Source organism: Schistocerca gregaria, chromosome X (genome assembly GCF_023897955.1).
Source record: "Schistocerca gregaria isolate iqSchGreg1 chromosome X, iqSchGreg1.2, whole genome shotgun sequence".
Taxonomy (NCBI): Eukaryota; Metazoa; Arthropoda; class Insecta; order Orthoptera; family Acrididae; genus Schistocerca; species Schistocerca gregaria.
Window position 1 is genome coordinate 820,936,024 of NC_064931.1, and position 144,179 is coordinate 821,080,202.

The window sequence follows — 144,179 nt, forward strand, 5'->3', positions numbered from 1 at the left end:
CGTGCGAATAAAGAGCTAGCTGCGTTGCACAAGAGCGATGTTTTCTGAAGCCATGCTGATTACGTGTCAATAGATCGTTCCCTTCGAGGTGATTCATAATGTTTGAATACAGTATATGCTCCAAAACCCTACTGCAAACCGACGTCAATGATATAGGTCTGTAGTTAAATGAATTACTCCTACTACCCTTCTTGAACACTGGTGCGACCTGCGCAATTTTCCAATCTGTAGGTACAGATCTATCGGTGAGCGAGCGGTTGTATATGAGTGCTAAGTAGGGAGCTATAGTATCAGCGTAATCTGAAAGGAACCTAATCGGTATACAATCTGGACCTGAAGACTTGCCCGTATCAAGCGATTTGAGTTGCTTCGCAATCCCTTAGGTATCTACTTCTAAGAAACTCATGCTAGCAGATGTTCGTGTTTCAAATTCTGGAATATTCCATTCGTCTTCCCTGGTGAAGGAATTTCGGAAAACTGCGTTCAATAACTCCGCTTTAGCGGCAGAGTCGTCGATAACAGTACCATCGGCACTGCGAAGCGAAGGTATTGACTGCGTCTTGCCGCTTGTGTACTTTACATACGACCAGAATTTCTTCGGATTTTCTACCAAATTTCGAGACAATGTTTCGTTGTGGAACCTATTAAAGGCATCTCGCATCGAAGTACGTGCCAAATTTCGCGCGTCTGTAAATTTTAGCCCATCTTCGGGATTTCGCGTTCTTCTGAACTTCGCATGCTTTTTCCGTTGCCTCTGCAACAGCGTTCGGAACTTTTTTGTGTACCACGGGGGATCCGTTCCATCTCTTACCAATTTATGAGGTATGAATATCTCAATTGCTGTTGCTACTATATCTTTGAATTTGAGCCACAACTCGTCTACATTCGCATAGTCAGTTCGGAAGGAATGGAAATTGTCGTTTAGGAAGGCTTCTAGTGGCAAAATGAACATTTCTCCACTTATTCCAATCGTCTGTAAATAGCTATAAACAGTATCTTAGTTTTAAACATTAAAATAAAAAAGTGCAAATGTGTGGTATTCCCCACCCCTGAGGGTAATGACACGCAAAGTACTGGGTAATGACATGTAAAACAAACAAACCATAAAAATGTACAATAATTGCTAATTTTATTTGCTTATTAGTTACTACAAATAGTAAACAGTATATTTAAGAACGAAATAATGTAATTCTACAAACATCTCTTATAATTTTCATTTTTTTACATTTTTCTTGATGTGGAGAGTTCATTTTCTCATACAGCAAAGATCGCACTTTTAACCTTTTTCGAGTATTCTGGCCACTACATTCTTCATGACTCCATCTGCTACAAGAAATACATCGGTACCATAGTTCTCCATCTTTCCCAAACTCTCTACAAACTAAAGACATCTTCTGAAATCGCCACTGGATCAATATCATCCATTTCATCGTCATCGCAAATGTTCTACAAGTCCAGATTTATGTCATCCTCGCTGCTACTTTCACTTTCTTGGTGATGTTTCTTCTTATATAATGTCTGTTTCTTCTTTGAAACTTTTTTAAGTTGCAGGTTTCTGCACTTATCTGCTTTATCTTTACGATTTCTTTTCTTGTTCCCTTCAGCTTTCTTTTTCATGGCTTCTTTTTCTTTATTGATAACTCCGTTAGCAGTTTATTCTTCTCCGGAGTTGCTGTAAGGATCACTGACTTTCCCTTAGGCTTTCCCTTGACTTGTTTCGCCTTAGGAAGAACTTGTTTTTGTTTTGGAACAGGAGATATGTCAAATACACTAACGTGCTTGACACATGCACTTTTAGTTGATGTTGTTGTGACCTCTTCTAGGCCTGCTAGAAGTGGAACATCTTCTGCTGAAGATCCAGGAATCTGTTCTTCACTCCGTTTGGGGATATGTGGCTCGTTTGTAGATGCAACCACTTCATTTCCATTTGTTGCATTCGGAACCTCTTCATCTCAAGGACAACATCTCTGTTGTAAGTCGTCTTGATGAAATTTGTTTGGATTGAAAGGGCAAATTCCACATGCCTTAAACCCTGACTGCCCTTTGTCCATGGTAGCGACCTTATATATGCTTTATTAAAAAGTTCTGCTAACTGATATGGTGTAATTTTTTGATACACCTGTGACTTCATATACATGTCACATTCGCGATTGAAGGCTGATTTCAAAGAGGGAAGGAATGTAACATCTAGTGGTTGAAGCTTGCGAGAAGTGTGTGGAGGTATGGTTACCGTGACAATAGAATGTTTTTTTACAAAATTCAAAAATATCAAGTGAAATGTGGTTGCTGTGATTATATAAAATCAGCAGCACAGGGTCATCAATAGTTGATTTTACATTGTTCTGAAAATGTTGGATCCATTCGAAAAATGACTCATTGGACCAGGCATTGACGGAACAACCATTTATTGATCCAACTGGCTCACCTTCACTTAAGAGATTTGACATCGTCTTCGTGGGGAAGATAAACATAGGGGGGATGCAGGTACCAGCAGCACTGAAACAACACATCAGCCACGTTTTCTCCCCCTTTCCCAAACCGAGGCCCCACTTATTTAACACCTTTCGGAGCCAAAATTCGGTCAGGCTTTGGTACAGTATTTATGCCCGTTTCATTGACGTTGAACACTCGCCCCTCTTTAAATTTATATTTTTCAAAGACACGTTCTAAATTTTTAAAATATGCATTAACCTGTTCTTCATTAAATGCCTGTATTCTGTTAATTCTAGTTGCTTCAGGTTTTCACATGCTAATACTTGGGTTTCTTTTTAAAATTGAGCTAGCCAATCCTTTCTAGCTAACCTAGCTGACTTACTAAAATTGTTTGCAATGTTGTTAGCCTCTGCATACTCAAATGCAATCTTTCGCAGCTGGATGCATGTAATGCCATAGAACAGCTTGGCCATTATAATAACATGATCCCTAATCTCAATTTCCTATTCTGTCGAAAATGTTGGGTTTCTTCCAAGTTTTGGACCCTCAGTATTTTTAACCTTCATTCTCGTACGCAGGGTAGCTTCATGAATCCCGAAAGCTCCCGATACTTACTTTTCTTCCAGATTTGACGGCATCAAGAGCCTTAAAAAGTTCCTCTTGAGTCCATTTTGCTTTCTGGGTTTTTATTTTATAATATCTACCCATCTGAAATTCAAAAGAAACACGTTAGTATTGAAAATATAACCTGCAAGGGGAATACCATGCACTTAAACAGCTGCGTGGCATTACCCCACTGTAAGTTCCATGACTAACCTAAGCATAACTCGGCACCTAATTCAAATAGCGGGACAAATCTACGATTAAATAAAAGGTTTCATGTAGGGTTAGTAGTTGATACGCAAGAATCACATTAAAGCAACTTATAGTAGCACTTACCTTGCAAAATACAGCTGACCAAAATTACATGAGACACGCCGAAAATAAACAATACTTCACTGCTCCAACAATGTCACTGGAAAATGGCTGGCGTAAGCTGCATAGTAGTTGTTACTCCTGCCAGCAGGGTGTAGCACCAACTGGGAACAGCTTGCCCCATTCAAACTGCACAAATCAGCCTGCGTGGGATTACCCACATGCATGTAATTCCCCCACCTTCCCCTAAGTGATACCCTTCTCTCAGAATCGTGAATGCTACAATGCCACCTTTACTGTGAGGGAGCTAGACCATCCTCTGAGTTCATCCTGATCTTATGTCTCCGGGCCAGATGCTGTTCACATTCAGAGGTTGCAGCACCTTTCTTTAATGGGAAAGCACTTTCTGCTTCATTCGTACAATTGCATCTGGGCAGATGGCACGTTTCTCAGGTGCTGGTGTGAAGCCACGGTCATATCCATATGTAAGCCTGGTAAGGATAAACACCTTCCTTCTAGTTACTGCCCCGTTTCTCGCACCAGCTGTATTTGCAAGGTGATTGAACAAATGATTCATGCCCAGCTGGTATGGTGGCTCGAGTCTCACATTTGTGGATTTAAAGTGCACTGTTCTGTTGTTGACCTTCTCGTCACTTTGTCAACCCACGTCATGAACAGTTTTCTTCTGAAATACCGGAGACTGGTATCATCTGTACTCTCCACACAAAAAGGCCGCCTGTCCCGTTTCCTTCAGGAATTTTTAAGAGACACGAATTTCCATGATATGTGTGTGTTCTGCCTTGTTGGACATCTTTATCCAGGAAACCAGGGTGCCACAGGACTCCAATTTTAGTGTCGACCTCTTTGCAATAGCCATTAACCCTATTATGGTGTCTTTCCCATTGTGCATATCTGCCCCCCCCCCCTTTAGTCGACAATACCGCGACATATTGCAGTTCTCCATGGACTTGTCTCCTTGAATGGCATCTTCAGCGAGGTCTTGGTTGTATTTATTCTCGGAGCATCGATACTAGCTTTCGCTTTTCCACTGATGAAACCATTTCTTCCACAGTCCTTTCATCATGAGCCTGTTGCTCTTCCATAGACTGAAACTACGAAATCTCTGGGACTTATGCTTTCTTGGCCCTCCCATGTCTCTTACCTGACTGCCCACTGTACCTGGTCCCTCGGTGTTAGATGGGTCGTCAGCAGTACTTCCTAAGGAGTAGATCAGACAACCCTTCTCCATTTGTACCAATCCCTTCTCCATTTGTACCAATCCCTTCTCTGTTCGAAACTAGATTATGGATAATTTGTTTTTGCATCTGTATGTTCGTCCAACTTACGCTGTCTTTATACAATCCACCATTGTCTAATCTGTTTGGCCATGCTGCCTTTTACATTAACTCAGTTGAGTCTCTGTGCAGAAACTGCCGAACTGCTGCTGTCATACTGGCGTGATATTTTCCTCAGTGCCAATTGTCTGCCATGCCCAGCCACCCATCCTATGCTGCCTCCTTCGACGACTCCTTTGACTGTCAGTATGTGGCGCGTCCCTCTTCTGTCTCTCTCTCCGTGAGATCATTTTAATTAGGCTGGGTATTGAGCACTGTCACTTTAGCTATAGCCATTTTTAAGTGGTGGTACCCCACTATTTTGTGCTAATCATCATAAACCTTTGATGGTTCACAATTTCCTGACAGAATGCCCTTTTTTAAATCACTTGCACTCTGATGCATGCTTGCCATCACAATTATCGGCCGTTACAACAGACGAAACACAAGCTGTCGCCCGCATTTAAATTTTTATCCATCATAGTAATATGGCAAAGGACATTGAATGTTTAGTTTGGAAACTCCGTTGTCTCTACGGCGTATTTTGTGGACCTTTCTCCAAAAGGAAGTCCATGTTCTTAGTTCTTTCCTTCCATCTACTGGGCTTAACATGTAGTCGTTTTTAGGTCCTTTTTTTATATCAGTGTTCCAAGGTTCTGACATGGGCGCGTATGACGGTAGTTGTTTTTGCACTCTAAAACAAAACAAAAATAAAACCGCTCATCTCAATGCTCATTCGTGATTTTTCAGCAAAAAAATTTGTTGCCTCAGCAACCATATTCGCCAGACTCCCTGCAACTTCTTTCTATTCCCGAGGCTGAGGAGAACCGTGAAAGGGCGTCATTTTTGCCACCATTGATGCAATAAAAACAAGCTCTTAAAGAGCTGAACACCGAAACGAAATGTGAGCTACGGAAGTCCTTCCAAGATTGGAAAAAGTGCTGGCACAATTGTATTATATCTGAGGCAGATTACTTCGAAGGAACAGCGTTGATGATGATTAGATTCTTTAAGAAAAACAAAAAAAATCGATTCCTGTTTGATCACACCTTGTATGTACAGTATTTAACAATCACTTTCTGAATATAGCAGTTGAATTAAATAAAAACAATGTATATCTGAAATACGCTTCTGCAATACTGACAGGGAGAGATTGAATCAATAATTAAATCGATGAAGACTAAAGGCTCTCATGGATACGGTATGATATTTTCATGTACAAAAAGGTGTGATTAAATGAATAACTAACACTAACTTCACCTAACGAAGGTTTACTCAGCACTAGCGCACACAGAGTGCGCGGAGCGAACTGCCTCCAGCCAGAACACACACAGTATATGTACAGCTACAGAACATTCCAGTACAATGATTCTTCACATTCGTGGATACATCTGGAATGTACCCGAACCGAATATAGAAATTAAAATAGTACATACCAGGTGAGTTTTGAACTCACGACTCTCCATTCAACAGTTTAGAATCATAACCACCACATCACAGCACTACTCAGCTTCTTCTGCGACATTGCTCCCTCCTAAAGAGAACAGCGTCTCGGTGTTAAGTTCTCCTAGTCTGGAAACGAGTCATCGGTCCTGCGTATTCCAGCTCCTGATGACTGATGCTCGCCCTAAAGGTGATCTTCTTAGAACTTCTTTTGCGCTACGCTCTCCGTCACCTTTCCGCTTGATGCCTGTCGCTGGAGCTTCGAATTTGCCCTCGGTGGCAGGATCCTTGCAGAGCTTCATTCGAAGGATGTGGACCGTGTCCCTGATCTTTCGTCATCTTGCGTCAGAGTCGAAATCTTCCACTTCTTAAGTAACATCACACAACTGTCTTACAACCTTACAAGGTCCAAAGTAGCACCTGAGGTGCTTCTCAGAGAGACCAACCTTCTGAACAGGAGTGAAGATCCAGAGGAGGTCGCCAGGCTGGTAGGGAACAGGACGGTGGCTCGCGTCATACCTTCGGCGATCGTTTTCTTGAGCCTGCAGCCTGTGGAGTCAAGCTAACTGCCGAGCTTCCTCAGATCCGGTTAACACCTGGCCGATGTAGTTGTCGTCCACGTGATCAGGATGTGACGGAAACTCAGTGTCCATCGTCGTAGTCGCCTCACGCCTATGCACCAGGAAAAGCGGCGTAAATACTGTGGTGTCTTGTGTTATGTATGAGACGGAACTATGGGCCGCGTGGAAAAAGGGTGACCCGGCTGAGTCACGCAATTTGACTCTCCGTCTGATCATGAGGTGTGACCATTAATTGCACGCACTGATCACGTAGACTGAGGTGAGGATCAGTGAACTATACTTGATGGGATGTGTCTGAAACACCTTAGGTGATAAGAAAGTTAGTAGACAGGAACACAATTAAATACTTAGCTCTAATTCAGCATCAGCGGTGAACATCGATCTTGACTTTGTACAATAATATTTACAAGTGCAGTTATAGACCGAACTGCGAATACTTCTTTACAATTCTGATTGCTTCACACACACACACACACACACACACACACACACACACACACAAATTGTCAATGCATAAACTGTGTGTGGTGCCTGGCTAGGTTGTAGCTACTGACCTAGCTGAAGGCTATGCGAACTAGCGGCTCTAAAAATATCTCTGAAGCTATAACAAGTGAAAAATTTCTATTAAAGTTGGCTGTAGAACTGGCAGTGCGCTAGCTTGTTTCGTAAGACCAGCCGAGTGGCGGCGCTCGGTCTGTTAGCGTCGACAGTGGCGACTCGCGGGTCTGATGTGTACTGAAGGACTGCGGCCGATTTGAAGCCTACAACCTAGCCAGTGTGGTGCCTCACGGTGAGCGGTGACACCACATCTTGTTTGGCAGTATTGTAGGCAAATGTCATGAAAGGTAGCACCTCGTTCCAGTTGCTCTGCTCAACATTGACGAACATTGATAGCACGTCGGCCAAGGTCTTACTAAGGCGTTCAGTAAGCCCGTTAGTTTGCGAATGGTAAGCAGTCGACATGTGATGAGTAACGTTGCACCGACAGTTTCTCTGTCACAAGATTCGATTGAAAATTTTTCCCTCGATCCGTAATTAAAGACCTTGGGGCATTGTGGTTTAATACAATGTCTTCCACGATGAATTTGGCTATCTCGGATGCTTAGACTGTTTTCACGGCTTTTGTAATGGCTTAGTATGTCAGATAATCAGTGCAAACATTAATCCATCTATTGCCATTAGCAGACGTTGGAAAGCGTCCAAGGAGGTCTATCCCAACACGATGGAAAGGCGTTTCGGCTGGTGGAATTGGTATGAGACGGCCAGGTGGTTTCTGAGGAACTGCCTTTCTCCTCTGGCATTTTCGGCTGTGCGACAGTCAGTGACGGATACTCCTAAATAAACATGGCCACAAAAAATCTCTTTCGGATTCTATCGTAGGTCTTAATAAATCCTAAATATGCGGCCTCAGGTGTGTCATGGAATTTCTGTAGAACATATAAGCACATGTGTTTAGGAATCATTCGTAACCCCCTCTTTCCAAACGGATCAAAGTTTTTTTTTTTTTTTTTTTTTTTTTTTTTTTTTTTTTTTTTTGCAAAGTAACCCATTAACTACCTTAAATTTTATTTTCACATCCTCTGACCGATTTAAGGCAAACATAATTTGAGATATCTTGCCGTCCTTCTTCTGCTCGGCAGAGAGATCCTGGAGTGCAGCGAGACAGTCACTATCTTCATCAAAGTGTTGACGGCCTTGCACAGGGTTTCTTGAGAGACAGTCGGCATCTTGGTGTTTTCTTCCACTTCTTCCACTTTTGTACACTATGGTATTGTCATACTCTTGAAGACGTAGTGCCCACCTGGCGAGTCGTCCTGTTGGAGCCTTAAGACCTGTCTGCCAACAAAGTGAATGATGGTCTGTAACAACTGTGAATGGCCTTCCATACAGATACTGTCGAAATTTGCACGTGGCCCAGATCACAGCAAGACATTCTCTTTCTGTAGTTCAGTAGTCTCTCTCGACTTTTGTAAGTGTCCTAGAAGTATAGGCTATAACATCTTTTCCATCCGCAATTTGCACCAGAAGAGCACCAATGCCATACCCAACAGCATCTGTGTGCAGTTCTGTAGGTGTTCTCTCATCATACATACCAAGTACAAGGTCAGTTGTCAGAGCTTTTCGCAACACATCGAAAGAAACTTGTTGAGCACCACCCCAGATAAATTTAGCATCAGCTTTTCACAACTATTTGGGTGGCCTGGCTTTGATACAAAAGTCTTTGATAAAACGATGATAATAACATAAACCGAGGAAGCTTCTCACATCTCTAATACTCTTAGGAATAGGAAATTCCGTTATAGATCTCACATTTTCTTGGTCTGGCCCCACACCTTCGTTTGACACAAGGTTTTGATTTCTTCTGCTCCAAAGAGATACTTTCTTGGATTAAGATTCAGTCCACCTTGTTGGAGACACTTAAAAATGGCCCTCAGTCTTTTTGCGTGTTCATCAAATGTCTCCCAGAACACTATAATGTCATCTAAATAAGACACATCGTCCACTTTGGGTGACTTACAAGATTATCCATCATCCATTCAAAAGTTGCTGGTGCATTACACGAACCAAACGGAATTACCTTAAGCTCATACAGGCCTTCAGGTGCGATGAGCGCAGGTTTTTTTAGGCCCCGCCTCATGTACCCCGATTTGCCAGTATCCCGAGTACATGTCCATGGTTGAGAAAAAACTTAGCTCTCTTCTGACAATCTAGTGTATCTTCAAATCGTGGAAGAGGGTAAACGTCCTTTTTAGTTATCTTATTAAACTTCCTGTAATCAACACAAAGGCGCCAACTGCCACCATTCTTCCTGACGAGGACCACTGATGATGACCATGGGCTCTGCGAAGACTAAATGTCATTCTTTATCATTTTCTCTACCTCGTCGCGAATTATTCGACGTTCCGTTCCTGACACATGATATGCTATCTGGCTTATTGGTTGATGGTCTCCAGTGCTTCACCGTCGATTTGTCTAATTTGCTCTTCATCTGTAGAAGAATACGTTAGCCAAACATACAGTGTCATCCCATTTGTTAAATTTGGCTATACGCTCATATCCCTTCAGCCACTTGTTTGGATCTTGGCCATCCTCACCAGAGAACCCGGAAGGATATCTCATGTGGTGGCAGGCAGTTGCTGTCATCGTAACGTCCTCTTCTTCTTCCGTCTGCATTCAGAGAACTCTTGAAGAATGGCAAGTAGCTTCTTCTGTTGTTCCTAAGTGAAATTTGGTGATAGTCGAGCTAGAAGATCTTGCCTCGTAGTGGTAGCGCTAATTTCGCCCACAGACTCAGCATGGGAGGTTTCTATGATAGCTCAGCTGTTCAATTAACGGATTAACGGATCAGCGTTTGCTATGCACGTCCATCTTGGAAGGATCTGCAGTTCTCGGCGACAGGTAGCTATCCACAATTCACCGAATACGTTCTTAAATGGGACCACAGAGGCTGGAAGGTCGAAGTTATTCCCCAGTGGCATGCTTTTCTTACGTTCCACTACAAGATCCATGGGTTGACGCATACCATGACAATGACAGTTACCTTTCTAGTACTGACAGCAGGAATGATCACTTCATCCAGCACACAGTCTCCACACACTCGGGTGCACATCTTCCTGTCCACAGTACCTCATCTCGTCTAGCATAATCTTTGAGCACCCAAAATCTGTAATTGCCTGAGAAGCTTTAAAAAAGTCCCATCTGAGAATGACGTCATGACTACACTATAGTAAGACGAAGAATTCTAAGGGCTGTGTGTGGCCACTTAAACACACACGAATGGCACATCTTTGTGCAGGTTTTACATATTTCCCATTAGCCACCCTCTGCAGAGATGTTTCGTTGTTGACGAATACGATGTTCTGCAACTGGCGACGGTACTTCTCCAAAATAACTGAATATGATGCTCCAGAGTCCACAAGAGCTTGGGCTGGTCTGCCATCCATGAGGATATCGACGTAGTTTCCTATCATTTTTGTAGTGATCGACGACGGAGGATTTTTCTCGTCAGCGGCCAAACCTCCAAGGAAGGTCGCACACCGTTTAGTTTTCCAGGTTGCGGCGGCTAGGTGATTGGCTGGAGCTTCTAACCGGCGATGGAGACCTTGATTGGCGTGTTGAGGAGCGTCCTCTCCAGTAGCACACCACGTGGCCCGGTCTTCCGCAGTGGAAGCAAACTGGTTGGTTATCCTGGGTCCTCCAGGCATTAGTCTTCCTTGGTGCCCAAATAGGTTCCTCATGCGGCATTGTAGGAACGTATCTCCGCCTGGGTCTCGACTTTTTCACCGTTTTAAAGGGGAATGAAGGACGAGAGCTTAGGTTCAACGTGTGTTCCACTTCCTCCCTTATGACCTCTTGAAGCGTCTCGGTTTTTTGCTCGCCGTGCAATCAAAGTGCCTTCTGAACTTCCTCTCTCACTACCTGACGAACACTTGCGAAATCAGTTGCTTCCTCCATCACAGACATTGACACGACGTTTGCAGGCCGTTCAAACTTCTTGCGTGTAATTATTTTTTGATGCATTATCTTGATATACTGCCATCCTTTTATGAAGTCGTCTGCTGTCGGAACCTACAGATTAGAGATTAGATTAGATTAATACTTGTTCCATAGATCATGAATACGACACTTCGTAATGATGTGAAACGTGTCAGGTTAATAAAAGATGTCTGTACAAGATATTACATTACACAAAATATTGCGTGACACTAATGCTGAAGTTGGTTTTTTTCCCTCCCTTAATTTATATCTAAAAATTCAGCCAATGAGTAGAAGGAGTTGTCATCTAGAAATTCTTTTAATTTATTTTTAAATGTTGGTTGACTGTCTGTCAGGCTTTTGATGCTGTTTGGGCTTTTGATGCTGTTTGGTAGCTGACCAAAGACTTTTGTGGCAGCATAATTTACCCCCTTCTGTGCCAAAGTCAGATTTAACCCTGCATAGTGAAGATCATCCTTTCTCCTGATGTTATAGCTATGCACACTGCTATTACTTTTGAACTGGGCTGGATTATTAACAACAAATTTCATAAGTGAATATATATACTGTGAGGATCCCTAGATCCTTAAATAGATGTCTGCAAGATGACTGTGGGTGGGCTCCAGCAATTATTCTGATTACACGTTTTTGAGCAATGAATACTTTTCTACTCGACGATGAATTACCCCAGAATATGATACCATACGAAAGCAGTGAATGAAAGTAGGCATAGTAAGCTAATTTACTGACATTCTTATCACCAAAATTTGCAATAACCCTAATAGCATACGTAGCCGAACTCAGACGTTTCAGCAGACCATCAATGTGTTGCTTCCAGTTTAACCTCTCATCAATGGACACACCTAAAAATTTTGAAACTTCTACCTTAGCTACAGACTTCTGTTCAAAGTCTATATTTATTACTGGAGTTGTGCCATTTACTGTACGGAACTGTATATACTGTGTTTTATCAAAATTTAAAGAGAGTTCGTTTGCTGAGAACCACTTAATAATTTTGTGAAAAACATCATTTACAATTGCATCACTTAGTTCTTGCTTTTTGGGTGTTATTACTATACTTGTATCATCAGAAGTAGGGCTTCTTGAGACATGTCCTCAGCAACACCCTTCATGAGATGTGCAACGTTATCTTCCTCCTCCATTCTAGGATCCACTATTTTACACAGCTCCAAGACCTCTTGAATGTAGGATGCTGTAGTTTCTCCTTGACGCTGTGCCCTGCACTTTATCTTCACCCTTGCACTTCTGTCGTTGTGCGTCGCCGAAATACTTGCGCAGTTCCTCCTGGAATACTTCCCAGCTTGAGAATTGCCCTACAAGTAGAAAAATACGTTAGCCAAACACACAGTGTCATCCCATTTGTTAAATTTGGCTATACGCTCATATCCCTTCAGCCACTTGTTTGGATCTTGGCCATCCTCACCAGAGAACCCGGAAGGATATCTCATGTGGTGGCAGGCAGTTGCTGTCATCGTAACGTCCTCTTCTTCTTCCGTCTGCAGTAGATTGCGATCTGTTGAATAGGGCTCGAACTCGGGTTTCTCGCCACGTAAACGGCGGCTATGTCGTGGCCTGATGGGAGCCACTGTGTCGTCGATAATATGCGCTATCACAAGTTCAAATACCCAGCGCCTCCACCAGAATGTCACGTAGAGGAAGGTGTAAGTAGACGAATAACGAACAAAGGTTTACTCAGCACTTGCGCACACACACGAGCACGGAGCGAACTGCCTCTGGGAAGAACACATACAGTATATATATAGCTATAGAACGTTCCAGTACAATGATTTTTGCCATTTGTGGATACTTCTAGAATGTACTCGAACCGAATACAGAAATTAAAATAGTGCAGTCCAGGTGAGTATTAAACTCACGACCTTCCATTCAACAGTTTAGAATCATAACCACTACACTATGTTACTACTCATTTTCTTCTGCGACAATATGATGTTTAGAGGGATCCTAAAGCACTGTGCTGCATATTTTAGCCCAGAACTTAGCCACATTCCGTTTTCCTTTAGGGATGGTCAGTTTCTTGAATGATTAAAGTTTCTATAGTTAAACCACTTGATACGAAATGGGGTAATGTAAACGATTTTATACTTGCTTCTATGCCACTGGTGCCTCCTAACGTTATTGGAAAGGATGTACTTTCAAGGTAGTTGATCATTTCAGTTCACACAATTTCCTGTCAAATGTACTGTTTGGTTTCAGAAGAGTCTTGATAATTGAAAACGCTGTATTTTATTTCTTGGTGAGGCACTGGACGAATTAAAGTTTCAAATGCTAGGTATCTTCAATATAACTTAGGTGTTTGTCTGGAACACAAAATACTACTGCAGAAATATGATCATTATGGATTAAGAGGAGTGTTTCACAATTGGGTCCTCTCATAACTTAACGACAGACGGCAAAAGGTCATTCTCCACAAGAATGAGAACAACCATAAGGTAGTATCTGATTGTGGCATGGTTAAACTAGGAGGTGCTTTAGGGGTCAGTGCTGAGACCATTACTGTTTCCTTCTCCTAATATGACAGGTGATTCTAAAATATTTGTTTGCTGATAACAGGATCTTGGTAGCGGAGAATGTTGATTTCAGCTTAACAAATTTATCAAACATTGCTGTTAAATGCACTACTGGCCATTAAAATTGCTACACCAAGACGAAATGCAGATGATAAATGGGTATTCATTGGACAAATATATTATACTAGAACTGACATGTCATTACATTTTCACGCAATTTGGGTATCGATACTGAGAAATCAGTACCCAGAACAACCACCTCTGGGCGTAATAACGGCCTTGAAACGCCTGGGCATTGAGTCAAACAGAGCTTGGATGGTGTGTACAGGTATAGCTGCCCATGCAGCTTCAACACAATACCACACTTCATCAAGGGTAAAGACTGGCGTATTGTGACGCGCCAGTTGCTCTGCCACCATTGACCAGACGTTTTCAATTGGTGAGAGATCTGGAGAATGTGCTGGTCAGTCAGCAGTCGAACATTTTCTGTATCCAGAAAGGCCCATACAGGACCTGCAACATGTGATCGTGCATTATCCTGCTGTAATGTAGTGTTTCCCAGGGATCGATTGAAAGGTAGAGCCACGGGTCGAAACACATCTGAAATGTAACGTCCACTGTTCAAAGTGCCGTCAATGCGAACATGAGGTGACAGCCATGAAACCCATGGCACCCCATACTATCATACCATGATGCCGGGTGATATGCCAGTATGGCGATGATGAATAGGGCCTACACGCTTCCAATGTGCGTTTACCGCGATGACGCCAAACACGGATGCGACCATTATGTTGTTGTAAACAGAACCTGGATTCATCCGAAAAAATGGCTTTTTTCCCATTCGTGCACCCAGGTTCGTCGTTGAGTACACCATCGCAGGCGCCCCTGTCGGCGATGCAGCGTCAAGGGTAACCGCAGCCATGGTCTCAGTTGATAGTCCATGCTGCTGCAAACGACGTCGAACTGTTCGTGCAGATGGTTGTCTTGCAAACGTCCCCATCTGTTGACTCGGGGATGTAGACGTGGCTGCACGATCCGTTACAGCCATGCGAATAAGATGCCTGTCATCTCGACCGTTAGTGATACGAGGCCGTTGGGATCCAGCACAGCGTTCCGTATTACCCTCCTGAACCCACCAATTCTGTATTCTGCTAACAGTCGTTGTATCTCGACCAACGCGAGCCCTGAGCAGCAATGTTGCGACACGATAAACCGCAATCGCGATAGGCTACAATCCGACCTTTATCAAAGTCGGAAACGTGATGGTACGCATTTCTCGTCCTTAAGCGAGGCATCACAACGTTTCACTAGGCAATGCCAGTCAACTGCTGTTTGAGAAATCGGTTGGAAACTTTCCTCATGTCAGCACGTTGTGGGTGTCGCCATCGGCGCCAACCTTGGGTGAATAGACTGAAAAGCTAATCATTTGCATATCACAGCATCTTCTTCCTGTTAGTTAAATTTCGTGTCCGTAGCACACTATCTTCGTGGTGTAGCAATTTTAATGGCCTGTAGTGTATGTAAGTTCATGGTTTGGATGAAGCAAATTGATGCTTAATCACAGTTAAGACTCAGTTTTTTCGGTTTCTAATGTACGATTCAACTAAAATTGACCTTTTGATTATCCAGAATGGTCATACGATTAGCGACTCTGAGCAGTTCACATGTTTGTGTTCAGATAGGCAGTGAACTGTTGTGGAAAACCCATGTTAAAGATCTTGTTCAAAAACTGACTAGTGCTATATTTACGATTAAACAGTCCAACACGAAAATTAGTCTACTTAGCTCATTTTTATTTGCTTATGACATATGACATTATATTCTGGGCTAACTTTTCGCATTCATAAAGTGTATGTTTGGCTCAGAAGCGTGCAGTTCAAGGAATATGTGGTGTAAGGTCGTGGACCTCTTGTCGATCCCTGTTCAGGAGTCTGGGAATTTTTACATGGACCTCACAAAATATATTTTCTTTAATGTTATTTCTTACTAACAGTTCAGCTGATTCCCAAGAATTAGCAGCTTTCACTAAATAAATACTAGGCGGAAATCCCATCTGCATTTGGGTCACACATCTTTGACTCTTGCTGGTTGTATTTCATTGGTCCTGTTGACTACAAAATCAGCTTATTCATAAGACATTGGACAGGTGAGTTTATAAGTATGCAAGTGAAAGTGATTTCTATGTATACTTCTCGAAGATTACGGTACAATAATACACTTAATACAGTATTTATGTAGAAAACTTCATAAATTTAAATATTCTTCATTTGAGTAAAAGCAGCGATGCTGAAAATATGACTTTAAGGATTTTCCAAATTTTTACCTCGGCAATTGCTTTTATGTTTTGGGATATTTGTTACGAAGTTTAACTTCCATATGAAAAGCATGATTTTCGAATAGGCATGTGTTGATTTGGGTCATATGTCAACTTTCGTTTTGTAAAAGTAGGTACTATATGTATTCATTACTGTTTTCTCACAACAGGATTTTAGTAAACAAAGGAGGAAGTATGTCTTACTAATACTTTGCAGCCATATTCCTAAGAATTTGGTCTACTGTTACCAACTGGTTCATTTTGAAAGACAAAAGTGGGACTTAGTCTTAGACATAAATGCTGGCTACTGCACAAACCAAGCCCGTCATTCCCTTAAGGTGGCCAATAAAACTGGCCACACCTCAGAATTCGCCCCCTGCGGGTCCGGGGTAAGAATAGGCCCGAGGTATTCCTGCCTGTCGTAAGAGGGGACTAAAAGGAGTTTCAACCGTTTCAGCCTTCCATGTGATGGTCCCCCTTGGGGTTTGGCCCCCATTTTTCAAAATTCCACAGAAGCACGAGCCTTTTGGGGAAGGACGCCTTACGTGGTGTATCACTGGTCCTCAGTGCACTAAGACCTTGGCACTCAGCATTATAACGGCGTTGTAACCACACCCACTATTCCTCAAATTGGGCCTAAACGCCTGATGGGTTGCACAAGTTACGCCCATAGTGCGTCCCCATCTGCACCTACGATCATGATGGACTTTCCATGGCACCCAAAATCCAGCACGGTAGCCAGCCCATTGTGGTGGGGTCGTCATGTACCCTCTAGGTTGTAGCCCCCTGACAACACAGGGATCGTACTGCCGATACCTGAGCTGCACCCTCCCCACGTCGGCCAAGGAGTAGATGCCCGTCTCCTTGGGGCATCAGGACTCCAGGCAATGGTCATCCTCCCAGGTGGCCCTTGCTGAGGCTGGGTGGCGCCCGTGGGGAGAGTCCCTGGTCGGAGTGGGTGGTATCGGGGCGGACGTTTCGCAGATGAAACGTCAACATGTATCAGGTCGATCTGCGGCCGAGTCTTTTAACAAGAAAGGTACTGTCTCTGGTTCTGGTTCTCCTGCCCTTTCCCCCTTGGACACTCCCTGGGAGGAAGGACATGCTCGCCGGCTTGGGGCGAAGTACTTTCCCCGCTATTTAGTCTGTTCTCGGACCGATGGGGGGACGTTCGCCACCTCCAAGCCCATGTTCTTTGTCCAGCACATCGAGGACATCTTTGGGGAAATCGAGGCTCTCAGTAAAATGCCTTCAGCGTCCGTTCTTATAAAAACCACCTCCGCCACTCAGTCGGCGACGCTCCAGGCGTGCGACCGACTAGGGGACATCCCAGCGTCCATTGTCCAGCATGAGGCACTGAATATGACGCAGGGGGTTATTTTTCATCGGGACCTGCTGGTGCAATCTGATGAGCTTAGGGCCAACCTGGAGCGCCGAGGCGTGCATATCGTCTGGCGAGTCCAGCGCAGCCACAAAGACGGTCGCATCGACACCGGGGCCTTTATCCTCGCCTTCGAGGGGGTCGTTCTCCCGGAGAAGGTACAGGTGATGTGCTACCGGTGCAACGTGCTACCTTACGTCCCGCCTCCTATGCGCTGCTTTCGGTGTTTGCGCTTCGGGCACATGTCGTCACGGTGTTAGGCTGAGTCCCTTTGTGGCGATTGTGGACGTCCTCTTCGTGAGGAACATACATGCACCCCACCACCTCAGTGCGGCAATTGTCCTGGTCTCCACTTGCCTAGATCTTTAGACTGCCCCACATATCAGAAGGAGAAGATGATTCAAGAATTAAAAACTTTGGACCGTCTCTCTTATTCTGAGGCCACGAAGATGTATGATCACCTCCATCCCGTGATGTTGACAACTTCGTTTGCCTCAGTCGTGTCCACTCCTTTCACAGTATCCTCACCCCTATCCTGTCCCCTCTCCACCTCCTCACCCCCTCCGGGGTCAATGCCTCCGCCTCCCAAATCCCTCCTCTCCAAATCCTCCTCCCTCGTGGCCCCTGCCCCCTCTGCCCCAGGGGCCACCCTTCCTCCTCCTCCTCCTCCTCCTCCGCCTCCTCCTCCTCCTCCTCCTCCTCCTCCTCCTCCCCCCCCCCCCCCCCTCCGCCGCCTGAGAAGCGATCCTCTTCTCAGGCGTCCATCGGGGAAACGTTCCGGACCCCAGCTTCCGAGGTCTGGCGTTCCAAAACAAACCTTCTTCGGGCGCAGCCCACCATCCCCGTGCCTCATCGGAATTCCAAGAAGGCCTCCAAGGAGAAGTCCTTATCCCTCTCTCCACCCCGGCACGTTCCATCTGACGCTCCATCCGTGAGTCGCTGCTCCCGGCCGTCCTCAATTTCGCTGGGACGCTCTGCTGCCAGGCGCTCAGCTGGCCTGTCGTCGGCGAATGATGCTGCCCCTTCTATGCCCCAGGAATGCGGCCGCAGCTGGCGATGACTCGATGGAACCGGATCCGCCTCCCGCCGGTCGTAGCGTTGTTCGCTCGAAACCTGGCCCTCGTGGCCGTCGAGGTGACCAGCTCTTCACCCATTTCGTTCCCCCTTTTTTCTGACTAGCGATGGCTTTGTTAAATTGGAACATAAGAAGTATTCGATATAATCGGGAGGCATTACAACTGCTCCTCCGCCTGCACTGTCCGCTCGTCCTTGGTCTCCAGGAAACCAAGTTGCGCCCAACTGACCGTATTGCTTTTACCCACTATACCTCGGAGCGGTCTGACCTCACCCCTGTGAACGGTATTCTAGCTCGTGGTGGGGTCATGTTGCTCGTTCAGGACGATGTCTATTACCATCCCATCCCATTGACCACCCCACTCCAAGCAATAGCTGTCCGTATTACTCTTTCTGCCTTTACTTTTTCTGTTTGTACTGTCTACACTCCATCTTCATCCACAGTTAGTCGGGCTGACATGATGCATCTGATTGTTCAGCTTCCTCCGCCGTTTTTATTGTTTGGCGACTTCAATGCCCATCATCCCTTTTGGGGCTTTCCTGCAGCCTGTGGGAGAGGCTCCCTCTTGGCGGATGTCTTCAACCATCTCAATCTTGTCTGGCGCCCCGACTTTCCTCTCGGACTCTACTCATACCTACTCCCACTTGGACCTCTCGATCTGTTCTACCACTCTTGCCCGTCGGTTTGAGTGGTATGTCCTTTCTGACACCTATTCGAGCGACCATTTTCCCTGTGTCATTTGTCTCCTGCACCACACCCCACACGTCCTTAGAGCTGGAACATACTGAAAGCTAACTGGGGACTTTACTGCTCCCTGGCGACCTTTCCGGACCACGAGTTTCTCAGTTGTGACAGTCAGGTCGAATACCTCACGGCTGTTATCATCAATGCTGCCGAACGTTCCATTCCTCGTACTACCTCTTCTTCACGTCGCGTTTCCGTCCCCTGGTGGAATGAGGCTTGTAGAGACGCTGTCCGTGCTCGACGACGTGCTTTACGCACCTTTCGGCGCCATCCTACGTTGTCGAATTGTATTCGATACAAACGACTCCGAGCGCAATGCCGTATAGTCATCAAAGACATGCAAAAAAGCTTGTTGGGCCTCTTTCACCAGCTCCTTCAACAGTTTTACTCCCTCTTCTGTCGTCTGGGGTGGCCTGCGCCGGCTGTCGGGCATTAAGGCCCACTCCTCGGTACTTGGCCTGACTTCAGGTAATTAGGTACTTGTTGATCCTGTGGATGTCTCCAACGCCTTCGGCCACTTTTTCGCGGAGGTTTCAAGCTCCGCCCATTACCACCCTGCCTTACTTCCCAGGAAAGAGGCAGAAGAGGCTTGGCGACCTTCCTTCCACTCGCTGCATCTGGAACATTGTAATGCCCCCTTTACTATGCGGGAACTCGAACGTACACTTGCACTGTCCCGGTCCTCTGTTCCGGGCCTGATGCCATCCACGTTCAGATGCTGACACACCTTTCTCCGGCAGGCAAAACCCTTCTTCTTCGTACCTACAATCGCGTCTGACCGAAGGTCAAGTCCCCATGCGTTGGCGTGACGCCATCGTTCCTGTACCCAAATTCGGGAAGGATAGGCACCTTCCTTCTAGTTACCACCCCATTTCTCTTAAAAGCTGTGTCTGTAAGGTGATGGAGCGCATGGTTAACGCTCGATTAGTTTGGCTTCTTGAATCTCGACGGCTACTTACCAATGTTCAATGCGGCTTTCGTCGCCGCCGCTCCGCTGTTGACCACCTTGTGACCTTGTCGACATTCATCATGACCAACTTTTTGCGAAGGCGCCAAACGGTAGCCGTGTGCTCTTACTATTCTATGTGCTCTTACAATTGTGACTGGGCGCTAATGACCTCAGTAGTTGAGCGCCCTTAAGCCCCCAAACAAACAAAAAACCCTCAGAATTCAAAGTCCAGCCATCTACACAATTTGGTAATAGAGTATAATGCGGAAGCATCTGGAGAAAGTGCTGTCATCTCGAGTTGTAGTACTGTTTCAGCTCGTGGTCTTAGTGACAATTGTCGCGCAATGTAGACACTAACTCATGAGTTAGTCCACAACTTCCTCTACCTTTTTGGCTGCCTGCTGAAGTTATCAGCCTGCTAGAGACTCAAAGATAACTCACTTCACTTTCTTACATACTAGTAATAGCAAAATCTTCCAGAAAATCTCAGGACAAAACAGCTCATGACTACATCTGCTACATCTAAGGTTAGCTCGAGTGTCTCCACGCCCTATTCCAGCCACGGGCTACAAGCCACACACTGCCAGATATCCTGCGCTGTCAGACCAGGTGTTCGCTGTGCAGTGCTAAGGGTACTTATCAACTATCATTTCCTTATTTGAAGTTCTAATATTTATCTCACAGTTGCATATTGGACCTTGCATATACTTGAAACTTACGAACATTGAAAAAGTGTAACATTTACGACGTTATTGTTCACATTAGGTTTTATAAAGGGGTGAATGCAGCTCGGAACCTTTGTATTGTGTGTGGGGCGACTGCTTTTGCGCAAAAACATGTCAGAAATGTATTTTTATTGTTTGAAAAAAGATTGTTCTGGAATGTGTTTTCCTCTTGCAGGAATTATCGTTAACTGACATTTGTGATGAATTGCAAAAAATTTAACTGTCGTGTGATGTTTACATTGAATAAGCAGGGGTTAGAAGTTGGGTGTAGGAGTACTGCATGCTCTAATTCAAAGCAACAAAAAATCAAAGTGGTACCTATTACTGCATTTTTACTCAAACAGAATGAGTTCACTTACTCTTATTGACCATTCCTATGCAATATTGTTACTTTTTACAAGTTACGATGCCATTAAGTTAACTTTTTAAAAAGAAACTGACTGAGCCCTAACAAGATACTGTATATACTCAAGTAAAGGTCAGCTATCAAGCACGGGGTCCCACAGGGTTCGGTCTTAGGTCCTTTGCTGTTCTTGGTATACATTAATGACTTACCATTCCACATTGATGAAGATGCAAAGTTAGTTCTTTTTGCTGATGATACAAGTGAAGTAATAACATCCAAAAAGCAAGAACTAAGTGATGCAATTGTAAATGATGTTTTTCACAAAATTATTAAGTGGTTCTCAGCAAGCGGACTCTCTTTAAATTTTGATAAAACACAGTATATACAGTTCCGTACAGTAAGTGGCACAACTCCAGTAATAAATATAGACTTTGAACAGAAGTCTGTAGCTAAGGTAGAAGTTTCAAAATTTTTAGGTGTGTCCATTGATGAGAGGTTAAACTGGAAGCAACACATTGATGGTCTGCTGAAACGTCTGAGTTCGGCTACGTATGCTATTAGGGTTATTGCAAATTTTGGTGATAAGAATGTCAGTAAATTAGCTTACTATGCCTACTTTCATTCACTGCTTTCGTATGGTATCATATTCTGGGGTAATTCATCGTCGAGTAGAAAAGTATTCATTGCTCAAAAACGTGTAATCAGAATAATTGCTGGAGCCCACCCACAGTCATCCTGCAGACATCTATTTAAGGATCTAGGGATCCTCACAGTATATATATTCACTTATGAAATTTGTTGTTAATAATCCAGCCCAGTTCAAAAGTAATAGCAGTGTGCATAGCTATAACACCAGGAGAAAGGATGATCTTCACTATGCAGGGTTAAATCTGACTTTGGCACAGAAGGGGGTAAATTATGCTGCCACAAAAGTCTTTGGTCAGCTACCAAACAGTATCAAAAGCCTGACAAATAGTCAACCAACATTTAAAAATAAATTAAAAGAATTTCTAGATGACAACTCCTACTCATTGGCTGAATTTTTAGATATAAATTAAGGGAGGGAAAAGAAACCAACTTAAGCATTAGTGTCATGCGATATTTTGTGTAATGTAATATCTTGTACAGACATCTTTTATTAACCTGACACATTTCACATCATTACGAAGTGTCGTATTCATGATCTATGGAACAAGTATTAATCTAATCTAATCTAATCTAATCTACAGGTTTTCCACGTGTAATGTTCCCTGTACACATCTGTGGGACATTCATACACAGGGACATTCTTCATATGCTTGTGCTGGGAATTCACTCAACACTTCAATAATTTCTTCCTGTTCTTGCAAAGTTTGTTGACTTACATGCTCAGACGAAAAATGTCTACTTGGAAGAGAGCCTGTTGCATGCAAAGTGATAAACACCCTGCGATCTGGTAATCGTGGAGTCGGAAAGCGCCTGTGGTATTCTTCTCTTGCAGCCGTAGCACTACAATCGCAGAGGCCACAAACATACACCATATTTCTCATTACTGTAGATGTGTGGCATTGTTAGTAGCGCTTGAGCGAACACAGTTAACACCATACAGCTAACTGATCCGTCGCTGGTACACTACACAATGTGGCTTACATAGCACAACTGCACAAACAACAGGTGATTGTACTACATACCCTTTCATGACCATAATATGTGGTATGCTACATAGCGTAAACATGACATTTACCTATGCATCGTTTGCAAGAAAATCACGTTAAAATCCAATTGTATTGCGTATACATCCACCTTCTGCACATCACTTTTGCAGAATTAAAATTCCTTTAAATACCCATATCTCCCTAACAAAGCATTTGCAGACCTCTGTTCGTATAACATTTTTTATTCAGAACTACTTATACTATCAGTGTTTGAAATATTGATCCTCCCTCCCCAAACACCCTGTATGCCCACATTGGAGTCATGCTGCACTGCATATACACTGCAGCAATGTCCTCAAATGTAAACTTTTTGATCGCCCCTGTGCTGTGCAAGTCTTTTGTTATTGTATCTCCTATGAGAACTTTACTTTTGAGGAAACTGCTGATGAGGTTGTAAGCCAGTTTCCATAGGCAATGCCCTACTATGGAAATGCTTTACAGATCTGAGTGTACCTGATTTTCCCTGTAAACATTTCAATATACAGAGTGGATACATACTGTCACATGACATTTCTTTAGCAACTACAAAAACATTTCGACACAAGTTCTCTTACAGGTGTTTACCATTTGATCTGCTACCATATTTTTTTTTTTTTTTTTTTTCAAATTATGGTTTTAGGGAGCCAAACTGCTACAGTCATTAGTGCCATTCTGTGGCTTAGTGAAGGATAAAAAACAGAAAGTTAAATCAGCAGCAGTGGAGTGAAACTCATGGAGGAGGGAAACTAAAATGGTAGGAGGCGAGATACTGGCAAAAGTAACGCTGTGAGGACCGGGTGTGAGTAGCGTTTCGGTAGCTCAGATGGTATAGCACTTGCCCGCAAAAGGCAGAGGTCCCGAGTTCGAGTCTCGGTCGGGCACACAGTTTTAATCTGCCAGTAAGTTTCATATCAGCACACACTCCGCTGCAGTGTGAAAATCTCATTCTAAAAGGGAAGGAAATTAAAAAACCTACTCCTATTGAAGGAGGGTTGGTTTTTCCAAAATAGCTTCAAATGACCGATGTCATCTCACTGACACTGATAACCCAAGGATGCAATTGGCTGTGTGCGCCATCTGCTAAAAGGGAAGATATAACAGGCGTGTAGCGGATTAAAATAAGGGCACTGAAGTAAAAGGTGTCTCACCGTCCAGGCTTGAGAGCAGTGGTGACAAAGCAGGAGAGGGTCACCACTTAAAAGATGTTGATGGCTAAAAAGACACTGCCCAATCTGGAATCTAGTTAAAATTACTTCCTCCCAACGATGAGGCCAGGAGGAAGAGATGCAATGTCCCATCATTTATTATTGGGAAGTACGTTTGCCATAAAAGAGCAATACAATGACATAAGACGCTCTGTAGATCAGCAAAGGGAACGATGCAAACAGTGGGCCAAGGAAAAGAGACTGCAGCCTTTGCCACTATATCAGCGGCCTGCTTTCCACAGATACCAACATGCGTGGGATCAATAGGAATGCCACAGACACCCTCCAAGTGGAACATGGGCAGGCAGTCCTGAATCTGATGGACCAGAGGGTGGACGGAATAAAGAGCTTGGAGCTTGAGAAGAGAGCTAGGCGAATCCGAGATTATGGTGACGGCTGTATTGGACAGCCTGGAAAACAGCATAAAGCTCTGCAGTAAATACTGCACGCTGGTCGGGAAGCCCAAATCTAATAGGGGTGTCGTCAACAATATAGGCATCAAAGGTGGTCTTCGAGATGTCAGTGTAAATAAATGTGGCATCCTCCATTTGTGTGCATAGAGCAGCAAATGTCCGACAAGCAACTATCGGACTGTGTGTGTGTGTGTGTGTGTGTGTGTGTGTGTGTGTGTGTGTGTGTGTGTGTGTGTGTGTGTGTGTACTATCCTTGGGAAGCTGACGAAGGTCACGCAGAAGGCAGGTCCGAGGGCGAAGCCAAGGTGGCGCTGTAACCCCATTGTCAAGACAGTTTTACGAAAGTGGAAGAAAAGGGGATATAGCAGTTGACAGAAGCGGATTACCAGTAGTGGTGGTAGAGTGGAAGGGTGGCCTGCCTACCCTAAATCCAAGGAGGCGTTGAAAAAAAGGGTATGGGTTCGATGAGCAGGTATGGAAGACAGATGACTAGTATAATGACTCAGGACAGTGGAGGTTCAGAAGGCTCAGTGTAAATGCTCTCCACGGGGCTGGTATAAAATGTCCAGATGCTAAACCCAATCCACAGCGGTGGGCAGAGTCTAGACGTCGAAGAGTAGATGGTCATGCAGAGGAGTAAACTCTGCTTCCATAGTCCAATTTCGAGTGCACTAAGGCATGATACAGGCGGAGGAGGAACACTCGGTCTGCTCCCCAGGAGGTACCACTCGGAACACGGAGGGTGTTGAGGGATCGCAGACAGCAAGCCGAAAGATATGCAACATGGGAAGACCAGCACAGTTTTGTCAAACGTACGTCTCAAGAATTTGGCAACATCTGCAAACAGAAGGTCGACAGGGCCTAGATGTAGGGAAGGTGGATAAAACTCCATACGACGCCAAAAATGTACACAGACAGTCTTACTGAGAGAAAATCGGAAGCCTGTTTTGATGCTCCATAAGTGGAGATGAACGAGACATCCTTGAAGACGTCATTCAAGAAGGATGGTCCATTGAGAGCTGTAATAGATAGTAAAATCATCGACAAACAGGGAGCCCGAGACATCAGGAAGGAGACAATCCATAATTGGATTTATGGCAGTCCTGGGGAACCCTACTTTCTGGGGAGAAAGTACAGGAGAAAATAGTGTTCACCCGCACCTTAAAGGTGCGCTTAGTCATAAACTGACAGATGAAAAGGGGTGGCCGACCTCAAAAGCCCCAAGAGAACAGTGTGCAGAGGATGCCTGACCTCCAACAGGTATTGTATGCCCTCTCCAGATCAAAAAATATAGCGACCGTTCGGCCGTTTCCTGAGAAAACTGTTTATGATATAACTGAAGAAAGCAACAAGATGGTCAACTGCCGAACGACGCTTTCTGAAACTGCATTGGGCAGGTGTTCGGGACTCCAGCCACCAGCATAAATGGCAATTTACCATACGCGCCAAAACCTTTTGTACACTACTCGTTAGAGAGATGAGGCAATAGCTAGAGGAGAGATGTTTGTCCTTTTCAGGTTTCAGAACAGGAATGACGATAGCTTTCAGCCATCTTCTGGGAAAGGTACTGTCAGTCCGAATTCAATTATAAAGGCGAAGGAGGTAACACAGACTACAGTATCTGGTCCTGGGGCAGAAGAGTGAGAGGAAGAGTGTGTGTTGGAGTTCTCGTATAGAAAAAAAATGGTATTATAGATTTCGCTATTTTGAGGGGGGAAATCAAGAGGTCGCACTTCCGCTGCTTATTTGTTCATGAGAAAGGCTGGTGGATAATTTGAAGAGCTCGAAATCTCAGTGAAGTGTTGACTCAATGAATTAGAAATTGTGACTGGATCCACTAAGTTATCCTGTGCGACAGTTAGCCCAGAGATCAGGGAGAAACTAGACGTACCGGATAACCATCAAATTCAACTCCAAACTACAGATGAGGGAGTGAAGGTTTTAAAGGAGCTGGTAAAGAAGTCCCAGCTTGCCTTCTTGCTATCGCGGACTATGTGACGGCATTGCACTCATAACTGCTTATAGCGGATACAGTTGCCCAATGTAGGATGATGGCGGAAAACATGAATAGCACGTCTCCACTCATGTATTGCGTCACAGCACGCCTTGTTCCACCAAGGAACTGGGGGGTGCTGAGGCAAAGGGGAGGCATGAGGTATTGAATGTTCCGAAGCTGTAAGAATAAGTTCCGTAAGATGAATGACTTGATCATCAATGCTAGGAAATTGACAGTCATCAAATGTTGGTAGAGAGGAGAAAAGTGTCTAATCGTCTTGGGAAAACTTCCAGCATATTGGGCGCATAGATGGCAGCTGTGGCTGTAATCGAAGGACACGTGAAAAACGGTCATTCAAGTGTGTATCAGCAAGAGCAAGCCATACAAAGCACCGAGCTAGCTGAACAGTACAGACTGAAAGGTCCAAATGAGAGTAGGTTGACTTGACGTGGTGGCAGACAAAAAAAAGTTGGTCCCCCAGTGCTGAGGCAAACAAGATCCGCTTGGTGGAAGAGATCAATCAATAGGGAGCCTCTCAGACAAGGAGGCGGAAATCCCCAAAGTGAGTGGTGGGCATTTAACTCCCTAACCAGCAAATGGGGGGGGGGGGGGGGGGGGGGTAGCTGACCAAGGAGATCAGCTCTTGCCACTGGTGTGGACAATGGAATGTATATGGTATAAAGAGAGGTGTATCCAGAAAGGGAAAAGCATACAGAAACAACTTGGAAGGAAATGTTTAAGTGGATCAGGTGATAATGGATAGTATCATGGAGAAGAATCGTAAGTTCCCTGAGTGCTGGAGTGCCATCAACGGCGGGGAGATAAAAACTGGACTGATTGGAATTGAGGTAAGACAAAGCAATCATTGGGACGTAGCTTTGTTTCGTGAAGACACAAGACTGGGGAGTAGGACTGTAAGAGGACTGACAATTCATGCCGATTGGAGCAAATTCTATGGATATTCCAATGGGTAATAGATATAGGGTGGACAGAACAGGGAAAAATATCACCACGGCTGCCGTCAACTCAACAAGTGCTGAGAGGCGGCGGCCGACAGTGTGGAACGGCATAAGCTCCTGATCCATAGGTTGTTCGGGCGCAGCTCTTGCCGCCAGTGATCAGCCGCCAGCGGTGCGTCTCGGCGACACAGAAAACAGCCAAGGGCGGATACCGCTGTGTGACTCTGTAGACAAGAGACGCCATGGCAGAGGAGAGGAAATTTAGTTTCTTATGAGCCTTCTTGGAAGCAGGACATTGAGATGAGGGAGGAGTCAATGGTTATGAGGTCCAGGTATGTAAACAATCTTCAGGAGTAGGCTCCTTTTTGGAAGTCTGGGCGTCCAATTTTGGGGCCCGTGGTCTGGCAAGAGCTGATGAAGGTTGAGCCTTAGAGTGAGCAGTTGATAGTGCAGAGGTTGGACAGGCGATCTTTGGGCTGGCCAATCTGACAACTGTGGCACTAAAGGTGAGGTCACAACTCTGCATGGCTATCTCCTTAGTAGGTCGAGGAGAGGCGAGGTCAGTGCTATATTTACCTACTGGGAGCCCAGTGGGCTTTCTACTGACGAATAACTTACGAGCAGCAAAGGTAGAGACATTTTCCTTCACTTGGCTTTCCTGAATAATTTGTTCATCTTTAAAAATAGGGCAATCTCTAGAGGAAACAGTGTAGTCGCCCATACAGTTGATGCAACGAGGGGATGGAGGTGGACAATCACCCTCATGGGCATCCCTGTCACTGGTAACACATTTGGCCATATTGGAACACAGCTGGCCGGTAAGATTAAACCACTGACACCAACAGAAATGCGTAGGGTTGAGGATGTAGGGGCGAACTGAAATTATGTCATATCCTGCTTTATTGTTTGATGGAAGGTGAACTCTGTCAAACGTCAAGAAGAGAGTGCGGGTTGGTACCAATTTCTATTCAACCCTTTTCATGACTCGATGTACGGCCGTTACACCCTGATCAGACAGGTAATTTTGAACATCTTCATTGGATAGTCCGTCGAGTGATCTTGTATAAACCACCCTGCATGAATAATTTAAAGCACGGTGCACTTCCGCCCGGGCAGGGAAGGTGTGTAGCAGAGTAGTTCGAAGCAATTTGTGTGCATGGAGGTCACTGTCTGTTTCTAACAAGGTGCCATTTCATAACTGGGAACAAGACTTTACAGGCCCTGCAATTGCGTTGACACCTTTCTGAATAGTGAAAGGGTTGACTGTGGAGAAGTCTTGACCTGCATCAGACCTAGAAACAACTAGGAACTTTGGCACTGATTGAAAAATTGTCCGTGGGTGAGTCTCATCTAGCTTTCTCCTTTGGGCAGAAGTTGTAGAAGTATAAGAAACCATTGCAAAAGTATCCCCCACAATTTGGCATCTCCAATGGTGCGCTGCTTCCTTGGGGGTGGCCCTCTCTGAAGGCACTCCTACCTTATGTAATCACTCCTCCCTGGGCCTGACCTTTACCAGGGGGGGGGGGGGGGGGGTGTTGGGTACATGCGTGTCCTAATTGTCTACCAGGGGTGGGGAATTATGCATTACCCTGTCACTGGCTATGCGTGGGTCAGCCTTCAGACACACACAGGGAGGAAAGAAAGAGAAAGGGAGGAATAATGAAAAGGAAAGAAGAAGGTAAAGAGAAGAATCAAGGAAAAGAGGACAAAATAAGGACATAGGCTTTCCAGTATAGAGATTAAAGAAAAGAAACCAGGTCTTACAGTCACAAGCGTCTGTCTCCGGACAAAAGTACAAAACATACTCCCAGAGAGAGGGAGAAAGGGAATGGAAGGGAAGGGGTGAGGGAGGATCAGGGATGGAGGGGGGAGTGGGGATGTGGAATGGGAAGGTATGCAGCCTGGAATGGGAAGAGAGCTGCACTAGTTCAGGGTCCCGTGCTTGCCACTCATGTATTCACAAAAGAGTTGTGGACTCCCCGGGGGACTGCTACCATATGAGGATATAACAGGTATTTGGATGTTTACACAACTGTATTAAGAAAAACTTAAGAGGTTTGAGGCAAAATTTTTTTGTCTGAATTTTCATTGCCAAATGGGGTATCAAACTGAACAGTGTAAGAAGAAGCTTTTGAAAAAAAAAATTAATTTTGACTTCCTTAAAATAAAATACTAAATTTAGGACATCTCAAGAACACAAGATGGTGTAAAAGCAAATAGAGGTGTCAAAAAATTTCTCTCTCTTGCAAGTGTAGTTGCACTGTGTATAAAAAGTTCCAACAGTATCACATTTGTTACTAAAATGGGTTCCTTCAAATCAAGTACTAAATTTAAGACAGTTAGAGAAGAGTTTTCTAAACAAAACTTGAGAATAAATTTTAAAAAAACTAGAAAAAAGAAAAACATCAAATCTTTTGTGAAATAATTTGTCTAAATGTAAGAAATAAAATAGATTGGATAAATTGATGCACCTTTGAATGATGCTTGAAATCTATAGCAAATTAGGTGCCAGCTGAGAATGTGCAGCCTCTTTACCGATATTTCAACATTCTCTATTGAAAAACTATTGGAACCTTTTTACACCTTTAGGCGTTGATAATAGAAATATGTCAAGGCCACACAATATATATATATATAATTTTTTTTTTGCGCGCGCCTGTTACTGATGATTCTGTGATGTACGGGAAAGTGTTGTCAATGAGAGACTGTAGGAGAATATAGATAACTTAAGACCAAATTTTTAGTTGGTGAGACAAGTGTCAGCTCGCTCTAAATGTAGAAAAATGCTTGTTAATGCAGACGAGTAGGAGAACAATTCTGTAATGTTTGAACACAGCTTTAGTAGTGTGCTGCTTGACACAGTTATGTTGATTAAATATTAAGGTGCAATGCTGCAAAGTAATATGAAATGGAATGAGCACATAAAGACGGTAGTAAGGAAGGTAAATGGTCAGCTTCAGTTTACCAGGAGAATTCTAGGGAATCATAGCTCACCTATGGAGACTGTACATAGACCATTTGTGCAACTCATTCTCGAGTTCTTCTCGACTATTTGGGATCCCCACCAGGTTGAATTAGAGGAAGGCATTGACATAACAGAAAGGTGTGCTGCTAGCTTTGTTACTGACAGGTTTGATCAACATGCAAGTATTATGGAGATGCCTCATGAACTCAAACGGGATCCCTGGAGGGAAGACAATGGTCTTTTCAAAAAGTGCTATTGAGAAAATTTAGAGGACTGGCATTTGAAGCTGACTGCAGAATAATTCTGTTGCCACCTATGTATATTTTGTGCAAGGACCATGAAGATAAGAGAAATTGGAAGCGCATCGATTGTTGTTTTTCCCTCGTTCTATTTGAGAGTGGAGCAGGAAAAGAACTGACTAGTAGTATATGAGGTACTCTCTGCTGTGCACTGTATCGTGGCTTGCAGAGTATATGTGTAGATGTACAATCCTGCACGTTTTACCTTGGGATAGAAAATGACTAAATATAAATAAATGTCATGTGCCTCCCAGTAAAGAGCAAGCTTTTCAATATGTCACTTTGGCAACTTGTAAGTCAATTTTACCACTTATTTTATTAAGCAGCTTTCTACTTAACCTCATGATGCTAAGTGGATCCTATTCCAGACCTTTCCACCACAGAAAAATCTGAAGAGTGACCAAGAATCAAACCTGAGCCCAATATAGTACCGAGTAAGCCTAACCAATAGATTATGGAGGTGACTACAATATGAAGCAATTAACTATATATGTTGTGTGTTTTTTCTTTTTTTCTCCAAAATCATTTTATTTCTAGTATCATCTCCATTCTCTTAAAGTATCTCTCATATTAAACTGATCTGAAAGCACAAAGAAATCCAAAGACCACATGAGAGGTTAAATTATCATGTAAACAGAAAAAAAACTTTAATGTAAAAACTATTAGAAGTAAACATCCTGTTGTAGAGTCACATTGTTAGAACTAATAAATTTATACATTAATTAACAATTCAGGAAAGAGTTAATTCTGAGTAGAATGCATTGAAAGAACAACCGGCTACAAACAAATATTATATTACCATTAGGCAGCATGGAAAGTTCATATATAAAAGTTCTCTGTCAATTAGCATATTCAATAATAAAATACAACATAGAAAATTCAGTCAAATGACTCAAAAGAAGCAAGGGAGTTTATTGGAAAAACAAATAGCACAAAGTTAATTAACTGAGTTAATTACAGAATGTACGTATAGCCCCCCCCCCCCTCGGCTGCATAAAATTGCTGTCAAATTGACTATGGTTTCAACAGCTCAAAGGCTGTCTTCATCAGAATAAAAATTACATAGGGTTACCTGGGAAATATGACACACCCGCATTCTCATAAGATGGCCTTTTTTCATTCAGCTATTCATAGAGCCACCTCCACACCCCTTTCTTCTGAAAATCTCAATTCTGAAATCAGTTTGATTAAAACTGCAGCTGTCAATAATGGCTATGATCCTTCTATAGTAGATAGTATTTTTAGAAGGAAAACCAATAAGAGTGTCACTACCCTAGGCCTTTCTAATAACAAACCTAATTAAATGAAAAAATTTTTCACCATACCATTTCTGGTTCCAATTTCTTACAGAATACAGCATTTACTTCAAAATAAATATAACTATAGAGTAGCCTCCTCCACTAATAATTCTTTAAAAAGCAATATCACACCTAACTTGAAACCTATGCTTTCTCCACTGTATAATTCTGGTGTCTATAAAATTAGTTGCAGCAATTGTCCTGCCTATTACATAGGCCAAAAAGGCCAAGCTATTGCGACAAGATTCAAAGAACACCTTCTCGGCAAAAAGGCACCAATGTTCACAATTCAACTTTCACTGACCATTCGCTTAATCACAGTGCATAATCCTAAAGGTGTAAAAGACGCCCAGATCCTGCACTCAGAGAAGAAAAGGCTTTAGACTTAACATCTTAGAAAAGCTAGAGATTTTTGAACACCTCTCTGAAGGACAGTCTCATTCTGAACGAACAGTTGCAATTAGACAACCCTTTTTTTTTTTCTTTAAGGTATATAGCTGCCATTTAAAAATGGTCTGAATGGCAATACTTTCCTCAATGTAGACTCTTAAACATTGTTTTCCTTTCCAGTTTCACATTTTTTATGTACATTTGAACTATATTTCATTTATAAAATAAGACTGTTATGGTATTTTGTAATTTTCATGCACTGATTCCTGTTATTGCCTGTAATGTTAAATTGTCCATACAGTGCCGCATTTGATCACTTCTTGCTATATGGAGTGAATCTGTTTTCGTGGCTGCCTGGGCCTGTTAGCCGTCTAGTCTGACGTAAGTGGCTGTTTGGCTTTATGCGACCTCGTGACTGCCATTGTATTTCGATGGAACATTTTATTCCAATTGACAAACATGTTACATTTTGCCAGTTTAATTTTTATTCTTGTGATTACATGTAAGTACACTGCTTGTACAGTATATGGAAGTAATACTATTAATTTATATTATATTTTTGAGCCATGTCATATTTTCTAGGTAATCCTGTGTAATTTTTATTCTGATGAAGACCGCCTTAGAGCTGTCGAAACCATGGTCAATTTGACAACAATTTTATGCAGTCGAGATGGCTATACATACATTCTGTAATTAAGTTAACGCTCGATTGCTGGACTTCAGCCTATAAAATTTCAATTAACTGAGTCCCAATTTTAGTTCTTGTGAAATCCAGGAAGTTATCAGTTCACTAACAAAGTAACAGCTCATATAGCTTTCACAGACAATGGACTACAGGAACTGTTCTCACACAACAAGAACATGTAACACACTCCAGTTTTGGACATTTCTCCAGAGAGATTAAAATGTGCCATGTTTAACTTCTTTACAATAAAGACATGTCTGAAAATAATTCCCTGTTTAATGCTGGTATTTGCTAAAATTTTTAAGTTGATAAGTCATAATACAAATACCCTCGGGTCCTCACTACAGATGGTTCTCTTTTATCCAGGTGTCACAGAGATGTTCCCTTCCTGTTTAACTTTCCTCAATATATCACTCTCTGCTCTCCCAATGAAGAACTATTAGCTAGGATGGTGTTGTTACTTTTACCTTCATGTGTGTATATTGGCAGTCCTAATCATTAAACCTCTTGACGGTAAGCATTGGCTGGCAATTGTGCCTCAATTTACCAAATACGATCCTCTCACTGTTATAAAAAGAAAACCAAAATTCAAATTTTACTGTAATTAATGCATAAAAACTGATAAAAGAAACAGATGCATTCAACCTGACATGATATAGGTCAACGGATCTGAATGAATCAAATTTGTCATCAAATATTTCTGCACTCAATACACAGTCTGCAAACCAGTGAGATGATGCCCAGCTATTGGGAACTGGCAGATGAAATAAAAGCCATGTGGAAAACGAAATTTGTGCACATCATCACTGATGTTACCTCCAAGCAGTCTGAAGACCCTACAGTAACAGGCAGTAGTGATGAACACACGCAAAATAGGTCACTTACATCTCAGAGAAGAAAGTTATTGCTTAAACTGCTATTATGAGCAGTTGTCCAAACAAGTGAGGCAATAAATAATATAGTTAATGAATAAGTCTGAATACAGCAGTGCTGCTCACTCTGAGGATTACAGAACAAAATAGTTTCAACTCATATTTTGTGACATATCCACGACTTTAGAGGTAAATTGTATTTTGCAGAAAAGCTGAGTTGTGTGAAATTAATGGTGCAGAAAACAATTGGTCCAAAATGTATACCTGAAAGACTGCACAAAATGGAAGGAAGGAAAATTAGAGTGCTTAATACAAGGTAAGAGATGGAGCGAAAGCTCGGGCTAAAAAAAACAGTGGAAGAATATCAGCAGTGTCTTTTCAGTGTTTGACTTAAGTGATATATGGAAACCATAAGAAACCTAAATCTGGATGGCTGGACAGGAATCAGAATAGCCATCCTCTTGTACACGAGTCCTGTGTGTTACCACTGTGCATCCTCACTTAATAAATATTGCACAAGGTGAAAGTAATTCGGGTAAAGGAGACAGGAAAGGTTTTGAAAGTGAGAAGTAATTTTCTTAGGTTCAAAACTTAGTTATACAACTACCTATAATAAAAAAAAAATTAAAAAAAAACCTGTAGTACTGCTGTGCCTCAGTGGCTAAGTATCTGACTACACATCCAAAGGTTCAGACGTATGTTAAGTCTAGGATGTTTTCAGTTATTTAGTGTTTCTTTCAACTCTGGCAATGATTTGTATACTTGAAAACTACTACGTTGCAACATGGTAAGGAGTCCTTGTCGAACTGTAGACTTGGCTACAATGGACAGTGTAAGTCTGTTCAGAAGTCAGAGAAAGAAAAGGTCATATGACTGTCAAGTGCTGTTGTGCTCAAATTGCACAAAGGACAGATTTAGTCAGTAAACGATCAGTAACTTATCAGAGAGGAAAAAAATTCTGCAAATTTTTGGGTGTAGATGTGGATGAGGAAATTAACTCCAAGAAGCTCTTCTGACAATGAGCAGTGCGTAATCATATATGAAAATTAAATATATTAAATAGGCCATATCTGATACAGCCCACACCATTATATGTTGTAAACATAATTTATAGATGTGTACAATCACAAAGGAGAAAATGAGCAGTGGATAAGCAATAAACTGGAATTTGAACAATGACACCAATACTTACTTTCTTCTTCAAAAATTTGCACATGCACATACATAGTAGTACCACATAACTGTTTATGGCCATGCTGACTATAAACTGGCCTTTTTACAAGATAAACACAATATTTCCATGAATTTCCAAATCTCTCTTGATGAAATATCTGGTTTTCAAAAACCATGTAGGTGTAGATACCAAAACAGCTCACAAAATCAACAAGTTTTTCTTCAGTGATTTGAATAAGAAAGTGAACAACTTTCCCTCCATTTCACAAATTCAATGAGGTGAATCCCTTTATGGTCCCGAAAGGCAGAGGCCAATAGTTTTTGTGCGGAAATAACCATTTTAAATTTTTTCACTGATGATAAGGAGGAATGTGACCACTACATGAGTTCATCTTGAGAGTTTAGTAGGCACCCAAATTTCATTGCCAGGTCAGACAGTGTTGCAGAAACAATGAAAAAAAAAGCTTGCCAAATTTACATCTACGTACAATCCCAAAGATTGGAAATCTTTCACAGAAGCTTGAAATTTAGCATAGACTTCAATGCAAGATGCTTACAATAGTTTCCACAATGAAACTTTGTCTCGAAACCTCGCAGAAAATCCAAAGAGATTCTTGTCGTACGTAAAGTTTGCTACCGGCAATGCACAATCAATGCCTTCTCTGCGCAATAGCAATGGAAATGTTATTGATGAAAATGCTGCTAAAGCAGCCTTTCAAAATACCTTCACCAAAGAAGATGAAGTAAATACTACAGAAATCGACTCAAGAACAGCTGCCAACATGAGTAACTTAGAAGTAGATCTCATCAGAGCAGTGAAGCAACTTAAATCACTTAACAAAAGCAAGTCTCCCCAAACAGATTGTATACCAGTTAGGATCCTTTCAGAGTATGCTGATGCAATAGCTCCATACTTAACAATCATACACAATCGCTCACTCGACAAAAGATGCATTCCTAAAGACTGGAAAGTTGCACAGGTCACATCAATATTCAAGAAAGGCAATAGGAGTAACCCACTAAATTACAGGCCCATATCATCAATGTCAATATGCCACAGGATTTTGGAACATATATTGTGTTTGAACATTATGCATTAACTCTAAGAGAATGGTCTATTAACATACAGTCCACACAGATTTAGAAAACATCATTCTTGTGAAACGCAACTATCTCTTTACTCACACGAAGTGTTCAGTGCTGTTGACTGGGGATTTCAATTTGATTCTGTATTTCTATATTTTCAGAAGGCTTTTGACACTGTAACTAACAAGCAGCTTGTAATCAAATTGCATGCTTATGGGATATCGTCTCAGATATGTGACTGGATTGGTTATTTCATGTCAGAGGGGTCACAGTGCATGGAAAGTCATTTCCAGTGTTCACAAAGGTAGTAGTATAGGTTCTCTGTTGTTCCTTACCTACATATATGATTTACGAGACAATCTGAGCAGCCATCTTAGGTTGCTTGCAGATGATGCTGTTGTTTATCATCTAGTAAAATCGTCAGGAGATCAAAACAAATTGCAACATATTTAGAAAAGATAGCTGTATGATGCGAAAATTGGCAACTTACCCTAAATAATGCAACATGCGAGGTCATTCACATGAGTGCTAAAAGGAGTGCGTTAAACTTTGGATATATGGTAAATCAACCAAATCTAAAGGCTGTTCATTCAACTAAATACCTAGAAATTGGAAACAACTTAAACTGGAAAGAACACAAGAAAACGCTACAAGGAAGGTGAACTGAAGACTGCATTTTATTGGCAGAACATTTAGAAAATGCAACACATTTGTTAGAGACTGGCTGTACTACACTTGTCTGTCCTCTTTTGGAGCACTGCTGCATGGTGTGGTATACTTACCAGACAGAATTAACAGAGTACATTGTGAAAATTCACAGAAGGGCAGCACGTTTTGTATTATTGAGGACTAGAGCAGAGAGTGTCATGGACATGATACAGGATTTCAGGTGGACATAATTAAAACTAAGGCTTTTCTCATTGCTGTGTGACCTCCTCACCACATTTCAGTCACCAACTTTCTCCTTTGAATGTGAAAATATTTTGTTGATGCCAATCTATGTAGGAAGAAACAATCATCATAATAAAATGAGGGAAATCAGAGCTGGCATGGGAAGAGAGAGGTGTTTGTTTTTTCCGTGCACTTTTCGAGAATGTAATAATAGAAAATTATTATTATTATTATGGTGGTTCAATGAACCATTGGCCAGACGCTTAACTGTGATTTGGAGAGTATCCATGTAGGTTTAGATAACACAGAATTTAAAGGAAAGCTATAAGGTCCAAGAAGTAACAAAATTAGCCACGTTGGCAAGATGAGCCTTAAAAAAACTCCCCAGATCATTAATTTAAACCTTAAAGTAAATATCCTTACAACATTTTAGCAGGTACCTATGACAGGGTAATTCTGCAATATTACACAAAAGTCAGTGAATCATGTTGCACTGAGTTCAACAAAACATACAAAAAATTTTGTTCATGTATAACATGTTCAGAAATATTAGGTGTAACAAAGAATGCACTTACACAAAAGAGCACACAAGAGTAACGATTCATCATATCAAAATACAATAAAAATATAATTACCAAATCAACTTAATATGTGAAGTATTTCAGGTGGAGTTACAAAGTTAAGACTGTACAAAATACATTCTTTTCATTTAATAAACAATTAATACACACAACACAGCTCACGTAATATTTATATTTCTATACATCAAACTTAATTTTTGCAGCATTTATTTAACAAATATGTCACAAGCAATATATTTTATCTGGTGTTGTACACTTTATACATAAATTACATTTCAGTGAAATTAGGACATACAGTTGCACATTTATCTGTGTATAACTTTGCCTACATAATAGTCTGATTTCAAAACACCAGTCAGTAGAGTTTAAAACAACTCTCTTAAAGAAATAACACAGCATTCACAACAAATGCAATTAACATATTTTGTCATATATCACATTCTTTCATTAAATGAGAAGAACATTCATAACTCACAGTTAAAACAGTTATGTATGCACAGTACAGCAACCACTCACTACCGTTACTGGCTATCACCTCCCACAGTATCCTCGGTATGAGTCTGTATATCGAGGGGCAGGCTACGATAGGAACACGAGTGGGGAACATCGGCAGCAGTAGATTCTCTACCAAAAGGAGCCGACCACCTCTGCGAGGAATTTGCGCTCACTTCTTTTGAATCTTGTGGCCTGTCATGATCAGTACGGTGCAACAAGCTGTGCAGCAGCAATGCGCCACTCATTCCTTGTATAGCACAATTTGGCAGCAGAGAATTCGTGACACTTTCGTGCTCACTCACTTCTGCAAATGGAGAAGATACTTTTAAGCAATTAGTAGTCCAGTGTTACAGCAATAATTAATTATCTTCCTATAGTATGACTAATAAGGTTGAAAATTTATTTTATTGTGTTGTATCCATATATGGTTAAAATAAGATTCATTAAATTAGTGGCTAACAATATCACACAAAAATGATTTCTTGCCAGTCAAGCTCAGTCATTGCCTCCATCTGCTAAGTTTTTAAAACATGACTAAAACTGGATCAAGCACAAAAAGTCTTAATTTTAAATCACTGTGGTAAATATGCTGCTGTGCCTGTCTTTGCATTTACTAACACAATGGTAAAATCTCAAATTTATTTTGAACTACTTTTGTTCTAAGTATCAAACAATATGTATATCACTCAATTCTGATGATAACTAATTGTGCACCATAGCTACTAAACACATTAAATTGGTCTACTTGGCAGTTAACTCTACGACTGTTACAAAACTAACAGCATTATAAAACTAGCCTTTTCCCCCATGGCTCCCCCACTCTCTTTGTCCATCTTCTCCCCCTATCTCTATATGGTCTATTTCATACCCCCCCCCCCCCCCCCCCCCCGCTCAGCTGTGCCCATATGCCCCTGCAAGGCATGCAGAAACTAATGGCACAATATGCCTGTCAGGGAGTACAAAACCCCATTTTGGCTGCATCTCTACTCCTAGGACACCCACAGTGCTGATTGTCATACAGCAAGTAGTATGTCCAATAAATTTGGTTGAAATCAATGTAATGGCTTAGAAGGAAATGCTGGTTTCTCTCTCTCTCTCTCTCTCTCTCTCTCTCTCTCTCTCTCTCTCTCTCTCTCTCTCTCTCTCTCTCTCTGTCTGTGTGTGTGTGTGTGTGTGTGTGTGTGTGTGTGTGTGTGTGTGTGTGTGTGTGTGTGTGTGTGTGTGGACCAAAGAAATTATAAATTTAAAACAGTTACAAAAACAGAATAACACATTGACTATAAATTGAAGACATTATCAACACTATTATAGCCCCGAAAGAACCGGGAAGAAAAATTCTAAGAACTGGAAAAAGTTATTTAATGGCAAGTACCAATATGACCATGGAGCTGCAGCTGTTGACGAGTAGGGAAATTAGGAAGAAACAAGGACTTGCAGCGACAGGCGGAAGGAGGAAACTTAGAGGGAGTTGAGATAACAGCAAACATTGTAGAAGACACTTACTTTGTGAACTCTATAAGAGAAATTGAAAGCCTTAACTCTATAAGAGAAATTGAAAGCCTTACGATTGGAAAAATGATGAAATTACTGTTCAAAAATAGGCATTACCTATGGAGGAACTGATTTACTGTTGCATGTTGTTAACTTAATGCTAGACTTGTTTCAAACAACTTACAAGAATAAAGCTGCTCATATTTCAAGAGGGAAACACCCAGTCATTTTCAAGGCACAAATGCAAAGACAGAGTGCTGTGCAAGGAAATTTAAACCCTCATCAGGCGGGGCTTCGCCGACCAAGAATCATAATACAGCGTAAGTGGAAGTACAATAAACACACCATAAAAACGACTGGCCTCACCGCACAACCAAAGATGACCAATGACAGAAGTTACTGATTGTGAATGTTAATTACCAACAGATGAGCAAGTAGCATTAACTCAGTCATTTGTAGTTTGGGCAGGGAGAGTGCAGCATTCCTCGCAGAATTTAAGAAAACACCTCCGTTTCTATAAGGCCACTTGCTAATTTAATCTTAACTGATTCATTAACAACACTAATTCAATAGTTTGACGTGCACACCAGAACCTCTGTGTTGTTATACTTCATAGGATGACTGATACCAAGGTAGTGTTCTGTAATAGCAGATTTGCTCTGCCGTGTGAGACGATTACGCTCAGCAAACTGGTCCTCTGCCCTCCTTATGGTCTGACCAAAATATATGCCCAAGTTCATAGGATTCAGTAGACACCCACCTCACGCAAACCAAGATAATCCTTTACGAAACCTAAAAGGGTCCTAATCTTAGGTGGAGGTCAAATAACACACATCACTGTTTTTCTGCAAAATATGACCAATCCTGTTGGATATGCTATAAATTTTAAGTGTCATCTTGCTGTTTTCATAACTTACCCATTTCACGGTTGGTCAATACCACAATCTGCATCTGATCTGTGTTTCATATAACCATCTGGTGAAAGATGAATTGGAGTAGGCTAACTTGGCTGCAAAATTTCAACGTCTGAGATGATGTGGATCCTGTGAACCAAGGTATGAAGTACCCCTCATGCTGAGCCAGATGGTGGCAACTATCATCCTGAAGGGGGTAGGAGGAGGGGGCGGGAGGAGGAGGAGACAGCGAGAGTTGTCATCATATAAATATTATGCCCCAAACACCACCAACCTTTCTCCTGATAAACACATAAAGGAAAGAAGGGCCGCCATCCTTTTTCACCTCTATAGGGAGTCAAACAACAAATGTATTGTTCATGTACATTTAAAAAAAGCATGGAACTGTTAATGCCAGCAACTCCAGAGCATGTTCCTTGGTATCTTCTATGAACATATTAGCAATAATAGGTGACAGAGGGCTCCCCATCACAATTGCACCTGTCCTTGGTCACTGAATAAAAAGTAAGAAGAGGTCAACACAATGGCAATTGCCCATGACAACTCAGGCAGAGGAATGTGAGCGAAGAGAAAGACGACCAAACCAACATAGAAAATTCACTGAGTTCCTAATGCGATGAACACACTGAGCTACTAGTGGTCTCAGCAGAGTAGCAATATGCGTTTCACTATGGAGGTGGAAAAGAACTGTTGCTTTCCCTTCCTTGATGTGTTAGTCCCAGGGGAGGTTGCTGATATGTTGGGACATACTTTTTATAGGAATCCAACTCACACTAATTTGTATCTTCAGGTCGTTAGTTGTCAGCATCTGGCTCATGTAAAGGGGTACCTCGTACTTTGGTACATAGGGCCCATGTCATCCCATACTGACAGTTTGTCAGCTGAGTTAACTCATCTCAAACTAACTTTTCACCAGAATAGTTGTAGTGAAAGACATTGGATGAGCATTGCACTATCGAGCAGCTGTGAACTGGGTGAGTGATGAAAATAGTGAGGTGGCATCTAAATCTATGGTCTCTTTGCCTTATGCAAGAACCATTTCCAACCGAATCTACTCTACACACACACTCTGCAAGTCACCGTATGCTGCGTGGTGGAGGGTACCTTGCACCACCGCTAATCAGTTCCTTTCCTGTTTAACTAAAAAATTGAGCAAGAGAAGAATGACTGTCTATACGCCTCCTTACAAGCTCTAATTTCTCTTATCTTACCTCTTTGGTCCATACGCAAAATGTATGTTGGTAGCAGTAGAATTGTTATGCAGTCAGCTTCAAATGCCAGTTCTCTTAATTTGCTCAACTGTGTTTCTTGAAAAGGTCACCTTCCCTCCAGGGCTTCCCATTTGAGTTCCCAAAGCACTTCCGCAATCAAACCCACAAGTAACAAATCTGTATTGCTTTAAGGTCTTCCTTTAATCCGACCTAGTTGGGCTCCCACACACTCAAACAGTACTCCAGAATGGGTCACATTAGTGTTCTATATGCTGTCTCCTTTACAAATGACTCACACTTTCCCAAAATTCTCCCAATATATCAAAGTCTACCATTTGCCTTCCCTACTATAGTGTTTGCACACTCGTTTAATTTCCTATCACTTTGCAACATTACACCTAGATATTTAATCAATGTGATTGGGTCGAGATGCACATTACTAATACTGTATTCGCACATTATAGGATTGTTTCTCCTACTCATATAGATTAACATATATTTTCCTACATTTAGAGCAAGCTGCCACTCATCACAAAAACTAGAAATTTTGTTGTGTCATCTTGCACCCTCCTACAGTCACTCAATGACATCTTCTGGTACACCACATCATCATCAGCAAACAGCTGCAGACTGCTGCTCACCCTGCCCACCAAATCACTTATGTATATAAAGAATAATAGCATTTATCACATTTCCAAGGGGCAGTCGTGACAATACCCTTGTGTCTGATGAACACTCACTGTCGAGGACAACGTCCTGGGTTCTATTACTTAAGAAGTTTTAAAGCCACTCTCATATCTGGGAATCTATTCCATATGTTCACACCTTCATTAACAGTCTGCAGTGAGGCATCATGTCACACGCTTTTCAGAAGTCTAGGAACACGGAATTTGCCAGTTGCCCTATATCCATGGTTCACATGATATCATGTAAGAAAAGGGCAAGCTGAGTTATGCGTGAGTGATGCTTTCTAAATCCATGACAATTTTTGAACAAAGACTTTTCCACCTCCAGGAAATTTATTATACTTCAACTGAGAATATTTTCAAGAATTCTACAAAACAAATCTACGTTAAGAATATTGGCCTGTAATTTTGTGGGTCCATTCTTTTACCTTTATTATGTACAGGAGTCACCTGCACTTTTTTCCCCATCTCTTGGGAATTTTTGCTGGGTGAGAGATTCATGTTATGCAAGCTAAGTAAGGGGCCAATGCTGTAGAGTACTCTTTGTAAAATTTGATTTGGATTCCATCCTGACCTGGTGACTTATTCGTTATCATCTCCTTCAGTTGCTTTTCTATGCCCGGGTTTCCATTACAATGTCCTCCATATGGGAATCTGCGCAATGACCAACTGACTAAGTTTGTGTGATCCTCCTGTGTGAACGATTTCTTAAATACAAAATTTAAAACTTCATCTTTCCTTTTGCTATCTTCTATTACCACACCAGACTGGCCAATGAGTGACTGTATAGAAGCCTTTGGACTGCTAATGATTTTAAGTAGGACCAGAACATTCTTGTGTACTCAGCTAGATCCTTTACTAAGGTATGACGGTGTAATTGTTGTAGGCTTTGCGCATCCATCTTTTTGGAGATGCACGAATCTCTACTAAGACTTTGGTTGAGACACTCTACTCGGCTCTAAACCAAAGGACCTCAATCAACTCTAGGAAAAATGCTGTAAACTGTGAGCTCTACTCGCACGCTGCATGTGAGACCAGCAGCCTTCACTACTTCTGCCAGCTACTCGTATGAACTGAGAATGGCCTCAGTACCCAAGCGACAGGTGTCACTGGTGCTGAAATGAGCCACAACTTGCAGACAACTGCAGATAAGGCCTCCTCCACATCTTGTATGAGGCGCCCCTCCCCCCACCCCCCCAAATCCAAGCAGACATACTGAGTGCACATTGTCTTTCTTTCTGGCCCTGAACACATGGGGCTTCATTACACATTGAACACTGAAGCTTCCAATAACTAATACTCTTGATACTAATTGGTTATATTCTGCAGAAACATGGTGTGAAGTGCATTTCCTGACTACCACCTAAGATTAGCAATCGTTTAGGGTCTGTAATGGATGATATGAGCCTTGTTTACATAAGGTGGGTGTCTACTGTATTCTGTGCAGGAGCAGCATGTAACACATTGGTCAGACCATCAAGACCACGAAGGACAGTGTACAGAGCATAAAGGCCACACACACTAACAACAGCTCAGCAAAACTGATATTACAGAACACCGCCTTGGTATCTGTCATCTATGTGAACATTTTATATGTCTGGAAAAAGAACAAGTTTCATAATGCAAAACAAATTGACAGTAGTACTGAAGAGCTGAGCTAACATAAGTGAGTGAGTGAGAGGGAGAGGGAGAGGGAGAGGGAGAGGGAGAGGGAGAGGGAGAGGGAGAGGGGGGAGAGAGAGGGGGGGAGAGGGGGGGAGAGGGGGGGAGAGGGGGGGAGAGGGGGGGAGAGGGGGGGAGAGGGGGGGAGAGGGGGGGAGAGGGGGGGAGAGGGGGGGAGAGGGGGGGGAGAGGGGGGGAGAGGGGGGGAGAGGGGGGGAGAGGGGGGGAGAGGGGGGGAGAGGGGGGGAGAGGGGGGGAGAGGGGGGGAGAGGGGGGGAGAGGGGGGGGAGAGGGGGGGAGAGGGGGGGAGAGGGGGGGAGAGGGGGGGAGAGGGGGGGAGAGGGGGGGAGAGGGGGGGAGAGGGGGGGAGAGGGGGGGGAGAGGGGGGGAGAGGGGGGGAGAGGGGGGGAGAGGGGGGGAGAGGGGGGGAGAGGGGGGGAGAAGGGGGGAGAGGGGGGAGAGGGGGGAGAGGGGGGAGAGGGGGGAGAGGGGGGAGAGGGGGGAGAGGGGGGAGAGGGGGGAGAGGGGGGAGAGGGGGGAGAGGGGGGAGGGGGGGGAGAGGGGGGAGGGGGGGAGAAGGGGGGAGAAGGGGGGAGAAGGGGGGAGAGGGGGGGAGGGGGGGAGAGGGAGAGGGAGAGGGAGAGGGGGGGAGAAGGGAAAGAGGGGGGAGAAGGGAGAGAGAAGGGAGAGCCGCTGGACCTGATGGGATACCAGTTCGATTTTACACAGAGTACGCGAAGGAACTTGCCCCCTTTCTTGCAGCGGTGCACCATAGGTCTCCAGAAGAGCGAAGCTTTCCAAAAGATTGGAAAAGGGCACAGGTCATCCCAGTTTTCAAAAAGGGACGTCGAACGGATGTGCAGAACTATAGACCTATATCTCTAATGTCGATCAGTTGTAGAATTTTGGAACACATATTATGTTAGAGTATCATGACTTTTCTGGAGACTAGAAATCTACTCTGTAGGAATCAGCATGGGTTTCGAAAAAGAGGGTCGTGTGGAACCCAGCTCGTGCTATTCGTCCACGAGACTCAGAGGGGCCATAGACAGGGGTTCACATGTAGATGCTGTGTTTCTTGACTTCCGCAAGGTGTTTGATACAGTTCCCTACAGTCGTTTAATGAACAAAGTAACAGCATATGGACTATCAGACCAATTGTGTGATTGGATTGAAGAGTTCCTAGATAACAGAACGCAGCATGTCATTCTCAATGGAGAGAAGTCTTCCGAAGTAAGAGTGATTTCAGGTGTGCCGCAGGGGAGTGTCATAGGACCGTTGCTATTTACAATATACATAAATAACCTGGTGGATGACATGGGAAGTTCACTGAGGCTTTTTGCAGATGATGCTGTGGTGTATCGAGAGGTTGTAACAATGGAAAATTGTACTGAAATGCAGGAGGATCTGCAGCGAATCGACACATGGTGCAGGAAATGGCAATTGAATCTCAATGTAGACAAGTGTAATGTGCTGCGAATACATAGAAAGTTAGATCCCTTATCATTTAGCTACAAAATAGCAAGTCAGCAACTGGAAGCAGTTAATTCCATAAATTATCTGGGAGTATGCATTAGGATTGATTTAAAATGGAATGATCATATGAAGTTCATCGTCGGTAAAGCAGATACCAGACTGAGATTCATTGGAAGAATCCGAAGGAAATGCAATCCGAAAACAAAGTAGGTAGGTTACAGTACGCTTGTTCCCCCACTGCTTGAATACTACTCAGCAGTGTGGGGTCCGTACCAGATAGGGTTGATAGAAGAGATAGAGAAGATCCAACGGAGAGCAGCGCGCTTCGTTACAGGATCATTTAGTAATCGCGCGAAAGCGTTAGGAGAACATACCTTCGAGAACATACCTTGAGAGAGAGAGAGAGAGAGAGAGAGAGAGAGAGAGAGAGAGGAGGGAGATAGGGGGAGAGGGCGGAGAGTGCGGGGAGTGAGGGAGATAGGGGGAGAGGGCGGAGAGTGCGGGGAGTGAGGGAGATAGGGGGAGAGGGCGGAGAGTGCGGGGAGTGAGTGAGTGAGTGAGTGAGTGAGTGATTGATTGGGGAGGGTTGGGGGAGGGAGGCATGCAGGGAGGGAGGGAGGGAGGGAGGGAGGGAGGGAGGGAGGGAGGGAGGGAGGGAGAGAGGGATGGGGGGAGGGAGAGAGGGATGGGGGGGAGGGAGAGAGGGATGGGGGGAGGGAGAGAGGTAGCAAGGGATGGGAAGGGAGGCAGGGCAGATTTAGAAATGATTCAGTAATGACTAACTACTGCTACTATCACCACCACCTCTATCATTGCGTAATATTTAAGGAAGATGTAAGTAGCATTCTTAGGTACAAAATAATGAAATACTTAGGGGGGGAAATATTAAATTAGAGCAGGAATGTTAACCACTCACAAGAAGAATAGATAATTTTGACTTTTACAGAAAAGATAAAAGTTGTAGTTGCTCAGAATTTATCACACTCTTGCTTATCATCAAACAAGATTCCAAGAAAAAGGGTGAGGTGATTGTTATAATCACGTTAGGTTATTGCAGCTGTTCAGATTTACAGATGTAACCTAAACATTCGAATATCACTTTTAAAGATTGTAAGAATGAGCATGGCAGTAATGGGTGTAAGTAGAATACCAATTGCTGATAATATTTTACTACAGAGAAACAGTGTCTACTGCAAACACAGGAAAATCACAGTCAATAATGATATTTTGTCTGGAATGGACTGCTTTCTGAGGGCTGCAACTAATAAATAGGGTAAAGTCACAATATATTGTGTCAACTGCACTTTATTTACATTAATGAAACAATGAGACTGCATAAAATGCATATAAAACACAAATAAGTCCATCTGTTGATGTGGAATGAGACCTGGAATGTGCAGTAGATATTAATAAACTGTTGCTGATGCAGACTAAAGTTGTTATTTGAATATGATCAGAATGAAAAAGTAAGAAAAACTTGTAAGCATAGGTAGGCCAAAATAATACTGGTACACAGCCAACTCAATTCCATTAAATTACTCATGAACAGGTACTCGGCAAAGAGAACTATTTGCACACGCTACAATGCGGTGGCCCCAAGAAGCTTAAAATTTGATCATCAATAAAAATATAGGATCAAACTTCATAGTATGTTACGAGGTGTTACCCAAAATATCCAAGAATTTCATTGTACTGATCAATCCAGTAGTAGTGTGGCATTTTGCCTCTAGATGTCTCTATGTACATGTCTCAGCTACTGCGGTAATAAGGTTGCATCACCTTTGGCACATGCAGTTGTGAGTTTTAGTGGTGCGTGTCAAGGCATGTTTCAATGCTTCTATGAATTGCAAACGGGATAATGTGAAGGAGCAACTGATTTGCATTAAATTCTGTTTCACGTCAAAGAAAACTGCAGCTGAAACACACTGCCCACTGACAGAGGCAGTTGGTGAGTGCACTAAGTCACACAAGTATATTTGAGTGGTTTAAATGCTTTAAGGAAGGCTGAGAATCTGTGAAAGATGGCAACCATTCTGGTCAAGTGTCAAGATGAACAACATTGGAAATGATCATAAAAGTGCATTATGTGATTCACAAAAACTGGAGGCAGACAATTCATGATGTTTGTAACAGACTTGGGCTGTTGTACAGTACACGTCAACGAATTCCAGCTGATGAACTGAACGTGAGACGAATTGCAGCAAGGTTTGTTCCTTGCCTTCTCAACATCAGCCAACAAAACCTCAGGATTCACACATGCAGTTAACTGCAACAAAGAGTCAAACTGTCCAAAATTCCTATCCAGACTCATAACAGATGATGAATCTCAGCTCTACAGTTATGACACTGAAACAAAGCATCAATCACCACAATGGAAAACACAATCTTCTCCCAGGCCAAAAAAAGCTCAATAAGTTTGAAGCAAAATGAAGACAATGCTGATCATTTTTTCGACATTCAGGGAATAATGCATAAGAGTTTGTTCCACCTGGTCAGACTGTCAACGGGTAGTTTTAATGCAAGGTTTTGAGGTGACTGACAGAAAATGTTTAGTGCAAATAACCAGAGTTGTGTAGAAACAAAGATTGGTTTGTGCACCATGACAATGCACCTGTGCACAGCTTGCCGACTGTAAACAACATGACACTGGTCCCCCACCCTCCCTACGTGCCAGACCTAGCCCCGTGTAACTTCTACCTGTTCCCAAAAATTGAAATCATGTTGAAAAGGCGATGTTTTGACTCAACTTAAGATGTCCTGGTGGAATCACAACGGGTCCTGAACAGTCTTCAGCCTGTGGACTTCCAGGAGTGCTTCTAAAAATGGGAACATTGCTGGGTTTATTATTTTGAAGCTGATGAAGGACACCAGAGTGCAAGTACAGTTTCTCATTTTCAGAATGAAATCCTCGAACATTCTGGGTAGGACCACATACTAGCTAGCCATGGACCTGTTAAGCTCTCGCCTTCTCCGAAACTGTAAACCTGTTAAACATGATACATTAACCACATTATACTGTTATATAACAGAAATACTGGATGTTCTTTGGTTTGATGCCACTGATTCAATACTAGAAAATTGTCAGGAGAGGAGGAACTATGAGAAGATAGGAAGACACCCCTCAAAGGGCAAACAATATTAAATTACCATGTAGTAGATTTATATCTACAACTGCAATCTTGCATTGACCATTCAGAGGGTATATAGTGTACTGGGATCATTTTCCTCTTTTCTTGCTCAGTTCCCAAACAGCATAGAGGTACAAAAATGGTCTGTGGCCTTCTGAACAAGTCTTAATTTCATTAACTTTGCCACTGTGTTACAGCAGACCTCAAGATTAAAAAATACACTTCTGAGAGTTGACCAAGTAGCAAAGACTGCTGTTTTACTGCCCCCATGTTTAAGATTGTCGAGGGTGGAATGATACCTTTTGAACCCATAGTAAAACTAACTAAATAGCCCCCAATATTGTAGAACATAGGTTAGATGACAGTTCTAGTACCTTTCACAAATAGCTACTGATGGTAATACTCTAACTGGTATGGTTCATTCCTTGTCAGAGTAGGTGTGACCAAAACTGCCTCTGTGTACGAACCATAACAATTACCACTCGGCAACATTCTATTAAAAGTATTTCTCACATCTCATTTTTCAGGAGCTGTACCCTGCAAGAAAGTGCAGTATCTAGCTCCCACATGAAGAATGGCTAGTTGTTTCTTTTCAGAGTTGGAAATGAAAGTCCCAGAAGCAAAAAGCTAAATCCTTCTATTAAGTGGGAGCAACTGTTTGGATATTTATTATGCAGAGGACAGCTGTGGTGAAGCAGTATAAAACATTCATTCAATGGCCACTCCGCAACTGACTCCGTTCCTGTCAAAATCATTATTTTAGTGCAGGCTATGTCCTGGGATCATATGAATGTCGTTCAGTTTAAACATTATCTCCCGCAGACAGAAATGTGGAGAATTATCTTGTGTTATTAGTTTCTGTTTCTCCGTGTGTGTTCTAAATCATTTTTGTTGCAGTGCAGTGTAGAACCACTCTCAATTGAGTTTCAACGCTGTGTGTTTCTCTTTTCACTTCATGCAGACACAGCCTTAGTATCGTTAATGTCAGAGAGAATTAATGTTCTCACACTAAACTACACAGGATCATCATTGTCATTATTATCATCATCATCATCATTTTACCACCCCCCTGCTGCCGCTATCGTAACCTTTTGTTATCGTTATTCCTTGCAATGGAGCAGCCAGCATAAAATAAAGACTGGGATACATCAAGCCAGCATAAAATACAGAATGGGAAATGTCGAGCCCTGAATTTACATTTTGTAAAACTGCTATATTTTGTAGATGTATAGTTTTTTAATTGACCCAACAACTGGCGTTTAGTACAAAGTTTACGCTAGAACTCATATATGCAGAGTTTTATTCTATCTTTGCAGTTTGCTTTTATGTGGAAATATCTGTCTTTACAACTAGATTTTTCATAAGTGATGCAAATTATGTGGCAAATGTTGGAAGCTATTTTGACTTACTCATTTTCTATGTCTCAAAGTCATGCAATTTCCTATTAACTACAGAATCTTTCTCTCTTCTAGAGCCAGTAAAAATTTCTGGCTCTGCACTAGGTGCTTTGTAGGACAATTAATGCATATTTGCTACAAAATGGAATGTACGCTGATCATGGCATCTGTGCCGAAATTCTCCCAATTCGTATTTTACAAGTCTTTTTGTATGGTTATACTTAACATTTCCATTGCATCACAGAATTTCAAGAAAAATGACCATATTTTAGGATGATAAATCAAGATTTTAAAGTATTACCAGACAATCATACAGATGAAGGTTCTTCTTGAAGTAGCTGTTTTCACTAGTTCATCACTGAGCAGCTTCATTATGTCTTGTGCAAATCACTTAATCTCTTACATGTATTGGAGATCTAATATTAAAGAACCATGCACCTGAGAATGATCAGTACAGTCAAAGATTTTCTGTTTGGTTCTTGAGTGCTAATGTGTATGTCTTAAGTCTAAAGGGTTGAGCCACAGACTATAAGAGGAGCTGTGATGAACTTTCCTATCAAGATACTGCATACTTAATTGCAGTCATTATGTGACAGTTTCTATGATCCACAAACATGATATCCAATCTTCGCAACTTCACATGTCTATCTTCTTTATTCACACTATCGATTACCATGTATTACCACAGTATTTGAATGGTCCGATTAGTAAAATATTTGTATATTACCTTTCAGCATTTTGGCCAGTATGCTGTGAACAGGAATATAAGTTGTGTTTGGCCATTAAATGGAATTTACCATTTAAAGGGATAATGTAAATTTTATACTTCAAGTGATAATGGTCTGTTGTTGAACCACATATTTCTCACATCAAGTGAAGCATTAGTATTATATTAAATGTAGTGTAACTCTTAACACCTATATTTACAGTCACGAAATGTACACGTTTACAACTTACCTTCTAGAGCTACAGCGTGCCCATTCTCTAACAGGAAATCATCACTACTGCGCTTTGCAGAATCACCTGTGCCACTATCTTTATCACTTGACTGTTCTGATGTTACATCAATATAAAGATTGGGAACAGAACCTCTGCAGTCCGGATGTGACCGCAAAAGTGTGCTCGGATAAGGACAGGCATCATTTCCGGCTTCCATTAGACCCATTCTTTTACGTGTGTGATAGATAATGACAACCCAAATCACCGAAGTCCCAACTGCACAACACACCACAGTTATTATGATGATTCCTGTTATATCACCATCTGTCACACCAACCGCAGATGCTAAAAAGAGATGTATATATCAATTCAGTGTATGGAACAATAAAAAATCACATGACCTAAAATTTTCTGGTTCTTGTACCACAAAATACATTATATTTCCAAAAAATGATAAACATGTGATGCATTTATTATAAAACATTTAGGCAAAAAAAACAGTAAAAAAAGAAGGAAAAGAAGAGGGAGCGCTCTTTCAATTGTTAGTATTTTGGTATGCCACAGGTTCTAGTGGTAAAATTAAATTCTGCAGTATTGTTATAAAACCCTTCTACCTTACTGGCCAAAAAAGGTGATTTAAATTATCCGAAGATCAGCTGAAAGATAATTTGAAAGAATAAAACCTTACTACTTATGAATAGCTAATTACATGACCTATTTCAGTAAGAGAAATCAGAAATCAATCAATAGTAATGTGGCTGAGCACTGACAAATTGAACAGAACAGAATAAATCAGTAAGGCAAAATATTCTGATTAAACTATTTGAGAACTACTATCACATTCTTACAAAGCACTTACAATACAACAGTTCATTTTTCTAGGCAACATACACTTTTTACTAACATACCACTGGCCATTCAATTCACAACACTACAAATGCAGCATGCACCAAAAATCACATTGGCAGAAACTGCATGCTTGGCTATGCAAATGATTAGCATTTCAGTGCACAAAGTAGATACAAGTAATGTCGTTTACATTCTGTATTTTACATAAGATTACGTGTCAGGTTTCTCACTGAGGAATCACATTAAAATGTTGTTTGTTTGTGAGAAGATCATTTCATGCAATGTATAAGAAAGAAATGTCTACTAACATCTGCTGGAATTCAACAATGGCAGGATTGTGGCCTATCGAGCCTGTGGTTTATCATTTTGTAATACTGCTATACACAACAGTCGGGATCCCACAACTATCACATGAACACGGAATCGATGAGGTCAGGAGGGACATACTTAATGTCATGGAGGATCAAAATGGCCCCATGCTGATAGTGTCCATGAAGAAAAACAAATTGTTTGCTCAGCCATGATGTATCACACAGCTACGTCATATACCTCGAGTCAGAAATGGGCTTCTTTGCAGCAAGATAAATATCCAGATGAACAGCGCAAAAATGTCTGAAGCACCACAGATTGTCAGTACGGTGACCATTTTCGTGGCTTCTCTCGATGCGGCAGCAGAGGTGCCGACAGGGGTGCACACAACGACAACAGTAGACAATGGAAGTGTCAGTATATGGAGGCTATGAGGAGAGTGAACAAGGCGATTCTATTCATCATCACGATCATAAAGGCATCTAGTTCTCACCGTCAGTAATCTGGCCAATAACCAGTGGCTGCACTGTATTTTGAAGGTCTCCACGTTGTCACCTTGCAACAAGAAAATACAATATCACACATTGCCCATGCTGTCCCAATCTACCTCGATACAGAGTGTCTTCAACTGGGGCCCTGGCCAACCTGTTTTCGAGATTTCTCAAGTCCCTACAATTGATAAACTCTGGCATAATGTTAAAGCAGCATGGAATGATGTGCCCGTATCTATCATCCAAGCTCTGTTTCACTTGATGCCCAGCCAGTTAGAGCTACTGTTGGTACCAGAGGTGGCAGATCTGTGTACTAAAACTCACAAGCTGTGTACCACAAAATCACCTCCATGTTTTATTCCTATATACTGTGTATATAATGTAAATAACATTTCTCTATTTCCTGTCCTTCCTTGTGATGAAACTTCAATGACCAGCAGCGAACTTGCAAACACACATGTGAAACTAATGTGCTGCTGTGATCCATGAATTAACCACACTTGGGATTTCTCCAATTGAAACATAATCATAAACTACAATGGCCAAAATTTGGATCCTGTAACTTTGAACTAAATGGCCATACATAACCTTCATGCAAATGAGCACACGATCTGCATTTAATCTACATCTGATTCAAATCCCACTTGTGTGTACTTTAACTTTACTACTTTCGTAAGTATTATTGTGAAGTTGCCAAACTTACCTGGAACAACAGTCAGCTTGGAGTAGCCCTTTTCGGTTCCCAGAGTATTGGACATCTCGCACTCATAGGTTCCTGCATCAGAAGGTATTGTGTTAACAATCACCAACAGCTGATCTTCAGCAGTAAAAAAGTGTCTTTCTGTTGTAATCAAATTTCCTCCATCTTTCTTCCAAACCAGTTTTGGTTTTGGCGAGCCTGATGCCATGCACTCTATAACAATTGGTTCTCCTGCTGTTATTTCCTTGCTCTCCATTGGCTTCACAAATGATGGAGGTTCTAAATTATAAACAAACACAAAAATTAAGTCAAAATCTTAGAATAAAATAATATATAATTGTACAATATATTAAAATGTAACATGAATATTGTAAACATGATTTCGAATCATTTGGACTACAGGTACCCGACCACTTAACGTATATGAAAAGGTAACAAAACTGGCACAGCTCAGTTTCACCATGCTCGCTCCATTTTTAGGGGATTAATGCGGTTAAAAGGTAAATGTTTAAAAAGTTCCTATGATAAAAGTTCAGTTAAAATCTCATCAACTCTCACTCATTTACACTGATCATCATTTAACCACACACAATCATCCATAATTTAAAACTACAAACAATGACTGTCTGTCAAATCTGTTTAAAATGGGTAGAGTAAGTAAGAAATACCTAAAACAGCAGCTCAGGAAAATGTGGCTGGCCAATTACCTACAAAAACACTGGACGAAACAGCCACAGCTAAAAAAAAAGACATTTTCCAAAAGCACAGCTACAAGTTTGATCTTGTTTATGTACCTTTCTACTAATCAATGCCTCAACTACACTGTGTAAACTTTTGTGTCTCTGTCTCTTCAGAATCCAGACCTCATTGTATAAATCCTCATCTGAAATGGCACTTTCACCTTACGTAAATGTTGTGCAGAATTATTCCTCGCTTCATTAGCCCATATTTGTACATAATTGAAAGCAAGCTTTTGCAGTGGATTTTTACTGGGCAGTTACAGTTTTTCAGAAAACCACTTCAAGGATTCATCCCATTATATTTGTGAGTTGTTCTCAAACGACATCTCACAGCATGAAAAATTGAAGTTTTTCTTTAGGGCATTACCATTTATCACATTTTACTTTTTATACCAATAAAGCTATTAGTGAGTTTCCAACCTATTTCAGTGCACAGGAAGGAAGGAAGGTAGCTTAGGGTTTAACATCACAGTGACAACAAATCATTACAGACAAAGGACAAGCTTAGATTGGGGATGGCAAGGAGAGAAATCAATTATTTATATTTCAAAGAAACCACTCCACCATTTGCTTTAAGTGATTTAGGGAAACCATGAAAAACCTAAACATGGATGATCTGAACACTGTCATACTGAATGCAAGTTCAGAGTCACTGCATCACCCTGCTCAGTTATTCAGCATACATCTGATTTTTGCTGCCTAAGCAAGTTATTAAGATAATTTTTCCAACTTTCTTCAGTTCTATTTTTTTTTTATGACCAATTACACAATTGTCTCTTAAATATTGTTTATCTGTGTGTCAGTCACATGATCAAATGATTTTAAACTGACTGAAAAGTTTTCCCTCTCTAGTTCCCCATCCCGTCTGAAAATATGAAGCCTTTAGGTAAGAGTAAAATTAATAAATATCTTTAAAGTAATGTAAAGGCATTTTTACTATGTATATTGGGACACCTGTCAAGAATTTGTTAATAAACAAGGTTTGTACTCACCCAAAACACTTAAGGTAGCATTTGCAACAATGAATCCAGCCGTGTTCTTGGCAGTGCAAGTGTATACTCCCATATCTGATGCCTTAACATTAACAATGAAAAAGACATCATCTGTAGGCATTACATGCATGCGGCGTTCTCTTGCTGCTGGAAAGTCATTTCCACCATCTTTCTGCCACACTATTTCTGGAAGAGGCAGGCCAGTGGCGGCACATTCCAAACGGGCTGTACTCCCAGCCTTTGTAGTTACATCAGTAGGAATTTTTGTAAAACTAGGAAATGCTGTGGAAAAAGAAGAAAGAGCAACTTTTATCTTTGTGATGTAAAGTAACATTGGTGTAAAGTTTCTTCACACACCCCAAAAAGAGAAAATTACCAGTGAATTAATACCAGTATTTCTGGAAAACAATTCAGTTTGTGAACTAAGTTATCACAATATTTATTGCAACAAAAAGTCTGGTTCAACATCTTCAACTGGTTAGACAAACCACACTGTAAACTCCTTACGCAACAAACCTCATAATTCCCTACACAAATAAAGTCTATCTCTGAGATTAGTTACTGTGTTGGAGAAAATGGTTATTTACAGATAGTTATGAGAAATGTTAATACAACTCTAATGGAATCCTCAGATCTGATGGAATATACAGGGTGTCCCAGGAGGAATGGTCAATATTCAAAGATATGACAGGAACAATCATTCAAAGCAAAAAAACCTAGTAAACATGGATTCTAAAAGGTATACCTTAAGAGCTACAAGCTCTTCTTCATCTTTGCTACTTTGAAACATCTCTCCTACTGAACAAGTGCTCATAGCTCTTACGGTATGCAGTTTAGAGCCCATGTTTACTATACTTTTTTGCTCTGGATGGTATTTCCTGTCATATCCCTGAATACTGACCCTTCCTCCTGGGACACACTGTATACAGGAAAGACAGACTAAACTCAAATGATGATGGCATACTTATTTCCATCAAATCCACTGTAAACTACAAGAAGTTAAACAACAAAAATAAGCATTAAATATATACAAGAAAGTAGCTGATCAATTATATCAAACCAAATAACAAAACAGCACAACGTAATTGTCAAGACTTTCACTGTCATTTCTCGATGTTTTGTCTATTTTGCAGTCTTGGGCTGATGACTGTTCTATCGACTATCTTTAGTTTTGTCAACAGAAGTGGCTGGTAATCTCAAAGAATTATCCTCCATCAGATGGGGTAAAATGCTCCAAAAATATTTATAGAGTCCCAAATATACATTTTCTGATCAAGCAAATTGTCAGAAAGCAATTTTTTTTCTTTGTTAACAAATTACAGAGAGATGCATGTATTTGTAGAAGTGGCAAAGAAAGAGATCTATGCGACACTGTATTTAAAATGCTCATTAATTTATTAATTATATAATCCACTAACAAGGACACTGTTCATTTTTTCATCAAAAACCTTTATCTCACACAACCTAGAATTTGAGGAATGACAGAAAACTGTTCCCAAGCTTATGCAATCATTTGTAACCCCTGAAAACAAAATGGCATCAGGTGTTCTGATTGGGGCATTGGAATTTTTTCAGTCATTCCACAGAATGCATAATAACCTCTAAGAGTTCATGAATGGGACATCAGTGAAGAGTGTTTCATGGCTTTGGTAGCAGCACTGAACACGTATCAGAACTCACAATGTTCACTTGACAATGATTTAACACCACGCTAGAGTACTTAGGTTCTTATTCTGAAGTAAAATCATCCAAACAGTGCTGACTGGTATGCTGGCCACACATCTAAAAGAACTGCATAAAGACCTGCTGTTTTCCTCAAAACATAATATGGAGCTACTTGACAGGGAACAAGCACTGTAACTCCAGGGAAGAATGTTTGCACTCGGCAGTATAAAGGTTCTAGATGTTATAGCTACAATAATTTAACAAATGCCAAGTTTGCTTCATACTACAAAATGCACAGCAGGTGTTTCTAAATAACGCTGTGAAGTGTTATTATAAGAACAATTAACTGCAAGAGTTACATTCACAGTCAATGAAATAGAAAAATCCATCTAAATGTCTTGATCTATATCTGTTAAAAATTATGTTGCACTGCACATGACGGCTCACAATTATCGGCAGATCAAGCATATTAGCAAAGTAGTTCTACAGCAGTTTCTTCCAATCTGTCATTGCATGTTTACACACAACTCCTGTAAACAGCAAGTGTAGGGCTTATGACAATAATGTCCTATATGAGTTTAGATCAGATAATTTTCATGGCTCAGCCATCAATGAGAATGCTCCTCAGATCACAGTAGCACGATTTGAGACTTATACCGCCAATTAAAGGATGCTTGTGCAAGAAAATGCACTATAATAGTTCACACAGATGTGCGGTCAGTGTGGTGCAGCTTGTAGAGAACTTGTGGACGTTGTAGCAGCACGTTCATTCCATAGATTCAGACAGTATATCCCATGGAAAATTTTGTAAGGTAGTTGCAGCAGATTCATAGTATAGTTTCAAATAGGTTCCTCACTAGCTGTAGTAGTATTAATAGTAGTAGTAGTAGTAGTAGTAGTAGTAGTAGTAGTAGTAGTAGAAGAAGAAGAAGAAGAAGAAGATTCATACCATAGATTTTAAGCTAACTGTACCACAATGGCCATAGACTCATTTGCTAGAGAACAGTATTATTCTTAAACTAATACTGATTTTTGTTGTGGGTACACCTTGATGTGGTGGAAATTTGATACTGTTAATCTACAATCATCCTTGATATAAACTGAAATCCATGCTAGCATCACATTCTTATGAGATATTTATTTGATTCCTCACATCACTTGTGTTTTATGTTACACAAAAGACTTGTAAAACTTGCAGCACATTCCTATATAGCAACAGATGAGGACTCTGATGGTGTGAGCGATACATCCAAGTTTTTATTGATTGGTGGGGCAGTGAGGCTTCTATTTGCAAACTTCCATAGGATTTCTAAATCACTATCTTTGGCAGTACCAGTGCATCCATTGCCAACATGCCTGGAGGTGATATGATAAGATTAATATCTCAAGACTCAAAACAGTGAATATATTTAAAGCATCCAAGTGTCGTGAACTCGCGCAGCTTATACACTGCAATATGGGTCACCATGGACAGACAAAATCCATACTAATGCATGTTAAACCACTCTTTGATGATTATGTCAAGTACGTGTTGGAACAGAGTTTAAAATGAGGAAGAGGCATTAGAAAAGTGTGTAGGTGTGAGTACGTCTGCTAGTATTACTTCTATAAACAGAAATTCTAATCACACTTAAAGTCTATTAGTGCTTCAATTGATTTCCATCCAATAGAAGCTAAATTTAAAGGATATAAAAACAGGAGTTATTTGGATCATGTAGTCTTTGATACATTTATGGAAGTGACTACCATGATGGGCAATCTGATCCCATGCAGTTATTCTTCTCACCATATTCACACTTGGTACAAAATATTCAATGTCCAATCTTCATCCAAAATATTTCAGGGTAGCCTTCACAAAATCCAGCTCCCCACAGCCTAGAAAAACTGTAAGTTCAATGACTTTCAGAAAATTTTACTACCGTCACGCATATTTCAATGCCCTAAAACCTAGAAGGCTTATAGAATTTCTCTAAGCTTGCACTCACATCTACTGACCATCGCTATTATGACCAGCAAAAGGATCTCCTGCACAAGGTCTCTTGTTGAAGGAATCATACTGACATTCATCAAAAAAGATTTAGAAATCACGTGGAAGTGTGGAAGTTTGCAAACAGAGGTCCCACTATCCAATCAGTCTAATGGTATGAGCAATACATGATAGGTTTTCATTATCATAATTGTACAATAATGAAAACCTTTCATGTATTGCTCATACCATTAGATTCCTAAAATGTCCCATTTAGAAATCTAGTGGAAGCATTACATGCCTTATGTATAACATAAAATACTTACAATTTAAGTGAGGAATCTGTTTAAAATCACTTAAAATTGCAAAGCTGGCCTGGACATTAGACTGCCATTTGTTTAAAGGAAGGAATGGAGTTTACCATTTTGTCTACATCAATAACAAATTTCCATCACAGCAAGGCATAACAACAGTGGAAACCAGTGTTAGTCAAAGAACAAAACAGCACTGTCATCTATCAAAAATCATTTGATCAATCCAGTAGGGCTGCTGCTGCTGCTACTATTACTACTACTGCAGCTAGTGGGCAACCTATTTGAATCACTAGTATAAATCAAATGCTACTATCTCACTGAATTCATCACAGGATCTGCTATTTGAATCTATGGGATGAATGAGCTCCTGCAACAACCACTAGTACTCGTATCAACTGCATCACACTGACCACACACCTGAGTGAACTATTGTAGCGAGTTTTCCTGCATAAACATCCTTTAACTGACTGTAGTATAAGGTGGTTTGAGGAGCACTCACAATGATAGCTTAACCACCAGATTCATCTGATATGAATGCTTCATGGATGTTATTGGACGTCAGCTCTACACCAGCAATTTACAGGACTTGTGTGTAAACATGCAATGACAGATTGGAAGAAACCGCTGTAAAATTGCATCACTACCATGCTTGATCTGCCACCGCTCTAAGTCATCACCTGGAGTGTGGTGTATGTTGTAACAACAGTAGATAGAGACAATGAGTTAGATTTTCATTTGGATATATTTTGATTGACTTTGAATGTAACTCTTACAGGTAATCATTCTTATGATGACACTTCACAGTGATATCTAGAAAGAACTGTACATTTTGTAATATGAAGCAAACATGGCATTGGTTAAAAATTATTGTAGCCACAATATCCAGAACCTTTATACCGCAGTGTGCAAACATTCTTGTGTGGAGTTACATTGCACTTTCTCTGTCAAGTATCTCAGTCTATATCATGAGGAAAAGTCACATGTTAATACAGCATTTAGAGCTGTGTCTCCAGCAGACCAAACAGTACTTCTTGGACGATTTTACTTTAAAATAAGGACATAAGTACTGTAACATGGTGTTAAATTATTGCCAAGTTAATGTTGTGAGTTCTGGCACTTCTTCAGTGTGACTACCAAAATCATAAAACACATTTCACTGATGTCCCATTCCTCAAATATTTGATGATATTATGCATTCTATCATAATGATTGAAAAGATCGCATTCTTCGAGAATCATAAAAGATACATGTAATCCAGACGAAATTGTACTGGTAGGGAGCCGGTTGGAAGTACCAATATATTGATTTAGGTAGAAAATTTCATTAATTTTGGTACAGTATTTGTTGACTTTGGACTAAAATTGACACAAAGATTCAATGATTTGCTCTATGGACTATACTGTATATATCCCACCTTTCTATCAAATAGAAGTATCACTCCCAAGCAATCACTTATGGGCACGACGTTTCACAAATCAGCAGCGCTGGACTGCTGCTGGGTGCAACTTGAGTCCCTCCAGGCCAATAGAGGATGCACAATTCTATAAATGGGCAGATGACTACAGCAATATTGTGAAGCAGTGATCGGAGCACCTGCATCGTACCTATGGAATGTGTTTATGAATGATGGTGCTCTTTCCTGGACAGCATATAGCATTCAGCATCCATCAAACAGAGGGCACTGGAGTCTTGCCCATATCACTATTGGTACTTTTTAATGTTGAGATGCAGAGTGCACAAGAACAACTGACTACCACTGTGGTAAAATAATGGTCTTTCCCTGTCACATGGATTTGCCACACTTTTGACAGTTGCAAATAAAGTTGTAAATACATATAAATGTGTGGGAAAAAGTACCACCACAGCTGTATCTTTAGAATGACTTTATTGTCTCACACGACTAGCTTGGGCAGCACATTACCACCATCCTTGGGCCCCACCACTGCCAAATGATTATTAGATTTTCTTGGTGCATTTATTGTGGCTCAATACAAGTACACATGGGCTAACTTTCCTCAGGAGTCTCTACTCACAACTGTGTTGTATCCGATGCCACAGAGACAACACAGTGTCGAGTAGAGACTCCTGAGGAAAGCTGGCCCATGTATACTAGTAATGAGGAATCCACAATAAATGCACCATGGAAATCTAATACTCTTTTGGCAGTGGTGGGGCCTGAGGATGGCGGTAATGTGCCACCGAAAATAGTCATGTGAGACAATAATGTCATCCTCAAGATAGAGCGTAAGACCCTCATTGATGCAATAAGACGGACATCCATAAATTATATTTTGCTTTAAAATGTCCCTAAGATACAGCAGGTGTAAGTAAGTTAGAGGTGTTTCGAGAGAGTCTGGTCATGTCTATAAACAAGGCATGTTACTGCCTGTTTTAGTAGTTGCCATCCACCACACACATGAATGTATTGTGGTGAATTTTACACACACACAGCATCTGATCCCCCCCCCTCCTGAGCCACTGTACAAGTTCTCACCACACAACAAATATGCTTGAAATTTTTTAATTTCCCTGCAGAAGGTGTGTGTGGGCTATTGATCATTTTAAACTTAGAACATGTTGGTTCTTTGGTTCTAAGCTACCAGGACCAGTTGAGTGGCGGGTGAGATGCTGCAAGCACACAACTCCACTCCTCCGATACCAGTACAGTACAGTGACTTGGCTTGGTGAGGAAGGTGATGGAATGGTGGCCTTATCATACTCGGTTGGTATGGAAGCCCAGCCCAGCACGGTGGTGGTAGCACGGTGTTTGTGAACTTTGGAATGTGCATGGAAGGGACTCTTCCTGTACTTTTTGTTTTAAGAGAGACACAATTGTTCCTATCCTATTCCTACTACACAGCACAAGCAAGCAGAAAACTGTTTACACATAGCAAAAGCAGAATTAAACTTTGATACAGTTTACCATAATATAACACTTAAGATAGGATTCTACACTTAGAAGACATAATATCTGACAACCATGCAGCTTGCACCCGTATTCCCAGGTCCTGCATCTTGGATTCTAATGTCATAGGGCTGCACAAATATTGCCAAGTCAACCATCTTGCAATTTTTTAATTTCACAGAAACAGGATAATGTTCCATCATAGATTTTTTTTAAAATTTTCCACCATTTTACACTTAGGACAATTACTCTACTTCCACATCTACATCTACACGAATGCTCCACAAGCTGCCTGACAGTGAGTTGTGGAGGGTACTTCTGGTACCACTAACTGATCCCCCCTTCCCTTTTCCATTCGTGAATGGTATATGGGAAGAATGATTATCGGTACACCTCTGTGTCAGCTCTAATTTATTGAATTTACAGTCATTTCACAAGACGTATCTCAAAGGAGGTAATATGCTGTCTCACTCTTCTCGAAAAGCACTTTTTCGAAATTTCAATAGCAAACCTCTCCGTAACACCTCTTTTGCAGTGTACGACAATGGAGTTTATTGAATGTCTCAATGAAGCTCTAGCACCAAGTAAATGATCTTTTGTCAAAACACACCATCCATCATTGGATCTACTCTCTCTCTATCAGTCCCACCTGGTATCGGTCCCAAATTGATGAACAATGCTCAATAATCAGTCAAACAAACACACTGCAAGCCACTCGTTTCATGGATGAGTTACATTTTCTGAACATTCCTCCTATGAATCTTAGTTTGGCATCCGGTTTTCCCACTATTTGTTTTATGTGGCATTCCACGTAGGTATTCCTAGATATTTTTTGGTATATACTGTTTCCAGCATTTTGGAGGAGGAGGAGGAGGAGGAGGAGGAGGAGGAGGAGGGGATTAGTGTTTAATGTCCCGTCAACCATGAGGTCATTAGAGATGGAGCATAAGCTCGGGTTAGGGAAGGAAATCGGCCGTGCCCTTTTGAAGGAACCATCCCTGCAGTTGCCTGAGGGAAATCACGGAAAACCTAAATCAGGATGGTCGGAGATGGGATTGAACCGTCATCCTCCCAAATGCGAGTCCAACGTGCTAACCACTGTGTCACTTCACTCGGTCAACAATTTGGCACCAGTAGTGCGGTTGCACAGTAGTGTATTTATTTCCTGTGTATGCACAATATATTAAATTTAATCTCTATTAATGTTCAGTGTCAATTGAAAGAGCCAGCATCATTCATCAATCCTCTGTAGATCATTTTGTAAATCGATTCTGTCTTCTGGCATTGCTACTTTTTTATATATGACCATATCATCTGCAAATAGTCTTAAAGAGCTTGTAACACTTTCTACTGTATCGTATATATATACACTGTAAACAATAACTGTCCAATTACACTTCCGCAGGGTACATCTACATATATATCTACCTGATTACTCTGCTGTTCACAATTAAGTGCCTGGTAGAGGGTTCAATGAACCATCTTCAAGCTGTCTCTACCATTCCACTCTCTAACGGCGCGCGGGACAAATGAGCACTTAAATTTTTCTGTGCGAGCTCTGATTTCTCTTATTTCATTGTGATGATCATTTCTCCCTATGCAAGTGGGTGCCACCAGAATGTTTCCGCAATCAGAGGAGAAATCTGGTGATTGAAATTTCATGAGAAGATCCTGTCACAACAAAAAATGCTTTTGTTTTAATGATTGCCACTCCAATTTAAGTATCATGTCTGTGGCACTATCTCCCCTATTTCGCGATAATACAAAACGAGCCGCCCTTCTTTGAACTTTTTCAATATCACCTGTCAGTCCCACCTGATACGGATCCTACATCACACAGCAATACTCCAGAATAGGGCGGACAAGCGTGGTGTAAGCAGTCTCTTTAGTAGATCTGTTGCACCTTTAGTAGATCTGCAATGAATCACAGTCTTTGGTTTGCTCTACCCACATCACCACCTATGCGAGCGTTCCAATTTAGGGTATTTGTAATTGTAATTCCTAAGTATTTAGTTGAATTTACAGCCTTCAGATTCGTGGGACTTATCGTGGAATCGAAATTTAGCGGATTTCTTTTAGTACTCATGTGAATAACTTCATACTTTTCTTTATTCAGGGTCAATTGCTACTTTCTGCACCACACACATATCTTACCTAATCATTTTGCAATTCATTTTGGTCATCTGATGACTTTACAAGATAGTAAATGGCAGCATCATCTGCAAATAATCTAAGAGTGCTACTCAGATTGTCTCCTATGTCGTTAACATAGATCAGGAACAAAAGAGGTCCTATAACACTTCCTTGAGGAATGCCGGATACTACTTCTGTTCTACTCGATGACTTTCCGTCTGTTACTACAAACTGTGACCTTTCTGACAGGAAATCATGAATCCAGTATCACAACTGAGGCGATATTCAATAGGCACACAGATTGGTTAGAAGACACTTGTGAGGAACAGTGTAGAAAGCCTTCTGAAAATCTAAAAATATGGAGTCAATTTGACATCCCCTGTCGATAGCACTCATTACTTCTGTAAGTATAAAGAGCTAGTTGTGTTCCGCAAGAACACTATTTTCTGAATCCGTGCCGACTGTGTCAGTAAATCATTTTCTTCGAGGTACTTTATAATGTTCGAATACAGTATATGTTCCAAAACCTTACAGCAAATCGACATTAGTGATATGGGCCTGTAATTCAGCGGATTACTCCTATTTCCCTTTTGGGGTATTAGTGTGACTTGAGCAACTTTCCAGTCTTTAGGTACGGAACTTTCTGCGAGCGAGCGGTCGTACATAACTGCTAAATATGGAGCTATTGCATCTGCATACTCTGAAAGGAACCTGACTGGTATACAATCTGGACCAGAAGCTTTGCCTTTATTAAGTGATTTAAGCTGCTTTGCTACACCGAGGATATCTACTTCTATGTTTCTCATCTTCGCAGTTGCTCTTGATTGGAATTCAGGAATATTTATTTCGTCTTCTTTGGTGGAGGAGTTTCCGAAAACAGTGTTTAATAACTCTGCTTTGGTGGCACTGTCATCAGTGATTTCACTGTTGCTATCATGCAGTGAAGGTATTGAGTGTGTCTTGGCACTGGCGTGCTTTATATATGACTAGAATTTCTTTGGGTTTTCTGCCAGATTCTGAGACAGAGTTTCGTTGTGGAAATTATTAAAAGCATCTCGCATTGAAGCACGCGCTATATTTCGAACTTCTGCAAAACTTTGCCAATCTTCGGGATTTTGTGTTCTTTTAAATTTGGCATGCTTTTCTCGTTGTTTCTGCAACAGCGATCTGGCCCATTTTGTATACCATGGGGGATCAATACCATCACTTATTAATTTATGTGGTATATATCTCTCAATTGCCGTTGATACTATCTTTTTTAAATCATTCCACAACTTTTCTATGCTTACGTGATCAGATCAGAAGGAGTGGAGACTGTCTCTTAAAAAGACATTAAGAGTATTTCTATCAGCTTTATAAAGTAGATGTACTTTGCGTTTATTTTTGATGGTTAAGGGTGTTAAGGTATTCAGCCTAGCAGCAACTGCCTTGTGGTCATCAATCCCTGTATTCGTAATGATACTCCCTATTTGTCCAGGATTATTTGTGGCTAAGAGGTCAAGTATGCTTTCGCAACAATCTACGCTTTGAGTAGGCTCATGAACTAAGTGTTCAAAATAATTTTCTAAGAAAGCATTCGGTACAATTTCGGATGACGTTTTATGCCTGCCATCGGTTTTAAACATATAATTTTTCAGCATATCGAGGGTAGATTGTAGTCGCCACCAACTATAATTGTGTGTGTGGGGTACCTATTTGAAATGAAACTCAAGTTTTCTTTCAACTGTTCAGCAACTATATCTTGGAGTGGGGGGGGGGGGGGGGGGGGGTGTCAGTAAAACGATCAAATTAATAGTTTAGTCCAATTGTCAAGTATAACCTATACCCATACTATTTTGCAGGAACTATCTACTTCAATTTCACTAAAAGGCAAGTTACTTCTGACATCAATAAATACTCCACCACCAACTGTATTTAATCTATCCTTTCTGAACACTGTTAGATCATTTGAAAAAATTTTGGTTGAACTTATTTCCGGCTTTAGCCAGCTTTCTGTACACATAACCATTTGAGCTTCAGTGATTTCTATTAGGGATTGAAGCTCTGATTCTTTCCCGACACAGCTACGACAATTTACAACTACAATACTAATCATTTCTACAACTACCTTACTGTGTTTCCCCTGCCCCCTTTTAGATGGACACCATTTCTGTGGTTTCCTGAGACCTTCTAACCTAAAAAACTGCCCAGTGCCTTCCACCCACCCCCCACTACCTGTGTAGCTGCTTCCTGTGTGCAGTGGACTCCTCACCTATTCAGCAGAACCCAGAAACCCACCACCCGATGGCGCAAGTCAAGGAATCTGCAGCCTACATTGTCACAGAACCGCCTGAGCCTCTGATTCACACACTCCACTCGGCTCTACATCAGAGGAGCACAGTCTGTTCTGTCGACAATGCTGCAGATGGTGAGCTCCGCTTTAATCTCGGAAATTACCTTTACAGTTGTTGATTTTGCTCCGTTAAGAGCGACATGTTGATTTCTATCTGCAAGGATGTCGCAAATCAGGTCCGATACTCAGTAAGCTCATTAACTGGTAGTACGAGACGGTGTCAAATGCCTACCTGAAGTCAACAAACATGAGTTGAGCTTTTCAAGATCTTTGTTTGCAGAATCCATGTTTATTTTAATGCAGGAGATTTAATTTCTCCAAAATACGTCGTAATTTTTTATGATTACATGTGTTCCATAATTCTACAACAGACTAATATTAACGATACATGCTTATAATTATGTGCATCTGTCCTATGGCCCTTCTCAAAAACGGGAATGGCCTGCACTTTTTTTCCAACCACTAGGTACTCTTGATTGCTTCAGCAAACTATGATAACCTGCTGCTAGAAGAGGAGCACATTCTTTCACATAATCTTTGTAGAATCTTATAAGTATCTCATCATGTCCGGATGCCTTTCCACTACTATGCAGCTGTAATTGCTCTTCTATTCCATAATTGGTTATCTCAATATCTGCTATTTCAACGTTTGTATGATGATTGAAAGGAGGGACAATATTACAATCTTCTGCGGTGAAACAATTTTGAAAGGCCAAATTCAGTATTTAGGCATTCTCTCTGTTACCTTCTGTTTCAGTGCCTGTATAGTAAATGACTGACTGCATAGATAATTCTGAACTGCTTACTGGTTTTATGTATGAACAAAATGTCTTAGGGTTTCTAGTCAGATCAGCTGACAAAATTTTACTTTCAAAGTCACTGAATGCTTCTCTCATTGGTTTCCATATGGTTATTTTTTTGCCTTGTTCAGTTTTTGTCTGTTTGCTAGATTTTGACTTCTCTTGAAACTGTGATGAAACTCTTTTGTTTATGTATCAGTTTTCTAACATACTTATTAACCCACACTGAGTCCTTCCCATTGCTCAAAACATACTTGTCTAAAGCATATTGAACGACACTTTTGAATTTTTTCCATTTGTTCTCCACATGTTCATCCTCAGCACGGAGTATTTGATGTTGACTACTCAGATATTTGGCAATTTTTATTCTCTCAGCCTTGCTAATTTTCCTACTTTTATTAACATTCCTTGTAATACCTGTAGTCATAGTTACACAGCCTTATGATACCTTCTTATAGAGTAACTGATTCGGTAAGTACAGATCTTTTCATTGCTAGGCTTAGAAGTTTCCTTCTCGAGTTGATTCTCTAATTATCTGCTTGAAGTAATTTTCAGACAAAACATACAGAATAATGTCACACGAATCTGTTTCTGGCATCAATTTTGACAGCATGGCTCTCTCAATCTATGCCTGGCAAGTTGAAGTCATCCCCTATTACAGCAGCATGATCAGGAAAGTTATTAATTATATTTTGCAAGTTTTCTCTGAAGTGCTCTAATACTACAACCCCTGACTCATGCAGTCTATAAAAGCATCTGATTATCAATTTTGGCTGACCTTTGATGCTTAACTTTACCCAGATTAATTCACTTTCAGAATCTGTGATGACCACATTAGATATTATCAAATTCTTTAGTGCAATAAATATGCTGCCACTATTGATGACTACCTTATTCTTAACATAAATATTCCAATCTGAAATTAGGATGTTGTTGCTATTCACTTCCACTTTCAACCAACTATCTGGGCATTATAATCTCCAATTAGCAGCACCAATTCTAGGAACTTTCCTTGGATACCTCTACAGTTTACTAATATCATATTAATCTTCCACCACCAAATCAGCTATCCACTGAAAGTAGCCTCCATGTCTCAGACGAGTCCCCTCCCCTCCATCTGCCAACATACCAAGTGCACACCAGCATTCCCCCTCCCAAGGGGAACCATTACCTGCCTTAACTTTGGAACTCCCAATTACTAGCATACCCCTCATCTGCACTCGTCCGGACTGGGGAGGAAAATAGGCTCCTGGGCCAGCAGGAGAGGCATCCCGCATTGATTCAGAAGTATTATCAACACTGGGTAGCACTTCCGTGTCTGTTGCTAGGGTGTAAGGAAGCAGCCATGTGGTCCGTTCTCTCTTTTGCCTTCCACTGTGACTTACACAGCAACATCATATGAGTGGACAAAAACCCTGCAACATAATTGGTTTCTGCCTTTTTTAAGTTTCTGCCATTTTTATACAAAGGGCAATTGGCTAATTGTATTATAGGAAAGGGAGGAGGAAAAATCTGGTAACAATGCATGATGTCTTAATGATGTCATGGGGGGGGATGAGAGGGAGGGGATCTTGCAACAATGCAGATTGCACTCTAACCAGTGTAGCCCTACTACTGCTGCCTACACTCAACATTTTGTGTAGTCCATGGCACGTCTATCTGCAGCTGTTACTCAGGCACATGGTGGAGTTACATAATGTTACAAGTGGACTATTTCTGTGTCAGGCAAACTTAATTATATGTGTATACCAACACTTAGAATTAAAATTTTACAGTAAGGGTTGGCAAGCTTGTTTGACAGATGGAACAATATCCTGTGACTTTACAACAGTGTACATAGAAAAATTTTGAATTTAATCTGTATCACGTTTTATGCCACCACTTATTACCAAAACTCTGGTTATTAAAATTTCTTATACTATTATGAATTGAAGCAGTTACCTCTGGGTTACTATTACCCAAACCACTGTTACTTATTAATCTTGACAAATGATGGACTGTACGACAGGAGTCATGCCATTAAACTAAAATAACAAGAAAATTATATAAATACCTAAAACAGTTATCCTGGATTTGTTCGAGTATGTAGATCCAAAATTGTTTGAAACCACACACTGGTATCGGCCAGTTTCACGCAGACTTATATTGAATATCACTAGCTCTGAAGTCTGTTCACAACCTTTATCTCCTAAACTTTTTGCTGTCTGCTTTGTACTTGCGGCATTAAGATTAACATTGTCCTTCTTCCAGTGAAAAGCCATTGGATGTAGAGAAGAAGAAGATGCCTTGCAGTGCAATGTAATGTTATCTCCCTTCAATGCTACAAGGCTCTGTGGACTTTCAATTATATTGGGTTTAGGAAATTCATCTGAAACAAACCGAACATCGAGGTCATTTTTAAATATCTTATTCCAGGTCATAAAATCACTCTGTGTCACAGTTGGAGTACATTCACACAATTAATCATTACGGAACACTTAAAAATATAGAATTAGTACATTCTATGACTTTACACTAACCAAATAGGATGTGACAGGTGCACTGTGTGTCACTTTAGGTCATAACAAACTTGAGTTTATAGATATAAAATGTGCGACACACAACAAAGTAAAATTTTGAAAACAAACTGAAAAAGTTTCTCCTTGACAACTCCTTCTATTCCATAAAAGAATTTCTATTATTGTAATGTGTAAGAGGTGGTGGGTAGGAATTACCAACTCACATCTGTATTTTTTTTAAAGATGAAAAGCAAAAAAACCTTATAAATGTTCAGCATGTAAAATGCCTTGTTCCACATCATTACAATTTCTGTGTTAACTGATTCATGGAAAATGAAACTAACTAACTACTTTCAGAAAATATATACGTACTGTCTGCTTTGTCAAGAACTACATATACGGGTCAAATAATTTGCTATTAGACAAATCAATGCAAACTATTAAACACTTTTTTTGTGCTAACTAATTCCATGTACATCCAAATTTGAGACAGATTTGCTTTGTGCAAAGTCTCTTATTTGAACCTGTTGGTATTATGACTGCACATTATGAAGTTAAAAGCAATCAGTTAATTGTTAACAGTAGATAATACAATATTCAAACCCCTCAACCCTTCTCAACAAGTAACATTTCGTGTACAAGCAGAACTTCAAGTTTCAAAGTTTATATGTTGAAGATCCACCTCCTCTTATGCCAAATCAGTGATGTTATTTCGTAACAACAGTTTGAGATGAGGCAACTGCATATTACCTTTATCAATACCATGTTCTGTTGAGAGACACAGAAATTATTTTCGCATAATAACCAACACTTCATGATGAGTATGTATACTTACTACTGCCAGTGTATGCCGGCACAGTGCGTAATAATACTTTAAACTTGGTAACTCTGATTTTTGATATCACATAATACAAAATTTGAATGCTGTAATACCTTATACTTACCACAAGTAAAATCATTTATAGAAACTTGCAAAACTGGTACACCTCTCAGCCTTTCAGGAAATGCACAAACAGCCATCACTGACTTGTTAACACTAAACTGTTTCAGCCAAACAGCAAACCATTTCATTTTACAATCACATAACATATCACTGGTATTCATGCGAACTTCTTTCAGATGTTGAAGAGCACTGAAGCTATTTTCTTGAATGGATACAATACTATTGTTTCTGAGATCCAGTTGAGTGATTCGGTCAAGACCTATGAATGCTTTCTTGTTGATAGTCTTTATTTCATTAGAGCATAAGCTCAATTCTGTTAACTGTCGTAAGCTACTGTACACACCATCGATATAATCATCTTCAACTGTCCATGCAATTCTGTTACTACTTAGTTCTCTGAAATCAAAAAGAAAATTTTCCAGTTAAAAAAGGATAAGAAGATTTCATTTTTATTTTTTTTAGTTAGCAATCAAAATCTGTACACCCATTAGGACACGCCACACATTTGAAATAATAAATGTGTCATCTGATCCAATGTGAGAAGCAAGGAAAAAGAAAACTCAAAATAGCAATAACAGTGGTGATGACACTATTTGTAAATAACCTCAGTCACTGAGAAAACGAGAATATTGTCCTGACATTTCTATTCACTTTACTAAGCAAAGCAATGTTTGCTGCAGGTTACTCTTCCACTACTGATTGTCATCTATGCTACTCATCATAGTGAACACTATCACATCTTGATGAACATTTACACACCCTCATATGAATTATTGACTCTCTCCCTGTCTTGTTCCCAAACACAGAACAGCTTTAACATTGGTTATAACGCTTCACACATCAAAAAACTGAATCTCAGGGGCATTTGTTGCTATTGTGTTCCCCCATTATACATACCACCACCACCACCACCACCACCATGGTATATTCATGAGTTTGTATTAGCATTGGAAGTAACACAGCAGATAAGGAGAAAATTACAGAAACTTGTGAAACAAGTATAAGTACTATGAATGTGTAACAATGAATACATAAGTTTCAATGTGTGTTTCTGTAGTAATTTAAAACCAAGATCTACATCATAATGTATGCGGCCTACCTAATGCAAATACAAACATCTACATCTACATCTACATCCATACTCCGCAAGCCACCTGACGGTGTGTGGCGGAGGGTACCCTGAGTACCTCTATCGGTTCTCCCTTCTATTCCAGTCTCGCACTGTGCTGTTAGCAAAAGCACTATGACGACATAAATCCTATGAACATAATGAAACTTAAAACAATTTTAGATTTCCACACGTAGTTAAGTCATGATTTAGAAGTTTCTGGGTTTGCAGATGAGTTAACTGTTATTTTCCTTTCACAACATTTCATCAACTTCCCTATTTGTCTTCAGCAAGTGTCTAGCAAAGAATTGAATACTGTAGTGGCCCAGGGTTGAGGGGCCACTATGGTGTAGAGGTCGAGCTGCGGTGGGAAGCTAGAGATGGCGGTGCTGGCCAGCCATAGCAGTCAGAGACATTGGCCACGCGTTTATGGGCTGTGCTTGTGTGAATTTGTGTATATTTTTTACTTTGGAAGAAGGTCTTTTGATCAAAAGCTTAAATGTGTAACAGTGTTTTTGTTGTGCCTGTCTGCAACACAATATCTCCTCTATTTAGTGAGTAGCAATCTATCCTTTTCATAACCTTGTCATTATTACATTCTAGACTCTTCATTGTTTGATCTGGTCATAGGCTGAGGAGAGATTGTCACGCCTCCACCAATGACCACTCAGATCAATGAACTCTGGGATAGCAGCATGGAATTACTTGCCCGAATCAATCATCCAAGTTCAGTTCGACTCATTGCTCGGCCATGTAAGAGTCAACATTGCTGCCAGAGACAGCTGTGCTGCATACTAAATTTCACAGCCTGTACACCCTCAAATCATCTTCCTACTATACTCTGTTCACACAATAAGTAAAATTTTGTTATTTGCCATCGTTCCTGGTCCTGCAGCTTTAATGGCTAGCAGTGGACTTTATTTTCAATGATTCATAATCATTTCTTACAATTTTATTTTTACTATTGGTATCACAGCAGGAATGATTTCAAGTAAACTGCAATAACAATTTTTGTATACTACAAATTTATATCCTGTTTTTGGTACATCTACATGATTACTCTGCAATTCACATTTAAGTTCATGGCAGAGGGTTCATCGAACCACAATCATACTATCTCTCTACCATTCCACTCCCGAACAGCACGCGGGAAAAACGAACACCTAAACCTTTCTGTTCGAGCTCTGATTTCTCTTATTTTATTTTGATGATCATTCCTACTTATGTAGGTTGGGCTCGACAAAATATTTTCGCATTCGGAAGAGAAAGTTGGTGACTGAAATTTCATAAATAGATCTTGCTGCGACGAAAAACTTCTTTGCTTTAACGACTTCCATCCCAACTCGCGTATCATACCTGCCACACTCTCTCCCCTATTACGTGATAATACAAAACGAGCTGCCCTTTTTTGCACCCTTTCGATGTCCTCCGTCAATCCCACCTGGTAAGGATCCCACACTGCGCAACAATATTCTAAAGGAGGACAAACGAGTGTAGTGCAAGCTGTTTCTTTAGTGGACTTGTTGCATCTTCTACGTGTCCTGCCAATGAAACGCAACCTTTGGCTCGCCTTCTCCACAATATTATCTATGTAGTCTTTCCAACTGAAGTTGTTCGTAATTTTAACACCCAGGTACTTAATTGAATTGACAGCCTTGAGAATTGTACTATTTATCGAGTAATCGAACAGATTTCTTTTGGAACTCATGTGGATCACCTCACACTTTTCGTTATTTAGCGTCAACTGCCACCTGCCACACCATACAGCAATCTTTTCTAAATCGCTTTGCAACTGATACTGGTCTTCAGATGACCTTACTAGACAGTAAATTACAGCATCATCTGTGAACAACCTAAGAGAACTGCTCAGATTGTCACCCAGATCATTTATATAGATCAGGAACAGCAGAGGTCTCAGGACGCTTCCCTGAGGAACGCCTGATATCACTTTAGTTTTACTCGATGATTTGCCGTCTATTACTATAAACTGCGACCTTCCTGACAGGAAATCACGAATCCAGTCGCACAACTGAGACGATATCCCATAGGCCTGCAGCTTGATTAGAAGTCACTTGTGAGGAATGGTGTCCAAAGGTTTCTGGAAATCTAGAAATACGGAATCAACTTGAGATCCCCTGTCGATAGCGGCCATTACTTCGTGCGAATAAAGACCTAGCTGCGTTGCACAAGAACCATGTTTTCTGAAACCATGCTGATTACATATCAATAGATTGTTCCCTTCGAGGTGATTCATAATGTTTGAACACAGTATATGCTCCAAAACCCTACTGCAAACAGACATCAATGATATAGGTCTGTAGTTCGATGGATTACTCCTACTACCCTTCTTAAACACTGGTGTGACCTGCGCAATTTTCCAATCAGTAGGTACAGATCTATCGGTGAGCGAGCAGTTGTATATGATTGCTAAGTAGGGAGCTATTGTATCAGTGTAATCTGGAAGGAACCTAATCAGTACACAATCTGGACCTGAAGACTTGCCCATATCAAGCGATTTGAGTTGCTTCGCAACCCCTAAGGTATATGCTTCTAAGAAACTCATGCTAGCAGCTGTTCATGTTTCAAATTCTGGAATATTCCATTCATGTTCCCTGGTGAAGGAATTTTGGAAAACTGCGTTCATTAACTCCGCTTTAGCGGCACAGTCGTCGGTAACAGTACCATTGGCACTGCGCAGCGAAGGTATTGACTGCGTCTTGCCGCTTGTGTACTTTACCTAAGACCAGAATTTCTTCAGATTTTCTAGCAAATTTCGCGACAATGTTTCATTGTGGAACCTATTAAAGGCATCTAGCACTGAAGTCCGTGCCAAATTTCGCACGTCTGTAAATTTTAGATAATCTTCGGGATTTTGCGTTCTTCTGAACTTCGCATGCTTTTTCCGTTGCGTCTGCAACAGCGTTCGAACCTGTTTTGTGTACCATGGAGGATCAGTTCCATCTCTTACCAATTTATGAGGTATGAATCTCTCAATTGCTGTTGCTACTATATCTTTGAATTTGAGCCACATCTCGTCTACATTTGCATAGTCAGTTCGGAAGGAATGGAGATTGTCTCTTAGGAAGGCTACTAGTGACACTTTATCTGCTTTTTAAAATAAAATTATTTTGCGTTTGTTTCTGGTGGATTTGGAAGAAGCGGTGTTGAGCCTAGCTACAACGACCTTGTGATCACTAATCCCTGTATTAATCATGATGCTCTCTATTAGCTCTGTATTGTTTGTGGCTAAGAGGTCAAGTGTGTTTTCCCAACCATTTACAATTTGCGTGGGTCCGTGGACTAACTGCTTGAAATAATTTTCGGAGAAATCATTTACTACAATCTCTGAAGATGTTTTCTGCCTACCACCGGTTTTGAACAAGTATTTTTGCCAACATATCGAGGGAAGGTTGAAGTCCCCACCAACTACAACCGTATAAGTGGGGTATTTATTTGTTACGAGGCTCAAATTTTCTCTGAACTGTTCAGCAACTATATCATTGGAGTCTGGGGGTCTGTAGAAGGAGCCAATTATTAACTTAGATCGGCTGTTAAGTATAACCTCCACCCATATCAATTCGCCCCGAGTATCTACTTCGACTTCACTACAAGATAAACCACTACTGACAGACACAAACACTCCACCACCAATTCTGCCTAATCTATCTTTCCTGAACACCGTCTGAGACTTCGTACAAATTTCTGTACAACTTATTTCAGGCTTTAACCAGCTTTCTGTACCTACAACAATTTCAGCTTCTGTGCTTTCTATTAGCGCTTGAAGCTCAGGGACTTTCCCAGCACAACTACAACAATTTACAACTACAATTCCAACTGTTCCTTGATCCAAGCACATCCTGTATTTGCCATGCACCCTTTGAGATTGCAGCCCACCCCGTACTTTCCCGAGGCCTTCTAACCTAAAACACTGCTCAGTCCACGCCACACAGCCTCCGCTACTCGTGTAGCTGCCAGCTGAGTGTAGTGAACTCCTGAGCTATTCAGCGGAACCCGAAACCCCACCACCCTATGGCGCAAGTCAAGGAATCTGCGACCAACAAGGTCGCAAAACCGTCTGAGCCTCTGATTCAGACCCTCCACCTGGCTCTGCACCAAAGGTCCGCAGTCGGTTATGTCAACGATGCTGCAGATGGTGAGCTCTGCCTTCATCTTGTAAGCAAGACCGGCAGCCTTCACCAAATCAGATAGCCGCTGGAATCCAGAGAGAATTTCCTCAGATCCATAGCTACACACATCATTAGTGCCGACATGTGCCACCACCTGCAGCTGGCTGCACCCTGTGCTCTTCATGGCATCTGGAAGGACCCTTTCCACATCAGGAATGACTCCACCCAGAATGCACACGGAGTGCACACTGGATTTCTTCCCCTCCTTAACCGCCATATCCCTAAGGGGCCCCATTACGTGCCTATGCTAACTACTTGTCATTACATGTATCTTCATACAATTAAATTATTTTCTCTGCTGTTATGAAGTTGCCTGGTGATGATCAGATAGACTGAAACAAATAGTAAATAAAAGGTTTGTTTAGTAGCAGCTCATGATGTTATATAAAAATGACCTGATTTAAATGCTTACAAGGTATTTTTTCTGAAAACTTTGGGTAAGGATGCTGAGGGAAAGAGCTTTACAGTCTATGGTTTGATTTTTATCAAAAAGGTCTTTACTCTGATGCTGCAAGGTTTTAACTAGGCAAAACTTCACAGTATCAATGACCACAGACAGACACACAAATAATGAGAAGACCTACAGTGAAAATATGTGGTATAAGATGTCTAAGAGAACACAAAACCAAATAAATTAAAGTTTATCACAAAAGGTACAGAAACACAATTTTTCAGTTTCTTCTGGGAATCTTAAGAAATTCATGAAACAAAAATGTTTAAATGTTGATCATATACTTACAGAACTTCGAGTGATATCAGCCCATCAAAAGCGCCGTCAGCAATATATTCAATTATATTGCCATTCAAACGAAGAACTTGTAATCTTGTTAACTGTTCGAACATTCCCTTTGTAACAGCTTGAAGGCGGTTCTGAGAAAGATCCCTTGAAGATGAAAGAGAAAATAATAACAATCAAAAATAATGTCATACACATCCCATAAATATAAAATACTTCACTGTCTTACAAATTAAAATCTCATTTATTGCACTCACTGTAATGATAAAGTTGTTGACTCAGAATGAGAACTGACACTGAGTTAACAAAACAATGCAAAATAACGAGTGAGTAAAAAACTTCAGTATGTACATTAACTATGATATGTGTATATTATAAGTTTATTATTGCAGATGAAAGATTTGTAACGATCAGTCACTATTTACATTATCAAATTTATTTTATTATTTTTTAGTAGTTTCAGATAGTTTTTAATTTGTTGAGTGTAGCTATCAAACTATTACTACATTGAGGTTAAAGAATAAGAACAGGTATCTAACAGTAACCAGAAGTTGACTTCGTTATCAAGTTGTGCAGAATTTTATCCACAGACTGCATTGTTTGTTATGAGGAGTATTACAGATTAATTTAAATATACTATGGCAAATACTAATCTCTAATAGCTGGTATGACATTACTAACATACATTCTTTGGATATACAACATTTCTTCTACTGGCAATAACACATACAATTTATTTAATATTTTTATCATATATTATAAATTCAATTATATATTTACTATTTTGATATGAGAGTAATGATTGTTTTAGTTACAATGGTCTTTGTACAAGCAAAAAAGTTTCTTAACATATTACAAATCAGCTGTGAATGCAAGTTTTTCTAAATATTTGTGTATCACTGTGATTGTCTGTCCTCCCCCCCCCCCCCCCCCCCCAACTCCCCTCCCCCCAGCACGCACCCGCACGCACAAGCACACACAACACAGCACATTCTGTCTAATCAAAATCACAAGTTAAGTTACTCATCCAAATATACATTGACAAAAATGATGCACCACAAAGAAATTATACAATCAGTAGATGTGATGTACATGTACGGACAAACAAATTATTGCAATTTCAGAAATATTGGACGATTGATTCAAGAGCTGAAGCTTCATAAACTGAGAAAGTCAATAGCATGCTGTTCTATTTCTGGCCTTTATGCACACAATTATTCGGTTTGGCATTGATTGACAGAGTTGGTGGATGTCCTCCTCTTGGATTTTGTGTCAAATTCTGTCCAAATGGTACCTTACAGTGTTAAAATCCAGTCCTGGTTGGATGGCCATAATCATAATGCTCCAAACGTCCTCAACTTGGGAGAGATCCGGCGATCTTGCTAGCTACGGTAGGGTTTGACAATCATCACAAAGACATGTAGTAGGTACTCTCGACACATGTGGGTGAGCATTATGTTGGTGAAGTATAAGCCCAATATGGCTTCTCATGAAAGGCAACAAATCAGGGCGTAGAATATCATTGACATACTGCTGTGCTATAACGGGGCAATGGATGACAACCAAAGGAATCCCTGCTGTGAAATGAAATAGCACTCCTTGTTGTTGGGCTGTATGGCAAGCAACAATCAGGCTGGTATCACAGTGCTCCAGGACGCCTCCTGGCATGTCTTCACTGGTCATTGGGGCTCAGTTCAAAGTGGGAGTCATCACTGATGACAATTCTACTACAGCCAATGAGATTCCAAGCCCAATGTGCCCGACACCACAGCAAACAGGCTTGTTGGAGTACAGAAATCAATTGCAGTTGGCACTAGGGGCACTGTGAGCTCAGTCCCATTTCTGTGAGCCACCTATTAATCGTCCATGTGGTCACTGAAACACCAGTGTTGGATCGATGATAATGATGAATCTGTGGCTCCAAGAGTCCCTCTGATTGTTGCTCGGTCCTCTCAATCTGTCTTACCTCTATATCGAATGCTTCGTACTTGACGCTGTGCTTGGCCATGGTTCACTCATTCCTACCAACACTGTCGAACAATGGCATCATTCCTATACAAATGGTGAGTGATAAACTGATTACTCCAACCAGATTCTTTGAATCCAACTATGCATTCTCTCTCAAAATCTGACATCTTCATCTTCATATATTGTTCACACGCCTGCCAATGGGGTATAATTATTGTCCAACTGAGTATACGGAATGAAATTGCATAGATTTTATGCCCTGCTATTGACACGTCCCCTTATTGACTATCACTGCCAGCTGCACAGTGAAACTGCGCTGCAGCATCACACATTCATCCACTGACTGCTAAAGTTTACAGAGCTGCATTTTAGGTCGATACCTGCATGAATATAAATTTGTGAAGAATTTGAACAACTCTCTCGTGGTGTGTCTTTTGTTTTGCAGTGTATCTTAAGACCCACAAACAAGTTAAAACTATTTATTATAAACTAATGTCAATTACTGGTATTAAATTACCTACTACGAGAAAATGTATTTTGATGTGGCATCTAATGTTACATCTGTACTGAAGAGCAATAAAAGTGCCCTTGTCAGAAGGTTCATGTTATTCCATTAGGCAGATTAGACAATGCTGAAGTTTAACTAAAATTTCATAGCAAATCATAGGAAGTGGCTGACATAGCTTTGTTCTCTCTCTTTTTTTCCCACATACTGTATATCTGCTGCTCTAGTTCAATTTCATGTATAGAACAGACATTCACGAAGGTATTCACTATCTAATGCACCAACTAGCATCCACTTCTGTGGCACCAAGTTTCCACATTTTCATCTTGTCATACAGTCATTAATGGTTCCAATTAATTAATAATGATTTACTTTAAAGTTAGTACTGCAGTACCTGCACAGATAAATTGTAAACCGTAAAGTTGTAGGCAGAGTATTTTGACAGAGTAACACACATGATTTACATTCATTACTGACTTTTACAATTTTCCTCACTCCAACAATTAGGGACCTTGTTACGATGGGCTGGCTTGCATGTCATAATGATACAGATAATATTACCATCAAGATTTTGTGGAGAAGCCACACTAACATATAGTTCCTGAAGAGGGACAATAGCCTTTCCAGTACATACATAGGCAACTGTCTGGGTGACTCATTTTCCTTGTAATATTAGCTATGATGATTGTCTTTTGTTGGTACTGTGCATGGCTGAAAGCACATAGAAACTACAGCTGTAATGTTTCTAGAGGACATGAAGTTCTACTGCATGGTTTAATGATAATGGCATCCCCTTGAGCAAAATACTCCAGAGGTAAAAGAGTTCCCCACTCGGATCTCCAGGCGGGGCCTACTGATGGTGACATTGTCTTCTATGGGAGGAGGGGAAAAAACCTTAGCTTTTTACGGGCTGAAGCATAGACTGTTAGACCCCTTAATCAGGTAGGTGAATTAAAGAATTTAAAATGAGGAATGGATATACTGAAGTTAGTTATGCAGTGGGATTTATTGAAATGCAGTGCCAGGAGGAATAGGATTTTTGGTGTTGTGAGTACAGGTGTAGCAACACAAAATCTAATAGCTGTAATGCACCAGTATGACTAAAAATGAATAAGAAGACCAGAGTGCATGTCAATTACTGCAAACAGCATATGGAACCCATTAGCATAGCCATGATATACACAAAGCCAAGGACTACCATAGTACATTTACAGGGTGACGATTATTGAATTATATGAAATAAAATTGTCTTAACTTCTGAACGGTTTGTGTTACGACATTCAAACTGCACAGTTGGCTGCGGGGCATCATGGGGATTAGCATGTGCATGCACCTTGTTGTCGGCCATTTGCACATGCAAAATGTGCACGGTTCAGTGTGCCTGAGCATATAGCGCTAGTGAAGGCTTACAATGCGAGCAATAACAGCCCAACTGCGGCTCAAAGGAAGTTTGTGACTTAGTTCAAGCTGAAGAGAACTCGCCAAAGTATGCTAACAATCAAGAATTTGATTCACAAGTTTGAGAGAACAGATAGTGTTCATGGTGACAGTGTTGGCAATGTTGGTCATCCTAAAAGAGTGAAAACACCAAAAACATCGAGAAGATATGTGCTGTTTTTCAAACCAGCCCCATGAAATCAATCAGACGAGATGCACAACAGGTGAGACACTGTGACAAATTGTTGTTGAAGACCTGCACCTCTTCCCATACAAAATTCAAACCTATCAGCCGTTAAACCTAAGGGTCATGGGACAACGGTTGTGTGTCGTCAACACTATTGTTCACAGAATTGACAAACAGGACTTTGATGTGAACACGGTTCGGTTTAGTGACGAATGCCATTTTCATATTGATGGGTTCATCAATATGCAAAATTGGCACATTTGGAGGACTCACAATCCGCATTTCGCGATCGAGAAGTCTCTTCGCCCTCAACGAGTGACTGTGTGGTGTGCAATGTCCAGTTATTCCATAACTGGTGTGAAATTCCTTGATGGCAAAGTGACTACTGAATGGTATGTGAAGGTTTTGGAAGATGATTTCATCCCCATTATCAAAGTGATACAGTTTTCGACAAGATGTGGTTCATGCAAGACGGAGCTTGACCCCATCATAACAGGAGAATGTTTGATGTTCTGGAGGAGCACTTTGGGGACAGCATTCGGCTCTGAGGTACCCAGAGAACACTGTCGTAGGTCTCAATTGGCTGCCATATTCTCCGGATCTGAACACATGTGATCCCTTTTTGTGGGGCCATATTAAATTCAAGGTGTACAACAACAATCCCAAAACCACTGCTGAGCTGAAAACAGCCATTCAGCAGGTCATGCAGAATTTCACTATATGTCCGTGCCACATCATAGCCAATGTCGACAGGCATATCAAACATGTCACAACCTAAATCCAAATATCTGTGGTAACATTTACATGTTGAATAAAGAGTGTGCACACCGTAGTTTGTAACTAACTTGCGTTTTTTTCATATAGTTCAACAATTGCCACCCTGTACATTTACATCTACATCAATGCTCCACAAGCTTCTGTACTGTGCACAACAGATTATATTCATGGTCCTTACACGAAATGTACATCAGTGGCAGTAGAATCATTCCACATTTACCCTCAAATGTAGGTTCCTTAAATTTCCTCAACAGTGTCTTTCCTCCAGGAATAATAGTACAAGTGTAAAAGACTACTAGTTCCACAGACGATGAAGAGATTGAAAAAGTAAGATGAGATAAAAGAAATTATTCAGAATTAAGGGAGGTGAAAATTTAATTATGATGGGCAACTGTAATTCAATAGTAGGAGGAGGAAGAAAATGAAAAACAGCAGAACATAGACTGGGGACAAATGAATGATAAAATTTTGCACAGAGCATAATTTACTCACTGCTAACAGTTGGTTCCACTAATTACAAAAGAAAGTTGCATACACGGAAAGACAGTTGTACACATACCGTAAGGTTCAGAAAGAGTATATAATGGTAAGGAAGAGATTCTGAAACCAAATTTTCAACTGCAAAACATTTCCAGGCACAGAGGTAGACACTGACCATAATTCATTGGTTATGAACTGTATAAATTGTACAAATGCAAGAAATAAAGGAGATGGGACCTGGATAAGTTTAAGAGCCTAGACACTGTTGAGAGTTTCAAAGGGAGCATTAGGATACTATTGACTGAGAAAGGGAGAAAGAAATATAATAGAAGACAAACAGGTAGCACTGGGATATGAAGTATTGAAGGCAGCAGAGGATCTAGTGGGCCCAGTCGAAATCCTTGGATACACATGAGATACCGAATGTAATTAATGAAAGAACAAAATACAAAAATACAGAAATGAAACAGGCAAAACAGAATACAGACAATTAGAAAAGGACATTCACAGAAACCACAAAACAGCAAAGCGGGAGTGACTAGACGATAAATGGAGAGCTGTACAAGTATGCTTGAGTATGAGAAAGATAGATGCAGCATATAAGACATTTATAGAAATTTTTGGAGGAAAGTGAATCCTGTGTATGAATATGAAGTGCTCATATGGCAAGCCGGTACTAAGCAAGGGAGAGAAGACTGAAAGGTGCTAGGAATATACAGAAGGATTACACAAAGAGCAGAAACTTGAATAAAATATCATGAGAAGAAATGAAGATAAAATGGCAGAAGTATGGTATGAGAAGAGTTTGACAGAGCACTGATGGACCTATATCAAAACAAAGCACCCAGAGTATACAACATTTCCTCAAAATTGTCAGTGTGATCCTTGGGAGACCCATTCACAACAGAACTATTTTACAAGATACATGTGACAGATGAAATACCACCCGATTTCAAGATGACTGTAAGAATCATAATTCCAAAGAAGAAAGGTACTGACAGGTGTGAATGTCAACAAACCATCAGTTTAACAAGTCATTGTTGCAAAAAAAACAGAAACAATTTGTTTACAGAAGAACAGAAAATGTAGGAGCAGAACTCGGGGAAGGCCTGTTTGGATTCTGGATAGATGCAGGAACACTTAAGGCAATACCGACCCTGTGACTTACCTCAGAAGATAGGTTAAGGGAAAGCAAACCTACATTTATGGCATTTGTAGATTTAGAGAAAGCTTTTGGCAATGTTGATTGGAATACACTCTTTGAAGGTAGCAATGTTAGAATTCAGGAACTGAAATGTTAGGCACAACTTGTACTGGAATCAGGCTGCAGTTGTTAGAGTTGAAGGATATGAGCAGGAGACAGTATTTGAAGAGTGAGTGAGACAGGATTGTGGCCTAACCATCATATTATTCATTACATACATTGAGGGCAATATTATAGTAAGGAAAGATGAAGTTGTGTACATCACCACTTGACTACTCTCGTATTATTTGTACCATTGCTTCCTATGACAATTCTTGAATTTTTGCCACAGTGAAGCTTTTCTTATTTGTTGTCACATAATTGGCTGAACTTTGCAAAAATCATTTTGATGATGTTGATGCATCAGTGATATGGTAGAAACCAAACAACCCAGTGACAGTGTTCTTTTGCAACCATGTCAAAAAGACACTGTTGAAACTGTGACTTACTTTGTTTCACAAATTCCAAGAGCTCTAACTTAACACAAATCATTCAGAACCTGCAGAGTGCGATGGTTTCATCATTCAATTGAGTCAGCTTTTTTTGTTAGCATTGCTGAAGCTCTATCTTTGTTAACTGAATGATATATAAAATTATCCATTATATTGACAGACAGCAGTTGCCCCTGACCCATTTATGAAAAAAAAAAACTTTTTTAATTCATTTCCTCATGGTGATTACTAATTTTCCTCAATTTGTAACACAGGAGACAGTTCAATATGAAACCAGAGGAAGTTCCTGCATACAAGACAGTAATTACTGGGGCTGGTTTGAAACAGCACATATCTTCTCGATGTTTTTGGTGTTTTCACCCTTTTAGGATGACCAACATTGCCAACACTGTCATCACGAACACTATCTGTTCTCTCAAACTTACTTCAATATATGCTGTCACATATCCATTCTTTCCCGACACAATGACCAGCTTTTACTAAAGTTTCATCCCATCACACAATGTCTTAACAATGCCACACAACAACATCATTTCTTTCGATTATAATTCCACATTATTAATTTTTATATATCTTAAACTGACAGCTTTGACAACTGTCGACAAAGTAGGTTTTTTTTTTTACTGTCACGTGTTCTTTGCTCTTGCAAGAACAACATAATGACAAACAAACATTTTGTTGTAGGTTTTTGATCTAATAAGAGTGAACATATTTGGTAACGGAAGTTAATTATTTATGTGGTTATAGTGATATGGAACACAAAACAAAAGTTGAGTTGCAAAGCAGATTTATGACAGTCAGCACAAATAGTGGATCAAGAAATCATTGGAACACACTTATTCACTTATTTATTCAATTTAATATAAAAAAATTTCCACTAGGCAGATCAGTCTTTAAGCCGAACTGAGAAAACAATATCTTACTAGTCAATAGCTAGCACAAAATGGATGACTTTTTCCAACACAATGACCTTGGTACACTTAACTGGCATCCCAATTAGAAATTTCTTAATTAAATCTGTACTTACATAACTGTCAACTGTTGACAGAACTGCCATCCATCAGCTTCAATGGCTGAAATTTGATTGTTACTTAGGTTCAAATGATTTAGTAACACCAGACCATATAACCATCCTTTTCTAATGGCACTTATATTGTTGAAATCCAGATACCTACAAAAAAAGATGACATTCATAGTAAATACATTATTTGTTTGTTAACTTCATGTACCATACATGATGTATGATTTCTATCACAAAATGTAAAATAAGTCAGTATACATGTTACATGAAAATTACTAAATAGCACAGTTACTTAAATTTAACACAAATTTGTATATTAATCTTTTATCCGACATGTTATAATATATACACCTTGTGTTCTACATTACATATTATGTTTTTTAGTACAGATGTGAGTAATCCCTACCCACGCTGTTACAAATTGCAGAAACTTAAATTCTTCTACAGAATAAGAGGAACTGTGAAGGAGAAACTTACTTTTGCTGTCTGCCAGACATTTTCTATCTCTGTGCAAGCGATCAAAAATTTTTGTTGTAGCACTGTGTATCTCATTATATACTAAAAACAATCTTAATGTGGACTAACGAAAGTCATCTTCTCTTGTCGTATTTTAATTAAGTACATCATTGTTCCTTTTGAACTGCAGTGGATTCTTTATAACAAACTTTATGAAAGAATAAATATATTATGAGGCAGAAGTCATAATGCCTGACTACTTAAACAGAGGTCTTCAAATGGCTCTGAGCACTATGGGACTTAACATCTGAGGTCATCAGTCCCCTAAAACTTACAACTCCTTAAATCTAACTAACCTAAGGACATCACACACACCCAAGCCAGAGGCAGGATTCGAACCTGCAATAGTAGCGGTCGCGCAGTTCCAGACTGAAGCGCCTAGAACCGCTCGGCCACGCCAGCCGGCAAACAGATGTCTACAAGATGATCAGTATGAGCATCACATATTACTGTTACAGCAGATTTTTGAGCAATTGTAACATAATGCATATGGTAGTGAGTTTTCACCCAGATGGAAATTTTAAGATGTAATATTTAAGAGTTGGCTCGGCTGAAGGAGCTGGGGCAAAGAACAATGGCTAAGGCTTTCACAGCAGGCTGTGCAGTCACTGGCAAAGCTAGAGCTCAGATACGTCTAATCTGTGGGTTTTCCCAAGAAGCAGGAATTGGCTGGACAATAGCAAGGCTGGTCTGCTGTGAGTGGTTTTCATGATAGCAACAACATGATGGAAGATGGCTATCTTCAAACACTTTATAATTCAGCAGTAAAGTGATACCCCAATTTCATACTTTTCAAGGGACTTCAAAAACATGAAGTAAAATGCAGGAAAATATAAAATGTGGGAAATAGCGTTTTAAACTGTAAAAGTTATATATAGGATATCCCATTGCATTTTCGCACTTTATGTATGATATATGTACATAACAGGCATCAAAAAACTTGTCAGGGACTTTTTTATTATCTAATAAAGGTTTATTTTCTTATAAAAACCGCTGATGTAACTGGAATCGACAACTGTCTGCGAAGTAGAAACTTTTGACTTAATTTCAAACGTCATAGTCGATGTTTTTCGAAAGTCTACAGCTGTCACTCATTATTTAAATAATGAAATACTGCACTAGGTACGTATTTTTCATGCTTAGCGATGTGTTTCGAGAATTTTTTCTTGTTGTCAGGTGCAAATATGTACAAGTATTTTGTGTGGTGTTTGAATACACGTTATTCTGCATCTCATACACTACAGTCATCTTTTTGGGGTTATCAGGTTCTGTGCCTCCTCAGTTACATAGAAAACCACACACAATCAGACTATCACTCACACTGTTTGTGTAACATCACAAAAAATGAAACGAAAATACTGCATCTGACAACAAGAATAAATTCTTGAAACACACTTTGCTCAGCATGAAAAAAATTCACAACTGGCACTGTGCTTAAACTAAGAAAATTTGAGCCACGCAAAGTGAATGACGGTTTCAACTAGCGCTATATGGGGGCCAATGCCGAAACATGCTAAATATGGTTCGACAAAGGTGTCACAAAGATCACAACAATCACGAAACTGCATTTGCGCGGTAGAGAGTTTGGAAAGGGTTGTGAATGGTCATGATATCTTTATTCGAACGAACCTAGTTATGCCCATCAGCCATCATGCCAAGCAGTGCTTGGCAGCGGCAGGAGGTACTGCATGAGCTGTTCCAACTTTTACACATTTACCGGTTGAAATCCGCTGAGCACTCTGGTGTCAAGAAACTTAACTACATAATATTTGTAAACACTACTGGACACCCAACATCTTTCCAGCGTCATTTTTTTCTCGACAAATCTTTTTTCATAATGCGTAAATCACAAGAAAATTATAAATATGTTGATGCAAAATCGGGTGCAAATTAACATTATGGTCATAGGAAAACTGACAGGAATGATAAAAAAAATGTCGTAAACGACGGAAAATGTTAATGCTAGGAACGTAAAAGTGGGGTTATACTGTAGTTTAATGTCTAATTGTAGCGCAAATCCTGTCATATCAACTTACCCACAGCACTGATTTATTAAGACTTAAGTGACTATGGTAATTGTACACATTTACAATTAATACAACTGTGCTAAACAAGATGTTAGATGATAGTGTATCAATGCAGCTATCATTGCAGAAAGCCACAAATTTGTATGTACTTTATTTACTGCAACTTTATGTAGTTTAAATATTTTTAATTACATAAATGTGTCACATCATATTCTCCACAGACATGCAACACACGAATGCAGTAGAGCATTTCTCATCTCTTTCCACACATAACCACATTACATTTGTCTAGATTATTAATTTTATTCTGATTTATTTAATTAACAGTTAATTTAGCAACTATTAAAATTGGTAAAATGTTCATAAGATCTGATAGCATCACTAAATTGAGCATGAAAAGACGCATCAATTGAGGAGGCCAAGTTTATTATGTCATACCTTTTAACATACAGACTTTGTTATGGATCATAAGCACATATGCACTACATCTATGATTAATTATTTATATAGGCCTATTAACTTTTATATATATACTATTGCCTTTGGTCTCAATATAACTGAAAGAGAAAGAACCATTATTTCCGTAATAAGTCAATTTGTAATATCATTATTATTCAAATGGTGATTCATTTTATGTATTTTAAGCAAGTTGTGGAATTTTGGTGGAGGAATGCAAGTTCTCACACAGACATGACCAAAGAGACGCTCAAGCATTCTGTGTCATGGAAAAAGTCTTGGGACCAAGGAAGGATTCAGGAGGGAATTGAGTTTGGTACAGTGTGTCAAGTCAGCAGAGGATTAGCTAGTCAAGTTTGATACAGGGCAGACTTTAGGAAATGCATTGAGAATTTAGCAGTGGGTTAAAGTGTTAGTTTTTGGATGGCAGACAACCATGTGAATACTCTAAAATTCACTCTCACTTAGATAAAATGCCAAATGGGACTTTGATTCCAGGAGTTATTGGGAATCATCATCATTCTATGTCGATTATACACTGAAGTGAAAAAAAAAAAATGGGACAGGCATGCATATTCAAATACAGAGGTATGTAAACAGGCAGAATACAGCGCTGAGGTCGTCAACGCCCATACAAAACAACAAGTGTCTGGCACAATTGTTAGATCAGTTACTGCTGCTACAATGGCAGGTTATCTAGATTTAAATTACTTTGAACATGGAGTTATAGTCAGCACATGAGCAATGGGACACAGCATCTCCGAGGTAGTGATGAAGTGGGGATTTTCCCGAATGACTGTTTCACAAGTGTACCGTGAATATCAGAAATCCAGTAAAACATCAAATCTCCTAAATTGCTGCAGCCGGAAAAAGATCCTGCAAGAATGGGACTAACAACGAGTGAAGAGACTCATTCAACGTGACAGAACTGCAACCCTTCTACAAATTCCTGCTGATTTCAACGCTGGGACATCAACAAGTGTCAGCACGCGAACCAATCAACAACAGATCGATACAGGCTTCAGGCCCACTTGTGTAACCTTGACGACTGCACTTCACAAAGTTTTACACCTCGCCTCAGCCCATGAACACCGACATTGGACTGTTGATGACTGGAAACATGTTGCCTGGTCAGATGAGCCTGGTTTCAAATTCTATAAAGTGGATGGACACGTATGGGTATGGAGACAACCTCATGAATCCATGCATGCTGCACATCAGCAGGGGACTGTTCAAGCTGGTGGAGGCTCTGCAATGATGTAGGGCATGTGCAGTTAGAGTGATATGGGACCCCTGATACATCTAGATATGACTGACAGGTAACACGTACAAAGTATCCTGTCTGATCACCTGCATCCATTCATGCCCATCATGCATTCTGATGTGCCTGGGAAATTCCAGCAGGACAATGCGACACCCCACATGTCCAGAATTGATACAGATTGGTTCCAGGAACACACTTCTGAGTTTAAACACTTTCATGGCCCACCAAACTCCCCACACATGAACATTATTGAGCATGTCTGGGATGCCTTGCAACATACTGTTCAGAAGAGATCTTCACCTCCTTGTACTCATATGGGTTTATAGACAGCCTACAGGGTTCATGGTGTCAATTTCCTCCAGCACTACTTCAGACATTAGGCGACTCCATGCCACATCGTGTTGCAACACTTCTGCGTGCTCACAGGGACCTTACACGATATTAATCAGGTGTACCAGTTTCTTTGGCTTTTCAGTGTAGAATTTAATGTAATTTACTTTCTGTTCAAACGGAAGTGAATTTACCTATAATTTCACAAAAATTAATATTGTGATCGATAAAGGGTACTATATACATTGATAAGTTTGGTGATTATGTGTGCCTAGTTAAATATGGGACTATTCTTTTCGGGAACCAGCAAGTTTAATCGCAAACTAATATTGTATTAATTTATTTCTAGCTAATTGGATTATTGTAAGACCACCATGTCTACATTTTCTTTCTAATGATTATGTCAATAAACTGTCAATTTGTCCAACACAAATTTTGTGGTGCTATCTAGCAATTATAAGTTGATAGTTATCCTCCTTTTGTTTTTTTATTATTATTACATTTCATTGTAATTTAATCTTTAAATTTTGAACTTGCGAATGATTAGACTATTTGACTGAACAATCAGAAACTATGTAGCTACTTCTTCAGCTATCTTACCTAATGGGCATGAAAGCACACTTGTAACGCTTGACCCTATGACTACATTGAGCAACAGTTTCAAATAGAGCCATATAGCACTCAACCACGTTTATTGCTAATTCTCATCTCAGGGATTTATTTTATAAGAAAACAATAAATACTGGCAACTTACACAATGAAGACGATTTTCAAAGGTTGAGTTACTTCAGAACATTACTCCATAAGACAATGTTGAATGGTTGGTTGGTTGATTGGGGAGGAGACCAGACAGCGTGGTCATCGGTCTCATCGGATTAGGGAAGGACGGGGAAGGAAATCGGCCGTGCCCTTTCAGAGGAACCATCCCGGCATTTGCCTGGAGTGATTTAGGGAAATCACGGAAAACCTAAATCAGGATGGCCGGACGCGGGATTGAACCGTCGTCCTCCCGAATGCGAGTCCAGTGTCTAACCACTGCGCCACCTCGCTCGGTCAAAGTTGAATGAAAATATGTCAACTTACTGGTTTGTCTAACATCATGATTTGCACTGAACTAAATTGTTTCAAGAGTTCCAAAATATTGGTTTGATGTTCAGATGAGTCCATGTAATGTCTCACTTCAAAATTTTGTAAGTGGCCAACAGTCCTCCCTCCGCCGCTCCCATTTTTACATATATTTTGTGCTATTATCAATAAAACTTGCTTTGAGTTCTTGTAGGTATGATCCTTGAACAAACATAAAATAATTTTTTGCATTGACACGGAGGCTATAATACTTTGAAAGTGATCTGTAAACTAAACATAGCAAGCAGCTACATGGTGGAAGTTCTTTTCTCTATACATTGGGTACTGAAGCTATGGCCTTTCTATTAAATATTAGCTATTGCAGTTCTCAGTGGAATTGTTAAAAGTGAATATTTCAGATCATAACCTCATTTTAAATACTTACAGTGTATGCAAATTTTCCAATTTGAAAAACGCGCCATCCCCCAGCATGCTGATGAAATTTCTTCTGAGTTTTAGCACACTTAATTTATTTGATCCTTCAAACGAAAGTCCTTCAATTTCAGTTATGTTGTTTCTGTTTAATTCCCTGAAATAAAAACAAGAAATCAGAATGTATTGGGTATTGTATCCTATTTGAACTGAAAGTGTCTTTATTGTAGCAGGTTGTTTTATTGAAATTCTTTACATTGGCAATGACAATCTACATGTCAGTAAAACAGATTTGTCTAGAGCAATAAGTGAATTTTTAGTTCATTAACTGTAATACGAGAATGTTTACAAATCCAAAGTCACAATTATGAGGATGCCAATTTCCCAAAGACACAATATGACAAGAAGCCATACACATAAATTTGAATTTGCAAGTAACAAAAACAAAAGTAGTAGTTTTGCAAGTTTGTCCACATAGAAGAATTGACACTCAGTTTATTATCTCTCTCAGTGAAAAATACTGCATATGTCAAAAATGAACTAGTTCTTGTGTGTGTGTGTGTGTGTGTGTGTGTGTGTGTGTGTGTGTGTGTGTAGGTAGGTAGAGAGAGAGAGAGAGAGAGAGAATATGCCAGAGGTGGTGGTGGTGGTGGTGGTGGTGGTTGTTGAGACTACAACACATTTAGTCACACAAAAGGTAGCCTTTGGCTCTGATACTAAAATAGTATGAGAGAGTTGTAGTAAAAGTGATTAAACATTAAAAGACTAATCTTACTGGGGAAAGAGAAACTATAGTTTATAATGAGGAATCTGGACCATGTGCCATTCCTGGCTGCTTCAACTGACTGAAGTCGTTCCTTGGCTTAGTATTACATTTCGTGTAGCATACATGCACAAAGGTAAAAGCAAAAAGGGACTGCACCTATATGGGTGCTGTAGAAATTAATCATTGACTGTAAACAGTTGGGGTTTCAATAGCCCTGGCCAGAAGACTTCAGGATGCTGCCCTGGGCATGATGGTATTGGGAGCACCTGCAGCTGACTCTAGCATCATCTGAGACCGTGTTATCACTGAGCCTCCTAAAGTGTCTGATCTGGACAGTTCAACCTCACCTTGGGGCAAATAATAAAGGACTATGGGATCATGAATGCCTCGGCAGAAAGTGGAAGTGGGTACTGGCCACATATATGCCCCCCTTATGTCTTCAAAACAGATTTGAGGTTTTGTCCATTGTTACCATTGTTAAGAGAAGATCAAAGTCAGCACAGGATGCCACATCTGCTGGGAGAGTGCTTAATCTCCCTGAAAGGTCTAGCCAACCATAATAGAAGGTGGGTTTGCTGGTTATTGGGAGCTCCTACATTAGATGGGTGATGAACCCCTCAGGGAAATAGTAAGCAGGTCAGAAGATAGAAGGCAAGTGTCTACTTAGTATGTTTGCAAGGGGGTTGGGGAGGGGGGGGGGGGGGTCTCATCCTACATGTGAAGGGGACTCTGCTGGCACCTACTGAGCATACTGGGTAAAGCCAGATCAAATCATGGCTCATGTCAGCATGAATGACATCTGCTACCTGGAGCTGCGTCATTTTCAGGTCCTGATGAAGCACGTGGAGTGAAAAGCATCACTCAATGAGTGCTCACTGCCCCCTGGCTTGGAGCCAAGGAGAAGGTCTAATACAGACTCTAAACAATTCTGTGTGGTTTCAGTTGCCTGAGACTACATGTGTGTGTGAAGTTGCGATTACGCGCACGCGTGCGAGCGCACTCTGTTGTTAACTAAGGCCTTAATGGCCAAAAGCTTTATTTGTGACAGTCTTTTTGTTGTGCCTATGTGCACCTCCGCTATACGGTGAGCAGCAACATTCCTTTTCATAATATTGTTACATTAAATCCTGGATGTTTCATTGTTTGAATTCTGTGAAAATCTCGGATTCAAATTTCTTGGCCACTGCTAACTAGTGGAAAACCATGGGAGACAACCATCAAAATGTGAGGAAATAAAGTATGCCGTTATATTCACCTTTCAAATTACTCAAATATCATCTGAGCTGTCAATGATTCACGCTATACCCTAGAATCTGAGACATTCCACTACAGTTTTCAATTGTATAGCTGAATTCCACTCTTTGGCTTACAGTGCCACTTAACAAACAATACTGAAATAGGTGTTCACAAATGTACTATTAAGACAAAATATGTACTCATGTTGAGTTGCAACAATAGGGTTCGAACAGTCTATAAGAAATATAAAGTATTCCCCAAGATGATGATCCAACCCTTCATTTTCTCTCCTTACAAACATTTTCTAAAGAAAGTTATTTACTTCTTTCTGTGAATAATGATGAAAGGTGGAATTTTTAGATTCTGAAAGAAACTTGTGTGTATTACTAGGGAAAAAAAAAAGAAAGAATATCTATAGGAATGTTTGTGAGACATCTCTCATATTGAAATTATGTGCATCAGTATGCTGCCTTGAAAGAAATGTCTAATTGTTAGTATTATCCGAACAAAGTGCTCTAAAGCACACATCTATTAATCAGGTTGTTGAAGAAATGATTAAGTTAGTCTTAATAAAAGTTAATAGGTTTAGATGATTCACTCTGTACAGCAACAATAAATCAAATTTCCCGAGTCGTGTAGTTTTCAGTTTGCAGATGAGGAGAAAAAAAACATATGATTTCTATCTCATACTACACTAATGAAATTTTAATTAAGGTTCACTTACAATACTTTTAAGTTGACCAAGTTTTTGAATAGCTCCTTAACTGATCCTGTCAAATGGTTCCTGTTGATCTTCAATTCGTGCAAGGCTGAGAGCTTCTCAAATGTCCCTTCCTCAATATCAGATATTTTGTTGCTACTAAGATTTCTGAAAAGTGAAACATTATCATTTTCTCCTTATGCTTTGGTGTACACACACACACACACACACACACACACACACACACACACACACACACACACACACATTTTGCAGAGTACAAGAGAGAAATAAGACAGAACAAAAGGAGGTATGTAGGTTCAAAAGTTCTCTCTGACTTTTTTTCTTATTTTTCTATGACAGAAAAATCTTAGTTAAATTAAATATTACATTAATTATTTTCAAAAAGAAAATTAACACCTTTCCTCATTAAAGTCTTGATACTCTTGAATACAAATTATGGGTCAACTCAAGCATCTGATACCACTCACCTGCTTCGGCCCATGAGACAACTGTGTTCTGCTGTGTGATGTCATGGTGGTGCAACATATTTGAAATGTAACAGGTCTGCAAAGGGCATATAGGAGTGTGTGATGGTGCACTCTAGTGGGGATGTCTATATTTCTAAATTGTTTGTGAGAGTTGTTTGTGAAATTTGATTTCTTGAGTGCTGTCTGTGATAATATTATTGGAAGTATACCTGATTGTTAGTGAGTTATTTTGATATTGGCAGTTATGAGCAATAGATACGCTTTTGGGTTTGGAATTACTAGCGTGGTGTGTTGTTTATGGTTGTGGACTTAATAATAGGTTTCATCTTTTGTTAGTTGTGGGTGTGACAGTGGAGTTCAGGAGTAGGTTGCTGCATATCACAATGTGGGACAACATGTCGAGTAAGATAAAATTGGAGGAGGAGATTAGTGTTTAACGTCCCGTCGACAACGAGGTCATTAGAGACGGAGCGGAAGCTCGGGTGAGGGAAAGATGGGGAAGGAAATCGGCCGTGCCCTTTCAAAGGAACCATTCCGGCATTTGCCTGAAGTGATTTAGGGAAATCACGGAAAACCTAAATCAGGATGGCCGGAGACGGGATTGAACTGCTGTCCTCCCGAATGCGAGTCCAGTGTGCTAACCACTGTGCCACCTCGCTCGGTATTATGATAAAATTCCTACTGTTATTTGGTTTAATTACTAATTATGTGAAGTGTTATGTTTCTAGAGGAGGTATGACAATGGCCAAAGTTGCTGCACCTCTGACCAGGGACCAGTATATGTATGTTTGAAATTGGTATTAATGCATGTTCCTTTTTAATTTTTTGGGTTGTTTGATAGTTGTTGGTAATTATGTTGGGTCAAGTGGTACATATCATAGTTGTTTTATCTACATTGGTGAGGTTAAGTTTTCGATATTAGGTACACGAGGAATTTTGGTTTTGCGGTATCATGGGCACATCGAAAGCTGTTGTCGATATTGCATTTCATTAGTTTTCATAATATGATGATAGGTGCGTAATGCAATTTTTTTTATTGGTATCGGTCTCTCAACGTGAGCTACAGGGGCAGAACTTAGGCCGTCGTTCCCCTTCCTGTTAGTTTTCACGATTTTTTTGCCATTTATTGTTTCTGTTGTTGTGATATTTTGTACACTGTACTATTAATGTGATTTTGCAGTTGTTTTCCCTTGGTTGTCCCAATAGTTTCAGTATTTGTTATTAAGAATTTGGATAATTCTATACTTTGTGATTAAATTGTTGTGCCATGGAAACTTTTAGGAGTATGGGTCACTATTTTGAAATCATATATGTGTTGCAGGTTAAGGCCGGGGTGTTGTCATTGGTCACAGATGATGGGTGGTATTGTATGCACTGGTTTACCCCAAATTACTTACCAGTTTTCCCATGAATAATATTTAACGTCATTAATTTTTTTGACAGTTAGGTAGATATAAAAAGTGTCATTTGTATTGTAGATGCAACATTTGTACACCGAGTGTAAACTGCTTGGAACGAAGCAGGAGCCACAGTGACACAGTAAAGAGCAGCAATCGGGTTGGTACTGTTATACAGGTCTTAATATATTGTCAAGTTGAGAAAACTAAGTACTTTAAGCTACTGTGAAGACAGAACATACTGCTGTTGCTTCTTGCAAAGGAAAAACCATGAGAATGAATAAAAACATTGAGAAAATGATCAATTCACACCCACAAACTGTAGTAACAAAACATTTTCTGAAAACAAAAATCCAATGTAATATCTTATAGACAATTTTAGTACAGGTATGTTTTTACTTCCATACAGATGCTTCAAAAAGTGTGATCCGAAGGCAAATTCAATCTTTTACTAATGTCTAAAAATCTAATATGTACTTTCAATTTCCCATCTATAAATACTGTTGTCAACACAATAACACCTAGAAGCTACAAAATTTACAAATAAATTTGATGCAGAATGTGTTGTTACTGGCTGGTTGATAAGCAATAACACCATTTGGTAATTAATCAGGTATATGCTTTGCTCAGAAATCTGTCTTAGTATTTGGAGAAGTTTCACTGATCATCACACACTTATTTTTCATAACACTGCAAAGATGAAGGGAAGACAATTTGCTGCAGTGAGATGCCTCTACAAAATAAATAAGAGCAAACATTTCTGAGAAGGCTAAAATATTATATCTTTCAGCTGTTTGCTGTGAATTAACGACTAAAACTATCTAGTCTGTCATCCAGTCAACAATGTGAGTGACAGTTATCCTACTGCACATATTTATTTCTCCCTTCCATCCTCACAGACAAATTACTCTGAAAGTAACTTGAGCACAATTTATTATGTTTGCGATACACTTCTAGCCAACATAATACAACTGAAATTCTTACAATAACTTACCTCTCTAAAAAAATATAATACGCGAAATTCTGTTCTAGTACTAGTTACAAATTTATATCTTCTTACTTGTGAGCAGCACTATCTCAGTGTAATTTTTGCATACAGTCTAACTACATTTGACCTGTATCATGAACAGTTATAACACTAATGACTATATCTATTATCGTACTGAGTGGACAATTTTTTAGAGTATTTCTGAATATGAAAGCAACAAAATCACACCCTGTGCCCTTTATTTTAAATACAGAGTGTGTGGGAAAGCTTCTCCACTTTTATAAGATGCACAATACACTCGTGTGCTTTAATTTTGGCAAAATAATAAATCCAAGCAAGGACCTCAATAATTTTCCTGAAGGATTTTGCCTCATTTCAAAACTAAATAAATAAATCCAAAAGTGAACATGTGATGTGTCTCAGTTATTTCACCAGATTTATCGGGCTGGTATCCCTGTTAAATACACTGATAGGTACTCTATTTCCATTCTAAGGAAAGTATTTTTTCTTCTGCTAAATAATAAGTTTGGGGTTAATACTTTGATTAATCATTACAGACAAAGTAGATGAGGAAATCAGCCACAGCCACGAAAGGAAAAATTTCACAGTTTACAATTAGTAATGCAGATAAGGATTGTCGGATGTAAATTTGGCTACTGCTCCTGCTACCCACAGCAAATTACAAATAAATACAACTTGCAACTATTTTAAATAATTTGCCTGTTGCCATAAGATTATTCTAAACACAGATTTGGAAGTGTGTATAAATCTAAATACACTGATCAAACCTTTTTTACATAGTGAATGACAACACACAATTATACAAATATAGTGTAAATAAAATTATTTTAAACAAATAAACTGCATTCTGTGAATGCAGATGAGGTACCATTTGGATAATTTCACACAGCTGATGATAAAAAATTTCATAATTATCAAAGTATATCCTTTTTGATTTTTTGGTAGGTGGAAGAGGCCTACAGAGCAACTTCTTGCCTCTGACTTGAGTTCTTGCAACTGGAGCTCTCAACATTACATGTAAACTGTTCAACATTCACTTTTAGTTTAGAGTAGTGTGGTGTATCCAGTCCATTTGATTGCCTCTTGCTGCAGTAAATAAAAAAGCACTTTACCTGTGTTGGTCATTCTTTCCCTATTGTAAAAAACTTAAACAAGACCCACCTGATGTGATAATGTTGTAGCATCAGATGATAATCATAAAAAACAAGTAGTTTTAATCAAGTGCAATGTCTGATGAGGTTAAACTAAGAAAATAATCTCACATAATTTATTCTTGAGACATAACAAAGGGGGCAGAGAGGGAAGGGGGAGGGCGGTGACCAGTTCTGCAGTCATACCAATTAAAGAAGAAGATGATACGGTGGTCTGGGTGCATGACAACAAGGTCTTCAGCCCCCCCCCCCCCCCCCCACACACACACACACACACACACACACACACACACACACACACACACACACACACACAGAGAGAGAGAGAGAGAGAGAGAGAGAGAGAGAGAGAGAGAGAGAGAGAGAGAGAGAGAGAGAGAGAGTATTTCAATACTTACATAATTTCAATTGATGAGTTGTCCGGAAAGCTTTCCAATGTAACTTCTCTTATATTATTATAACTTACATCCAATGACTTAAGTGTGGGAAGATTGTGGAGTGCATTTGCATCAATTTTTCTAATTTGATTGTGAGCCCTGTGAACAGTCACAAATCTGGGTAAAGTACATAACAGTGTAAGGAGCAATTTGCAAGCCACATAACCCTCAATCAAACACTGCATCTGTTGAATGGATAGATCAAAATATACCCCTCAATGTTCATATGTTAATGACTAAGTTTTTTGCCGCTCTTGCCTCCGAATGGCAACAGATCCATCTAAAAACATATATGGCAGCAGAACACACACATAAAAGACATTTGTAATTGGCAAGCTTTTGGAGCCAATGACGGCTCCTTCAAACAGAAGGGCTGAAGGGAGAGGGGTGAAGGAAAAGGGGCAGATTTTTGGGAAAGTCACACTATGGTAGCTTAAAGAAAATGTACTGTCAGCCTTTCCCTCTCCCTTCGTCAAAGAATGAACTATTAGTTGAGAAATCTAGGATACTGTATGTTCATTTATATGTGTCAACTGAAAGTAAATATTGGCCATAAATCGTGTCTCATAGTTTTAAAAACAAAAATGAGAAATACACTGTAACAAAATAGAGAGAATACTGGTTACTCTTAATGTTACGCTAGTATTAGACATCTCTACTGACATTTTTTCCTACTATATTGAAATTGTTGCCTCTTTTTTTCAATATGTGTTTCATCTCCAACTGTTTCACTGCACAAAAGTCAAACCATATGAAGAAGAATAGTGTGACAATGTTTAAACTGACCACATGAACTCATCAAAAAGAGGGCACAATGCCACAAATACAATTTCCGATCACTTACCCAGGGATATAAACTATCTGTCAGAAAGCAAAGTATAATTTGAGAACAAACTGAAAAAGTTTCATCTCGACAACTCCTATTCCATAGAATAATTTCTATTATTTTAATGTGTAAAAGATGGTGGGTAGGAATTATAACTTTTTTTTGCAAAAAACTTGCAACAATTGTTCAGCATGTAGCCATACTTAAAATTAATTTGTGATGTGAATATAAAATGACTAATCCCGCAGCATTATGGTTTATTGTGCAAAATGATCTATGGAACACGAAACTAATGGACCTTCAGAATTAGATACAGATTTCTCAAACAGATTCGTCTCTCTTACATTACAGAGTTAGTTTGACGCGGAAGGTAGCCTGTGCCATCACAAATTACAATGCCAAGTGGTATTTACTTGACCCACTTGGAGATAGCTAATTTTTACCTAGAAGTACACGCTTCAACTTATGAAGGACGGTGGCACAATCGTCAGGGCACCACAGTCATACTCAGGGAGAATGGTTACAGTTACTTACGCAGCAGTAAGAGTTTATAATAGGGATATTGCAGTTACACATTTTGCACAGCAGTGTTAACAGTAATCACCATGAGCTGTGACACGGATATGATGACTGTGTCACAGCTGGTCATAGGTGCCCAACAAGAGAACATCAGACAGAGGATAAGTTTTGCAGTAATAAATTAGAAACAGTAACACAAAATTCCAACATGAATATACCTTGGCATGAACAATGTATTAAAGTGGTCATAATCACAAGCATCCACACAATGTTTATCATAGCAAGAAAAATAATTTTGTGACAAAGCTGTAATTACTACCTTCTGTTTGGTTTCTTGTAGCAGAGGTGTTTCTCATGAAATCACATGTGATGGCTTCCCCAACCTAAAAGTTACCTTCCAACCAGAATTACACTTCAGATTACACTGGAGACCACTGTTGGCACAACCTCCATTATGAAAAAGTGGGGAAAAATACAGAAGATGTGGCAGCGGCAAATTAAACCCTTCAGAACTTGACCTAGTCTTATTCAGGCATCCTACACCACTTCAAATGAATGATAGAATCGATCATTCCTTCAACATCCTTTATTTAAAACAGCTCTACATCTGAAATGATTAGTCGGTCTTACTTTTTGCAACATTCTTACTGCAGACCTTTACTACAACATCTAAGAAATTGTGAACTGCTGTAAGCCAATCCCTTGCTTCACAGTCTAAACTTGAAAGGATCTGTTCTTATCAACTGATCAAAGTGCAATGACAAAGTGATACACTTACCCACCTGTATGCACTGAAGTAAATGACTTACATGGTTACAAAGTTTTTACTGTGTCCAATGATGATAACAAAAGGAGAGAATAAGAGGTACATTTGTCTTTGATACTGAGGTCACTGTGAACACCCCACCAGCTTCATTACGTGGTCCTACTGAAAGTGATATGTCCTTGCCTTATGCTGCCCTACAAACTGACTTTCCCAGCCAGTTATAAGTAGTCCTATAGTTTAATGTTGACTCTTAATCACAGTGCTATTTGGTAATTTTTTCACACATACAAATCACGGTAAAATGTGAAAGGAGTAACTGCTTTTAACATTAGTAATTTACTCGCCTAAGTATCATTTTATAATGATATAGGATTTAGCTACTTAATACAAGGAAAACGTAAGCAATATACACAGACATATAAATATACACACATGTTTAATGGGGTCAGGGCAAAACAGGTGACAAAAAATCTTAGGACCAACTTAAACCACAAAAAGATGTGTCCTATGCCTGAAAATTCACAGACTCATACACAGTAACAGCCAGCAACAGATAGCAGGCCTTACTCCTGCAGCAAAAGTTTTGACCATCCTGCAACATTCATACTTTCAGATTTGTTTTAGTATGAGGGATGATGCTGTATTTTCAATTCTTTTATGATACTAACAATGACTAGCCAAAACTCATTATGAACCTATAACATGTTCTGTAATAGTTTACCTAATTCCGCAACACGTTTCAGAGGTTTAAACTACCACACTGTGTCAAATGTGAAAGTGAATGTGATATAGCACGAGAGAAAAAGGAGCAAATAATCATTGGAGACAGCATCAAGGGTTCCCCAAAGGCATGACATGGCACATATATGTCATATTAGTCTACACAACTCCACCGGATCATAGAGGTTTAAAATTATGTAACATAACATACAAATAAATTGTGACTACTAGTAGTAAAATTGTTGTATCATTTGATATAAATTATAGTCACAGTAAAACTGTTTGTATTATAAGTTCTTTAACATATTTTATCTGTTACTATTTGTGAAAACATACCTAAACAGTTTTGGGGTACAGCACACACTGGCTTTGACAGTAGTGATGGAGTTTACTAGTGGTAAGATAACATAGAATACAGACTTTTAAGGTTTAACATTCAGTCAGCACTGAATGAATTGGATAAATATGTCCACTTGCATTCGACAATCTTTCAGACTATATTAGGCATAGTCCATATAAATTCAGGCAGGCTACGAAAAAAATCTTACCTTCATCGTCTCGGATGTTAAAATGAAGGACTAAGTAAAGGAACATGTATTTTTTTTTTTTGTTTTATTCAAAAAAATTTCTGCTCCGAGATACAGCCCTCCAAAGATGACACTGCACATACCATTTTGAAGATAAGAATTTTGGAAAAAAATTTTCAAATGTTGTATCTCTGAAACAGTATTAGATACACTCCTGGAAATGGAAAAAAGAACACATTGACACCAGTGTGTCAGACCCACCATACTTGCTCCGGACACTGCGAGAGGGCTGTACAAGCAATGATCACACGCACGGCACAGCGGACACACCAGGAACCGCGGTGTTGGCCGTCGAATGGCGCTAGCTGCGCAGCATTTGTGCACTGCCGCCGTCAGTGTCAGCCAGTTTGCCGTGGCATACGGAGCTCCATCGCAGTCTTTAACACTGGTAGCATGCCGCGACAACGTGGACGTGAACCGTATGTGCAGTTGACGGACTGAGCGAGGGCGTATAGTGGGCATGCGGGAGGCCGGGAGGACGTACTGCCGAATTGCTCAACACGTGGGGCGTGAGGTCTCCACAGTACATCGATGTTGTCGCCAGTGGTCGGCGGAAGGTGCACGTGCCCGTCGACCTGGGACCGGACCGCAGCGCCGCACGCCAAGACCGTAGGGGACCGCACCGCCACTTCCCAGCAAATTAGGGACACTGTTGCTCCTGGGGTATCAGCGAGGACCATTCGCAACCGTCTCCATGAAGCTGGGCTACGGTCCCGCACACCATTAGGCCGTCTTCCGCTCACGCCCCAACATCGTGCAGCCCGCCTCCAGTGGTGTCGCGACAGGCGTGAATGGAGGGACGAATGGAGACGTGTCGTCTTCAGCGATGAGAGTCGCTTCTGCCTTGGTGCCAATGATGGTCGTTGCGTGTTTGGCGCCGTGCAGGTGAGCGCCACAATCAGGACTGCCTACGACCGAGGCACACAGGGCCAACACCCGGCATCATGGTGTGGGGAGCGATCTCCTACACTGGCCGTACACCTCTGGTGATCGTCGAGGGGACACTGAATAGTGCACGGTACATCCAAACCGTCATCGAACACATCGTTCTACCATTCCTAGACCGGCAAGGGAACTTGCTGTTCCAACAGGACAATGCACGTCCGCATGTATCCCGCGCCAGCCAACGTGCTCTAGAAGGTGTAAGTCAACTACCCTGGCCAGCAAGATCTCCGGATCTGTCTCCCATTGAGCATGTTTGGGACTGGATGAAGCGTCGTCTCACGCGATCTGCACGTCCAGCACGAACGCTGGTCCAACTGAGGCGCCAGGTGCAAATGGCATGGCAAGCCGTTCCACAGGACTACATCCAGCATCTCTACGATCGACTCCATGGGAGAATAGCAGCCTGCATTGCTGCGAAAGGTGGATATACACTGTACTAGTGCCGACATTGTGCATGCTCTGTTGCCTGTGTCTATGTGCCTGTGGTCCTGTCAGTGTGATCATGTGATGTATCTGACCCCAGGAATGTGTCAATAAAGTTTCCCCTTCCTGGGACAATGAGTTCACGGTGTTCGTATTTCAAGTTCCAGGAGTGTATTTTGTTGTTTTTTTTTTTTTTATTTGAAAAATAATTGCTTCATGATTACAAAGAAATCCTCCATTTGAACTTATCCGTCAAAGTCCTTTTACAAGGTGTACAACTTTGTTTCCACCGTTTTTCCCCCAACATTTAAGGCTTTAATGAAACAAATTGGTTACCCATGTACCATTCAAAGTATTTTCTATCGCTGGCCACTACTTCCTCCCATCTTTTGGGCAGTGTACGAATCCTGCGTCGAGAAAACTGTTCATCTTTTGAAGCGATCCACAAATCGATCCAATTTGTGACTTCTTCATGAGATCTGAAGTGTTGGTCAGCCAGGCCATGGGCCACTGATCTAAACAGGTGATAGTCCGGGGGAGCAATGTCTGGAGAACACGACGGGTGGGCTAGGACTTCCAATTTTAACGTTTCCAAGTACGTTTTGACCTCTTTTGAAACGTGGGGTCAAGGGGTGTTGTGCTGCAAAATCACTTTATCATGCCTCTCGCTGTATTGCAGCCATTTGTGTTTTAATTCTCTGCAGAAACACATAAATTGCATTCAATAACAAGCATCTGTGATTGTTTCACTTGATTTAAACACCTCATAGTACACGATGCTGAACTGGTCCCACCAAATGCAGACCATGATCTTGGAGTCGTGAATATTCGGTTTGGCCGTCGACATGGAAGCATGGCCAGGATATCCCCATGATTTTTTGTGTTTAGCATTATCGAAATGGACCCATTTTTCGTCCCTGGTCACATTGCGATGCAGCAACTGTTCACAAACACACAAATGCCGTTCAACGTCTCTAGATTTCAGCCCACACGGAACGCAAGTTCCTTCTATCTGAATCATGCCCATTGCCTAGAGATGTTTTGAAATGGCTTGCTGTGTCACTCTCACTAATCGTGCTGATTCTTCTTGAATTTGATGCGAGCAATCACTCAGCAATGTCTCCAATTCTGCATCTTCAAAAACATTCTCTCTTACACCTCTATGAGGCTCGTAAACTGACATTTTTCAATCAAGAACAACTTTATGAGGCAGACACAAATCGACTAATGTTTGAATGAGGTTATGTTGACCGAGGTCCAAGCTAGCTGCCTGACGTCAGCGATCTGTTTCTTTCGATCGCCACTTACTGCTGTTGCCACCTATGAGAAAATGGTGGAAGCAAAGTTGTACACCTTGTACTATAGTGCTCTGAACTTAATTTTACAATTTAAGAAACTTTTTTTTTCAAAAATGCCAATCCATAAAATTTTGATTTTTTTCTGTTGATTAGTACCATACAGTTCTACATTCCCTAAAAAAGAGAGCTTCCACTTTTAGGTTGAACCGGTTTTATAACCTCCCCCATTAACCATGGACCTGGCAGTTGGTGGGGAGGCTTGCGTGTCTCAGCGATAAACATAGCCGTACCGTAGGTGCAACCACAACAGAGGGGTATCTGTTGAGAAGCCAGACAAATGTGTGGTTCCTGAAGAGGGGCAGCAGCCCTTTCAGTAGTTGCAAGGGCAACAGTCTGGATGATTGACTGATCTGGCCTTGCAACATTAACCAAAACGGCCTTGCTGTGCTGGTACTGCGAACGGCTGAAAGCAAGGGGAAACTACAGCTGTAATTTTTCCCGAGGGCATGCAGCTTTACTGTATGATTAAATGATGATGGCGTCCTCTTGGGTAAAACATTCCGGAGGTAAAATAGTCCCCCATTCGGATCTCCGGGCAGGGACTACTCAAGAGGATGTCGTTATCAGCAGAAAGAAAACTGGCGTTCTACGGATCGAAGTGTGTAATGTCAGATCCCTTAATCGGGCAGGTATGTTAGAAAATTTAAAAAGGGAAATGGATAGGTTAAAGTTAGATATAATGGGATTTGGTGAAGGTGGCAGGAGGAACAAGACTTCTGGTCAGGTGACTACAGAGTTATAAACACAAAATCAAATAGGGGTAATGCAGGAGTAGGTTTAATAATGAATAGGAAAATAGGAATGCCGGTAAGCTATTACAAACAGTATAGTGAACACATTATTGTGGCCAAGATAGATACGAAGCCCACACCTAGTACAGTAGTACAAGTTTATATGCCAACTAGCTCTGCAGATGACAAAGAAATTGAAGAAATGTATGATGGAATAAAAGAAATTATTCAGATAGTGAAGGGTGATGAAAATTTAATAGTCATGGATGACTGGAATTCGGCAGTAGGAAAAGGGAGGGAAGGAAACATAGTAAGTGAATATGGATTGAGGGCTAAGAAATAAAAGAGGAACCTGCCTGGTAGAATTTTGCACAGAGCACAACTTAATCATAGCTAATACTTGGTTTAAGAATCATGAAAGAAGGTTGTATACATGGAAGAACCCTGGAGATACTAAAAGGTATCAGATAGATTATATAATGGCAAGACAGAGATTTAGGAACCAGGTTTTAAATTGTAAGACATTTCCAGGGGCAGATGTGGACTGTGACCACAATGTATTGGTTATGAACTGTAGACTAAAACTGAAGAAACTGCAAAAAGGTGGGAATTTAAGGAGATGGGACCTGGATAAACTAAAAGAACCAGAGGTTGTACAGAGTTTCAAGGAGAGCATAAGGGAACAATTGACAGGAATGGGGGAAACAAATACAGTAGAAGAAGAATGGTTAGCTTTGAGGGATGAAGTAGTGAAGGCAGCAGATAATCAAGTAGGTAAAAAGACGAGGGCTAGTAGAAATCCTTGGGTAACAGAAGAAATATTGAATTTAATAGATGAAAGGAGAAAATATAAAAATGCAGTAAATGAAGCAGGCAAAAAGGAATACGAATGTCTCAAAAATGAGATCGACAGGAAGTGCAGACGAATGGAAAAACTAGTAGAAGCCGACCTCGGGGAAGATCAGTTTGGATTCCGTAGAAATGTTGGAACACGTGAGGCAATACTGACCTTACGACTTATCTTAGAAGAAAGATTAAGGAAAGGCAAACCTACGTTTCTAGCATTCGTAGACTTAGAGAAAGCTTTTGACAATGTTAATTGGAATACTCTCTTTCAAATTCTAAAGGTGGCAGGGGTAAAATACAGGGAGCAAAAGGCTATTTACAATTTGTACAGAAAACAGATGGCAGTTATAAGAGTCGAGGGACATGAAAGGGAAGCAGTTGTTGGGAAGGGAGTGAGACAGGGTTGTAGCCTCTCCCAGACGTTATTCAATCTGTATATTGAGCAAGCAGTAAAGGAAACAAAAGAAAAATTCGGGGTAGGTATTAAAATCCATGGAGAAGAAATAAAAACTTTGAGGTTCACCGATGACATCGTAATTCTGTCAGAGACAGCAAAGGACTTGGAAGAGCAGTTGAATGGAATGGATAGTGTCTTGGAAGGAGGATATAAGCTGAACATCAACAAAAGCAAAACGAGGATAATGAAATGTAGTCGAATTAATTTGGGTGCTGCTGAGGGAATTATTAGGAAATGAGACATTAAAGTAGTAAAGGAGTTTTTCTATTTGGGGAGCAAAATAACTGATGATGGTCGAAGTAGAGAGGATATAAAATGTAGACTGGCAATGGGAAGGAAAGCATTTCTGAAGAAGAGAAATTTGTTAACATCGAGTATAGATTTAAGTGTCAGGAAGTCATTTCTGAAAGTATTTGTATGGAGTGTCGCCATGTATGGAAGTGAAACATGGACGATAACTAGTTTGGACAAGAAGAGAATAGAAGCTTTAGAAATGTGGTGCTACAGATGAATGCTGAAGATTAGATGGGTAGATCACATAACTAATGAGGAAGTATTGAATAGGATTGGGGAGAAGAGAAGTTTGTGGCACAACTTGACCAGAAGAAGGGATTGGTTGGTAGGACATGTTATGAGGCATCAAGGGATCACTAATTTAGTATTGGAGGGCAGTGTGGAGGGTAAAAATCGTAGAGGGAGACCAAGAGATGAATACACTAAGCAGATTCAGAAGGATGTAGGTTGCAGTAGGTACTGGGAGATGAAGCAGCTTGCACAGGATAGAGTAGCATGGAGAGCTGCATCAAACCAGTCTCAGGACTGAAGACCACCACCACAACAACAACAACAGGTTTTATAAACAATTGAAATTTTTGCCACATGTAAAACCTGTTTTATTACCACCTTGTCACGTAACAGGCTCATAAAAATAAAAACCTAGCCTTATTTAACATAATTTTAGTTTCGAAAGGAAGTTTTTTTTTCCAAGCATTTTAAATGGGTCCAAAACGTACGTGAAAGCTGCAAAGACTTTCAATTTATACAACTTCTGTGCACTCTGTTTTGCACTGAAATTAGCCAGTCAATGAACTAAAAATGTGTTCCACTGCTTCAGTATCTTCCTTTGATATACTGATGCCTTCCTGCTGTACCAATAGCAACTGGAGCACTTAAATCTTCAAAACATTGTGAACATGAAGTGAGCATTGTTGGTGATGTTGCTGTCCTTCAGCTGGAAACCTATATCCAGCAGCAGGTACATGCGGTAGCATAAAGTTCACTACAATTTTGTTTAAATCGTAACTGGTGTCTATAATCTCTGCAATCCACCAGTCACAGTCATATACACACGTCACAAAACATCCCGCTTCTCAGGTTGTGAATCTCAATATTATCCTGTGTTTCTGAGGTGTTGGCCGAACGAACGAAATTTCTTCTTTCTTGCCCTTTAAAGTGAGTGCAATATGAATTTGCCCATCACTCGAGTCCAGAAATGTGTCTTCTGAATTTCTTTCACAGTAGTAGTTTGTTTGGACCATTCTTCTTTTTTCTGCTCACGGAATTATTCGATTTCCTCTTTGGACAAAAGAATGAGGGCTCTAGATTTCACGACTCTTGTAAAATCCTCAGCATTCTTAATCACAGCTGTATTTGATCTGGATAGATTACATTTTGTAGCATGGTGCTTCAGCAGGGCCCCTTCTCGTAACCAGTAGCACTGTATACCCAACCAGTTGATAAAAGTGACTCACTCAATTGAAACAGCTGGTAACGATTTTTAAAATGACTAGGAGCATGATCAGAAATAATAATGATCTTCTCTGCCCCTGTTTGCATTTGAATTTTGTGCATTGCTAGCAAAGTATGTATTGAGTTATGTCCCATGTGATCACTTATAACTGCAACACTTGTGGTCTTGTTTCGAAAATATGTCACTCCTGTAAAAATTGAAACCTGGTCATTACTCCAATGATACCCTTGCACTTCTTGTGGGAGAATTACAGACGAGTTTTCAGCAAAATCACAGTGAAGCACTAAATGTAGTTCTTCAGCCTGTACACATCCTTTCACTTCTGCATTGTGTTGTTGTTTTAATTTCTTCATATGCTGGTGTGTTACTGCTTTCACTGACCATTCCCAAGTTCATCAATGGAACTGTCAAAAGCAACAGTTTTCTTAATTAGTTTATTTTCTTCCCATGTCATATATAAAATTTCTGCAGAGTTATCTGCTACGTCTTCCACGTCAAGTGTCTGTAAAGACAGTCCTCCATTTCCAGGGCAGTTACCACATTCTTGAAACAAACAAGTCTCTTGCTTTACGACACAGACTACTAATGACTTCACACGCCCAACCAAGTTGTAATATGGCACCCAGTAAGTTCTTCAAAGTCACCACACAAAGTTCAAAATTCACACAGTACACACATAAACAGCCACCTCTAGGTGGATGTGGAACTACCCACTTAGGTTGTGGCGCATAAAATTTTGATCTTCCAATATGTGGCAATGTATAGTTGCTCTCATAAACTGCAACAGTTTGTTTAACACTGCAAGTAATGTACCTCTTCGCTTTCACAACTTTTTGACCTTCAATTGTTACAGTTATAGTGTCTCTTTTGTTAGTACTCTGAGAGAACAATCTCATTTATCTTCCAAATAAAATAACTGCGCTATTTGAACTCAAGCTGCTTCTACAAGATGACCATAATAGGGATCTGGTCTTTCAAAGATTCCTTTTACAGACGTCACATTTGTCTACCATGTACTTTGATACTGATGGAACATAGCATAATAGTTAAAACTTCCACCTTTTCACTGTAGGATGCGCAATATTCAACAGCTGAATTGATATTTGTGAAAAATTCTTGGCAAGAGGTCCAAGAGTGCTTTGATACATTTTCTTCTGAAGACAGAATTTCTACTTTGAAGGGTGTGGTCAGTTTTGCTGTATTTTAACCAACCATAGCTTTAGTAGTTTTTCTATGCTTTCTTGATGCACAGAGCTTTTGACTCAACTTCACTGACCACATTTTCTAAACACGACTAACACCTACCTCTGTAGCTGACTGATTCAGGGTATTTAATACTAACTCTATTGATGCAAAATCTACATCATCTGTACTGCAGGAGGCTTCACCTTGCTTAAATACTATCATTGTTGTTATTCTGTAAAAATATTTAGAACATAAAAAGTCATCACATCTTCACTTTGAAACACAGTCTTCAAATGAGAACACTTATTACCAACTTAAACAAAATCTATTTTTGTTCGTCTTCTATATCACTCTTTTATGAATATGCAAATACCTCACAAAACACAGAACTCACTGGATGGTCTAGATTTCTTAGAAGCCTCTTCAGTAAACAAATTAGCACTGAACAACTACAATACACAAGCCTGCAATGAACAACCACGACAAAGAAACTGACAAGAAACTACAACACAGTGTAAGAAATATCTGCACCAATGAAAGTGAAAAGAAATAACTGCAACAAAGAAAGTGATAAGAAATAAAAAGATATTTTCTAAAATAAAACCTGTCCAACTTAAAAGTGGAAGCTCTCCTTTACAGAGAATATAGAACTACATGGTACTAAGCAACAGGAAAAATCTAACTTTTCTAGATTGGCATTTTTGAAGAAAAACAAAAATCTGTAACTTACATAAAAAAAATTCAAAACTCAGCAGTAAAAGAACTCTGACAGATTTTTCCAAATGGCAGATACCATTGTAATCACAAAGCAGTTATCTTTCAAATAAAGAAAACTCTAATAAAATATCTATAACTGTTACAGAGATACAGCATTTTAACATTTTTTCCAAAATTCACATCTTCAAAATGGTGTTCACAGTGTCATCTTTGGAGGCGTTTATCTCGGGGCAGGAATTTTTTTGGAGAAAATAAAAACAAAAAAATGTGTTTCTTACTTACTCCTGAATTTTAACATATGCTAAATTCATTAACATCTGAGACTATGAAGGTAACCCCCCTGCCTGAAGTGATACAGATTATGCCATTTAAACGTACTGTGGACAGTGTGGCATAGTTTAATATGTTCATCCAGCCAACAAGATCAATTAGTGTACTATACTAACGGTTTCAGTTGTCATGACAACTGAAAAGAGTAATGTAGTGCAATAACTGTCATTCTGTCAGTTAAATATAGGTAAACCATGTCTAAAAGAATTTCAGTTCAGTAACTCCTATTCTCAATGAGCATCTCTTCAGAAATACTTAAAAACTGCTTGTAATGTAAATAAATAATGGCATTTTTTTCCACAATACAAGCTCTCTAAATGTTATTTCATACTGGACTCAAGGATAAAATATACACTCTCAATATCTTTCCACATCCCAAAAGCACCATGAGAATAATTTATGTGATGTAATGTAATATGCACAACACTTGCTTTTTAGTAAGTTTTGTCACAACGATTTATTCAGCACACTGTTACAATTCACTAAATGCATTATGAGCAACTTGTTTCTACCTACTCTTGAGAAAAGCAAAGCTACTTCAAAAAATGCTCTTCCTAAAATAATTGTACTTACAGGCTCAACGTTGTGAGATTCAACTGAGCATCCACAGCTGGTATTTCAGTTAAGTAGTTTTTATTCAAATTCCTGTAAAAAAATGATTTTTATTAAAAGTAGCACATACAAAGTTGTTGTTATAAACAGATTCACCACTGGTGCCACTAGTGGCACATTGCTGTCAAAATACTGGTGTTTTATGAGATGATTTCACATTCGGTCCTCCCACTATCCCTGGAGCTGAGTATTGTTAGGTATGGTAGCCTACCTTATAAGATCCACTTTGGATTTCAATAATACTGTCATCTCCCCCTTCCTTTAATATTGTTTGTAACAAGCATAACAAACCTGCCAAAGATTTGTGCTTAGTCTTGCAGCTAGTACCCCCTGGGAGGCAGTTTGGCTGAAGCAGTACTTTGTATATATGTTTTTGAAGTTGTGATGAATTTGGCCAGGTGTCAGTTTTGGTATTATAATTAGGGAGAGCAGGCACCACATCTAGTGTGGTGGTTACACTGAGATTGTTGAATTCATGAAAATCAATGTGACAGTACTGAAGTTACAAATGTACGATGTGACTTTGTCAGAACCTTGTTGCCAGATCAACACTCATCTGGTTCGCAACATTTATGTAAGCTACTGACTATAAGACGTAGTTGACAGCTGCCAAGCAAATGTAAATGTTTCAATGAAGTATAGCCATTACCAGCACACATAAAAAAATCTAAGTGCCTGTAAGAGAACAGAAGGACTCATTACAGCAGTAGCAGCTGGTTCAGCAAGTGGCAGATCATATTCTTAGAGGCAATATACTACCAGAATGTTACAGCTTTGGCCATGTTCTGATGTGCATTTATCAAATCCCCAACATTAATGAGAAAAGTTACATTCTGGCACATTCTTTTAAATCGTTAACCTACAGTGGCATACTTGTATTTTTTGTTTGTCTGTATCTGGTACCTTTGATTTAGCAATACAATTGTCTCTTCCTTCAACATGTTAACATGCTATTCTAAATTACAAACAAGATTCACTGAATCCATATGCTTAGTCTATGAAATATGTCACAACTAAAATCTTCAGAGGCCAGAACTGCCAAAAGGCAAAATAAATCAAAAGGATGCAAAATTAAGTGGTACACAGCTACAACACTAGAAGAAGGAATGATGATCACTATTCTGGGTTAAATCTGACTTTGGTACAAAAAGGGGTGAATTATGCTACCAGAGATATCTTTCGACATCTGCAAAATATTAAAAGTCTGACAGATAGCCAAACAACAATTTAAAAAAAATTAAAAGAATTTCTGAATGACAACTCATTCTACTCAACAGATGAATTTTTAGATACAATGTAGAAAATGTAAAATATAAATAAATAAATGAGTAAAAATTATACTCTGTTATGAAAACTTATGTTAAACTGACATGTTCCACATCATTACGAAATGTTGTATTCTTGATCTATGGAACAAGCATTAATGTAATGTAATGAACACACAGTAAGATTTTTAAGTCCAGTTGAACTTACAGAAACCAGGCATCAGCACTGACTATTGATGTAATGAGGTGGCATGTCATGCAAAATGCAAACAACCAGAGGTAGATCAGAACACCGACAATATTTGTTTTGCTTCTATACAATTTTTGACATGTAGAGTGTGAAGAAAACGTGATATACAGTGTGGCCAAAGTTCTAGCTTAGACTGGAACAGGTCAACATGGATGTGAACTGGTGAAGCCAATGAATGAGACCTCGTGATCGTACCATATTAATGTTACATGGCATGTAGTCTATGTGTATCAGATTTTGATAAGTATTTCATGTCCATCATCTTACTGTCATCGTCAAAGGAAATGGATGGTATCAGTAGGTTCAATACTTTTGTTCAAATATCACTTTGAGGAAGTTTGTGAATACTAACCTACATTCTTGAATAGGTCCCACTGTGCTTGCTGACAATAACACACAGGCTTCACTGAAATTTATTATGTTTTACAGCAATGTTCACCAAATTTCTTGTTCCCAATGCAGACAGATCAGTTGTACAGAAATTTTAATTCACTTATTTTGATAACAATGTTACAATTTAAACATAGTGAATAGGAAATTTTATGCCAATAGGTGTCGTGGCAGACAAATGTGTCATCTGATACGTCATACATATAAACATTTTAGTTGAGATGTTCTAACTGCATCAAATCAAACGTGAAGTTTATAAATTTTAAACGGTTTTTTCCTTTACGAAAATGGGTGTGGTGCAACATAACCTTAACAAAAAAATTTGGTAATGGAAAGATGCGTATAACTGACAATCATTATGTCACATAAAGGCAAAGGTGTGTCTAACATATCTGACCCCCAGAATGATTTAATTATCCACATGCAACACTGAAATTTGTTATGGAAATATAAATGGCTCCAGCCAGTAAAGTGAAACATTTACAACTTGAGAACTTCACCTCAATTTTAACATACATCATGTTTAAGCATACCTATCATATACAAGAACGTGACCTCTTCACCACAAAAGAACTAAAAATTTAATTTTTGTCACATATACAAGTTTCCACTTCAACAAGTGACCTGCCATTTGATGGAGTAACTTAGGTACTCTGAATTCATTACAGTTACTCAACATCTATCAGTTAGTGTCATAAAATATTAATATATTACTCACAGTTCTTCTGTCCAGGTTGGTAAATCAGCTGGTATGTGTTGCAACTTTTTCCTACTACAGTCAATAAACCGACCCAAGCAGGAACATGAAGATGAACAAGGATCATTATTAGAAGCTTCCAACTGTATCACAGTGAACATAATATGGCAAGTAAACAATAGTATTAAGTTTGCCATATTTTACAATACTCATTCCACTGAGGGAACACAATAACAACTCAGGTGTTCGCCACCATTTTCACTCAATTCCTACATTGCAAATATACAATCGCCGAACGAAAAACAATACCACAAAAACAGGTACTTTATCTCTGAGTATGTACATTACGAATCAATACTTTATAGCATAAAATGAAAGTTAAAGTAAACCCTCCAGATCACGGTATATACATAATCAAACATAACACCACCACATACATCAAGTACCATCACCAATGATATACATCCAATCACAGATATTATGCATTACAATGAAAAGTAAAGCCAGAGATGTTACAACATAATACTTACTGGACTACAAACGCTGACTCAATTAAGCCTGGTGTCCACATGCAACAAAAGTGACGCCACTCTCTGAGCACACCAAATCTGAGTGAGAAAACACCCAAAATCCTATGGCGGCACTCAAGTAATGCCACTTTTAGCCATTTCACAAAAGTTAAAGTCACTCTAACACTATGACGACACTTTCCATCCCCCACCAACAAATATCGTCACAAGAAAAAAAAAGCAGCCACCATTTTGATAGCAAGGCTTCCGAAGCTATTGTATCTGGCATTTTTCTGGTATTTATGCCTGCATTTTACGAAACTTTGCAGTTTCAATCACACACAGCATTAAAGATCTCTATCTAGCTAACTCTCCAAAATGCGTAGTTTTAACTAGGCTCTGTTGTGGTACAGTGGCAGGGAGTGCGACTTTAGTACGTACGTACAATCTCCATGAGCCCATCATGATTAATTTACATATTTTTAACATATAGTGTTCGGAAAAGCTTTATGTAAGTAAGCAAGTATTATTTAATTATTAGTGGAAGTTTGCTTGTTGTTGCATAGTCGCTTACTTATTTCTTCAAGTGGTGCAAGTTAATGCAGTGTTGCCAATATATTCACATTCTATTATATTAACACTTGCCCAGTTGATCTGAGAAAGAAAATAACAAGGTTTCAGATTGAATGCAAGTTTAATAAAGGAAATAAAATATATTACGACGGCTTTTAACGCACTTGTACGAAACGGAACTCGAAAATTCAGTATATTATTAGCATTTCGTCCTTTTTAAATGATGAGCGGAGCAAGCGTGAAAATATAAGCTTTCAAATGAATCTTCACAGATAAATACCGTCCAACACATCGCACAAGAACATTGAAATTGTAATTTTGAGGACGTGGTAGAAATATTACAGAGGTGACAGCTAATCACCAGACGTCAAACATCAAAATGTCATTTATAATGTTACTGCAGCAAGTATTGACTCCGAAATGAGAGTACCTAATTTTGTAATAGAGCTCTATAAGGAGATCAAAAGTTACTCGAAATTTACTTTTCATATCCGAAAGTTGCACAAGAATGGATTTTCGTGTATGAGTGCTACTTTGTTTATAAGTAGATCTGAGGCTTCTGTGTTACTGCCGCACAAAATCCACTTTCAAATCCAACAGCTATGCTCTCTCTTCTTCTTATTGGATTCTAGGCTCAGCTCTAATGCAATTACCTAAATGAAAACAAAAATGTCTGTTCAAATAATCTCAGCGGATACCACTTTGAATGTTGTTCAATTAGAATTTCGACAGGAGTGTGTGGAAACAGCAGTACACGGCGTCACTGCCATATCAGCTGTTGTGTAACTTACTGTGGTGCCATCTTAGTTGCATGTGGAAAACTGGATTAAGGAGATGGTGGTTCTATTGGAGATGGTACAGGTAGTGGACAGAAATATGAAAACACCAAAAACACAACACATTATCATCTCTAATATGACATAGGAATCTGGTTGTCATTGAAAATAGCTTCCAGTCGTCCTGGATTGAATAAATACAGGGCCTATACAGCTTTCAAAAGAATCTTATGCCATTCTTCCTGCAAAACAGTGGCAATCTCAAGTAATGATGACACAGGGTGATAACGACCACGCGCAGTTCTCTCAAACGTAGAACACAAAGGCTCAATAATACTGAGATCTAGTGACCATGTTGACTACAGTGATACAACAATTCAACCCTGCATTCACAACATTGTGCCATGGAATGGACCTGATCAAATAAAATCGCTACACAATCCTTGGCGGTATTGCAAACTTGTAAAGTAACCATGATGCACATGGAATGCCACAATATGGCTGCCAAAATCATCACTGAACCCTCACCATGTTTCACCCTTCGGATTTAGACTCGGCCAGGAGTTGGAAACAGTGTGAAACGAGACTCATCTGACCAAGTGACATTCTTCCATTGCACCACAGTTTAGTGAGCCATAAGGAATCTCTTCAGTTTCGATTTGAAAGCCCGTGGATTACTGCTAAGATTTTTGAATTCCAGTAGTAGCTTATTGAAAATGGATGCAGCAGTATGTTGCACACCTTTTTGCACAAGAGTTAAGGAAGTCCGAACCAAATTCAGGTTTGATTTCTGCTGAGTATTAACCGAGTGAATGCTGCTCCTTCTTGGGAATAAGCTAATGTTTTTAATAAAAAATGACAATAAGGAATATATATATTGAGGGGCCAATGTCAAAATACCCAGACTCATGAACACGGGTCGAGAAGAGTTTCGTGAACTTACACCTTATATTGCCCGAACTGCCAATTTCTGAGCCAAGAATATCTTTTTAGAATGGAAAGAGTTACCTCCAAAATATAATATCATATGATGTAAGCGAATGAAAATAAGCAAAGTAGACTAACTTTCATGTCAAACGATCACTCATTTCTGATACCATTAGAATAGTAAAAATGGCAGTATTAAATCTTTGAAATTGATCCTGAACGTGGGCTTTCCACGACAGCTTACTATCCATATGAACACTTTGAAATTTGAACTGTTCGGTTTCACTAATCATATGCCCATTCTGTGAAATTAATTTCAGGTGTTAGAAACTGTAAAGACTGAGCCTTACTGTGATTTAGCACTTGACACTACCCCACTCAGACCCCACATCACAACTGTTATCAACATTGTGAATAATGACTTTTGCTACCTCTTGCTAAAGTAAAAGGTGAAGCAATTGTGAGCTACTCCACGTATTCTGTAATGGTCCAACTTCTGGAGTAATGCTTTGTAATCAACACAATCAAATACCTTAGTTAAATTAAAAAATACGAGAAGCGTTCGACACCTCTTGTTTAGCCCATCCAGTACCTCACAGAGAAAAGAGAATATAGCATTTCCAGTTGTTAAACGACTTCTAAAGCCGAACCATACATTTGATAGCAAATCGTGTAATATAAAATGATCAATTATCCTTACATAGCGCTGCTGCTACGGTCGCATGTTCGAATCCTGCCTCGGGCATGGATGTGTGTGATGTCCTTAGGTTAGTTAGGTTTAAGTAGTACAAAGTTCTAGGCGACTGGTGACCTCAGATGTAAAGTCCCATAGTGCTCAGAACCATCCTTACATAAACAGCCTTTTCAATAACTTTTGCAATCACTGATGGCATAGCAATAAGTCTAAAATTATCTACATTATTACTTTCTCCCTTTTATAAAGCGGCTTTACTACTGGGTACTTCAATTGCTCAGGAAACTGACCATTCCTAAAGGAAAAATTACAAATATGGCTAAATACAGGCCTTACATGGGGAAGCACAGTACTTAATATTCTGCTAGACACTCCATCATAACCATAATTATTGACTCAATTTACCTTTTGTCTGTATCACAAAGGAGTATTTCAGACATCAGTCTCAGAAAGGCATTTGCCAAGAAAGTTATATGATTTCCTGTACAAACTATATTTTTATTTAATTCACCAGCAATGCTCAGAAAATGATTATTAAATACTGTACATATGTATCATTTATTAGCAACAGAAACATTTTTACTGCGAACTGACTTTGTATCGTCGTCCTTGTGCTGCTGACCAGAGACTTCATTCACAACTGACCAAATGGTTTCAATTTTATCCTGTGAATTAGCTATTATATTTGCATACCACATACTGTTTGCCTTCCTAATAACATTTTTAAGCACCTTAAAATACTGTTTGTAATGGGCTACTGTAGGTTGATTGTGACTACTTCTAACATTTTGATATAATTCCCACTCAGATCTACAAGATATCCTTATCCCACTAGTCAGCCACCTGGGCTGGCTTCTACTGTTAGTACCCCGTTTAGAACGTTCTAATGGAAAGCAACTCTCAAAGAGCATGAGAAATGAGTTAAGGAAAGCATTGTATTTATCATCTACGTTATTGGCACTATAAACATCCTGCCACTCTTGTTCCTTGACAAGGTTTAAAAAGCTCTCTATTGCTGTTGGATTATCTTTCCTACATAGTTTGTAATTAAATATGACATTTGTTTGAGTATAAAAGCATTTTAGTGTCAAAATTTGTACACCATGGTCTGTGAAATTTGATTAATGATAAGATGTTTCTATCAACCATATTTAGACACAATAGTCGAATAGTCATTCAAAGACAGACTAAACTCTATGGGATGGAAGCACACCATGAGCATCCTGTAATACTAGGTGGAGATTTAAAATTGACTGGTATCGCTTAGAAAGCTATGCATATGTTATGAGTGGTAAGGACAAATGGACATCTCAGATAAATGACTCAAGCAGCTTGTTGAACAGCTCAATGTAATTCCTCCAGCGCTTACAAAGTGCACAAATTCAGATAAATGACTCAAGCAGCTTGTTGAACAGCTCAATGCAATTCCTCCAGCGCTTACAAAGTGCACAAATTCCTTTAGAAAAAAGTTCTTCTGGTAGTCCGCACCACCACTTACGCACTGTGTGGCGTACCTCTTCATCAGAACGGAACTTCTTTCCTCCAATTGCGTCTTTGAGTGGTCCAAACATATGGAAATCACTTGGGGTAAGGTCTGGTGAGTATGATGGATAAGGAAGACCTCAAAATGCTGTTCTGTGATTGTTGTAACTGTTGTACGCACAGTGTGGGGCCTTGCATTGTCATGTTGCGAAAGGACACCTGCTGACAGCAATCCATGTCACTTTGATTTGATTGCAGGTCGCAGATGATTTTTTGAGATATCTGTGTATGTGGCACTGGTGACAGTGGTCCCTCTAGGCATGTAATGCTCCCAAAAGAGAGTCAGAATAACATTCTCTGCTGATGGTTCTGTTCGAAACTTCTTTGGTTTTGGTGATGAGGAATGGCGCCATTCCTTGCTCGCTCACTTCTGTTCCGATCGGTGGATGTGAACCGAAGTTTCGTCCGCAGTAAAGTTCTTGAAAGGAAGCCATCACCTTCTCATTCAAAGCGCCGAACAAGTTCTTCACAAGCATCAACAAGTCATTCTCTCATTTCAGGAGCCAGCTGCCGTGGCACGCATCTTGCAGATACTTTGTGAAACTGAAGCACATGATGCGCAATGTGGTGTGCTGACCCATGACTAATCTGTAAACATGCTGCAATGTCATTCAGTGTCACTTGGCGGTTTTACTTCACTATGGCTTCAACTGCTGCAATGTTCTGTGGAGACACAACTCGTTGTGCCTGACCTGGACAAGGAACATCTTCCACTGAAGTCACACTACTTGCGAACTTCCTACTCAATTCATAGACTTGCTGCTGTGAGAAACATGCATCACCGTACTGAACCTTCATTCGTCTATGAATTTTAATATATTTCACACCTTCACTACGCAAAAACCGAATAGTAGAACGCTGTTCTTCCCTGGTCCAAGTCGCAAGTAGGGCTTCCATCTTTATACTGATACTGCGACGGTAAGTGTGTATCTGCACTGTGCTGCCACCTACAGATCATTCTGCACGCTATTTGTAGCATGCTTACCAACTTATAGTATAACGGCGCAAGATTTCGATTTGTTATTACAAATTTAAGGTTTTCATTTGACTCACCCTCATATGTTGCTATTACAGGATGAATGGGTCTCAAAGTCATCAAGAAAACTATGAGGATTATTTTGTTTGATCAATCTTGTATAATAGTAACTAACAATAAATTAGTAGACAAACTGTCATCATTTAGTTTAAATCCGAGAAACACTAAACAGTTGTGATAATTTGAAAGGCATTATAAAGGACATTCTCGAAAAGTAACTAACAGATCTACTTCTACATCTACATGACTACTCTGCAATTCACATTTAAGTGCTTGGCAGAGGGTTCATCGAACCACAATCATACTATCTCTCTACTATTCCACTCCCGAACAGCGAGCGGGAAAAACGAACACCTAAACCTTTCTGTTCGAGCTCTGATTTCTCTTATTTTATTTTGATGATCATTCCTACCTATGTAGGTTGGGCTCAACAAAATATTTTCGCATTCGGAAGAGAAAGTTGGTGACTGAAATTTCGTAAAAAGGTCTCGCCGCGACGAAAAACGTCTATGCTGTAATGACTTCCATCCCAACTCGTGTATCATATCTGCCACACTCTCTCCTCTATAACGCGATAATACAAAACGAGCTGCCCTTCTTTGCACCCTCTCGATGTCCTCCGTCAGTCCCACCTGGTAAGGATCCCACACCGCGCAGCAATATTCTAACAGAGGACGAACGAGTGTAGTGTAAGCTGTCTCTTTAGTGGACTTGTTGCATCTTCTAAGTGTCCTGCCAATGAAACGCAACCTTTGGCTCGCCTTCCCGACAATATTATCTATGTGGTCCTTCCAACTGAAGTTGTTCGTAATTTTAACACCCAGGTACTTAGTTGAATTGACAGCCTTGAGAATTGTACTATTTATCGAGCAATCGAATTCCAACGGATTTCTTTTGGAACTCATGTGGATCACCTCACACTTTTCGTTATTTAGCGTCAACTGCCACCTGACACACCATACAGCAATCTTTTCTAAATCGCTTTGCAGCTGATACTGGTCTTCGGATGACCTTACTAGACTGTAAATTACAGCAGCATCTGCGAACAGTCTAAGAGAACTGCTCAGATTGTCACCCAGGTCATTTATATAGATCAGGAACAGTAGAGGTCCCAGGACGCTTCCCTGGGGAACACCTGATATCACTTCAGTTTTACTCGATGATTTGCCGTCTATTACTACGAACTGCGACCTTCCTGACAGGAAATCACGAATCCAGTCGCACAACTGAGACGATACCCCATAGCTCCGCAGCTTGATTAGAAGTCGCTTGTGAGGAACGGTGTCAAAAGCTTTCCGGAAATCTAGAAATACGGAATCAACTTGAGATCCCCTGTCGATAGCGGCCATTACTTTGTATGAATAAAGAGCTAGCTGCGTTGCACAAGAGCGATGTTTTCTGAAGCCATGCTGATTACGTGTCAATAGATCGTTCGCTTCCAGGTGGTTCATAATGTTTGAATACAGTATATGCTCCAAAACCCTACTGCAAACCGACGTCAATGATATAGGTCTGTAGTTAAATGGATTACTCCTACTACCCTTCTTGAACACTGGTGCGATCTGTGCAATTTTCCAATCTGTAGGTACAGATCTATCGGTGAGCGAGCGGTTGTATATGATTCCTAAGTAGGGAGCTATAGTATCAGCGTAATCTGAAAGGAACCTAATCGGTATACAATCTGGACCTGAAGACTTACCCGTATCAAGCGCTTTGAGTTGCTTCGCAACCCCTAAGGTATCTACTTCTAAGAAACTCATGCTAGCAGATGTTCGTGTTTCAAATTCTGGAATATTCCATTCGTCTTCCCTGGTGAAGGAATTACGGAAAACTACGTTCAATAACTCCGCGGCACAGTCGTCGATAACAGTACCATCGGCACTGCGCAGCGAAGGTATTGACTGCGTCTTGCCGCTTGTGTACTTTACATACGACCAGAATTTCTTCGGATTTTCTACCAAATTTCGAGACAATGTTTCGTTGTGGAACCTATTAAAGGCATCTCGCATCGAAGTACGTGCCAAATTTCGCGCGTCTGTAAATTTTAGCCCATCTTCGGGATTTCGCGTTCTTCTGAACTTCGCATGCTTTTTCCGTTGCCTCTGCAACAGCGTTCGGACCTTTTTTGTGTACCACGGGGGATCCGTTCCATCTCTTACCAATTTATGAGGTATGAATCTCTCAATTGCTGTTGCTACTATATCTTTGAATTTGAGCCACATCTCGTCTACATTCGCATAGTCAGTTCGGAAGGAATGGAAATTGTCTTTTAGGAAGGCTTCTAGTGGCACTTTATCCGCTTTTTTAAATAAAATTATTTTGCGTTTGTTTCTGATGGGTTTGGAAGAAATGGTATTGAGCCTAGCTACAATGACCTTGTGATCACTAATCCCTGTATCAGTCATGATGCTCACAGATAAAACAATAAATGATGGCAAAGACCCACCTTGGTTGAATGATACCACCTGTAGAAAGTTGAGAAAACCTGGTCGATTGGACTCTCACTACAAACGAGACTGTAGGACAAAACTTAATAGCAACTCATACATCCATAACAAGGGATTTGTCTAAAATGTGCATTATTTTCCACAAACAGAGCTCAGTGAAAAATTCATCTCACGAGACAGCGTTATGGAAATGCCAAAATACTTGTACTGACAGCATTAACTGTTCTCTGAAGACCTTCTTACAAAGTTATTGAGAACCAGTGTTAATGGAGGTATCTGAAAATATACTACAAACATCAATGACCTCGCCTACAAAAGCCTACTTACAGAGTTTCAAGAACTAGTACTGACAGAGAAATCTAGGAATATACCACAGTCCCCAACATATTATTCCCGTAGGGACTGTGATGAGCAGATCACACTAGTTACAGTACACACCCCCAGAGGCATTTAAGCAATGATTCCTCCCATGCTCGGTATGTGGATAGAATGGAAAGAAATCCTAACAAGTGGCACAGTTGTGAGCACATATTATATGCACTTGACAGTGATTTGAAGAGTAAGAGTGGTGGGTTACTGGTCATTCTGGCAGCATTAGTTATAGCAGCATCCATTAGCACGTTATTATCGGCTTCAGCACTTTCTTATCATCAAGGCCACCGCCAATGCCCACGCACCTGCCCTCTACAACACTGTGCTCCTGCCCCTCCACCCCAATACCAAATGTCCCTGGTCAACATCATGCTTCCAAATGGCATGCACGCTCAATGAAGCAATTTTGCATACTGTCGGCCAACTGCACACAACCTCCCCACTCTTGAAGCAAACTTAATTTGACTGCATGTGAGCTATCATTCGCTATTCTGGAGTAACTGCCGCCAGCAGCAGCGGCACCAGCGCTCAGCTGGGAAAAATAAAACTATGAGTATGTATTTTGTCAGTCATTCTCTAATTATTATTATTATTATTATTATTATTATATGTGTGTATATCATTGAACTTAGGGCTTTGTTATTATTGTTGCAGATAAGGACACGCAGACATTGACCATATCACAGCATTAGCCACAGTCTTCAGGATGTCTTCCTGAAGACTGTGCAACTATGCAGTAGTAGCAGCAACTAGCCCCTGATCCAATGCTGAACGAGGAAGTGCAGATGTGACTGAACCACAATAGTAGCAGCAGTCACTACCTACAGCATGTCTTCCCAACCTTTCAGACCTGATATCACTAGACTATCGTGTAGCACAGCCACAGCAGGCATGTCCCTCACGAGTAATATTTTTTTATAACACATACAATGTGACTGCTAGTGGTTCTAAACTCTTGAATGTAGGTCTACCACACTCCAAAGACTTTGAAGTACTAGGGGCATTCAATAAGAATGCAACACATTTCTTTCTGGGTCAGTTTTGGTTGAAAAAACGCGGAATTTCTTGTGGGTCGTCGTGTAATATCTCCGCTTCAGCCCCTATAGTTTCGTGACGTTATGACTGGTGCAGCGCTATACATAGCCTTCAAAATGACGTCTGTAACGGAGATGCGTTCCAAGCAAGGAGCGATCATTGAGTGTCTTTTGGCAGAAAACCAGAACACCACAGCTATTGATAGGTGCTTGCTGAATATCAGTGGAGACTTGGCAGTGAACAAAAACAATGTTTCACCTAGTAAAGGATGCTCTCCATGGGAAGCAATTCATGGACGCTGGGGAGGTTATCGACACACCAGGACTCTGGCACATGGGTCGACCCGTAGAGTAGTACCATGCAAAGCCGCCTGGCTGGCCGTGCGGTTCTAGGCGCTGCAGTCTGGAACCGAACGACCGCTCCGGTCGCAGGTTAGAATCCTGTCTCGGGCATAGATGTGTGTGATGTCCTTAGGTAGTTAGGTTTAAGTTCTAGGTGACTGATGACCTCAGAAGTTAAGTGGCATAGTGCTCAGAGCCATTTTTTAGTACCATGCAAGCCTACAGGCGCTCCTAGTAAGGTGGAGGAGTAAGGCTCTTGCATTGAATGGAGATTATGTTGAAAAATAGGGTTTTATAACCAGAAGAGTTGGGAATAATATGGTGTATTGGAATCTTGAATAAAAAAAGATCTGCTTTCAGAGATAAATGTGTTGCATTACTTATTGAACACGCATCGCTGTTATGGAGGTAGAAAATGCATGACGTGTGTTTTCTAGGGAGCAGTATTCATGGTATGAGAGAAACAATTTGTCCAGCATGATGGAATCTATAGACAGGAAGACAATGGGTGAGTATGAAGCATCTCATACCCCTATAACATTCATATATTTTGTCTTTAAGTGTTTGTAGTAGATATGTATTGATGCTTGCCAACTTTGTACAAGGCAGCAAACGGTTAAAATTTTCTAAGTACCAGAGTGAAACAACTATACTTCCATTATGGCGGTACTGCCACAAGGTGGGCATGAAGAATAACATTTCACCATTGAGAGCAGGTCAGGGAAAAACATACATCGATGTTACTAGTGAGCTAGATGGCCGACTTTAGCACAAATGCAGTAGGCAGTGGAGCTAGACACAATCACATCACCTTCATTATGTGATGAAAAAAACGCTACTGCTAAGGCAACAACACATGACAAGAGCTTTTACGCACCAGTCCTATACTATAACAAACTCATTAAGCAAGTAGAGCAGAGTGAGAACCATTGACACCTTCGTAACAGCAAGAGCTATGCAGCCATGATAAGTGGCATCAAGTGAACAGTAACCACTATTTCCCCGGATTTTAGCTCGTAAGGCAGGCAGTCAGACAGATAAATGGCCTACTTAACGTTCGATCTCGGTTCCCAGATTACAATAAAGTGACGTCTGACTCAAATCTGTCGTAGATATCCTGTATGCTACTGAGCAACAATAACCACTACTGTGAGAGGTAGTTACCTCAGCATAAACACCAGCCTCAGAGGTCACTGTAGTGTCACAGCCTACTGTTGTTGTAGTTGGGTGGACTTGGGGGTCTTCCCTAAGACCCCAGATCAGTACATCAGTGTTCCTGATATTTCAGCGGACACGCCAGGGCCTATCTGAATGGCAGGCCACGATCACCTTACTCCACGGCTACACAGTAACCATCATTACGTTTCGACAAATGAAGAAGGCTGCTAGTGAACGAGAGGGGACAGAGCACCTCCCAAACTAGTGTAATTCCAACATAGCAGCTGCCTTCACTCCTGATGCAGCACTGTGGACTGGGCAGTGACAGCCATATCAGCAGCCAGCTAGGAATGGCGCTTGTGGTGTCAGCTACTCTGAGCAGACCAAAGGTAGTTTACAGCATGATTCCTCAATGGGCATCAACAGTCGACATCAACAGCGAGTCAAGACACGAATTGTAATTTGTGGAAATAGATAGCGAATTCTGATTTTCTTTCCACTGTCCATACCGTCACTGCCATCCTTCTGAGGAAAACTGGAAAAGAGTGAACAGGGAGACTGCCTCCTCTACTTCCACCCTCACAACAGTCACTGCTTGCAAATTTTGTGTCAGGAATTGGTTGTGCTTCTCACTCTTGCAGCATCAGAAATCAGAGTGAGACTCTGAAAAGCTTTGTTGCTCATATGGTTATGTTTTTGTTGTGATTGGGTACACAGTAAGATGCAGTGAGTTAAGAGTTACTTCTGTCAAGCCTAGTGGACCTATAGATATATCTGAATTTAAGGGAAATTATAGAGCTGTACCAGTAGATTGTAAAATTTGGAATTTGTCTGGCCACAGCCCATCTTGTGATAAATTTGTCGCTGTGATTGGTTACACTTGTGGGAAGTATGGACATGCAAACGAGGACTGTGTTAAGTGTGGGTGGAAGCCGATAAGACGAAGAAATAAGTGATATTTGGTATTCATGACAGTGTGTATTGTGTGTAGGGCAGAAGGCTGACTGGGATGGAAAAGGAAATTGCACAAATATGGCACATATAGAAGCAAGTAATGCAGCAGACATGGTATCAGCTCTGATCGTGCAGGTTAAATTGTTAAAGGAACACAGTGAGCAAATGGCTCAGGAATTGCATAGTTGATCAGGAGATCGTTCATAGTTAGGTGCCAGTGAAATTAAGTTAATACTGGCAGTTCCTTCATCATCTGTGTATATTGTAGCCACTAGTATTATTTCCCTGTTTGCTGGCAGAACATCAGAGGATGTTACTGTTTTTTTCAGGATGTGTTATCTATAGCCAGCTTGTGCAACTGGTCTCAACAAACATCATTGCAGACTGCCAAATTTCGGTACCATGAGGGTTTGAGTAAGGTAGTGCATTTGCAGGATTGGCAAATGGCTTAAACCTCCAGTACAGAAAATAATGCTCGTTTCTTTCGAGAAAATTCTAAGTAATTTGAGACAAATACCAAGTGAGACTGTAAAAGCATTTTCGGAGAGGGTTGGACGTCCAAACTTAGTAGTTGAGTAACGAACTGTATGCAGTCTTGCTGAGAGAGGCTGAGGATAAGGCATTAGATGCTTTCCTATGGGGGATTTCTCTAGAATTTTCTCGCTGAGTGAGAATGGAAAATCCATAATACGTATCAGCAGCACTGTGTGTAGTCACCTATATGCAAGAGAAAGAGGGTGCATCTACGTCCCAGAATAATGAGAAAACGTTTGTGTTAAGCAAAGAATGTTACTGTTGTGGAGGAAAGGGTCATTTAAAAGCACAGTTTTACCAATCGCAATGTTTTAGTTGTGAGTGGGTTGGCCGTAAGGCACAGTAGTGAAGAGCAAAGAAACAGGGTAACTGTAATGGGAAAAATAAGTCGTCAAACGACAGCAGGAATATTCATTCCATCGAAAAGTGCTTCCATTAAATAGAAGTGCATTAAAAGTGAATGCAGAGAGAGACTGTTCATTAGTGGCTTGGTCGAAAAAGGGTTTTTGGTAGATACAGAGACATGTGTATTGGTTCCCACTCTGGATCTCGTGGATAAGAGCAGATTATAAGAACCATGGTACAGGTTGCACACAATAGGTGCAACACAGATGAGTAAATCGGGACAACATGGCCCGAGCTTAAGACAGGAAACACAATCTTTCATGAACCAATGGAAGTGTTGCCTGCTGTGGGACAAGGGCTTTCTGTGATATTTTCTGTTTAGACATCATGCTAGTTTCAACATTTAGCAACAGACAGCTGAATTCGATAGTAAATTATTTCTATGGGTACAACAGTTGAAAATATTTCTATATCAAAACATGTACCAATTGCAAAAGCGGCGTCCATTAGAACGTTTTGCATGAGAGATTACCAGCAGGTACAGAAAAACTAATGTGGGCATCAGTAGATATTAACGTTCTACAGGATATGGCGGATTTGGTAGAACCTCTAACAAGTAATGACATGTTGGACGGACACCTTTGTTTTGTATCTGAGTGTCTAATTCGTACATGGGATGTAAAGGTTATGGTACCAACAAGCCTTGATAATTTTAGCAAAGATGAAGTCAGTCTTCCAAAGGGATTACTGATCCCCACATAAGAGGGTATTTAAGAGTAAGATATTCTAGGGTACAAGGTAGAACAGAATGAACTCTTGTCATACCTGTGTTGTAAGAAAATGTGAAGCATGGAAGCATGTTAAGGGTGATGATAGCTCATTAATAGAATGAGTGTTAATGTGATATAAGGATTTGTTCATTACACAAGCAGTGTTACTTGCTACACCAATCATACAGCACAGAATACCAAAAGGTAAGCAGCTGCCAGTATTTAGAAAACAGTATAGGTTACCTAAGCATTTACTGCCTTTAGTAGTGCAATTTGTGGATCAGAAGTTACCAGATGGAATTGTAGAAAATAGTAATAACCCATGGTCAATGAAAATAGTAATTGTACCAATAAAGTCAGTGGCTAGAACAAAGAAACATAGGTTTTGTTGTGAGTACAGATTCGGAGTGGAAAAAAATGGAAACAGATCGGTATCCCGTCCCTAACATTGCTGACACATTAGATAATTTAGGTCAGTGCAAGTTCTTTTAAACTCTAAATTTAAGAAGTGGATATCATCAAATTTAGGTAAACCCTGAGGATAGACCTAAAATGGCATTTACCGCATCGTCAGGTCACTATCAATTTTGTAGGATGCTTTTTGGGATGGAAAACTTGCCAGCTAAGTTTCAATATTTATTAAATAGTGTCCTCAGAGGTTTAAAACCAAACAAATGCATGGTCTATTTACAAGGATCAACTTACGATTAGAGTTGGAAAGTGTCACCTTGCATAGTCACAGGCAAACTATCTGGTGCATATAATTAGCCAAGATGAAATAAGGACAGATCTGCACCTTACATCAGCAGTACATGACTTTCTGGTCCCTCAGACAGTCAAATGATAAGAATCTTTCCTTGGATTAGCAAATTACTATAGAAAATTCGTGAAGGTGTTTGTTGAAGTGGCACAACTATTAACAAAATTATTATAGAAAAGTATTACGTTTAGCTGAACACCTATGTGTCAGAAAGCGTTTCAAAATTCGAAAGAAATATTAATTTTGGATCCAGTTTCGATTTTCCCAGATTTCACAACAGAATTCATATTTTTGTGTGATGCAAATGGTACAGCTTTAGGAGTAGTTTTGTGGCAAATCATTAATGGGAAATAACACTCAATTGTGTATGCATCACTTCAGCTTAATAAGGCTGGGCAAAATTATTCTACCACTAAAAAGGTGATGTTGGTATTAATACATGGTATTTCTTATTCTCGAGGTTATCTATAGGGATGTAAGTTCAAAGTGTTTACTGCTCATGCAGCTTTAAAATGGTTTACTTATACTAAAAGATCATTCAAGTCGTTTATCGAGATGGGCTTTGAAACTTAGTGAATTTCAGTTTGATGCACTCCACTAACCAGGTGTTCAGCACGCAAATGATGGCACTCTTAGGAGTAAGATTGGGGCATTACAAGTCTCTGAGTTCGACTCAAAGATCTGAAGAAAGCCCTAGCAAGTGATAGAGAGTGTAAGATGTGTTGCAAACAGCCACAATTTTGGCATATAGAAAATGGGATATGGCATAGATCAATCATGTGTGGACCACACGTTATGTTCCACCAGCTTTGCAGACAGAAGTATTATGGCAAGCACATGATTATATATTATTGGGTCACACATGTAAAAGAAGAATTGATAGAAGAATAACAGAAACGTTCTGGTGCAGAACAAGATCTGCTGATGTTGATCAGTACATCAAGAACTATATGCCGTGTGCAAAATTTTACGATTTATACCACCAAAAGACACAATTACAAAGACTATCCAAAGACTATCCAAGTTCAGTAATCCATTTCATGTGCTACAAGCCGATATTTTGGGACCGTTTCACTGGAGTCAGTTGGGTAAAAGGTATATAATAACGGTTACCTATCACTTCTCATGGTATTAGTAATGGTAGCAAGAGCAGATCAGAAAGCGAGTGCAGTAGCTCATGCTACGATAAATCACTGGATACCTAAATTCGCAGTACTGTAAACAATTATTACACACCAAAGGACAACTTTCATATCTGATCTCATTAAGCAGTCATGCTGCATACTAAAATATAAGAAATTAAGGATGAGTCCATTCTACCTGCAGGTTAACTCTCACACCAGAAGAGCACAGGACTATATCAAAGATGCTAAGCCATCATGTGAATTCTCAACACCTAGAATGAGATGTAAATTTAGATTTTGTAGTTAGCACCTACAATTCAAAAACTCATACAGCAACAGGGTTATCACCTTACGAGGTTGTATACGGACGCAAAATGTCATCTCCATTTGATGTAGTGCAGTCAAAGTTGGGAAAAGAATGTTAACATGTTGAAGTATTTGCAAAACCTCTAAAGGGAGCACAGCAAAAAGTAAAATGGGCCAAAACGAAAGCACTAGAATGTCAAGAGCGTGTGGGGTTAAGCAAGTGGAATTTATTATTTTGTTCATGATTTTAACTTTCAGCAACTGTAGTATATATTTTACAGTAAAAAATTTAGTCATCAGTTGCAAATATATTTTTTATTATCCTTTGTCAGTTCAAACAAATTAATTGGTCATCTTCAGAAGCATACAGCATTATGGCTACTGTAAATCTTTAGACCTTTGCTACATATTTATGTAGAGTATTAGTAGTATATTCCAATAACTTAGTATTGGTTTGGCAGATGTTGGTATCTTCTTCAAAGAAGTATAATGCCATGATATCTCCAGATATTGTACTTGATTATTGTAAACTGCAGTATTGAGGTGCCACTAGCCCCTTCTGCAACTTCTGAAGAACTTCATAATTTAAAGTATATAGTGGTCAAAAAGAAATCCTTGTATAAGACTTTATAATAATAAAAGCAACAAGAACATAAATGGCGCCACACTCAATAAAATTGCCTTACTGTAAAGAAATACACTACAGTACCTCTTCTAGGTGACATTTTGTATCAAATAGCTAATTTATTTAAAAAACGCTGAGTCCTTTACCATCAAGCCATGAAGTTATTCTTTATACATAATGATAAATCTCCAACTGACAAATTTCTCAAATTTGGAGTATGTAAAATACAATGTAAAACATGTCTAAATTTTTATATAGTACAGATAGTGAGGGGATTTAAGACCCACTTTCGTGAGCACTTGCTCAATAAAGACAGTGAGAATTCATGTAAGTCAACTTTTGGACAACATCTCAAAATAAAGAAATGCTCTCTTCCTCCTCGATCCTTGCTTAACATGGATCAAGGAGAAAGAGTGCTTAACATGGAAATTCTGCACATAGTTGACAAGGACAACAAAATAAACCTTTTAGCAGAATTTGAAATATATAAACATTCCCACCTAAACTTAAAAGATTTGTTGAATGATTCATTTGCATTAAAAACAGAAACTATTTTGACTGAATATCATCTTTTATAAAATGTGAAAATTAGTCCATTCCTTTCTTATATTAGAACTATATGGCATGTTTTTTGAAATGTATTATATATAACTTCTTTATACATCTTGGTTATATTTTTATATGCTTTTATATACATTCCTTCCTGCTAGCACAATAGTTTGACATATACATCGATGTGATTCAGTTACTGTAGATTGTCAATCTGTGTTTACAATAATCACACGAAATATGTACATTTATGGAAATATCATGGCAGTATGCTTCTCTGAAGAAGATGTCGACATCTGCTAAACCAATAACAACTAAATGTATGTAATATACTACTTACTCTTCACATAAATGTATAACCAAAGTCTAACGATTTCTGACATCCCTACTTTTGTAGGCTTCTACAGATGACAAATTAATTTATCGAAACTGCTAAAGAGTAATAAAAATATATTTGCAACTGAGGACTAAGTTTTATTCTGAAAAATAAGAGGAATTTACTACAGTATCAGACATATGAGACAGGTCAGTGAGTATTATTTGTGAACCCTTACACTCTGAAGGGTAACACAAAAAAGTTTTTGACGAATTTTCAGGGTCCTTAACAGGTGATCGAGGTAAAGTCGCCTGTAAATGTTAAATTACAATTACCCGGACGAACTTCAGTAGTTCACAGCAGTTGAATTAAATCTTTCCAAAGGGCCATAGATTCCTTATCTCAGGTAGCAGTGGAAATGCCATGTACTGAAATTAAGAAGCAAAAGAGTTGAGAAATATTACGGAATAGGCTATACAGGTTGAGAGCAATGAATATGTAGTTGGAGTTGTAGAGATATATTGGTTATAGTAGGATTTTTCCTTCTTTTCCATTGGTTCATGTAGTGTGCTTAGGAATGTAGATATTTTTTTCTTGTATTCCCACTTTTTCCTAAAGAGGAAGGGAGTACATGTAAATTATTTCTTCTAGATGATAGCGAGAATATTGCTTAGATGGAGTTAGGGGGTGTTATGATTTTGCTCATCTTTGGAATGGAAAAAAGACTTTCTGGAATGTGGTTTTGCTCGAACAGCAGTTGGATGTAGTCCTCACGAATCACAGATGGTCATTGAGAATGACGTTCGACGTAATTACGATTTATACACATGTTCATTTGGTGACATTCCATGTAATCTCCTAAACTAATCATTTCATTTAGTGCTCACCTGTGCTCTTTCGATGATGATGCAATGTTTATGAAGAAATAACTGGTTTGTGGAATGTACACAACATGTAAATACTAACTTATTTAATAATGTGTGTTTCTCTCATGACTGACCGTTTGATTAATCTGTAGCATTTGACTTATGCACCAATATATAAAAAAGATACTGAATCTTAGTTTGGCCATTCCAATGAGCCTAAATAAGGAGTAAGGCCAAACATTGGCGATATGTGGATTGAATCTGGAAAATCCATGTTTCTCACACGAATAATTACATGCTGCATGTTCACAGGTTCACAAAGCGCCAGACCTGTACATTAACACCACCAGTAGAAGGAATAACTAAAAATACTGCAACGCACTGCCATGAAAATAAATTCATTTCAACATTTGTTATTACTTAAGTTAGATTTCATAGACAAAGAACATTCATTATCTAGATTTAAGAGATCCACTTTTCTTAATTTTGCTCTTCATTACCAAATTACATTAATGTATTTGAGGTAATTCAATTACATTGAATAAAAATTTTAGTTCAAGAGATACATTTTACTACTGAGGTGTGGCAGGACAACATCTGCCTACTAGCTGCTGCAGTTGAACTATTAAAATGAAAATGGCATGAAAGATGGAGGCAAGCTTGCATGTCGTTGGTCATCTCGCGTTTTTACGAAACGTGTAACACCATTAGCTACAGTGGTGGGGAGGAGTAACAAATTCTGGGAATAATTTCATTGTCCCCACAGCCAAATGCCGGCGTCAGCAATTGCAGTACAGCTGATTCTGAGGTCAGCAATTTTCTACCCAGAACTGGCACTTATTCTCTATTCTCTATCACTCCCGCAACAAGGAACATCGGTTCAAAATGGCTCTGAGCACTATGGGACTTAACATCTGAGGTCAACAGTCCCCTAGAACTTAGAACTACTTAAACTTAACTAACCCAAGGACATCACACACATACATGCCCGAGGCAGGACTCGAACCTGCGACCAAAGCGGTCGGGCGGTTCCAGACTTTAGCGCTTATAACCGCTCGGTCACTCCAGCTGGCAGGAACATCGGTCTCTTTGCCGTATACACTAACTTTGAGTGGTTACTACCTCCTTTGGCTCGTTGTGAAGGTGATCTCAATGCCTCTCACACCACCTACGCAGAACGACATATGTGGCGCTGTATCAAAATGTGGGTCATACATTGCGGATAATGGGGTAAGGTGGCTGGTCTCTGAGCTCAAAAAATTCACACAGTGTTTTAATGTTCTCTACAGCAACAACATTACAGTGACCAACTCACACGAGAACAATGCCTTATACAAACAGGCAGTTAAATATCATATTTGTGGGTTGCACTGTCATATAAGTATGAAGTTCTGCGGTGCATCTCTCAATGTATGCAACTTGTAGTACAAACTGCCGTACCTGTGTTCTTCCGTAATTTGAGCGGTTATGATGCTCACTTTCTTGTGTAGCACTTGAGTGATTTTGGCCTGGAGAACGATAAGGTTAGTATCATACCTGACAATATAGAAAAATACATTTCATTCTTCAAGTAGTTGACACAAAAAATAGCGCTCTGCTTCCTCTGCTTCTTACAATTTACACTAGCGCCTCTTCAGAAAATTGCTGAGACAGTGTATTATGAGGATGCACATAACAAACTAGCCACATTTGCCAACTCTGCAAAGCATCAGTTTGTGACAGAGCTCTACTGAATGGAGAGACTTAGCGAAACCATCTTGCTTGATATAACAGCGTTCACTAGCAGGCTCACAGGCACTGACTGTATAACGGATGAAGAGTATAGGCACTTGTTGAAACGTCTCTGATTTATAGAGATATGCTAAACTGAAGATGGAGACACATGTGTGATCACTCACAGACGTGGCCTTCCGCCACACACCGTTGGGTGGCTTGCGGAGTATGAATGTAGATGTAGATGTAGACGTTTTTTGAGAAATTCTGGAGTGTATGCCTGGCCACATACATTTTGGATCCCATGTCAGGGCTTTCTTGGGCCACAATACTAGGAAAGACATGCATCAACATTGGACTGTTGACTAATTTGATTTTTTTTTCGATCACGGGATTAGCTAAGGGGTTTGTCAGTGCATCCACAGGTACATCAAGGCGAATAATACATGACTGAGTGAGGAGCAGTACAGGCCATCTGACGATTTGAGTTACATACTTTACTTGGATGTAAACAATACCTATACGCATGCTATGCATCAACAAAATAATTTCGCATTCGGAGGAGAAAGTGGTTGGAATTTCGTGAGAAGATTCCGTCGCAACGAAAAACACCTTTCTTTTAATGATGTCCAGCTAAAATATTGTATAATTTCTGTGACACTCTCCGCCATATTTCGCGATAATACAAACCGTGCTTCCTTCCTTTGAACTGTTTCCATGTACTCTGTCAGTCCTGTCTGGTAAGGATCCCACACCAAGCAGCAGTATTCTAAAAGAAGACGGACAAGTGTTGTGTAGGCTGTCTCCATAGTAGATGTGTTACATTTTCCAAGTGTCCTGCCAACAAAACGCAGCCTTTGGTTAGCCTTCCCCACAACATTTTCTGTGTGTTCCTTCCAATTTAAGTTATTCGTAATTGTAAAAGCTAGGTATTTAGTTGAATTTACAGCTTTTAGACTGATTTATCGTGTAACCGAAGTTTAACGAATTCCTTTTAGCACTCATATGGATGACCTCACACTTTTCGTTATTTAGGGTCAACTGTCAATTTTTGCACCATTCAGATATCTTTTCTAAGCTTTTTTGCAATTTGTTTTGATCTCCTGATGACTTTCTTAGTTGATGGACGACAGCATCATCTGCAAGCAACCGAAGATGGCTGCTCAGATTGTCTCCCATATCGTTTATATAGATAAGAAACAGCAAAGGGCCTATAACATTACCTTGGGGAGCGCCAGAAATCACTTCTGTTTTACTCGGTGACTTTCCGTCAGTTACTACGACAGGAAATCACAAATCCAGTCACATAACTGAGTTGATATTCCATAAGCACTCAATTTCATTACAAGCTGCTTGTTTAGTTCAGTGTCAAAAGCCTTCCGGAAATCCAGAAATATGGAATCGATCTGAGTTTATCATAAAATATACATGTCAGTTTCTGTGTTATCTTTTGCAAAATACCTCCTTTCGATATGATAAACTGTTCATGAAATGTTGACTATGTGTCAGTAGACAGTTTTCTTTGGGGAAAATAGATGAAATGGGCTAACCCCACTAACCTAACTCCACCCGCTTCCCCTCCCCTCCCCCATCAGGAAATTGGCGGGAAATTGACTCATTCAGTGCTGCACTACTGGACAGGATGGACATAAGTTTTTATTTGGTATACTTTGTGGCATATTGTTTATTTAAGAGTCGAAGGACTGTGCCAGTCAGACTGACCTGTGAGCACTGTTTAACATTTAATAAGTTTATTTAATTTATGGGTCTTCTTTTTCATGGTTTTTAATGTACCTTGATGGTTTACAATTTCTGTAAAAGACAAACGTCTGTTACAAAAAGTGAACGAATTGTAAACAATTCTGTCTTAAAGGACCGCAGCAGGTCCTTCCGTTAGGTGAGATATTTTTTACAGTTCATGTCTGTAAATGTACAATAATGAATTTTTTCGTCCACTTAGCTTATTCTATTTTATTGTTGTGATCTAGTTCCCTCTCTCTCTTTACATTTTACTTTGTTTAATGGAAGAGTGGTCATATTTTATTTTCCGTTCTCTCTTATTACGCTGTTATGCTCTGCAGAAGTTTAGCGCTCCTCCTCATTATTATGGCGTATCATTGTCTTTGTTCAGATGAAGATTTACTGAATTATGTGAGCAGTTTACCAGAAGAAGGTTTTTGAATTTGATGAGTTAGGTGATAAATATGACAAAGATTATATAGATGACACAGAATATCAGCCCAATGAAACAGAACAAGGCTAATCATCAGAGTTGGGAGATGAGTATTCAGAACCTGTCCAACAATATACGAAAACCCAGTGATTAGACATTAAATTCCAGTCGCACCACAAATTCCCATTCGCAGCCAAGGAAAAAATAACTCAGCATCCAGAATTTGGAAATGCAGAGACAGCAGCCGACAGAACAGTGTGGACTTGAAGTGCACTAGGGCATGCACCTGGAAGATTAGGGCATCACAATATGTTGGTAGAAACTCCTGGGCCAACTTGTAACGCTAAGAAACTTATTTTTATAGGCAGTTACTTGAGTGCATGGTGAGAGCTGATAGACAATAATATTCTACAGAACATAAAAATCTTTACAGAAATTAGAGCGTAAGAACTTCTCCAGGATGACACAGGGTATTTCATATTGCCCAATCAGAAGCTGCTATAGCTATAATGTATGCACTTGGAGTGTATGGGCCAAAGAATTCCCCTTGGAACTTCTGTGATCTCAAGTATGGGCGCTGGCCTTTCTTTTACATACTATGGGAAGAAATAAGTTCATAGATGTCATATGATTTTTAAGATTTGATGACAAGCACACTCGTACCAAAACACTCAAGACCGATGGTTTAGCAGTAGCTACCCCAGTCTGGAACTCATTTATAGCTACCTGTATCCAGAACTACAAACCAGTTGCATGTATAACCATAGATGAGGAGCTCTGTTCATGAAAAGCACAGTGCCACTATATACAATACATGAGTAATAAATCAGACAAATTTGTTTGGAAGTTCAGGTTTGTAGCAGATATCACTAGTAAATACATGGTGAATGGATTTCCTTACTTAGGTAAACAAAGTGAAAGACCCATTAACATACCTGTTACAGAGCATGTTGTACCACATCTCATGCAACCATGTAATTCGAAAGGAAGAAATGTAGCATGTGACTTTTCTTCACAGTCAAACATCTTTCAGGGCAGCTCAAGTAGGGGGAAAACAACAATGGTGGGTACGCTGAAGAAAACCAGAGAGAAGTTCCTCCATCAGCGAAGTCTACTTCTGGATCTTTATACGATACTATTTTATACAAATCTGGTGACGCAACAGTTACTTCTCATCGGAGGAAGACCAAGAAAAAGCCCGCATCTCGTGGTCGTGCGGTAGCGTTCTCGCTTCCCGCGCCCGGGTTCCCGGGTTCGATTCCCGGCGGGGTCAGGGATATTCTCTGCCTCGTGATGGCTGGGTGTCGTGTGTTGTCCTTAGGTTAGTTAGGTTTAAGTAATTCTAAGTTCTAGGGGACTGATGACCATAGATGTTAAGTCCCATAGTGCTCAGAGCCATTTGAACCATTTGAACCAAGAAAAATGTCCTCCTCTTGATCACAATGCACCAGTTAGTTGCAGTGGACGAACAAATACAGAAGAAACTCCCTGAAACTGTGACTTTCTACAATTCCACTACATCTGCAGTTGATATTCTGGACCAGATGTCTCGTCTGTACACTGTCAGGTTCGGCTAGTGCAGATGGCCCTGCACATATTTTTCAGTGTTCTAGATCTTGCTGGAATCGACACTTCGATACTTCACAGAGAGACAACCAGGGAAAAACTTAGCTGGAAAATGTTTCTTTTCCAATTAGCGGAACAACTCTCCCCTGTGTATGTACAATCAAGGAAAGGACCTGTTCATACATTCTTTGTGACCACTGAAATAATAATGTACCAGTACGAAACACCTGCCAGGTAAGAGGATGGAAAAGTTCGAACAAGGCTAAAAATTTGTGTATGCAGTGCAAGAAATACGTATATGGTCCATGTGTTGGAAGTGATCAGCATATGTCTACAAACTGTTTTGACGAAGATGGTGGCTTTGACTGAACAGATGTCATAGAACGAAAAAAATTTATTTTCTCATTATTGCTACAGCAATTTGTGCCCATTTTTCTTTATTTTTCGTACTAAATATATGTTTAAAATCTATTTGGGACTGTGCCTCAGTACAAGTCGTACAGAAAACAAGTTATTGTATAATTATATGTTTGTTTGAATTTGTACGTTTAGTTTAAACTGATTTTGTATTTAAAATGTATTCCTTACTGTCGATTTTTTTATTTAATTAAATATACTTTCTATAGAAATTTTCAAGCAAAATGCATTTATATGGTAAGCGTAATTCAGTACCATACTGAAGTAATTTAAGAGGTAAAACTGAAAACAAAGAAGAAAATTTTCTCTTGTCAACATGGTTGGTACCAGTCCTTTTGGGTTATTCGCTAATGCCGGCTCTCCTAGTGTTAAGCAATTTGAGTTGTCATAGACAGTAGCTCCATATTCAGACATCTTCGTCGCCATGTTATTTGTTCACCTCGTCGCCATATTGTTGTGTCTAAAAACCCTGCATACTTGGTTCACAAGACAATAAATCAAACAACTCGTATTAATGAGTGGTATTATAACAAGACAGTTACAATACTCAACTTTGATAGATGTGTCACAAGCAAAGGTCGACATACTAAATAATCAATCTTCTCCACGTAGAGATATCATGAAAGAGGCTACAATGCGTCGGCTAATGAAGTGACTAACAATGAAGCTGCTATCAAAGTGGGCTTGACGGGTGTGGTGCTTGTGTCCTCTTCACCTAGGGGCCACTGCCGTCGCGTGCCGAGGCCCATAACATCATCAAGTGTATTCACCTTGAGGTATAGAGTCTAACTTACCTAGTTAACAAAACCACCACAAAAGGGCGCTGTTGGACCTCTTCCCTACCCTCCCCAACCCCTCCCCCTAGCCTCCTGTGAGGTAATCTAAGATGGTGGTTCGAGAAAGACTCGCAGGAAATTCGCTCAGTCTGTACTGAACTACTCAAGAGGACGGACATAATTGTTTACTGTGCACTATGTGTTCAACGAATGAGATACCTGCGAAGGAGAAGGAGTTTAAAGGGTATATTAACTGTAATCATCCAGCTGAGGACGACGTCCATAGAGACCTGAACGATACTTGGAAAGCAGTGATATTTTGTACATGCATGAAGAAGACGAATATACTTCATTAAATAATGAAGATGCAGCAGGATGTGGATAAGTTACACTTCACAACTCATGTTGATAAATGCGTGTGTTGTAACTGTAGATAATTAGATAAAAGTACAGTCAGTCTTCCGAAGCACAAGAGGCATGACGTTCACCCATTGCAGCGCACGCGCTTCCTGTCCCAGAGTCTCAGCGCACGCTGGAAGAGGATACGCGATAGCTACAGGGCGGTTGCGTGCTAAGTACTTCCTGCCGCGTTGGAAATACCCACAGCCTCCCACCTCACCCTTGACGCACGGATACCCTTTGTCGTTGAATGTGAACTGCTTCAGGAGCTATTATATTTGGTGCTTAAGCAATGTGTGGAATCTTGTCACATGCATATCTTGAAGATGTGACAGCGTATAAATGTACTACTGCGCGAAGAGAGAGAGAGAACTTTGCAGATGACGCAAGAATATTTAAACAATTTACGATGTAAATACATTTTTTTATTGCGAGGAATAAAATCACCGCACTTGAATACGGACTCTAAAAAATGATCGCGACACACTTGTGGAACCACACTTGAGACACATCGCGCGGTTTGAGGGAAATACCACATCCTTCCCTTGTCTTTCAGCACGATCTGCTTCAGGAGTTACTAAATCCTAATGAATATGTGTCTAAATACAATTTCAAAAAGACCACTGCACAGTATTTTGTTTCAATTTTGCGATGTATACCGCCACACTTGAAAAAAGACTCTAAAAAGTACGCGACACACTTATAAAAGTCCCAGTTTTCATCCCAGAGACACTTCACACGCTATTGTGGGATATAGATCCCGAAACCGATCTCATTTGCAATATCCGATTTTAAACGCCAAAACGACGATATTTAGAAGTCGAAATAAATATCTCTGTAACTCTAACCAGGACGCTCACCACTTTTCGAATTTTAGCTGTTGTTTGAAGGTACTGCGGGAGAGAGAGAGAGAGAGAGAAAGCTTTCTCAGTCTTACAGCTGCTGTGGTGTTCACTGCTTTTCTGAAACGCTGAATGGGCATAATTTATATTTGCTGCTGCTGGAGTCAGGGACGTTATTTTCCTCACTTTTCGAAGCACACTGTTGTCTAAGCACAGATGGGAAAATCAAAACAATTGCAAGTTCATAACATATTTCGAAACCGACAACAGATCGCGAAAAAAACAAAACAGAATTCGAAGCACTGTCCGACAGACGAGAAAAGTGGCTGGAATTTTCGGTGATATTTCGATGTCCTACAGCTGCTGGTTAGAAGATGCTCTAAAGCCACAACTGCGGGTGGGGAACAGCATCCCGCCTGTCCGAACCAGACGAGGATGGTCTCCTTACACTTGTCTCTGACCCCCAGACGAAGAAGATATCACGTGACTTTAGGACGTCCCAGAGCTGTCCGCAGATACCTTGCCCCTGTCTTGTTCGAACCGATGTGTAGAGGCTCGCTCCTACATCCAGCACAAAGGATGTCTTGTGACTCTGACGTCATGGAACTTCTTGTGAATTGAGTGTTCTGAATGGTTCTTGCTGTATTTATCCGCCTAACTGCTGATGCCGGGCCGGCTGGTTTGGACGAGCGGTTCTAGGAGCTTCAGTCTGCAACCGCGCGACCGCTAAGGTCCTAGATTCGAATCCTGCCTCGGGCATGGATGTGTGTGATGTACTTAGGTTAGTTAGGTTTAAGTAGTTCCACGTTCTAGGCCACTGATGACCTCAGATATTAAGTCCCATAGTGCTCAGAGCCATTTGAGCCATTTTGATGACGCCGGTGTGGGAACACAGCGCGCCACTTTCTGCAGGCGGACAAATTACGAGACTTTCAAAGGCAAAATATATTGTACAGATCGAAAGAAATATACAGCAGTCATACTACAGACAGTTAAACCCTGCAAAAGTGGTCCACATATCATAAAATACGGAAACTACCGCCAAAGACTCTTCCTCAATTACACTGTTCCGCTACTGTCGAGGAAAGCTTGACTTTCTCAATATAAAACAGATCTCTGACAAGGCTATATCATCACAAATAATTGTACCGCCATTCCATATCGATGCCGTAAAACAAATCTCATATCCTACACCATACAAAATCATAACCTCTGCATCCTGATATAGCTATCGACCAACAGACATTCGTACATACACCGCGAAGACAGATAGGCTCCAAAAAACATTAGCACATGCAGTGTATGAAGCCGTAGCACCAGACATATCACGCGAGGTCGGTCTGTCATCACCCGCGGCCAATGGTCGCGAGTCAACTGCCCACTGCACACGCTGGCCTGATGCGCAAAGTTTTACTATTTCCACCCCCGACCTGTTTGTTTCCTGCCATAATTTCTCCAGCTATCTCCAAATCATGGTGTTACAAGAATATACGTATTTTCTCACGGTATGCCAGTACATCATACCATTTACGCGAGAGTTCACGATATCAAGCCATAACCCAATGCTACCGATGTCTTGCACAGTCTAATTCCCAAAATAAAGAATGGAAATTATATATCTAGACACCAGAAATTTTAGCGAGCTGCAGCGAGGTGGGACGCCCTGCAAACGACTGAGTAACCGGAAACTTATCTCTTCTCCGAAGATCTTTACGTGAAAACTAGAAAAACTAGAGGCAACTGATGGGTCCACTTGCATTTTTTTTGACGAATACAATGTCAATCATATAACAGATTCCAAATCATTCTTGGAGTATACAAAGTCAACTAAGGTGTCTCTCGTGTTTAGAGAAGTTGCAAATGTTTCTTACACCTGTTTTTCACTATTCCGGTGCACACAACATACATCACAATCTATCTTCTCTCAACCAAATAAAGACACAAATGTGTGGAATGACAGTACAAGCACTCAACCAGTCAGTCTACATGGGAGTGAATAACTATCCAGCACAAACGCTTGCTGATATTGAATTTTCTCAAATTTTCGTGCACAGTACTCGCACCACACGCAATCACGAAGGCTGCCCACTCCATACTGAGTATTAGATCACTTTTCAGAGCCTAGAGGAGGGCAACACGGTTAGGTCAGGTGCATTCCTGTGTCCCAGCATGTCCAGTTCGGGCGGCTACCGCCGTCAGCCGTAAGGGTCAGTCATTCTGGCCACAGGCTAACTCGGCCTTGCGCTCTCCAAACACCGGACACAATCATCCTAGGAAACAAGTCACATATTTATCACTGTACTTACAATTAAATATTACGATTGCAGCCTCAGTCTAATGAGATTCGACAATGAGCGAAGTATCGGAAACCCCCCCCCCCCCTCCCTTGACGGCTGTGACTCGGGAAATAGAAATATCTATATCGTCCTTATGACTGGACATAATTTTCCACATAAAATCTTTAATCCTCCTTACAGCTATCGATACGATGAAATCGCAGTTTGGGCCGCCCGGAATTAGCCGAGTGGTCTAGGCGCTGCAGTCATGGACTGTGAGGCTGGTCCCGGCGGCGGTTCCAGTCCTCCCTCAGGCATCGGTGTGTGTGTTTGTCCTTAGGATAATTTAGGTTAAGTAGTGTGTAAGCTTAGGGACTGATGACCTTAGTAGTTAAGTCCCATAAGATTTCACATACATTTGAACAAATCGCAGTTTTCCACGTCTAATCCATACCTTCCTTATTACAGGACATAGTCATTTGCTTTGCACATCTCGGAAAGCTCACCACAGTAAATTTACACCCAACACATAAGGCTGTTGATCACAGCGAATCTATCACACACTCCCTACTAAGTATAAGACTTCGCCTATAACTGAACGCTGGTGACACCAAACAACACTGAGAGAAAATTCGCGATGTATGGACATGCCTCATTTGTTTTTTCTTGAGAGTGGTACCAGTGTGTTTTAGGATTATAAGACATAATCGTATTATTAGCGACCAGCTATTAAAACCACGTTCGCAACGACTATGTTACTGTCACCCTGCATAGAAAGCGGTCTTGTTACTAAAGACGTACGGAAGTATTGCTAACGTTATCCATGTTAAAAACTATACAAGCTTTGTAAATCGAGGTGTGGTATAACTTGCAAATGAAGTGGTCTTCCGCACAAATACTGCGACATTCAATATGGATTCTGATCGTTGTGGTGTGAATCAACAGACCGAAAGCGCGGCTGCACGCCACTAGTGGTGTACGCAAGTAATAAATTCACCGAATTTAGAAAGTGATTCGGCTAAGGAAATGGTATTACGCAAATATTTGCAACTCCCTCATGCCGCCGCTATATCACATACAGTAGATGGTGTGCTACGTGTCGAATGACCTAAAAAACAGGAAAGAAAAGCAACGCTAGACTGAGGGTGTAAGAAAAGTACAAAGTCAAAGTCCAATACACAGGTTTTACAGAGCTTTTCAGATGTTTAGTGATACACTTTTTGGCGATATGCTGTGTGCAATTTGGAATCAAGTCTTTGCATTCAATCATGTACCTGCATTGGATCCTATAGAGACGTCTTTTAATGATTACAGCCACTAGAGAATCATATTCATGGCAGACTCATATCTTGAAACGAGTCATCTTTTCGCACCTATCTGCTAAGACCCCACACAGTAAAATTACAACCTGCAGCTTCGTCCATGTGATTTTGCCAATTTAGGTTGGAACTGAGCAGAAGTCAGATAGCGCTATATATACCTCTTCCTGCAATCTGTGTAGAAACAGGATGAGCGAGTTCGTGTGACAGGACCTATTTTGACCACTCAGTGGAAAATGAGAACATATTGTTGTAGCTCCGCTAACATGTACGATATATAACGCTAGTGCCAAACAAATCTTTCTCCTGCAACAAAAGATAGTAGAAAAGACAGTGCGAGAGAATACAACGTATGTATCATTCCACTCTGCATTGCTGCCACATGTATCCAAGATGGCGGCAATGACATCATACAAGATGGCGTTGTGTAGACTTGGCAACAGTGCATGGCGTCGTTTAAGATGGCTGCCATGACGTCATTCAAGATGGCTGATTTTGGCGGGAAACTGCCATGCAACCCTTCCCCAGACAAATGGTGCCAAGTTCAAATTCCAACAGGATAATGCACCACACATCGGTTATCTCAACTAAGCAAATAAA

General features: G+C 40.2%; 1 protein-coding gene across 1 annotated transcript; it reads right to left on the bottom strand.

Annotated features, from left to right (window-relative positions):
• Positions 1 to 36,933: 36,933 nt before the first annotated feature.
• On the bottom strand, positions 36,934 to 114,023 carry LOC126298388 (leucine-rich repeats and immunoglobulin-like domains protein 3). Its single transcript, XM_049989694.1, has 13 exons — positions 113,561 to 114,023; positions 110,899 to 110,970; positions 98,127 to 98,264; positions 93,705 to 93,848; positions 90,992 to 91,135; positions 84,895 to 85,038; positions 76,822 to 76,965; positions 70,789 to 71,183; positions 69,400 to 69,714; positions 55,232 to 55,513; positions 53,503 to 53,778; positions 51,169 to 51,495; positions 36,934 to 38,550 (listed from the first exon to the last, which is right to left on the bottom strand). The coding sequence occupies exons 1-13, from the start codon at positions 113,734 to 113,736 to the stop codon at positions 38,273 to 38,275; spliced, it is 2,835 nt and encodes a 944-aa protein (XP_049845651.1). The 5' UTR covers positions 113,737 to 114,023; the 3' UTR covers positions 36,934 to 38,272.
• Positions 114,024 to 144,179: the final 30,156 nt, after the last annotated feature.

Bases quoted from the DNA above. Each gene is read 5' to 3' on its own strand.
- LOC126298388 (XM_049989694.1), bottom strand. From the start codon at position 113,736: ATGGCAAACTTAATACTATTGTTTACTTGCCATATTATGTTCACTGTG. The intron at 71,184-76,821 runs GTAAGTATATGA...TTTTGATTTCAG, and splicing joins CTGATATCACTCGAAGTTCT to AGAACTAAGTAGTAACAGAA. The intron at 38,551-51,168 runs GTAAGTTGTAAA...CTCCATTTGCAG, and splicing joins GCACGCTGTAGCTCTAGAAG to AAGTGAGTGAGCACGAAAGT.